This window comes from Rattus norvegicus, chromosome 14 (assembly GCF_021556685.1).
Source record: "Rattus norvegicus strain SHRSP/BbbUtx chromosome 14, alternate assembly SHRSP_T2T, whole genome shotgun sequence".
Taxonomy (NCBI): domain Eukaryota; kingdom Metazoa; phylum Chordata; class Mammalia; order Rodentia; family Muridae; genus Rattus; species Rattus norvegicus.
Window position 1 is genome coordinate 79,557,951 of NC_141547.1, and position 115,652 is coordinate 79,673,602.

At 50.2% G+C, this 115,652-nt stretch overlaps 2 protein-coding genes across 20 annotated transcripts; one reads left to right on the forward strand and one right to left on the reverse strand.

Moving 5' to 3' along the window:
• Positions 1 to 22,225: 22,225 nt before the first annotated feature.
• Acox3 (acyl-CoA oxidase 3, pristanoyl) lies at positions 22,226 to 76,423 on the reverse strand. Of its 3 annotated transcripts, XM_087584420.1 has the most exons (19): positions 76,286 to 76,423; positions 75,425 to 75,633; positions 63,592 to 63,746; positions 63,023 to 63,256; positions 62,665 to 62,739; positions 62,015 to 62,104; positions 58,812 to 58,955; positions 57,046 to 57,134; positions 53,012 to 53,108; positions 51,132 to 51,314; positions 49,585 to 49,707; positions 48,460 to 48,580; positions 31,179 to 31,301; positions 30,594 to 30,707; positions 28,791 to 28,906; positions 27,578 to 27,752; positions 26,942 to 27,009; positions 26,206 to 26,292; positions 22,226 to 24,030 (listed from the first exon to the last, which is right to left on the reverse strand). In XM_087584420.1, exons 3-19 carry the CDS (start codon positions 63,733 to 63,735, stop codon positions 23,911 to 23,913), a joined length of 2,103 nt encoding a protein of 700 aa, XP_087440546.1. In that variant the 5' UTR covers positions 63,736 to 63,746; positions 75,425 to 75,633; positions 76,286 to 76,423; the 3' UTR covers positions 22,226 to 23,910.
• On the forward strand, positions 75,412 to 100,275 carry Trmt44 (tRNA methyltransferase 44). Of its 17 annotated transcripts, none has more exons than XM_087583175.1 (11): positions 75,412 to 75,577; positions 83,269 to 83,383; positions 84,564 to 84,783; positions 86,445 to 86,513; positions 87,404 to 87,511; positions 88,175 to 88,246; positions 90,578 to 90,684; positions 91,612 to 91,795; positions 92,635 to 93,073; positions 94,744 to 94,860; positions 99,044 to 99,871. In XM_087583175.1, exons 2-11 carry the CDS (start codon positions 83,337 to 83,339, stop codon positions 99,271 to 99,273), a joined length of 1,593 nt encoding a protein of 530 aa, XP_087439301.1. In that variant the 5' UTR covers positions 75,412 to 75,577; positions 83,269 to 83,336; the 3' UTR covers positions 99,274 to 99,871.
• The last annotated feature ends 15,377 nt before the right edge of the window (positions 100,276 to 115,652 follow it).

The following is a 115,652-nucleotide window of genomic DNA, read 5'->3' on the forward strand; positions in this document are numbered from 1 at the left end:
GTTATGTCAAGTTGACGATAAAAACAGGAGGTGCTGAGGTCATGAGGGTGGATCCATATGAGGGGAAAACATCTGTATTAGTCGGCTTTCCCTTGTTATAGTGAAATACGCAAGACCAAAGACCTATTTACGAAAGAGATTTATTTTGGTTTTCTGGTTCTCAGTTCTGGCCCAAGGTCAAAGGCAACATCTGGTGATGGCCTTCTTATTGGGAAAGTCTTGAAGTAGCTCAAGATATTATGGCTCTGTGTGTGTGTGTGTGTGTGTGTGTGTGTGTGTGTGTGTGTGTGTGTGTGTGTGTGTTCTTTCAAAACCACCAAGATAAAATCATGATGCTCCACTCTTGTGTCCTAACCAATTCCTATCACATTTACTTCTACTGCTACTACTGCTGCTACTGCTGCTACTGCTGCTGCTACTGCTGCTACTGCTGCTACTACTGCTGCTACTGCTGCTACTACTGCTGCTACTGCTATTACTGCTGCTACTACTGCTGCTGCTACTGCTGCTACTGCTGCTACTACTGCTGCTACTGCTGCTACTACTGCTGCTACTGCTATTACTGCTGCTACTACTGCTGCTGCTACTGCTGCTACTGCTGCTACTACTGCTGCTACTGCTGCTACTACTGCTGCTACTGCTATTACTGCTGCTACTACTGCTGCTGCTACTGCTACTACTGCTGCTACTACTGCTGCTACTGCTGCTACTACTGCTGCTACTGCTGCTGCTACTGCTATTACTGCTGCTACTACTGCTATTACTGCTGCTACTACTGCTGCTTCTACTGCTGCTACTGCTACTACTGCTGCTACTACTGCTACTGCTGCTGCTACTGCTACTACTGCTACTGCTGCTACTACTGCTGCTACTGCTGCTACTACTGCTACTACTGCTACTACTGCTGCTACTGCTACTACTGCTGCTACTACTGCTGCTACTGCTGCTGCTACTGCTACTACTGCTGCTACTACTGCTACTACTGCTGCTACTGCTGCTGCTACTACTACTACTACTATTAATTGATTGTATATAGGTATATACATGACATACAACATGTATAGAAGCCAAAGTCAACTTTTGGGAGTCAATTCTCTCCTTCTATCTTGTAGACCCAAGGTCTTTCTTGTATCTGTTACACTGTGTTCTCCGGCCTAGCTGGGCTGAGAGGTTCAGGTGATTCTCCTGTCTCCATTTGTCATTTCATGGTAGGAGTCCTGGGATTACAGATGTATGCCGACACATCTAGCTCTTTATGTGGGTTCAGGGAACCGAATTCTGGTCATCAAACTTACATTTACCTACTGTGACTTACTTTTACCCACTGAGCCATCTTATTAGGCCAGCTGTGGACTATGGAAGACGACTTCAGCGTATTCTTGCCTGGATTCCAGCTATGAGGCCAAGACTAGGATGCAGTCAGTTACCTGCAAGCCAGGGAGAAAGGCCCCGGCAGCTGCATGCATTGTTCTCCAGACCTGTATAAAGACTGCGGAGTCACCTGGTCTCTGACTCTCACCACAGCTCACACAGACCCAGCATGCACCCAGAAGCACCTCAAAAATGCAGGACCAGGCTGCCCATTGGTCACATAGTGTAGGAGTCCTGGAAGTGGTAACACAAAGCTGGACCACACCCAGGAGGGGAAAGTCAGGATGAGAGACCAAGGGGACAGGTGAAGGGAGCTGTCCCAGGCAGCCTTTGGGAACATGGGAGGGGAACACTGGGGCAGGGGAGGGGAGGGGGCATTATCTAAGAACTCACTAGGTACCCAGTGACCTGTCAGCAATCTCCATCCACTAACCCCATTTTAGCCACCCAGAAATCATCAGAATTCCTTTGCTTCTCCCACCCCATCTTGTAAATTAGCTCCATCCACCACTGGCTCTGGGGCAAGGGCTGCCTCCTCTCCCAGGAACCAGGGCTCTTCAGTTGCCTCCCAGCATGCACGGGGGTCCACAGGAGAGAGAATTCCAGATCCCCCATCCCACCTGTGTATGTGTGGCCCAGGCTACCTAGCTCTACTGCAGAGAGCATCCACGTTCATGGCTGGGGCCTGAGAGCCAGAGTGGACAGACTGGGCTTCTCGCCACCTCCTTTCTGGAAGGCATGGGCTCCTTCGCTTGACTCTGGCAAGCACACTGGACTGTCTGTGAAGTCCCCAGGGGACAGGGAGAAGTGAGACACTTCCCGACAGGGCCATGGCAGGGGAGGTGATTGTCCTAATGAGAACCAGAGGTAGCTGGCAGGCTCTCTCCTGCGTCCCATAGTTGTATGATTGCCAGACTGGAATCACAGAACCTGCAGTCTGCAGAGATGGCTCTGGCTTCTTAGAAACAAGTCTGGAGTCTGCCCCAAGCAGAGGCTCAAGGGGCTTGTGTGTTGTGTCTGGGTCACCATGGACCTTGGTTCTTTTTGCAGACAACTTGACAGCTAGCAATATGGTCGATAACAGATATGAAGACTTCCCTGGGCCACTAAGTGTTCATCAAGTCACATATCATCTTAGTTGTCACACTCTCTTCTTCCCCTACAGAGGAGGAGACCAAGGCCCTAGGTGACAAAGCCCCCAACAGAAGCATCCAGTGTGCTGGTCTTAACATAATCACCTGAGCCCTCAACGTGAACGACCCCACTTCAAACCCAAAGTAGATGGAAGGGAAGGAGTCTGGGTCTCCTCAGAAGGTGGCCTGCAGTATCCAGGCCTCTGAGGCTCAAGGTCTGCTGGTAGCTTCCTCCTGCACCCCTGGTCTCTCAGAGCAAGGCACAGAAGATTCTCAGGGTACATTTATTGGCAAGATTTCACTAGGCCAAGGCCACTCCTCTGTTGCTTTGGACCTCTCTCATCCACATTCTGATACAGGAGCGGATTCTGCTTCACAGTTGTTTCAGGAGCTCTGGGAAATGTCTAGCAAGCACTCCGGATGGGGACAGCAAGGGCCTGAGAAGGGATGCTCCCAGCCGGTTCTTACTGTGTGGATCAGGAGCTGGTTCAGCACCCATTAGCCAAAGGCTTGGGTACTGAGGGTTCTGGTGCAGGGAGGGCTGAGGGCAGGTGTACTTAGAAGACTACCTGCTCAGTGGGCAGGGTAAGGAGCTGTACTACAGAAGTCAGTCCTGAAGCAGAACCAGCTGGGGTCCTACTGTGTGCCAGGCATTTGGCAGGGCTCATCCAAGTCTCACAGTGAACACAGTAAATGACAGTAAAACAAACAAACAACAAAAACAAAACAAAACTGCACATCCAACTCCCTTCCCTTTAGAGCTCTTCTCTAAATTTTTTTTAAGGTAAGCAAAGCCACCACTACTTAGTCCTTGAATCCTTCCGAGGACTACTAAAGTCCTGTTCGTAACCACTATAAAGTCATTACTTCCCCTTCCCCATTCAGAGAATGCAGAAGCAAGGACTAAAAATGACTTTTTAAGACACTGTTTGATTTTTTTTAATTTAATGGGGCTGGAGAGATGGTACAGTAGGTAAGAGCGTATGCTGCTATATTAGAGAAGTCAGTACCCAGCTCCCATACTGGGTGGCTTACAACCATCTATGCAACTCCAGCCCCAGTGGAATCGAATGTCTTCCTCCGATCTCTACAGAAACCTGCACTCATGTACACAAACACACACACACACACACACACACACACACACACACACACACAGAGAGAGAGAGAGAGAGAGAGAGAGAGAGAGAATCTCACTGTTCTATATGGATACATTACCTGTCAATTAAAAAAATAAAACCTATGGCCCATAAGAAAGGGTAGAATAGAAGGTGGGACATCTTGCAGGCAGAAAGGATTCTGGGAGAGAACCAGGTGCTAAAGATTGGTTTGGGAGCATGGAGGAGTACATCGGCATGGGAGCAAAAGTAATCAGCCACATAGCAGAACTTAGATTAAAATAAATGGGATAATAAATAATGAGCTAGTCAGGAAACAGCCAAAGCTTACGGCCAAGGTGTTTGTAAATATAATTGAGTCTCAGAGTCCTTATTCTAGGAGCTTGGGACCAGCAGGAGAAACCTGACATCAACACATACAATTTTAAAATATTGTTACAAACTTATTCATTACTAATTGTGTATGTGTGTGCGTGTGTGAATGTGCATATATGTGAGTGTGTGTATGTGTGTACATGTGTGTGTGAGTGTGAGTGTGCATGTGTGCAAATGTGAGTGTGTGAGTGTGTGTATGTGTGTGAGTGTGTGTGTACATGTGTGTGAGTGTGAGTGTGCATGTGTGCAAATGTGAGTGTGTGTACATGTGTGCAAGTATGCATGTGTGTGTGTGAGTGTGTGTGTGTGTTTGTAGATACGTGGGTGCCACAGGACACTGTAGAAACCAAACGATAACTTTCAGGCGTCCATTGTGGTTCTAGGGATCAAATAGGTTTTCAGGCTTACATACAAGAGCTTTTACTCACTGAACCAACTTTGGGGGCCCAAGAATAGTAACAGGAGGAGGGGTCAAGTATAACGATTTGGGAATTAGAGGAGCTTTTCAGTTGCTACACGAGATATGGTCATGAGAAGGTAGTGGATAAACCCCTGCACCACTGGACTCTCCTACCTGCACACAGTGATTTCTAGAGTTTTGAACCCAGCCCAACTGTTCACTGAGCATGAGGTTAGGGTGGGGACACGGTCAGATTACATCTGTCTCACCTCCCCCAACCTTTACTGGAGTCAGATGAGCTCCATCAAAACAGCAGAGTCACCAAGTCCAAGGAAAACTCAGAGCATACTCTGAGTCCACAGGCATCCAGGCAACGGACAGTTTAGAGTGAAGTCGGCATTAACCACACACATATAACTGATATCTGCACGGAGGGGTTGGAGTGCTCACTGGTAGAGCACTTGCCTAGCATGCACAGGGCCCTAGGCTCATTCCCCAGTCCCAGTAACTATAAAAAAAATTTTAGAAGCGCAAGGCCCGGGGTTCGGTCCCCAGCTCCGAAAAAAAAAAGAACCAAAAAAAAATTTTTTTAACTATCAAGTTCATTCATAATTAAGTAAAAGTGAAAATCTTCTTGGGGTTAAAAAGTTGAGAAAGGAGACTAAGCCACAATGCATTGTTCTTTGCTGCAGATGACAGAGTCAGTTTGTCCTGGTGTGTGTGGTAAGGTGGTAGGGAGCATGAGTGGAAGGACAGGATGCCATGGCCTTCATCACAGAAGTCAATGACATGCTAAGCTGTAAACCTGAGGGACAGCTATGTGAGGATGCTATCAGGAATATGAAAAACAAATTCCCAAATAACTGTTTTAAAGAGAAGAGTTGTCCCCTGATGCATAATTAGAGTGGGTGGATGGGGGACAGTCTGGCCAGTGGATTGTGTAACTCCTTAGATTGAAGAGAGGACATGCCAAAAAAAAAATCAGGGCTCATGGGCAGGAGGTATGGCTCAACAGTGTGGAGCACCTGCTACTCTCGCAGAGGACCCAGTTTTGATCCCCATCACCCATATGGTGGCTCACAATGTGATATATGGTATATACGACATATGTGGTATACACATATGTCGTTGAAACACTCATATATATAAAATCAATTTAAAAATCTGAAAGACAAAAGAATTAGACTCAGAATGGGTGCCCAGCAACTAGAAGTTTGAAACAAACTAAAAGAAAACATGTGTGTGTTGGGAGGCATGGGGTAATGTCAGAGCCAAGGGAGAGGCCTGAGTGTTTAGGGACGGTAGGCCTGGGTAAAGAATGGGGACCTTTCTCTGCACAGAGTGCATGACCTGGTTCCAGCTTCTTGGCCTGACCTGCACCAATGGATCCTAAGGGAGCCCCCAGGATGGGGCCATGTGTTTCTTTTGCACATAGTCCCTCACAGCTGCACTGACTGGATATCCTGGCCATCCAGCCTTCTGCAGGGGACTTGGTCCTGCCTTCAACCAGATGTGAAGCCAGCACTGATGTTTCTCTGCTTGAAGCCTGCAGGAATGAGGGCCAAGACCCAATGGTAGTCTGAGAACAAGATAACATTCTGGTTTCCCCTGTCCCCTGGTGGGAACAAACATCCCTGGGCGTGGGGGAGGGGCAGAGCCCTGTCCCAGCCCATCTTCCTTTGGCTTCATATTTCTGGCAGCTTCCCCAGTTCCAACAGCAGCTGACAGCTTTCCTTTCTTTCTCCTTGAGTTCCAGGCAGATGCCACTTCTGCTAAGCCCCACTTCTTCCCTGAACCCTTCCCTTGTAAGCACAGCCCTGCCTGCTCCCTAACAACCTAGTAGGATTGGAAGATGACCGCTCCTTCCCTCCCATACGGAGCTTTCTGACAGGCAGCAGGCTCAAGCCCTGAATGGTAACCATTGCTGCAGCAGCTCAAAAGACACAAAAATCCAACTCTGCAGGAAGCAGGAACTGAAAGAAGGGGGAGGTGGCAGGTAGGAAACACTAACGCGTATCTGTAAGGACAGACCCCAGACCTGACTGTGAATTTGGGGGAATCTCAGGGCTTCCTTAGTTGGTCCTATTTTTCACCCCGTTTGTGTACCTACACTCAGCCAATCAGGGTCCAGCTAGTACTCTCTAAATCTGGGCTTTGGAGCATGGGGGCCACACTAGAATTCAACAGAGGAGGGAAGGAGAGTTGCCAGAGATGAACCCTAGCCCCCTCCAGCACCAGAGGCTTCTGTGAGCCTCCAGGACTGGATTTTACTTCAAGCCGAGGGGACACATGGTTGCCTCCATCTCTGTGACTATACATAGTCGTGCTGTGGAGAGGAATTTGTTTCAGCCTCCAGACCTGGAGATCACCCACTGCAGGCTTGCTCTGCAACTGACCTCCCTTGTTTGGCACCCAAGGCCCTCCAAGTTTTGAGCTGTAACACTTCTCAGAGGGAGCGTCCCACTGCCACCAAGAGTTCAAACGTTCTTCACTTAATCCCTCAAGGCGGTCTGTTTTGATTGGTTTGTCTTGCTTAAGGTTCTTAATCCTGAACTGACATTAAAGCATCTCTCATTTGCACTGTTCTCTGTCTGCCCAATACTTTCTTGGAAGAGGATAGGGGAAAAAAAACCCAATTGGAAGCAGACTTGGTCTCCGTTACACTTCCTTGGTGGCTGAAGGGTCAGGGATACAGCTCATAAATCCTTGGGCCTGTGCTGGGTGTTTCTTGGACCACCCTTGCTTTCCAGGGTAGAGTCCAAGGTCTGGCAGCTTGGTGTCACCTGAGAGCTTGTTGGAAAGGAGTCTCTCAGGCTGAAACCTCAGATATACCCAATTGGACCCTGCACTGGAACCAATGCATGGGGATGTTAGAGTCTGGGCTCACTGCCTTCAGGGGGCTTGGTGATAGCCTCACATGAGCCAGGAGATAAGTGACAGCTGCAACCAGGGCTGGATTTGGTGTGCACCAGCGTCCCCAGTGGCAGGCAAGAACCATGCACATTGCCTAGGCCTCAGTTTCCTCCCCTGTAAGGCTCTTCAGGGAGGAAGTGCATTTCACACATCATTCTCCTTTGGGCCAGGCAGACAGAGCCCCTCGGGGACAGGCATGGCAGGCACAGGCTGCCATCTTGAGGTTATGAGATTCAAGAGCCAGGTTATCTGTCTGAGCTGACTCCAGACAGCTGAAGTATGACCCAGAGCAGACGGATCTCTGTCCTCTCTGAAGGTCTGGTGGCAGTGAGGAAGTCCCTGAGTAAGGATAAGTCCCTCTCAGTGGAGCTCACAGGGGAGCCTGGGCAGGACTGTGTGCTCAAGACACTTGTTAAATTGAATATTAGAGAGGAAGATATGCAGGCCAGAGTCAGCTTGAAAGAAAGATTGAGGTGTACGGGCTGTGGGGGATGCTCAATGGAGCCTCACTAAAGGAGGAAGCCCTTAGGCTAGAATAACCTGGAGAAGGGGTAGGGAGATAGGAGTCTGGATGAGGAGAGAGGAAACAAAGTTCCCCATCTTGGATGCTGTGCTGGAAAGTTTTATGTCAACTTGACACAAGTTAAAGTCATCTGAGAGGAGGGAATCTCAATTAAGAAACTGTCTCCATAAGATCGGGCTGTAGGTAAACCTGTAAGGCAGTTTCCTAATTAGTGATTGATAGGGAAGGGCTCAGCCCATTATGGGTGGTGCCATTCCTGGGCTGGTGGTCCTGGGCTCTGTAAGAAAGGCCAAGCAAGCCACGGGGGGCAAGCCGGTAAGCGGCATCCCTCCATGGCCTCTGCATCAGCTCCTGCCTCCAGGTTCCTGTCCTGTTTGAGTTCCTGTCCTGGCTTCCTTTGATGAAGAACAATTCTATGGTGGTAGAGAGATGGTGAGGGCAGAGACTGCCGCCCAGTTCTGGCTGGTGGGCAAGGTGGTGTGGGCTGGGTAGTCCACCAGGCCTTCACAGACTGACCTACTGGGGTGTTTTAGTGAGTCACCAACTGTAACACTGTCAGCCTTTAGACACAGCAGGAGGTAGGGGGTGTTGACAAGAAGAAAAAAACCAGACTTGAGCTTGGACAGGGTGGGGTTGGAGGGTGCAGCCCGAGGTCTACAGGCAGATATCTGGAGGTGTTCCAGAGGTCTCGGGGCAGGAAGGGCTTGGAGATGGATTTCATCCCATCATCTGGGATCCTGGTGTGAGAAGTCACCTATTCCCGAGCTGAAGGACCTGAAAAGTGCTCTCCCAGGTGCCTGATGGGTTCCCTACAGGGGAGGAAGCAGTCTGGGCATGGTCTCATCTAAACACTGCCACTCTGTTCCTTCAATTGCTCCAGAACTGGGTGTCTTTTTTCTTCTGTGGTCCCAAGCCTTGAGGGATGGACCTTCAGAAGACCGCTCTAAGCCAACATGCAGGTCGGTGGACTGCCCCACTGGCTGTGTCAGCCGCCTTGTCCCGAATCCATACCTTTAACCACTCACTGGTTTTTATCTTGAATCTCACTAGCCTGAAGCCTCCATGAGAGCAGTCTGATTTGTGGCGTTTGTATTAGACCAGACCTGGCACGGATGGGTCTCCATGGAACTCACAGAACAGAAGCATATCACAGGGGGATTTATTGGATTGGTGTAGATGGTGTGGGCTGGGTAGTCCAACGATGGCTGCACAGTGGAGGGGCTAAGAACCCAGAAATTCCTCAGTCCACCAGCTGCATGCCTCGGTTGTCCAAAGCCGGTGCCAAAGGCCTAGAAGATTCCTAGAGAATTGCTTGTTAGTGCACAGTGGAAAGCCAAACAGCCGAAGAAATTGGGCTTCGGCGTCAGCAAAGGATACAGCAGCAGTAGCAACAGGGTGGATAAACAGTCCAGTGTGGTAAAAAAAAAAAAAAACACTACAAAGAGCAAAAGCAAAAGCTTTGCCATCTGATCTCCTTATTCTGGGCTACCTGGAGAAGGTGCCACCCACATCTGAGGGTGTGTCTTCCTATCTCAAATAACTTAATCAAGAAAATCCTTCCAAGATGCACCCTAAGGGTTGTCTCATATAAGAGTCTAGACCTTGTCAGGTCCACAATCAATATTAACCATCATGATGTGGGGGTGGGGCTAACTGGTGATGGACAGCCAAGCTGACAGATCGGAGAGGGTCTTGAGCTGGTGGCCACAGAGAGAATGCCAGAGGAAGGGCAGATAACCCAGGCACCCTCTGACTAGCCTACAGGGAGACTCCCTTACTCAGTGCCTGTGGAGGGCTCCCTGGAGGAAAAGGACAGGATCTGCTAACCCACTATTAAGCCTCAAGAACCACAACAGACTCTGGTTAAAGACACATGGACGAGATGTGGTCCAGGCACGTCCAGAGCAACAGCTGTCCGAGGTGGGAAAAGGGGCCTCCCAAGAGGCAGAGGTGGGGGGGAGAGGCTGAGAGTGGAGGTTGGCTAGGGAACAGCAGAGGATGGGGAGGAAGTGGGCAAACAGAGGAAGCAGCCTGCTGGAAGCAAGGAACGCCCTGTGCAAAGTTTCTGAACAGGCCCAGCTGCCGCTCTGTTTGGGAAGGACCTGATGAGATTCAGGGCAGACATGGCCTGACCCTTTGCACAGTGAAGTCAAGCCAAGGGGAGGCAGGGCTCTCTGAGGTGTCCCAGAGCAGCTGTTGGCAAGTGTGTGAGGGGCAGGGCAACTGGAGGCGTCTATGTCCCGGCCTCTTGTTTTGGTTTGGGGTGTGTGTGTGTGTGTGTGTGTGTGTGTGTGTGTGTGTGTGCCCATGCATATGTGTATTAAGGAAAAACAGCTGGGAGGCGGAGAGAAGGAGTGTTTCGAGAAACTTCCAATATCACTGCCCAACTTACAAACTTGGGATGGAGGCTCCCAATACCTCCACAAGCAGAGCCAACCACAGGGCTCTACATAGGCTGGTTCAAGCAGCCTCACATCTGGGTCAGACACAGAACCCCAGGCTGCACACTGCCGGTAGCCTTTACAGACTCAGGCAATCCGAGAAGCCTTGATCCCTGCAGGTGCCAAGCCCCCAAGCTGGCTATGCAGGGCCAGTAAGGCCTGGCTGTACTGTGCCCACGGGCATAACAGGGATTGGCAGGCAGGCTTCGTGGTACTGGGAAGACAGAGGTGACGAGTGTACAGGACCTATAAACTAAGTCACACTAAGCAAGAATACGTGGCTGTGCAGGGGCCCCAGGTGTACTGGATCTACAAACCTGTTCTAGGCAGGAAGCTCTAGCTGGAAGCTGGACTGGAAGGTACACTAAGCCACACTGGCCCTGCAGACAGAGCCGTACTAGTCAATCCTACCGGGCCTAGAGGCTCAATCTTACTAAGCAAACAGACTGGGCTATACTGGCCCAGCAGATCCAGCCATACTGGCCCTGCAGAGCTGACCCTCCCTGTGCTAAGCGGAAAGTACTGGAACACTGGAGAGGCAGACTCAGCCATATTTAGCAGGAAACAGCCTTACTGGACCCACACACCTAGCCCTATCAGATAGGCAAGTCCAAAGGTACTAAGAGGTGACCAGGTCATGCTATGCATCCAGACAGCTATCTAAGATCCTTCAGATCTTACCATGCTGGGCTTCAGACATGGTTGTGCTGGGCAGGGAGTCACAGTTGTGCCAGACTGGCTGACCTCACTGTGCACGGCCTGTAGACTCAACCATATGAGGAAAGATATGTCCATACTGGGAGACACATGTAGCTCACTGGGCCCATAGACCCAGCCATATTAGACAGGAAGACTGAATGGCTGTACTGCGGAGGAAGACCCAGCAATAGCTGGCCTGCAGGCCCAGCTTTACTTGGCCCACGGGCCTGGTCATACTATAGAGACACATCAGGCCTTAATGAATCTTCACCCGGAGTCATATGAGGCAGGCAGACCTGCCTCTCCTGGGCCCACAGGCCCAATTGTCCCCACTAGGATTTCTGCCACCCTGAGCTTGTGCCAAGAGTGAGGTCTGCCTGTCCAGCCCTTGGGTTCCCTCCCTGTACCTGTCTGTCTCTACTTAGTTCCCACATGACAACTGCAGCAGCTACGGTCTCTGAGCTTAGAGTATGGGCTTCACATTGTCTCATGGTCCTGTTACCAAGTCATACAGCCCTATTACTGTCAAGTTCTAACTGAAACAAACTCTGAGACAGAGGTGGAGGGAGGAGAAGGCTTATTCAAATCTGGTCTTAGGAAACAAGGGTTGAGACGGCTTCATATTCTCTGCTTTCCGAGTGGAGGTAGCTGGGGTTTTATGCAGTAGTGTGTAGAAGACTGTGGGGGTGGTTTGAATAAACATGGCTTTCATAGGCTCACTATTAGGAGGCGTGGCCTTGGGGTTGGGGATTTAGCTCAGTGGTAGAGCGCTTGCCTGGCAAGCGTAAGGCCCTGGGTTCGGTCCCCAGCTCCGAAAAAAAGAAAAGAAAAAAAAAAGGAGGCGTGGCCTTGCTGGAGGAAGTATGTCACTGAGGGGTGGGCTTTAAGGTCTCAAATGTGCAAGCCAGGCCTACTGACTCTTCCTGCTGCCTGTAGATCAAGATGTAGAACTCTCAGCTCTATGTCTACCTGCAAGCTACCATGCTTCAGGCCATGATGATAATGGACTAACAAGCCGGCACCGTTGAAATGTTTTCCTTTATAAGAGTAGCTGTGGTCCTGTCTCTTCATAGCAATAGAAACCCTAAGTAAGCCACCTATCCTTGGAGACACTCTTTGCACTGAAGAGAAAAGGGATGGCACAAGTCCCTGCCACACCAAGAGATTTTTTTTTCTACAAGAATAGGAAAAGTCACCTGGGAAAAATCCTGGAGTAAAGTGTCCACCAGGACAAGCTTTTCTGTCTGGAGTGAACGGCTGTCCTGGATTGTTTGCCTCAACTCTGGCATTTACTGGGAAGCATCTCTTTTAAGATTGGTAAAACGAAGCCTTTCGCTGAAACAGCTGCAGGTAGGTGGCAGCTAGGTGGCTGGCCCTAGCACTGTGACTGCAAATGCCTTGGTTAGTAGATGGGGAAAACTGGGTCACAGTGGGGGTAGGGGAGAATGTCACCTCACAGCCCCTCACCTAGGGAGTGACTTAAGAACGAGTGGCCTTTCCTGGGAAGGATGTGAGGATCACACTATGATGGACCTGTTGTTCCAGCCACAGTGGTTGGCTTCCTCATCCCTGCCCTGGGATGAACAAGGCAGAAATGAGCTGAGTCCCTCTTTGGAAAGGCTTGGGTTGTGAGCAAGAAATCAGCCAGAGAATCAGACAGCAAAAGGTGAGTACAAAGATGCCACCCAATGGCTAGTGAACAAGAGAAGATGCTCCCATAGCCCACCTTGGGGAAATGCCACCTGAAGCTGAAGGCCTGAGCTGTCACGGAGAGGAAGAAGAGGGGATGGGTGCTCAGGCTTTGGTGTGATCCTGGATGGCACTTGGGATACAGAGGTGCCAGAGGGAGCTGACTGGTATGGAAAGATTTCCTTGATGTATGGGGCACTGAGACCCAGCCAACACCTGCAAGGAGACCAAGAGCTGGCTGACCTGATAGGCTCATATAGCATTGTATGGGAAATAGGCTCCAAAGGGAACTAGGCCTGACACCCACCAGCAGAAGGAAAGACCCAAGGCCTTATGGGTATAGTGTGGGATGGCATAGTCAGAAAACAAGAGTTCTACCACCTGGTATTATCACATGACAGCCAGGAGGAAGAAACAAGACCATACACTACATCAACACAAGACAGGACAGCAATGACAATCTGTGGAGACCATTTCCCAGGGCTAAGCACTGACTAGAGGGCCCAAGAAGACAAGAGTCTTTCACTATAGGGTATGCTCAACTCTTGAGACTGTGAGCTGAGGGGCTCCGTGCATCCTTTGTGTAAGTAACATGGATTCATCAGAGTGAGAGAAGAGGCTTTGGGGTAGAGGCTGGCTGAGGGATAGGAGCTGGGTATCAGGGGCTGAGGAAGGGGACACTCAAGTTTTAGCTCCCACAGCCCTTCCATAGGGTCACTCAGGGAGAGTGGCAAGCCAGCCAGGGGTGGGGTCTGGTTAGGAGCAGTGGAGAACACCAGCATTTGGTGCAAGACAGGGAAGGAAACCTCTCCTCACAGTAGGGGGTCTGCAGGGATCTCTCAGCAAGGCTTGACAGGAAGAAGGGAATTCAGACCAGACACATCAGAAGCCAGCAGCTGCCAGGAGGCTGCTGGGTTCCTGCTGTGGACAAAGGACCCTTGTTCCCAGGGCTGAGCCTGGTGTCACAGCTTTGTGAGCAGGGCTGTCTTAGCTGTGGGCCGACCAGACAAGCCGGGAGGCTGCCTATGTGTGTGTGTGGTGGGGCTGTAGGGGGACAATGACATTACCTATAAAAGTGTAGCTATTACTGTCATCATAGTGACTACGGATAGATGCTGAGGACCAGTAAGATAGCCACGGCTCCTGGGTGTTGGTCTGCCAGGATGGTTGTGTTACCCATGGGTGTGGGATTGGGTATTGAAGAGAAGACTCACAGATTTGCAGAAGAAGCCAGGTGACTATCCAGGCAAAGCACTAACAGAGAGAGGGACACACCAAAGAGCAACAAGCAGGCCATCTAAGGCCACTCAAGAGTGCGTCATTCTGGGGGTTTCCATCTATGATCTTAATGGGGAGAATTTGGTTACTAAGGGGTATGGCTTGGGTGGTCCTCTGCTTTGATACAAAGATTGGGTCATATATTCATTTTTCCCACTGCTCACACCCCTTCCCATAATACATCTGATCTTAATGGTGGGTGTGCCAATTACGCACAGGCACAGGCTGGTTCTGTTGTCCCTGTGCTAATACGTAGGATATTCTCCCTAAAAGTTCACTTGAGGATGCAGTTTGCCTTACTGAACATGTACCTCAAACCAGTTCAGACTGGATGGACCTTTCCCTTCTATACGCAGATACATTGAGAATATTGGATAAAATCTGTGAATATTGGATAAAATCTGTCTGCTCTTGGTTGCTGTTAGGGGCAGAGATATTTAGCGCTCTGTCCAGTGGGGGGTTTATATGGGCTGATGCAGTTGGGGGCTGAGGTTCTAGGAACATTGCACGAAGAAGGCTGTGTGTGCAGTGTGTGCAGGCGATGGAGCTAACCTGGTTATTAGAAGAGGTGGGTGCACAGCCCATACCAAGCGGAGTTCCGGGCTGCTAAGGTATTCCTAGACTTGCCTGTCTCTGTTGTGATAAAGAGCCTCAGGCTGGGAACATAAACTTCAAGAATCATCAGCTCACAGCCTGGAGACCAGAAGTCCAGGAGTCATGGGTCAGTGAGCTGGTTTCTGCTGAGGCCTCTCTCATTGACTTGCAGAGACATCGTCACAGGGTTCCCACAGGGCCTTCTCTCTGTGTGTTTGTCCTGAACCTCCTCTTTTTATGAGGACTCCAGTGGGACTAGATAGGGGCCTAATTTAGTGACCTCATTCAGACTCCGCAAACAAACCCTGTGGCCACACATGGCCTATGGTGGGAGCCCTAGTTTAGGACTTCTTAGTGTAACTCTGAGACACAACTTGGCCTCTCCAACACCCTCCATGGTCCTTGATCTGGTTAGGACATGGGCCAAGGCCCTATAGTACTTTGTACACAGAGGACCAAGGACTCTTGGGGCTTTTGCCCTCCATCTTTCAGGAAAGTCTGTCCATGCTGAGCCACTTTCTGATAGAACAGGGATCGATCTTCCCTCAGATGTCAGTCTCCTGCCTCCAATGAACCTTGTATGTTAGTCACTTATCACTGTGACAGACACTTGAGAGACGTGAGGGGGAGGGTTTCTCTTTGCTCAGGCTCTCAGAGGGTCCAGGCCAGGCTTGTTTGGTTGTTATTCCCATGGTAACACAGCGTATCATGGAGGAAGGGCATGGTATCACACAACTGCTCATCCTGTGGTAGCCAGGAAGCAGACTGATGAGGAGAGAAAGGAGCCAGAGCCAGAATCCATCCTTCAAATCATGCCTCAGTGATCTGTTTCTTCCAACTGGGCCCCACCTCCTAAGTCTTCCCTCAGCGCCCATAATGCTGTCAAATTATGACGTCAATGGATCCTTCAGAGGGGAGAGTGATTGAGATTCAATTGCTTGGCCATGTCCCTCTGAACTCGGCTCTGTCAAGGAACCAATCCTTCAACACAGTAGCTTTTAGGATACAACTCATTCCAACAGTAATACCATGCCTCTCTACATGTCCCCAAAGGCCAATTGGCATCTCTGTCCTTGGTGACAGAGGTCAGGACACTGAGCAGAGGCTCCTGCAGCACCGCAGGACCTCCATCCTCAGTCCCCTCCAGTGCTGTCGCACTCCACAGATTCTATGGAACGGAGATGCCTTCAAAGCCCTCTGGAAATGACATTGTTCATTTAATAGGTCTAGAAAGGAGCAGCAGCTTTTGGCTTCTCATTTCTTGTGATGGTTTTTAAAGAATTTGAACTCCAACAATAACAGGATGAAAAATGCATCTTTCCCTGGCCAAACACTCCATCGGGCCATATCCAATTCCAGCGTTATTCTGTAGCCCTCCACACCTTCTGCCCTATTCTGTAGCCCTCCACACCTTCTGCCCTATTCTGTAGCCCTCCACACCTTCTGCCCTATTCTGTAGCCCTCCACACCTTCTGCCCTATTCTGTAGCCCTCCACACCTTCTGTCCTATTCTGTAGCCCTCCACACCTTCTGCCCACTGCAGAGCTGGCTCCATCCTCTTTCCCCCATTACCCACCCCATCCCTGGTTATAAGGTGCAGTACAGGCAGCCCTACCCATGGGTAGAGACTACATAGAGCCTTGTTCCTACTGCAAAAGAGCCAATTAGGAAAGGAGAAGGAAGGTATGATCAAGCACACACTTCTCTCTCTCTCTCTCTCTCTCTCTCTCTCTCTCTCTCTCTCTCTCTCACACACACACACACACACTCTCTCTCTCTCTCTCTCTCTCTCTCTCTCTCTCTCTCTCTCTCTCTCTCTCTCTCTCTCTCTCCCCCACGGAATGTATGTTTCCCTTGCACATTCTATGATGAGGCAGTGTACCTAGGACACAGTGCCAAAGTGGTCTACCTTTCTCTCCAGCATCTCGACCTACCCCACATCATCCTCTACTAATTACTATAGGATGATGTCATCACACAGGTGAAGGCAGGTACAAGATAGAACGAGGCCCATCATTGGACAAGAAGGAAGGATGGGCGGGAGAAGAGTTTTAGAGAGGAGGGAGGAGACTGGAGCGAGGGGGAGAAGCAGAGAAGGAAGCAGCAGAGACAACATGGAGGCGGATGTTAAGATTCTTCTCTGCACATTTACAGGTTGTTATGAATATTCTTAAGGGATGGATGTGTACAGGGCTTTGTGTGTCTAGATGAGCAAATTATATATTATCAATTGGATCAGAAGTCATTGTGATGTGCGTTCTTTCATGTGGCGATTTAAGTTCAATAGAGTATGTGGTGACTGGAGACATGTGTATGGTGGCAGCCTGCCTTGGGAACTAGATGGGAAGAGAGATTGTTGCTGGGCTCAGAGAGAAGCCATCAGCAGTGCGATATGGGATAGAACAAAGCAGGTGAGAGGCTTTGCTGACTGAGATGAAGATATTTATCAGATCTCTTGGGACACTATGGTGCCAGACCTGATGCGGGGTAAAAGACAACATTATTTATAATTTTACTGCAACAAATTACTTGTTCATTTCTTTGGGCATTTAATCACTTAATCAGTCATTCACTCAACCATTCACTGCTCATCACCTAGCTACCCTCTCACAAATCCTTCATCAATCCATCTACCCATCTACCTATATGTCTACTGGTCTACCTATCCATGTACCATTGTCTGTTCCATCCATCCACACATCCACCTACCCACCTAGCTTTCCTCAGTCCATCCATTCACCCACCCACCCACCTTTTCCTTAATTATATGCACTGCCCATGTGTGAATCCCTTTGCTGGAGACAGATAACTGAGACCCTGACCTCAATGAACTTCCACCCAGTGAGATAAATCCCAAAGCAACCAGAAGATGGGCTCCTGTGTCCCCTGTTGGTGGGGAAGGTGTGTCAACAATTGCCTCAGGTAAATTGGTCACAGGTAGGCAGAGGAAGTGATGGACTGCCATGGCTCTGATGCCAGGTGGATGGCCACTGTTCCTAGTAAGAACCCTGCAACCACACCCACCCAAGGCTGCTGAGCAGGGAGTAGACAGGTGGAGATGTGTGTGAACAGCAGGGAGGGGAAGTACCAGGCCCCTACCCTAGACTCTAATGGATGTTCACTAAATGTCAGGGACTTCAGTAGGAAATAGAGGGGACGGTCAACCAGAGACAAAGCTGAGAAACAGGGCTACTGCTCAGGGCAGGCTCAGAACACAGCCTTCTTAGTTGGAACCATAAGGCACATATCCAGTGGTTATTCTGGTCCTGGAAGAGGTTCAGCCCTGTGGGGGACACAGGAGAATCTGAGGACAGAGCTGTGTATACTAGGCAAGAAGAGAAATAGCACAGGGTAGGCCATCTACCTCCCTCTACTTTAGTCTCCATTAGATCCAGGGACAGGCCTTCCCTGCCCTAGGACCATTGACTGCTGATCTCCTCCACATATTCAGGCCTGGAAGTCAGAACTGCTTTAGGATGTGGAAAGAATGCATTCCCCTGGCCCAAGTTCAGTTCACTGGGCCATAGGTCATTCCCATGGTGTTGGTTGTGTTGGGAATGTTGACACATACTGTCTCAATCTATCCATACAAGCCAGTGGAGTTACTGCAGAATGGTTTGTGTGCCCATAGCTCTGAATTAAAGTGCTGCAAAGTAAAGAGGCCAGGGAGGAGGTGGCTTACTCTAGGGCTTTGTTTTCATACCCTAAAGCACCCAGCCCAGTAAGCCCATCCATGGTCCCCTCCTGCAAAACAAACAGCACTCTGGTCCCTGCTTGAGTGGATTAAAACACCCTCGTGCACCTCCACAAAGGGGCAAGCAGGCCCTACTCCAAGCGCAGCACCAGTGGCTCAGGACCAAGCCACCCAGGAAGGGGTGAAGCCTTCAGTGTCGTGAGCAGAAGCACAGAGGCAGTCTCATGCTTCGAGTCCCCTTCATGCACACATGCCTTTCCTGCTGACCTCTTGCCCACTGTCCTGGAAACTTCTCTGAGCATCCCACGGCAAATTGAGTCACTTTCCCGGCAGCTGCTAGGGTGAGGGTGAGGGGTGGTGGAGGAGGAAATGGTATAGAAACTTGCTGAAGTCAGTCTTTCAATTTGCCTGGGAACAGGGGCAGCTGGGCATTCCTGGGAAGCCATGGGGTCTCTGGATGGGTTCCCCCACACAGCCTCCCTGACCTTTTGGATTTAAGCTCTAAGTCCTGAGCCTGAGGGAAATGCCTGATGTTAGTTTCAGTGACAACAAGTGGCTGCAGAGTTAGGAACTAGACAAAGCAGATGCCCCGGGGTTGCTGGGCAGTTGGGATGGCTAAGAGTAGGGATTCCCACACATCTGTGGGCACTCTGTGCTGAGCTCACCTGCTGTGAGGATGCTGGTATCCAGAAGGCTGCCGCAGAGGAACTGGGAATACTGAGACCTAACACTCACAAGCAGAAGTTTGGTTACTCGGGGAAGGCAGCAAGCATTAAGAGAAGGCATAGCCCAAGAGGACTGGCACCCAAGGCTCAGTAAGGCAGCCAGGGTACATAGTGTCCCTCTCAGGCATGGCCACCTTGCATTACAGAGGCTCCGAGGATGCCCAGCTCTGGGTTTTATGTCCTGGGCACCATGTAACCCACTAAGCTTATGGGTTGCAGAATAATATCTGATTTTAGGTTCAGAGCTACACAGCCTGGGGGCTCCCGATACCTCATCAAAGCATGCTGTATGCGCTCTAACTTCTGAATGAGACTTGAAGGCAGAGGGGGACAGCTAGAAGAGCCAGGTCTTCCAGGGCCAATTACTGCTCAGAGCCTCGAGCCTGCATGTGTCCTACTCCTTTGTTCTGCAACACTCCCAGACTGGAGTCGGTCTCTGCTCTGTGACATCCCACAGCCTGGCTCAAATCCTGGATTCGCAGAGCTGATGCAGCTGAGGCAGCGAAGGACCCTTCAGAAGAAAACTCCATGTCCAGTGGAAGAAGCCACTTCTGTGCCAGCTTCGGAATCTGCCTTTAGGGCTTACCCAGAAGTCCTGGACTTGTTCCTCTCTCTGAGACAGTGACCAGAGTCCCCTGAAATTGTTATCTTGTTTCTTACAATGTCATCTAAACTTACCACACAGAAGCAAGAAGAGGCTTTTTACCACCAGATGAAGTTGGCCTGTGTACCTGACCCTAACGAAGCTCAAAGAGCATTCAGTGTCACATGATGACATCACATGAGCATAACACAGAAAAATGCTCGAACTCATGACACAGTTGGAATGCTTGAAAAATCTACCGTAGTGCTAGAGACATGGCTCCAGTTAGGAGCACAGGATGCTCTTGTAAAGGGCCTGGCTTTGATTCCCAGTTCCAACATGGCAACTCACAACCGTCTGCGATTCCAGTTCCAGGGCCTCTTTTGATTTCTGTGGGTTCCAGGCAGACATGCAGGCAGGTAAAACTCCCACATACATAAAATAAAACGGCCTGACCAGACAGCCTCGGCTGTCCTCATATAAAGACAACCTTCCTGTAGGGACAGAGATTCTCCTGGAGTGCACCTGTCAACTAAGCAGGGCCTCCAAGGAACCATTTGGATCTGTGGGCTGGCTGGAGACAAAGTCAAATTCAGTTGCCTCAGAGATTTCTGAGAGAGATGAGACACGAGCCTTTCCTAGCTGCACCAACGACAGAAAGCAGAGAAGCAGGGTGGGTTCTGGAAACAAGAGATGGGACAATCTGGCGTAGAGGTGCAGAAGCAGGAGCCTGAGTCTCGTTTCCTACAAAGGGGGAATTCAAGTCTGTCGCATGATCCAGCAGGCTAACTGGCTACTCTCCAATCCCTACCTCACACCACGCCTAGAAAATATGCAGCCTTTTAATAACAACTGAAATGGACCCAAGGACGAGCTCATGAAAACAAAATTGATCCTGGCCTGAGAAGAATTTCCAAGTAAGACTGACAAGATGGGAGCCCACATGCTTCTTGGGTTATAAAGTTAGAAATCGCTCCCATTTTAACACTTAAGCCATTTTAATCCAAAACAAGAAGGCTAGTACATTACAAGGCAAGTGACGAATGAGGGAAAATAATTTACAAAGGGTGACTACGGTTTTCTACTCTCCATAGGTAAAAATGTTTTACAGACAGCCATGCTTGGTGATACACAACTTTAGTCTCAGCACTTTGGAAGGCAGAGGCAGGCAGACCTCTGTGAGTTTGAAACATAAAAAGTTCTAGGATAGCCAGGGTTATGCAGGCACACCCTGTCTCAAAGCCAAACCAAACTAAGAAACAAAAATGTTTTACAGCTAAAACACTTGAGTTTAACTGCTTCATTAGGTGGCAAACAAAAACGGGGCTGAGGGGAGGGCTCAGTGAGAAAAGGGCTTGCCACACAAGCGTGAAGATCTGAGTTCAGATCCCCAGAGCCCACATCAAGCCATGTGTGGCAGTGTGTGTCTGTAGTCACAAATGCTCCTACAGCAAAGTAGAAGGGAGAGACAGACACCCGCCTGCTGTGTACAGGGGCTCAAACAGGACGGAGAGCCAGGATGGACTCTAACCTCCACATGTGCACTGGGGCACACACACGCCTGCACACACACACACACAAACATGCACATAAACATTTTAAGTAAGAAGCTAATGGCAGGTGCCATCACAGGACAGCAAGAACAAATGAGGCTGGGTTACGAGGTGAAAGAGGACATACAGGAGATACACCTGGGCAAGCCTGCTACTATGAAATGCTTCCACCCTGAGGACAAGGAGTCTCCTGCCTTCCTGGGGAAGCAGCTATGTAAGAGACTTACCAAGTGCATCACTTGTCAGCCTCGGGCTTGTGTGCTCTCAGATCTGCTGCTGTTTGTGCTTACACAATGCAGCGAGGGGTCTTTCCTTAAGTGAGAATGTTGTACAGCTGGTACTGATGCAGCTGGCCACTGCTCATCCTGTCTCCAACCCTCTATGGCAACTTGGTATCCAAAGTCCTATAGCAGAGGGTGCAGAGCGAGCACCCTCTGAGAGCACCCTGCAAGCCCCTTCTGAGAGCTAGCCACATGCAAGGACATATAGGTGCCTATGTGCCAGCCACAGTGAGACTGGAGTGCAAGCTTTGAGGCCCGTGTCTCTTGGGAGGAAGCTGATAACCTTGGAGGTCCACATGGCTTGGTAGGGGAAACAACCATACCATGCTAATACACATGCACACGCACACACATGCACAAATATACCATATACACACCACACACATATGCATGCATGCATGCACACACATACACCACTCATACATACATGCATGTACACACCATACACACACCCCACATACAACACACACACACACACACACACACACACACACACACACACCATACACATAAGAGGAAAAGCATTCCAAAAGGATACATGCTAACATGATAGCAGCTAGTGTGGTGCAGAACCAGGTGATGGAGACCCTTGGGAGTGGAGGGAGGACCACACAGAACAGGTCACTCCCACTGCTCCAACTACTGGGTGGAGGGAACCTGACAGTTCCAAAAACAAAGGAGAGTGAGCAGGCTCTGTGTCTTGTGACTCAAGTAAATGAGAAAAAAGTAGCAGTTACTCCCAGACGTGTGAGGTTGCCAGAAACATGTTTTTCTTTGAATTCTGCCATTGCCCAACAGTACCCCAGGAATGGGCGCTGGCTTTACAGGCAGAGACAGAAGAGGAGAAAGCAGGGCTTCAATTTTAACACTTTATTGCAATTATTCAAGTCTTTCCCACTGTTTACAAATGTTTCATTTTTATGGGACCTTTACAAGTTTGTCTTCACAATGTGGCCTCTGCCCATAGGCCTCACACACCACTTGCCTCTGCCTCGGGACAGAGGAGGGGAATGTGCATGCACAGGAGCAGGGACCAGGATACACGATTCGTTCTTGGGAGTCATGTGATGTCTGCAGGCTAACAGGACATCTACTTGTCCAGAGAGCCAGTCCCTACCCAGGGACAAAGGCATACCCAACCGGTAGATATGAAAACATAGATGTGCACACATAACAAAACAACAACAAAAGCCATCAAGTCCACTCTGTGCCGCACATATGCTCTTGGGTGTGTGGGCATGCAATGGAGCCCGATCAACCTGCCAGTGGCTACTCCTGAGAGAAAACTGACTCTCCTTCCCCTCAGAAGCTATAGCTAGCTAATGAGCCATTTTCAATAATTTGTTATCTGTTGGCACCTCGGCCACCAGGGGGCGCTCTGCAGTCAGACTGCCTGACCCTGGGAATCATGTGACTTATCTTAATGCAGCACTCTTCTAACCATGGGCACTTCTGTGACATGCTAGTCAGCCTCCAATCAGACAGGACGATAACCAAGCTCCCACACAAAAGTATGGTGAGGCGAACAGGTGGCTGAGGTGATTGTTGCCTGGCAGGATTGGAGGGCAAGGAGCCCAAGAGCTGGGAGGACCTAGTGGTCACTGTTGGGAAAAGCCATAGATTCCGGTGGAGGGCATCATCTGTGAACACATGACCCTCAGGTTCCACAGAGACTCAAGATGGCAGGCCCCCATTCAGCTGGGGTGGGACTCTGGGAAGGGGCCGACCCAGGGGAGGGTGTAGTGGCTGACCGAGAGCAGATGTCGAAGAGAGAGGCTCTCAGGCTCTGCAAGCACCTGGGGCTCGGAACAGTTTGTCAGAAATGCTAACAGTATGGGCTCCTCCCTACGGCAGGAAGGGATGGCATCACGTGCCTTTCAGGATCACAAGATCTGGCTACGGCCAGTGTGGCAGGGTCGTGCTGTGTGTGAATTTGCTGAGATACACTTGACGGGAACAGATGGCACTGGGCATTCCTCCTGTTTTAGGAACAAAAGGACTAAAGCCACAGCTAAGCAGTTACTGACACAATGGGGGTGTCTGTGGTGAGCAAACTGGTGCATGTCTTTTGTGGGAGCACTTTCCTCAGTGGAAACTTCTGGTGCCACCGAAGGACTTAATAAAACATTTTTTTTCATATAAAAAATCTTCAAATTACATTCTGACAGTCCATGGTACAGAGTGGCAAGTGGCAGGTAAACAGACGTATGGTTACCCCACAGCAGGGTTAAAGAAGCAGATAGCAGCAGAGAGAAGAGAGCATCTTGAAAATCTTCCACGGATCCCAAAGTTTACCTGAGCAGAACTTTACATTCCTATCTGGGCCCCCGAGATAGCATTACAAAATCCTTTGTTAAATTCCAAGGCCCTCGGGGAGACACACTGTGCAAACTCCTTGCAAATACCCCATTGGGGATGGGTACGGCAGGCTGACGAGAGTCAAGGAGAGGATTTAGTGTGTCTTCCAGCGTGGGTGTCTGATTGTCTGGGTCCAGGCCTCTGGATCGGCTGCTCCTGCTCAGACACCCCTCCAACTGTGTCTACAGCTGGGACTTCAGCCTGTTGGCCACAGATTTGTTGGCAGTGAACTCAGGCCACCAGGCCGCACGCTCCAGCACACCGCTCTGCTGCAGGACAGCTGCCCACAGGTTTTTATAGAGCTGCAGGAGACACACCAGGTAGAGGTGAAGGGCAAGGACCAGCAGAGTCCTCGGAGGACAAGCGGCCAGTGTGGCGTCCTCTTGTCTTGAGGACAGGAAATTCTCCACTGTCACTTTTTAGGAAATGTCGTGATGATGTGCGTTTAATTTATGTAAGTCTTTTATTTCTCCAGTAGGAAGTAATTAAGCAAATTTGATTATGAAGTACCATAAAAGCACTTCTGGTGGGAACCATCTCTTCTGGGCTATTCCCTCCCTGGGAACTCACTGCCTGTGGCAGCCTCTCCTACATTTGCACCCTTCCCCCACTTCTGCCCTCACCTTCCACATTTGCCAGACCCTGTTCTGTCTTCTCTGAGCCCTGTCCCAGCTATCCTACAGCTCAGGATGCACAAGCCAGGTGTGGCTGAAGAGCAGGAGGCTGGGTGGGGGTGGGGGCTTGGGTCCCCGATGGCCCCACTGGAGTCTTAGCTATTCTTGGTCTCAATTCCTCAGTGGAAGACAGGCAGAATAGATGCTATCCAAGAGGCAGGCCCAGATCTTACCTGGCCAGATCCTACACCTGCTACAGATGTGGAAACCTTGGGCAGAGTCAGCTAGGGCAGAGCCACAGCAGAGCAAACGGCTCAGATGGCCCCATGCCCTCCTGCACAGCAGACCCAGACTGCTCTCGCCCACGTGGCGTGAACCTGGCCACGTTCCACAGAGCTGATAGCACTGCCATCAGCGCTATCTCAGACCCCCGGCTGAGTTTGCATTCCTGAAGCCATGTCTGCCTGGGAAGAGCACCTCTTCCTTAGGCTGAGGGGTGTGTGCAGTCCCCCTGACAGGCAGTACCTCACTGCCATGGACTGAGCTGCAGCACCCAGAAACAGAAGTCCCTGTGCGTCCAGGCATGGATGTAGTAGTCCCACAATGAAGGTCCTGCTTGCAAATGCCTGAGAGGCTGATCTGCTTGGGGGCACCCAAATGAGGCAAGCTCTATTCCTCAGTGTTCTCTTCATACTCAAAGTTCTCCATCAGTTCTAACACAGGACCCAGGTCTCTGTCCACAGCTGGCTCTGCTGTGCATGGACCACATGGCAGGCTTCGCTGCACCTTAGGCTCTAATCATAAAAACGGTGTGGTATCGGCCCTGCTTGTACATGCTCCTGATGCATCTGGGAACTCTCGGACTCATGTCTGCTCCCTGGGTGCCCATCCCAATGCACATGCAGTCTGAGTGTGCCAATCTTGGGGTTCAGACCCCCTAGACAGGACCCTCACAGGCTTGTGAAGCACTGAGCCCCAAGTGCTGTCTGAGGCCACCATGACCCTGGAGTGGGTAAGATTAAACCTAGCCCTCAACCATCAGACCTCAAGCACATGGCTGGAACACCTTACAATGTCATATTGACAGAATAATGTGGTATAGCCTCACAGGTAGCAGGGCACTGTGGAACACCAGGTTGTGAATGTCTCCCTACATGGACGTCACCTTGTGGTGGGCTGTCACACAGGGCAGGGAGGTGCAGCAGCGGTAGAAGATGCTAGTTGCATCTTGGGTGCCTGGCTGTTGGTGACAGAGAGGCCCAAGTCCACTAACTACTTCTGAACAAACCATTCTAGAATTCAGTAGCAAGTGGACACCAGGAAGCTAAACAAGAGCTGTAGGGCTGTACAGGAAGACACAGAGGGGCAATGGCCCCACAGTTGGGATAGTCAAAGGGTAGTCAACTGGGATTGGAGGGCAGGGCAGAGGAGAACTTGAAGGTGCAAAGGTTTTAAAAATAGACCAAGCAGATGGGGTCATGTCTGACCAGAAAGACCAGGGCCAGGGTGGGTAAATGGTAGCTGTTATGTCAAGGTTACGGCTTTGACATCATGTCTGTGAATGAGCTGCAGGACCCATGTGGAGAGCAGGCATGGAGGGATGAGGAAGCTGGGCCTCAGTCCCTGCAGAGGAACGGTATGTCACTCAGGACAACGATGCAACTTCCCTGTTTCATGGGGTAAAGGCTGGTCAGGAATGGTACCTGAGACACAGAGCTGGAGTGGCAAAGAGCTTCGATACTGTCCCCAGAAAGCTCCCCAAGGGTGACCATTTCCAGGAAGGCGCCCGAGACTGCTCACTACCTCAGGGCCCACAGAGACTCCAGCCGCGCCTCAGTGGCCGCAGGAGGCATTCCCCCTTACCTCGCCATCAGCTCTGCCAATTGGGGAGCCCAGGACAAAGTCAGAAGGGGCAATCGCGTCCACCAAGGCCACCGCATCGTCTTTCAGCTGTTGGGAAACAAAGTCCGTCCACTTGGCAACGCCCTACAGTCTCCAGGGCAACCGTGGAGTAACAGAGACCTGTGGTTGGCTGTTCCAGTGCAGTGGAAACCTGAGCAGGCACGGAGTGCTCTGAGGCCTCCCCGGTCTGGGTTATGGATTCCCTGGGTGTGTGTTTGCATTCTTCTGCCATGTCGCCATTGACTCGGGACAGCCAGCATGTGCTGTTGCTGCAAAGCTGGGAGGCTGACAGAGGTGATGAGTGCGGGCTGTTAGCCTGTCCCCCGAGGCCCAGCCCCAGCCTATGGCCGACTGCTTTTCTGAGGCCGGAAAGGAAGTCCTGAAGCCACAGGGGCAGAAAGTGCTCCTGAGCTCCTGCAAAAGCTATCACACTTGCAGCTGAGGCGGTGGTTCCGTGACCCCTGCTTCCTCACACGGACTATTATTAAGCCCCACAGATCAATCTGCTGTGGGGATGCCCAAGGACTTTCTTGAAATGCATACAGTGTTCTTCCCCTTCGGATAACTCCTGCCAGGCGCACTGAAGTTTATTAACAATTGGGTGATGGTGGGGCTTGGGTGGATAGCCTTGGGGTGACAGTAGAGGCTGCACAGTATGGACAGAGAGAGGGTTCCCAGCAAAGGTGACACGGCTCACCTGCACACACAGCATCAGGATGGCATCCTCCATCGCTTTTCCTGTTTGCTCCCCAGAGATGTAGCCACCTGCAAGCACAGCCTCGTCACACACTCCTCAGCCCTGTGGCCTCGATATGTCAGAAATGGCTTTTCCACTGAGCCCCATTAAGCCTTTTGGACAGAGATGTCAGGGTATCACAGCACGGACCAGCCTACTGTGATGTCTGGGAAGAAACATGCTGGCTCTAGACATTTTCCTTTCCCCCTGGGCATTTATAAGGCCTGGCTAAGGAGCCATGAGGGAGGCAAGGCCTAAAGGCTTGGGGTTGAGTGGGATCCAACCACAGGGGGAACAATGGACAGGTAGGCAGCATCAGACCACACTGGTGCCCAGATGTACTCCAGGTGGAAGTGAGGGGAGCTGGGGGCCGAGAAGGGTCATGGGGCTATGGTGTGTGGGGTATGTGGGCCTCTGAAGCTACCAGGGGGGAAAATAAAGGACCAAGCTCACAGCGGCCTTCCTGTAGAATCTCAACAGAGGTCTTGAGGCTGGGAATGTGCTGATGGCAGGAACTACTTTTAGGATGACTTCTCACCAAAGAGAGAGGCATCAGGCCACTACCTTCTCAGACAGCGGTCCGGGTAGCAGCCTCACCTCGGTAGAGCAGGGCCGTGTGTTGGCTCAGGCACCACAGGCCGTAGAGCATGCTGAGCCGTCCAAGCACAGTCCGCAGAGATGGAGGCACGCTAGAGCTGTGTGTATGCTCGTGGAAGCGCTGCATCACAGTGAGCTCCATGAAGGCCAGGGCCAGGGGCCGGCAGCCATACACCTGCAACGGGACAGAGGCCTGGTGTGCTGGAGGCAGCCAGTCAAACAACTCTATGACTAGGTCTCCGACGAGGAGGGACTTCGGGGAAGCAGAGACTGAGGTCCACGTTGGGATGCTAATTCTAGGTCAGTATCGTGAGGCTAAGCGTCATGGGGACACAGGATGGCGCCTATCGAAAGGATCTCCAAGTGAAGCTAAGCCCTGTGAAGGGAGGCTATAGCATTTACACACTCCACTCACTTTCCATTGGCCCCATGCCCAGCCCATCACTACAGTACGGTGAGTGGTTCCAGTGCACAGGGCCTGTCCTCTTCTGTAGCTGGGAATGACGGAGTACAGGTTCTATTGGACAGGGCTAATGCTTCACTGTTCTTAAGGGTTTCTGAAATGCAAATCCCCCGTTCTTATACCGTGTGTGAGGCTGTCGAGTAGCCACAGGCCCTGCAAGATCCCTCTAGCCACAGACAGCTCACCTCCCTAGGGAGGCTAGCCACCAAAGACCTTTCGGTGGCCTTCTCTGATACCCAAACTGGCTGTGGTGACTGCCAGCACATCTTTCCCTGTCCCCAATGCACTGCCTCAACAGAACTTTTAAACCCATGGAGGATTTCAGATCCACGTATGTGCTGTTTGACTGCGAGCCCAAGCACATGCTGCTTCTGAGAGCAGAAGACACCAAGCCAGGAGGGCAGAGAGTAGGAAACACTACAGCCCATTCCTACCAGGGTACACTAAAGATGGTGGCTGAGAAGGACTGAATAGAAGGGTGAGAAGGGGGGAGGGGTGGGCCGTGGGAGGTGCTGCCCCATTGAAAGCCCTTACTGTGGGTCCATAGTCTTGCAGCCAACACCCCATACCAGCTGCTGCTGGTCTAATTTCCAGCAGCCACCACTTGGCACAGTCAGGTGTATTTACAACACCCTTCATCTCTCCCACAAGCACCAAGGCTGGTACTGACATTCTAGGGTGCAAGGGTAGGGCCTGCCGAGGAGCTGACTTTTCCAAACAGGACAGAAGTAAACTGTGAAACAGACCTACCTGGCTGTTGTTCCTTGCTTCAAAGTCACTGCCTCTGGACTTTTTCTCTTGACAGTATCTCTGATGACTCTCTCGGAGCAGGTAGCAAACAAGCCAACGGTAGGCTGCCAGGGGGGCTTTGGAGGGGACACAGGAAACAGCTGAGAGCACCTTTTGCCACGTATGTAACCCTGGGCAGACAGCACTTCTGGCCATGTATACCTTATGGGTCTCCACAAGGACGGCAGAGGAGGGGGTGGTTTTACAGACAGGGAAACCCAGCCACAGAGGGTAGCTGCCTAAGGCCCTTTACCAGGTGGAGTTGGTGGGGCGTGTGATTGACAACATTTCCACACCGTCATCACAGCTTTGAGAAGGCAGACCACAGAGAGCCACTCAGAACCAGCTAAGACACAGTGGCTACTCTTTCGGGGGCTGAAAGGACAGGCACCTGTATTCCCATCCTCAGCCTCACTGGTCAGCCTGGGGGCTGTAGGTTGACACCCTGCCAAGGCCTCAGTCTGGCATGCTGCTCTCACTGGCAGCAGACAGCCAGTTACAGAGAGGGGAGGATCAGGGTGGGTTGCTGGCACCTTGCCATATCTGAGCAGACTTCCCACACTGCTCAGGACGTGGGACACTGATGAGCATGGACACACAGCCTTGGATGGGAGTTAGGTTCTAACCAGATACATGGAGTCCATGCTCTCCACATTCCACATCCAGGGGAAAAGGGTCTAGGTCCAAAGGACTTGCAGGTTTTAGGGACAAGGAGCAAGGGGACCTCTGCTAGGCTCAGAGCTCCTGGGGAGAAAATAGGGGTCTGGTCACAACTGTTTTGGGCCTCTGGTATCACATAGCCTATTACCAGAAAAAATGATGCTACAGACCATCAGGCTGTGATATCCTCATGGCTCAACTAAGAAGCCCATTATTAGACAGGCAAATCCACCTCACAGGCTCAGAGAGGTCTAGTGGCTTATGCATGGTCACACAGGATGTGACCACGCAACCATGCATGAAGGAGAGCTGCAGTGGGAAGGCAGGTTACTGTGACTTCAGCCGTAAGTGTTCCAAGGAACAGGTGAGGCAGGGATGGGGATGGGGTGGTATATGCTTCTCAGGGTCCTTCCAGGTGTGATACAGATAGACATGTGTGGTCCCCAGATATCTCCCAGGTTCAGAGCCCTGGAATTTATGGCTGGTCTTTTTAAGAGGGCCTATGCAGGTGGGAAGAAGTTGTAGCTAACAAAGTGAGATCACCCTGGGATGGGGCAGGCCTTAACTCCTATGACAAGGGTCCTTATTCAACGACAAAGAGGATATCCTGAGACAACAGAGGCAGGGGGTGGAGTGTTACAGTCATAAACGGAAGGTGCCTGGAGCCCCCGGGATCAGGGAGAAGCAGAAACAACTTGATGTTGGATGTCTTTTCTACACTGTGAAACGATGGTGTCTCGTACTCTCAGAACCCGGACAGCCCAGGACAGGATCCAGGGCTGTCTGATACTCATCCATGAACCTTAAATGTCATCCTTGTCATGTCAAAACCCTCATCAACTGCTGGAGGCCACAGCTGAGGCTGGGGTGATGCCTCATTCTTAGGTCATGTGGCTCACGGGGCTCCTCCCAGAGAATCAAATCATGGGCAACGGGAGGGGTGGGTGTCCCACAGACCTTCCCAAGAATTATGAATGGCAACGAAGCCAAGGAAGTACTGCAAGTCAGAAAAGCACCAGTCCCTGTGAACTGTCACCCCAGCCCATGTGCTTCAGTCCCCCACCCTGTGGAAAGGCACGGGGCAGTAGAGGGGAGAGTCTGTACCTTCTGAGTCCAACCAGTCAGCCTTGCTGGAGGCCATGAACTTCTGGCCCAAGATTCCAGGGTAGGCTTCCAGGAAGTTCACTGTCTTGAGAGGGCTTGTGAAGTGAGCTCCGTCTAGGATACACACGTCTGTGACTCTGGAGAAAGGCAGAAAGCCCCCACCCACGAGCCTGGCCTGCTGGCTCACCCACCTCTGGCAAGGTATCCCTACTTAGCTAGCCTGTATCTAGGAAGCTGCCCTGCCACCAGATGATGGCCTTTATTTATCCTGCAGATGACCCACACTTTTTATTTTTTGAGACACTTTTTTTTTTTTTTTTTGCAGTGGGACCTTCAAGACAGGTTTTCCTGTCTCTGCCAAGTGCCAAGTGCCACCACTGCCCGGCAAGACAGTGTCTTCCTTAGTAGCCTTCTAACTTGAGATGCTCTCACCTTGGTTCCCGGGCTACTTAGATTAGGGGACTACACGGCCATGACTGGCTTGAGGACACATCTGACCGCAAGCTTGGAACCCCCCCCCCCCGAGCCTGAGAGCATCCTGCACCCTGTTGCGCTCAGCCCCCTCCACCCCACAGAGGTGCCCACCTTGGAGAGGATGCTCCAGGAGGCTGAGCAGGTAGTTGCTGGTCTGCTGCAGCAGGACATTGTTGTCGCCTTCATAGGTACAGTTTGGATCGTTGTCATTTCTGAGTTCGCCAAACCGGTTCACTGTAAAAACCATCACAGTGTCACTCAAGATGCTCTGAGAGGTGTCCCTCCCATAGCCCCACCCAGCAGGGGCAGGAAGTGCTCTCTTGCCTCCCTGCTCCCTTGGCCCACATTTGCTCGCTGTGCCTCTGCACCATCCTTAGGGAAGAAAAGGTGCCTCCAGGAAGGCTGTGGGATGACACATGGACATTCAGCACAGAGTTGGTGGCAGTGAGGATTGTCACCTTCCTGCCTGTTGGTATTAACAGCAGTCTGTCTGTCTGTCTCTCTGTCTCGCTCTCTCTCTGTTTCTCTCTGTGTGTCTCTGTCTCTGTCTCTGTCTCTCTCTCACATGCGCGCGCGCGCACACACACACACACACACACACACACACACACACACACACACACACACAGAGCCTGCCAAGTGTGGAGACCACTCCAGAGACAGGACATGAGGCTACTCTCCTACAGCTAAATGAAGCCTTTAAAAGGCAATTTCTAACTCTGAGCTGGCTCTCATGTTGACACCACTCTTCTGCTACGTGAACAGCACTTCACCAGATGTGCTTTGCCCACAGCCTGCCTGAGGTGAGCTGTCCAGAAAACATTCTCTTTGAGGAGAAAGGAGGAGCCAGCAGGGAGAGGCGCCAGTCCAGCCCCTTCGCGCCCTAGCTAACCCACTAGATAAAGAGCGGGGATCGATCTGAGGTGGAGCTGGAGAGCCAACGTTTAACCTGGATGTGGTTCCTTATATTGCTGTGACTGTCTCTGCATCCTTACTGGCTAAACTGTAAGCTGTGGGTCAGGCATGTTTGTGTCTACAGTACTTCAAGATGTAACTTCCTTATTCTATTTAAAGCCAGGACAAAGCTACACTGTTTGTGTGTTTCTATGAGTTTTAACAACAAATAAAAGCTCTACCAAGAACACTGCAGAAAGGACAAATCACACGAACAAATAACTCAGATACGGCCAACGCGCGCTAGTGCCAGTAGGAGACAGCATGTAGGGGAGGGGCTGGGCCAGGTTACTGGGAGCATCAAATCTAGGCTATCATAGGAGCACCCACTGCTCCACAGGAACCTGAATCATCTCTTTGGCCACTAAGGGGTCCGTAGTTCTGTGCTGTCTGCAGCAGCAGTGGCCCTCTTGAGCAGTAGATTATTATTAGTTTATGAGTATACTATATGGCACTATATGCTATAGTGACTCCTTGGAAGAACCTATATGCTATGCATATAATTCTACCCTACTCTAATAAGAAAGCCGAGCATATAGTGAGGGTAACCTGCCCAGTTACAATGGAGACAACACGAGGTGCTGACCTGACCATGTACTCAAAGTCACCTACTAGGTACCTGTGGGATGCAATGCTCTTATCAGAGTTTTAGCACTACATTAAAACTACCGCTAGTTTCCTACAAAGTCATCTGCCAAATGTCACATTGAAATAACTTGCTAATTCCACTCAGCTGCATGCTAGGACCACACGCATTTTATACTTCCTCATTATTCCAAATTTTGACCAGGAAGCATGAGGCATCGGAAACTGCTGCGATCTGGCTGCTAGGACGGGTTGGTGAACTTGCCCTGTGACTGGTCAGACTGTAAGCATTTCAGTTCTCTGACATGAAGACTTAGGACTGCCTGAGTGGGTATTCTGAGTGGGTATGGCTGGAGGAAGTGAGAGTCTGAGTGGGTACAGCTGGAGGAAGTGAGAGTCTGAGTGGGTATGGCTGAGAGGAAGTGAGAGTCTGAGTGGGTACGGCTGGAGGAAGTGAGAGCCTGAGTGGGTATGGCTGGAGAAAGTGAGAGTCTGAGTGGGTACAGCTGGAGGAAGTGAGTCTGAGTGGGTACGGCTGGAGGAAGTGTGAGTCTGAGAGGGTACAGCTGGAGGAAGTGAGAGTCTGAGTGGGTATGGCTGGAGGAAGTGAGAGTCTGAGTGGGTACAGCTGGAGGAAGTGAGAGCCTGAGTGGGTACAGCTGGAGGAAGTGTGAGTCTGAGAGGGTACGACTGGAGGAAGTGAGTCTGAGTGGGTACGGCTGGAGGAAGTGAGAGCCTGAGTGGGTACGGCTGGAGGAACTGAGTCTGAGTGGGTACGGCTGGAGGAAGTGTGAGTCTGAGAGGGTACAGCTGGAGGAAGTGAAAGTCTGAGTGGGTACAACTGGAGGAAGTGAGTCTGAGTGGGTACGGCTGGAGGAAGTGTGAGTCTGAGAGGGTACAGCTGGAGGAAGTGAGAGTCTGAGTGGGTATGGCTGGAGGAAGTGAGAGTCTGAGTGGGTACAGCTGGAGGAAGTGAGAGCCTGAGTGGGTACAGCTGGAGGAAGTGAGAGTCTGAGAGGGTACAGCTGGAGGAAGTGAGAGTCTGAGTGGGTATGGCTGGAGGAAGTGTGAGTCTGAGAGGGTACAGCTGGAGGAAGTGAGAGTCTGAGTGGGTACAGCTGGAGGAAGTGAGAGTCTGAGTGGGTATGGCTGAGAGGAAATGAGAATCTGAGTGGGTACAGCTGGAGGAAGTGAGAGCCTGAGTGGGTATGGCTGGAGAAAGTGAGAGTCTGAGTGGGTACAGCTGAAGGAAGTGAGAGTCTGAGAGGGTACAGCTGGAGGAAGTGAGAGTCTGAGTGGGTATGTCTGAGAGGAAGTGAGAGTCTGAGTGGGTACAGCTGGAGGAAGTGAGAGTCTGAGTGGGTACAGCTGGAGGAAGTGAGAGTCTGAGTGGGTATGGCTGAGAGGAAGTGAGAGTCTGAGTGGGTACAGCTGGAGGAAGTGAGAGCCTGAGTGGGTACGGCTGGAGAAAGTGAGAGTCTGAGTGGGTACAGCTGGAGGAAGTGAGTCTGAGTGGGTACGGCTGGAGGAAGTGTGAGTCTGAGAGGGTACAGCTGGAGGAAGTGAGAGTCTAAGTGGGTATGGCTGGAGGAAGTGAGAGTCTGAGTGGGTACAGCTGGAGGAAGTGAGTCTGAGTGGGTACGGCTGGAGGAAGTGAGAGTCTGAGTGGGTATGGCTGGAGGAAGTTAGAGTCTGAGTGGGTACAGCTGGAGGAAGTGAGAGCCTGAGTGGGTACAGCTGGAGGAAGTGTGAGTCTGAGAGGGTACGGCTGGAGGAAGTGAGTCTGAGTGGGTACGGCTGGAGGAAGTGTGAGTCTGAGAGGGTACAGCTGGAGGAAGTGAGAGTCTGAGAGGGTACGGCTGGAGGAAGTGATTCTGAGTGGGTACGGCTGGAGGAAGTAAGAGTCTGAGTGCGTACGGCTGGAGGAAGTGAGAGTCTGAGTGGGTACAGCTGGAGGAAGTGAGAGTCTGAGTGGGTACAGCTGGAGGAAGTGAGAGCCTGAGTGGGTACAGCTGGAGGAAGTGTGAGTCTGAGTGGGTACAGCTGGAGGAAGTGAGAGTCTGAGTGGGTACAGCTGGAGGAAGTGAGAGCCTGAGTGGGTACAGCTGGAGGAAGTGTGAGTCTGAGTGGGTACAGCTGGAGGAAGTGAGAGCCTGAGTGGGTACAGCTGGAGGAAGTGTGAGTCTGAGTGGGTACAGCTGGAGGAAGTGAGAGTCTGAGTGGGTACAGCTGGAGGAAGTGAGAGCCTGAGTGGGTACAGCTGGAGGAAGTGTGAGTCTGAGTGGGTACAGCTGGAGGAAGTGTGAGTCTGAGAGGGTACAGCTGGAGGAAGTGAGAGTCTGAGTGGGTACGGCTGGAGGAAGTGTGAGTCTGAGAGGGTACAGCTGGAGGAAGTGAGAGTCTGAGTGGGTACAGCTGGAGGAAGTGAGAGCCTGAGTGGGTACAGCTGGAGGAAGTGAGAGTCTGAGTGGGTACGGCTGGAGGAAGTGAGAGTCTGAGTGGGTACGGCTGGAGGAAGTGAGTCTGAGTGGGTACGGCTGGAGGAAGTGAGTCTGAGTGAGTACGGCTGGAGGAAGTGAGTCTGAGTGAGTACAGCTGGAGGAAGTGAGAGCCTGAGTGGGTACAGCTGGAGGAAGTGAGAGTCTGAGTGGGTATGGCTGGAGGAAGTGAGAGTCTGAGTGGGTATGGCTGGAGGAAGTGAGAGTCTGAGTGGGTACAGCTGGAGGAAGTGAGTCTGAGTGGGTACGGCTGGAGGAAGTGAGAGTCTGAGTGGGTATGGCTGGAGGAAGTGAGAGTCTGTTTGGGTACAGCTGGAGGAAGTGAGAGCCTGAGTGGGTACAGCTGGAGGAAGTGAGAGTCTGAGTGGGTACGGCTGGAGGAAGTGAGAGTCTGAGTGGGTACAGCTGGAGGAAGTGAGTCTGAGTGGGTACGGCTGGAGGAAGTGAGTCTGAGTGAGTACAGCTGGAGGAAGTGAGAGTCTGAGTGCGTACGGCTGGAGGAAGTGTGAATCTGAGAGGGTATGGCTGGAGGAAGTGAGAGTCTGAGAGGGTATGGCTGGAGGAAGTAAAGAGTCTGAGTGGGTACGGCTGGAGGAAGTGAGAGTCTGAGTGGGTACGGCTGGAGGAAGTGAGAGTCTGAGTGGGTATGGCTGGAGGAAGTAAGAGTCTGAGTGGGTACGGCTGGAGGAAGTGAGAGTCTGAGTGGGTACGGATGGAGGAAGTGAGAGTCTGAGTGGGTATGGCTGGAGGAAGTGAGAGTCTGAGTGGGTACAGCTGGAGGAAGTGAGTCTGAGTGGGTACGGCTGGAGGAAGTGTGAGTCTGAGAGGGTACAGCTGGAGGAAGTGAGAGTCTGAGTGGGTATGGCTGGAGGAAGTGAGAGTCTGAGTGGGTACAGCTGGAGGAAGTGAGAGCCTGAGTGGGTACAGCTGGAGGAAGTGTGAGTCTGAGAGGGTACGGCTGGAGGAAGTGAGTCTGAGTGGGTACGGCTGGAGGAAGTGAGAGCCTGAGTGGGTACGGCTGGAGGAACTGAGTCTGAGTGGGTACGGCTGGAGGAAGTGTGAGTCTGAGAGGGTACAGCTGGAGGAAGTGAAAGTCTGAGTGGGTACAACTGGAGGAAGTGAGTCTGAGTGGGTACGGCTGGAGGAAGTGTGAGTCTGAGAGGGTACAGCTGGAGGAAGTGAGAGTCTGAGTGGGTATGGCTGGAGGAAGTGAGAGTCTGAGTGGGTACAGCTGGAGGAAGTGAGAGCCTGAGTGGGTACAGCTGGAGGAAGTGAGAGTCTGAGAGGGTACAGCTGGAGGAAGTGAGAGTCTGAGTGGGTATGGCTGGAGGAAGTGTGAGTCTGAGAGGGTACAGCTGGAGGAAGTGAGAGTCTGAGTGGGTACAGCAGGAGGAAGTGAGAGTCTGAGTGGGTATGGCTGAGAGGAAGTGAGAATCTGAGTGGGTACAGCTGGAGGAAGTGAGAGCCTGAGTGGGTATGGCTGGAGAAAGTGAGAGTCTGAGTGGGTACAGCTGAAGGAAGTGAGAGTCTGAGAGGGTACAGCTGGAGGAAGTGAGAGTCTGAGTGGGTATGGCTGAGAGGAAGTGAGAGTCTGAGTGGGTACAGCTGGAGGAAGTGAGAGTCTGAGTGGGTACAGCTGGAGGAAGTGAGAGTCTGAGTGGGTATGGCTGAGAGGAAGTGAGAGTCTGAGTGGGTACAGCTGGAGGAAGTGAGAGCCTGAGTGGGTACGGCTGGAGAAAGTGAGAGTCTGAGTGGGTACAGCTGGAGGAAGTGAGAGCCTGAGTGGGTATGGCTGGAGGAAGTGAGAGTCTGAGTGGGTATGGCTGAGAGGAAGTGAGAGTCTGAGTGGGTACAGCTGGAGGAAGTGAGAGTCTGAGTGGGTACAGCTGGAGGAAGTGAGAGTCTGAGTGGGTATGGCTGGAGAAAGTGAGAGTCTGAGTGGGTACAGCTGAAGGAAGTGAGAGTCTGAGAGGGTACAGCTGGAGGAAGTGAGAGTCTGAGTGGGTATGGCTGAGAGGAAGTGAGAGTCTGAGTGGGTACAGCTGGAGGAAGTGAGAGTCTGAGTGGGTACAGCTGGAGGAAGTGAGAGCCTGAGTGGGTATGGCTGGAGAAAGTGAGAGTCTGAGTGGGTACAGCTGAAGGAAGTGAGAGTCTGAGAGGGTACAGCTGGAGGAAGTGAGAGTCTGAGTGGGTATGGCTGAGAGGAAGTGAGAGTCTGAGTGGGTACAGCTGGAGGAAGTGAGAGTCTGAGTGGGTACAGCTGGAGGAAGTGAGAGTCTGAGTGGGTATGGCTGAGAGGAAGTGAGAGTCTGAGTGGGTACAGCTGGAGGAAGTGAGAGCCTGAGTGGGTACGGCTGGAGAAAGTGAGAGTCTGAGTGGGTACGGCTGGAGGAAGTGAGAGCCTGAGTGGGTATGGCTGGAGAAAGTGAGAGTCTGAGTGGGTACAGCTGGAGGAAGTGAGTCTGAGTGGGTACGGCTGGAGGAAGTGTGAGTCTGAGAGGGTACAGCTGGAGGAAGTGAGAGTCTGAGTGGGTATGGCTGGAGGAAGTGAGAGTCTGAGTGGGTACAGCTGGAGGAAGTGAGAGCCTGAGTGGGTACAGCTGGAGGAAGTGTGAGTCTGAGAGGGTACGGCTGGAGGAAGTGAGTCTGAGTGGGTACGGCTGGAGGAAGTGAGAGCCTGAGTGGGTACGGCTGGAGGAACTGAGTCTGAGTGGGTACGGCTGGAGGAAGTGTGAGTCTGAGAGGGTACAGCTGGAGGAAGTGAAAGTCTGAGTGGGTACAACTGGAGGAAGTGAGTCTGAGTGGGTACGGCTGGAGGAAGTGTGAGTCTGAGAGGGTACAGCTGGAGGAAGTGAGAGTCTGAGTGGGTATGGCTGGAGGAAGTGAGAGTCTGAGTGGGTACAGCTGGAGGAAGTGAGAGCCTGAGTGGGTACAGCTGGAGGAAGTGAGAGTCTGAGAGGGTACAGCTGGAGGAAGTGAGAGTCTGAGTGGGTATGGCTGGAGGAAGTGTGAGTCTGAGAGGGTACAGCTGGAGGAAGTGAGAGTCTGAGTGGGTACAGCTGGAGGAAGTGAGAGTCTGAGTGGGTATGGCTGAGAGGAAGTGAGAATCTGAGTGGGTACAGCTGGAGGAAGTGAGAGCCTGAGTGGGTATGGCTGGAGAAAGTGAGAGTCTGAGTGGGTACAGCTGAAGGAAGTGAGAGTCTGAGAGGGTACAGCTGGAGGAAGTGAGAGTCTGAGTGGGTATGGCTGAGAGGAAGTGAGAGTCTGAGTGGGTACAGCTGGAGGAAGTGAGAGTCTGAGTGGGTACAGCTGGAGGAAGTGAGAGTCTGAGTGGGTATGGCTGAGAGGAAGTGAGAGTCTGAGTGGGTACAGCTGGAGGAAGTGAGAGCCTGAGTGGGTACGGCTGGAGAAAGTGAGAGTCTGAGTGGGTACAGCTGGAGGAAGTGAGTCTGAGTGGGTACGGCTGGAGGAAGTGTGAGTCTGAGAGGGTACAGCTGGAGGAAGTGAGAGTCTGAGTGGGTATGGCTGGAGGAAGTGAGAGTCTGAGTGGGTACAGCTGGAGGAAGTGAGTCTGAGTGGGTACGGCTGGAGGAAGTGAGAGTCTGAGTGGGTATGGCTGGAGGAAGTGAGAGTCTGAGTGGGTACAGCTGGAGGAAGTGAGAGCCTGAGTGGGTACAGCTGGAGGAAGTGTGAGTCTGAGAGGGTACGGCTGGAGGAAGTGAGTCTGAGTGGGTACGGCTGGAGGAAGTGTGAGTCTGAGAGGGTACAGCTGGAGGAAGTAAGAGTCTGAGAGGGTACGGCTGGAGGAAGTGATTCTGAGTGGGTACGGCTGGAGGAAGTAAGAGTCTGAGTGCGTACGGCTGGAGGAAGTGAGAGTCTGAGTGGGTACAGCTGGAGGAAGTGAGAGTCTGAGTGGGTACAGCTGGAGGAAGTGAGAGCCTGAGTGGGTACAGCTGGAGGAAGTGTGAGTCTGAGAGGGTACAGCTGGAGGAAGTGAGAGTCTGAGTGGGTACAGCTGGAGGAAATGAGTCTGAGTGGGTACGGCTGGAGGAAGTGTGAGTCTGAGAGGGTACAGCTGGAGGAAGTGAGAGTCTGAGAGGGTACAGCTGGAGGAAGTGAGTCTGAGTGGGTACGGCTGGAGGAAGTGAGTCTGAGTGAGTACAGCTGGAGGAAGTGAGAGTCTGAGAGGGTACAGCTGGAGGAAGTGAGAGTCTGAGTGGGTACAATTGGAGGAAGTGAGTCTGAGTGGGTACGGCTGGAGGAAGTGTGAGTCTGAGAGGGTACAGCTGGAGGAAGTGAGAGTCTGAGTGGGTACAGCTGGAGGAAGTGAGAGCCTGAGTGGGTACAGCTGGAGGAAGTGAGAGTCTGAGTGGGTACGGCTGGAGGAAGTGAGAGTCTGAGTGGGTACGGCTGGAGGAAGTGAGTCTGAGTGGGTACGGCTGGAGGAAGTGAGTCTGAGTGGGTACAGCTGGAGGAAGTGAGAGTCTGAGTGGGTACAGCTGGAGGAAGTGAGAGCCTGAGTGGGTACAGCTGGAGGAAGTGTGAGTCTGAGTGGGTACAGCTGGAGGAAGTGTGAGTCTGAGAGGGTACAGCTGGAGGAAGTGAGAGTCTGAGTGGGTACGGCTGGAGGAAGTGTGAGTCTGAGTGGGTACAGCTGGAGGAAGTGAGAGTCTGAGTGGGTACAGCTGGAGGAAGTGAGAGCCTGAGTGGGTACAGCTGGAGGAAGTGTGAGTCTGAGTGGGTACAGCTGGAGGAAGTGAGAGTCTGAGTGGGTACAGCTGGAGGAAGTGAGAGCCTGAGTGGGTAGAGCTGGAGGAAGTGTGAGTCTGAGTGGGTACAGCTGGAGGAAGTGAGAGCCTGAGTGGGTACAGCTGGAGGAAGTGTGAGTCTGAGTGGGTACAGCTGGAGGAAGTGAGAGTCTGAGTGGGTACAGCTGGAGGAAGTGAGAGCCTGAGTGGGTACAGCTGGAGGAAGTGTGAGTCTGAGTGGGTACAGCTGGAGGAAGTGTGAGTCTGAGAGGGTACAGCTGGAGGAAGTGAGAGTCTGAGTGGGTACGGCTGGAGGAAGTGTGAGTCTGAGAGGGTACAGCTGGAGGAAGTGAGAGTCTGAGTGGGTACAGCTGGAGGAAGTGAGAGCCTGAGTGGGTACAGCTGGAGGAAGTGAGAGTCTGAGTGGGTACGGCTGGAGGAAGTGAGAGTCTGAGTGGGTACGGCTGGAGGAAGTGAGTCTGAGTGGGTACGGCTGGAGGAAGTGAGTCTGAGTGAGTACGGCTGGAGGAAGTGAGTCTGAGTGAGTACAGCTGGAGGAAGTGAGAGCCTGAGTGGGTACAGCTGGAGGAAGTGAGAGTCTGAGTGGGTATGGCTGGAGGAAGTGAGAGTCTGAGTGGGTATGGCTGGAGGAAGTGAGAGTCTGAGTGGGTACAGCTGGAGGAAGTGAGTCTGAGTGGGTACGGCTGGAGGAAGTGAGAGTCTGAGTGGGTATGGCTGGAGGAAGTGAGAGTCTGTTTGGGTACAGCTGGAGGAAGTGAGAGCCTGAGTGGGTACAGCTGGAGGAAGTGAGAGTCTGAGTGGGTACGGCTGGAGGAAGTGAGAGTCTGAGTGGGTACAGCTGGAGGAAGTGAGTCTGAGTGGGTACGGCTGGAGGAAGTGAGTCTGAGTGAGTACAGCTGGAGGAAGTGAGAGTCTGAGTGCGTACGGCTGGAGGAAGTGTGAATCTGAGAGGGTATGGCTGGAGGAAGTGAGAGTCTGAGAGGGTATGGCTGGAGGAAGTAAAGAGTCTGAGTGGGTACGGCTGGAGGAAGTGAGAGTCTGAGTGGGTACGGCTGGAGGAAGTGAGAGTCTGAGTGGGTATGGCTGGAGGAAGTAAGAGTCTGAGTGGGTACGGCTGGAGGAAGTGAGAGTCTGAGTGGGTACGGATGGAGGAAGTGAGAGTCTGAGTGGGTATGGCTCGAGGAAGTGAGAGTCTGAGTGGGTACAGCTGGAGGAAGTGAGTCTGAGTGGGTACGGCTGGAGGAAGTGTGAGTCTGAGAGGGTACAGCTGGAGGAAGTGAGAGTCTGAGTGGGTATGGCTGGAGGAAGTGAGAGTCTGAGTGGGTACAGCTGGAGGAAGTGAGAGCCTGAGTGGGTACAGCTGGAGGAAGTGTGAGTCTGAGAGGGTACGGCTGGAGGAAGTGAGTCTGAGTGGGTACGGCTGGAGGAAGTGAGAGCCTGAGTGGGTACGGCTGGAGGAACTGAGTCTGAGTGGGTACGGCTGGAGGAAGTGTGAGTCTGAGAGGGTAGAGCTGGAGGAAGTGAAAGTCTGAGTGGGTACAACTGGAGGAAGTGAGTCTGAGTGGGTACGGCTGGAGGAAGTGTGAGTCTGAGAGGGTACAGCTGGAGGAAGTGAGAGTCTGAGTGGGTATGGCTGGAGGAAGTGAGAGTCTGAGTGGGTACAGCTGGAGGAAGTGAGAGCCTGAGTGGGTACAGCTGGAGGAAGTGAGAGTCTGAGAGGGTACAGCTGGAGGAAGTGAGAGTCTGAGTGGGTATGGCTGGAGGAAGTGTGAGTCTGAGAGGGTACAGCTGGAGGAAGTGAGAGTCTGAGTGGGTACAGCAGGAGGAAGTGAGAGTCTGAGTGGGTATGGCTGAGAGGAAGTGAGAATCTGAGTGGGTACAGCTGGAGGAAGTGAGAGCCTGAGTGGGTATGGCTGGAGAAAGTGAGAGTCTGAGTGGGTACAGCTGAAGGAAGTGAGAGTCTGAGAGGGTACAGCTGGAGGAAGTGAGAGTCTGAGTGGGTATGGCTGAGAGGAAGTGAGAGTCTGAGTGGGTACAGCTGGAGGAAGTGAGAGTCTGAGTGGGTACAGCTGGAGGAAGTGAGAGTCTGAGTGGGTATGGCTGAGAGGAAGTGAGAGTCTGAGTGGGTACAGCTGGAGGAAGTGAGAGCCTGAGTGGGTACGGCTGGAGAAAGTGAGAGTCTGAGTGGGTACAGCTGGAGGAAGTGAGAGCCTGAGTGGGTATGGCTGGAGGAAGTGAGAGTCTGAGTGGGTATGGCTGAGAGGAAGTGAGAGTCTGAGTGGGTACAGCTGGAGGAAGTGAGAGTCTGAGTGGGTACAGCTGGAGGAAGTGAGAGTCTGAGTGGGTATGGCTGGAGAAAGTGAGAGTCTGAGTGGGTACAGCTGAAGGAAGTGAGAGTCTGAGAGGGTACAGCTGGAGGAAGTGAGAGTCTGAGTGGGTATGGCTGAGAGGAAGTGAGAGTCTGAGTGGGTACAGCTGGAGGAAGTGAGAGTCTGAGGGGGTACAGCTGGAGGAAGTGAGAGCCTGAGTGGGTATGGCTGGAGAAAGTGAGAGTCTGAGTGGGTACAGCTGAAGGAAGTGAGAGTCTGAGAGGGTACAGCTGGAGGAAGTGAGAGTCTGAGTGGGTATGGCTGAGAGGAAGTGAGAGTCTGAGTGGGTACAGCTGGAGGAAGTGAGAGTCTGAGTGGGTACAGCTGGAGGAAGTGAGAGTCTGAGTGGGTATGGCTGAGAGGAAGTGAGAGTCTGAGTGGGTACAGCTGGAGGAAGTGAGAGCCTGAGTGGGTACGGCTGGAGAAAGTGAGAGTCTGAGTGGGTACGGCTGGAGGAAGTGAGAGCCTGAGTGGGTATGGCTGGAGAAAGTGAGAGTCTGAGTGGGTACAGCTGGAGGAAGTGAGTCTGAGTGGGTACGGCTGGAGGAAGTGTGAGTCTGAGAGGGTACAGCTGGAGGAAGTGAGAGTCTGAGTGGGTATGGCTGGAGGAAGTGAGAGTCTGAGTGGGTACAGCTGGAGGAAGTGAGAGCCTGAGTGGGTACAGCTGGAGGAAGTGTGAGTCTGAGAGGGTACGGCTGGAGGAAGTGAGTCTGAGTGGGTACGGCTGGAGGAAGTGAGAGCCTGAGTGGGTACGGCTGGAGGAACTGAGTCTGAGTGGGTACGGCTGGAGGAAGTGTGAGTCTGAGAGGGTACAGCTGGAGGAAGTGAAAGTCTGAGTGGGTACAACTGGAGGAAGTGAGTCTGAGTGGGTACGGCTGGAGGAAGTGTGAGTCTGAGAGGGTACAGCTGGAGGAAGTGAGAGTCTGAGTGGGTATGGCTGGAGGAAGTGAGAGTCTGAGTGGGTACAGCTGGAGGAAGTGAGAGCCTGAGTGGGTACAGCTGGAGGAAGTGAGAGTCTGAGAGGGTACAGCTGGAGGAAGTGAGAGTCTGAGTGGGTATGGCTGGAGGAAGTGTGAGTCTGAGAGGGTACAGCTGGAGGAAGTGAGAGTCTGAGTGGGTACAGCTGGAGGAAGTGAGAGTCTGAGTGGGTATGGCTGAGAGGAAGTGAGAATCTGAGTGGGTACAGCTGGAGGAAGTGAGAGCCTGAGTGGGTATGGCTGGAGAAAGTGAGAGTCTGAGTGGGTACAGCTGAAGGAAGTGAGAGTCTGAGAGGGTACAGCTGGAGGAAGTGAGAGTCTGAGTGGGTATGGCTGAGAGGAAGTGAGAGTCTGAGTGGGTACAGCTGGAGGAAGTGAGAGTCTGAGTGGGTACAGCTGGAGGAAGTGAGAGTCTGAGTGGGTATGGCTGAGAGGAAGTGAGAGTCTGAGTGGGTACAGCTGGAGGAAGTGAGAGCCTGAGTGGGTACGGCTGGAGAAAGTGAGAGTCTGAGTGGGTACAGCTGGAGGAAGTGAGTCTGAGTGGGTACGGCTGGAGGAAGTGTGAGTCTGAGAGGGTACAGCTGGAGGAAGTGAGAGTCTGAGTGGGTATGGCTGGAGGAAGTGAGAGTCTGAGTGGGTACAGCTGGAGGAAGTGAGTCTGAGTGGGTACGGCTGGAGGAAGTGAGAGTCTGAGTGGGTATGGCTGGAGGAAGTGAGAGTCTGAGTGGGTACAGCTGGAGGAAGTGAGAGCCTGAGTGGGTACAGCTGGAGGAAGTGTGAGTCTGAGAGGGTACGGCTGGAGGAAGTGAGTCTGAGTGGGTACGGCTGGATGAAGTGTGAGTCTGAGTGGGTACGGCTGGAGGAAGTGAGAGTCTGAGTGGGTATGGCTGGAGGAAGTGAGAGTCTGAGTGGGTACGGCTGGAGGAAGTGAGAGTCTGAGTGGGTACGGCTGGAGGAAGTGAGTCTGAGTGGGTACGGCTGGAGGAAGTGAGTCTGAGTGAGTACGGCTGGAGGAAGTGAGTCTGAGTGAGTACAGCTGGAGGAAGTGAGAGCCTGAGTGGGTACAGCTGGAGGAAGTGAGAGTCTGAGTGGGTATGGCTGGAGGAAGTGAGAGTCTGAGTGGGTATGGCTGGAGGAAGTGAGAGTCTGAGTGGGTACAGCTGGAGGAAGTGAGTCTGAGTGGGTACGGCTGGAGGAAGTGAGAGTCTGAGTGGGTATGGCTGGAGGAAGTGAGAGTCTGTTTGGGTACAGCTGGAGGAAGTGAGAGCCTGAGTGGGTACAGCTGGAGGAAGTGAGAGTCTGAGTGGGTACGGCTGGAGGAAGTGAGAGTCTGAGTGGGTACAGCTGGAGGAAGTGAGTCTGAGTGAGTACGGCTGGAGGAAGTGAGTCTGAGTGAGTACAGCTGGAGGAAGTGAGAGTCTGAGTGCGTACGGCTGGAGGAAGTGTGAATCTGAGAGGGTATGGCTGGAGGAAGTGAGAGTCTGAGAGGGTATGGCTGGAGGAAGTAAAGAGTCTGAGTGGGTACGGCTGGAGGAAGTGAGAGTCTGAGTGGGTACGGCTGGAGGAAGTGAGAGTCTGAGTGGGTATGGCTGGAGGAAGTAAGAGTCTGAGTGGGTACGGCTGGAGGAAGTGAGAGTCTGAGTGGGTACGGCTGGAGGAAGTGAGAGTCTGAGTGGGTATGGCTGGAGGAAGTGAGAGTCTGAGTGGGTACAGCTGGAGGAAGTGAGTCTGAGTGGGTACGGCTGGAGGAAGTGTGAGTCTGAGAGGGTACAGCTGGAGGAAGTGAGAGTCTGAGTGGGTATGGCTGGAGGAAGTGAGAGTCTGAGTGGGTACAGCTGGAGGAAGTGAGAGCCTGAGTGGGTACAGCTGGAGGAAGTGTGAGTCTGAGAGGGTACGGCTGGAGGAAGTGAGTCTGAGTGGGTACGGCTGGAGGAAGTGAGAGCCTGAGTGGGTACGGCTGGAGGAACTGAGTCTGAGTGGGTACGGCTGGAGGAAGTGTGAGTCTGAGAGGGTACAGCTGGAGGAAGTGAAAGTCTGAGTGGGTACAACTGGAGGAAGTGAGTCTGAGTGGGTACGGCTGGAGGAAGTGTGAGTCTGAGAGGGTACAGCTGGAGGAAGTGAGAGTCTGAGTGGGTATGGCTGGAGGAAGTGAGAGTCTGAGTGGGTACAGCTGGAGGAAGTGAGAGCCTGAGTGGGTACAGCTGGAGGAAGTGAGAGTCTGAGAGGGTATAGCTGGAGGAAGTGAGAGTCTGAGTGGGTATGGCTGGAGGAAGTGTGAGTCTGAGAGGGTACAGCTGGAGGAAGTGAGAGTCTGAGTGGGTACAGCTGGAGGAAGTGAGAGTCTGAGTGGGTATGGCTGAGAGGAAGTGAGAATCTGAGTGGGTACAGCTGGAGGAAGTGAGAGCCTGAGTGGGTATGGCTGGAGAAAGTGAGAGTCTGAGTGGGTACAGCTGAAGGAAGTGAGAGTCTGAGAGGGTACAGCTGGAGGAAGTGAGAGTCTGAGTGGGTATGGCTGAGAGGAAGTGAGAGTCTGAGTGGGTACAGCTGGAGGAAGTGAGAGTCTGAGTGGGTACAGCTGGAGGAAGTGAGAGTCTGAGTGGGTATGGCTGAGAGGAAGTGAGAGTCTGAGTGGGTACAGCTGGAGGAAGTGAGAGCCTGAGTGGGTACGGCTGGAGAAAGTGAGAGTCTGAGTGGGTACAGCTGGAGGAAGTGAGTCTGAGTGGGTACGGCTGGAGGAAGTGTGAGTCTGAGAGGGTACAGCTGGAGGAAGTGAGAGTCTGAGTGGGTATGGCTGGAGGAAGTGAGAGTCTGAGTGGGTACAGCTGGAGGAAGTGAGTCTGAGTGGGTACGGCTGGAGGAAGTGAGAGTCTGAGTGGGTATGGCTGGAGGAAGTGAGAGTCTGAGTGGGTACAGCTGGAGGAAGTGAGAGCCTGAGTGGGTACAGCTGGAGGAAGTGTGAGTCTGAGAGGGTACGGCTGGAGGAAGTGAGTCTGAGTGGGTACGGCTGGAGGAAGTGTGAGTCTGAGAGGGTACAGCTGGAGGAAGTGAGAGTCTGAGAGGGTACGGCTGGAGGAAGTGATTCTGAGTGGGTACGGCTGGAGGAAGTAAGAGTCTGAGTGCGTACGGCTGGAGGAAGTGAGAGTCTGAGTGGGTACAGCTGGAGGAAGTGAGAGTCTGAGTGGGTACAGCTGGAGGAAGTGAGAGCCTGAGTGGGTACAGCTGGAGGAAGTGTGAGTCTGAGTGGGTACAGCTGGAGGAAGTGAGAGTCTGAGTGGGTACAGCTGGAGGAAGTGAGAGCCTGAGTGGGTACAGCTGGAGGAAGTGTGAGTCTGAGTGGGTACAGCTGGAGGAAGTGTGAGTCTGAGAGGGTACAGCTGGAGGAAGTGAGAGTCTGAGTGGGTACAGCTGGAGGAAATGAGTCTGAGTGGGTACGGCTGGAGGAAGTGTGAGTCTGAGAGGGTACAGCTGGAGGAAGTGAGAGTCTGAGAGGGTACAGCTGGAGGAAGTGAGTCTGAGTGGGTACGGCTGGAGGAAGTGAGTCTGAGTGAGTACAGCTGGAGGAAGTGAGAGTCTGAGAGGGTACAGCTGGAGGAAGTGAGAGTCTGAGTGGGTACAATTGGAGGAAGTGAGTCTGAGTGGGTACGGCTGGAGGAAGTGTGAGTCTGAGAGGGTACAGCTGGAGGAAGTGAGAGTCTGAGTGGGTACAGCTGGAGGAAGTGAGAGCCTGAGTGGGTACAGCTGGAGGAAGTGAGAGTCTGAGTGGGTACGGCTGGAGGAAGTGAGTCTGAGTGGGTACGGCTGGAGGAAGTGAGTCTGAGTGAGTACGGCTGGAGGAAGTGAGTCTGAGTGAGTACAGCTGGAGGAAGTGAGAGCCTGAGTGGGTACAGCTGGAGGAAGTGAGAGTCTGAGTGGGTATGGCTGGAGGAAGTGAGAGTCTGAGTGGGTATGGCTGGAGGAAGTGAGAGTCTGAGTGGGTACAGCTGGAGGAAGTGAGTCTGAGTGGGTACGGCTGGAGGAAGTGAGAGTCTGAGTGGGTATGGCTGGAGGAAGTGAGAGTCTGTTTGGGTACAGCTGGAGGAAGTGAGAGCCTGAGTGGGTACAGCTGGAGGAAGTGAGAGTCTGAGTGGGTACGGCTGGAGGAAGTGAGAGTCTGAGTGGGTACAGCTGGAGGAAGTGAGTCTGAGTGGGTACGGCTGGAGGAAGTGAGTCTGAGTGAGTACAGCTGGAGGAAGTGAGAGTCTGAGTGCGTACGGCTGGAGGAAGTGTGAATCTGAGAGGGTATGGCTGGAGGAAGTGAGAGTCTGAGAGGGTATGGCTGGAGGAAGTAAAGAGTCTGAGTGGGTACGGCTGGAGGAAGTGAGAGTCTGAGTGGGTACGGCTGGAGGAAGTGAGAGTCTGAGTGGGTATGGCTGGAGGAAGTGAGAGTCTGAGTGGGTACAGCTGGAGGAAGTGAGTCTGAGTGAGTACAGCTGGAGGAAGTGAGAGTCTGAGTGCGTACGGCTGGAGGAAGTGTGAGTCTGAGAGGGTATGGCTGGAGGAAGTGAGAGTCTGAGTGGGTACGGCTGGAGGAAGTGAGTCTGAGTGAGTACAGCTGGAGGAAGTGAGAGTCTCCGTGGGTATGGCTGGAGGAAGTGAGAGTCTGAGTGGGTACAGCTGGAGGAAGTGAGAGCCTGAGTGGGTACAGCTGGAGGAAGTGAGAGTCTGAGTGGTTACAGCTGGAGGAAGTGAGAGTCTGAGTGGGTATGGCTGGAGGAAGTGAGAGTCTGAGTGGGTACAGCTGGAGGAAGTGAAAGTCTGAGTGGGTACAGCTGGAGGAAGTGAGAGTCTGAGTGGGTATGGCTGGAGGAAGTGAGAGTCTGAGTGGGTACAGCTGGAGGAAGCGAGAGTCTGAGTGGGTACAGCTGGAGGAAGTGAGAGTCTGAGTGGGTACAGCTGGAGGAAGTGAGAGCCTGAGTGGGTACAGCTGGAGGAAGTGTGAGTCTGAGTGGGTACAGCTGGAGGAAGTGAGTCTGAGTGGGTACGGCTGGAGGAAGTGTGAGTCTGAGAGGGTATGGCTGGAGGAAGTAAGAGTCTGAGTGGGTACTGCTAGAGTGTGTGAGAGGAAGTGTGTACCTGAATGGATACAGCTGTGTCCCAATAAAACCTTACCAGAGAAATAGGCTGCACTTTGTGGGACCGTGGCCCACTAGCCCATGGGAGAACTGAGTATGAGAAACTCCCCCAAACTAACCCGAACTTACTGGCTAGATAGCCGTGTCCCCCACACGCCTCACGGCACTCCTGAATTCCCCGCTGGGCTGTCCATGAGGCTAGGGGCTTGCCCGCTGATGCTAGTGCGTGGATCTCCCGTCCGAGCTCTGCCTGTTGGGGAGAACCTGGTGAGAAGAGGGGAAGCCTGACTGGCACAGCGCTGGAGCCAGTGCAGCCCTCTGAGGACCATGGTCGTGCCATGGCATTCGTGGGCCGCCTTTCCTGAAGCTCACATGTGTTTCAGATGCACCCTCTTCTCTATTTCATGGGTACAATGCCTGCTACACAAATATCCACTTAGCCAGCAGCATCCGTCTCAACTAAGGAGAGGTTCAGATGCCATCGTGCCTGGCTGGGTTTCATCACAGGGTTTCAGGAAGAAGAGAAACAGGAGAACTACGCTGTCAAAGGCGGGTCATAGACTCGCTAGGGGAAGCATGTTTGGCCCCTTCATCTCAGCAGCGCCCCTCAACAGCCTGTTCCTCTCAAGGGAACTGCGCCAACATGTGCTATGCTCTGGCTCTCATTCCAGATCTGCCCTGGGCATCCCAGTGCAGCTCATCTGACGGCTGATTTAAGACAGTACAGAGCCCCAGTCTGCAGCACTAACCTGCCTCCAGACCCACGTCTTTTGATTGACATCTGATTTCCACTCAGGGGTAGTACAAGGAGGGGCCAAACACCAACCCGTGGGGCTATCTACAGAGAAACCAGCAATGGACATCCTCGTGCAGAACAGCTGACCCCGTGGAGCTGCGTGCTCACTTCTGGCACAGATCCTGGGCTGTCAACTCAGAGAGCGGAGTCAGACCTCTGCGGGGTTGTTTATGAAAAGACAAGAAGAGCTGAGACATCCTCCGAGGGTGGCAATGTGGAGTGTGGACGCCGTCACGCTCTCAAAAGAAGCTGTGAGCTCAGCCATGCCAGCACATCCCCCAGATAAGGGGTGATGGACACGGCCCAAACGGCAAGGCATTGGGAGAGCCAAACCGCACGCTGGTGGGGCAGCTGAAGGAACTCACACAGGCTCTGTTCCCACAGCGAGCTGCCTTTGTTTGGCCTCGGTGCCGAAACAGGGCTGCTCAACCTTGGCAACAGTCAAACAGATGCCTCACCTGCCTGTCACTGTGGTCCCCACTTTGCCGGCCACGCTGTAGCTCTATCAGGTCCAAGAAGATTGTCTTGGAGAAGTGGTCCAAGGCATAGGCAGCTGCCAGGTATGGAAGTAGGCGCCATTGCTGAGGGAAACAAGACACACAACAGCCATCCAGAGTGGTTGGCCCAGATAGCCAGCCTATTCCTGACCACGGGAGAACCCAGAGTCAGCTTCTGTAGGAAAGAAGGACGCCCACTGCTGGTGACAATGCAGCCCAAGACAGGCGTCATTTTATAATACTTATCTACTCAATGCATATGAATGCTTTGCTGCATGTATTACATATATACATTTCATGTGTGCCGGGGTCTCAAGGCGGTCACAGGAAGGTGTCAGATTCTACAGGAGCTGAGGTTACAGATGGTTGTGAGGCACCATGTGGGTGCTGAGAATCAAACCCAGGTCCTCTGGAAGGACGAGTGCTTTAAACCACCATGCCATATTTCTTGAACCCAAGAAAGGTGATCAATCATCCTGGGGTTGGGGGACTCACACACCGGCACCTGACAGTGCACACTCACTGCTGGGTGGACAATGGACGAAGAAAGATGGCTGGAATGGAGGACATGGGTGGAGCCGCCACCATGGCTGCTCCATGCCTGCAGAGTGCCAGGCACAGGCATTATTTCCATGTGCCAACTCTGTCAGCACATGGCAGCCTCTCTTAGGAAGTGGCAGCACCAGCAAGGACCTGGGTTGGAGCTCCTTAACCACTGGGCTTCCTTGGGCACCCAGAGTAGTCGATATGTTGTCACAATGAGGAACAAGGACGATAGCAGGGCATGCAGGCTACCCAGGCATGGTGAGACCTACGTTTCTTCAATATTTACTTCCTAAACTGGAAAAGCTCACTGCCAACAATAAGGCAGAAGTGAAAAGGCCATTTGCCTCATTTCCTTTGACTGTCACTCAAACACCTACTTATGCAGCACTTGGCACAAGGCCTAAGCCAGATATAGCAACCAGGTCACCAACCTGATCCTTGTGCCCATAAAGAGGGGCCATGACTGCACCTCTGGCTGCAGAGGGTGCTTGAGCAGGACATGCAGTGTAACTCTGGCTGGGGAGCTCAGGAGGTGGCTGTGACCTTTCCACTCATGGCCTCTGTGCTTTGCCCCTTACTGCCTCTGAGGATACGAGGCTAGGTGTTCCTTCTACTGCTTTCAATGCCATGTTGTTTAAAGGGCTGCCCTCACCTGCTGCTTCCAGAAATGGCTTCCTTGGGGCCATTTCTTAGGAATGGGACAGATGAGTCAAAGAATGTAGCCTGATCCAGAATAGCATCCCCTGCCAAAGCAGGGTGACCTCATCTTGTACCTGCCACCTGAGTCCTGGCTCTCCCCTTCCCATGTGCCTCCTTCTGAGCAGACATAAGCCCTTTTTAAAGACCCAAGACCCTTGTGCGTGGCAGGTGCACTTCTGTTCTCAGGGCAGTGCCTGAGAACTCTCACCAACATCCAGGGGCCAGGAAGAGCAGAAAGCAGAAAACAATGCCGACAGCAGTACCTGCAGTGGATACTCGAGGACAGGGATCTCTTCCTTATCTGTGGGTCCAAACTGACGCCGCGTGGCTGAGAATCGGATAGCTATGATCACAGCCAGCTTCAGGTTGACCACAGAAATGCTAATGATGGAGATGCGTCCCGAGGACAGGCTGCCCAATGATGCCCCCAAACGCTGCCGGACATCCTGGGGAAGAAGCACAGGTGTCACACATCAGTCAGATGCTGTGCGGCCTCAGAGAACGCCCCAAAGAAGGTGGCGTACAACCAGATGTACTGAGAAGAGAGGGCTCCCAAGGAGGGAGCTTTGAGTAGATAAGTGCTGGAGTTCGACTGTGTGGACTCTTCTTCTTTGGCCACCCGAGGGTGCTGTGCCCTGCCTTTTCCTAGATGGGCACCAGATGCAAGGGCAGTCCAGCATGGGGCCCTGCATTCACTCGGCACTCTGCTCCTGCTGAGCTCCTGTGGACTGTTTCAGTCTTTGGTGTCAGTTTCACATCTATCCTGCCCTTCACTATGTTTGACAGAAGCTGTGCTCGGGCCCCTCTGTGATGCTTTGGGATAGCCTGGTGTCCTCGCTCCCTGCCCCCTGCTGCTGCTCTCTGGATACTGTTTGGGTCCTTCCTCCAAAATAGGGCATTGCATGCACGGCCGTCTTCCAGACAAGGGACATGTGTCACACTCTCAGGTAGAGAGGACAGCTTTGTTGGTGTTAATAATGTTCCAATTCATGGGCACAGCTGAGGCATCAAGGTAATAATGGTGGTTATTCCCCTGTATCAGAAGGATTTCTGAGTCCTCTAACGATCTTGTTTCCCCCACATGTCAGTTGATTGCTTTTCTTCTTTGGAACAGCAGAGATTCCTTACATCAGTCTTTCTTTCTCTAGCTGGGGACATTTGGATGTCATATCTCTGAATCCCTGCTGCTATAGCTGGACGCTCACCTCTCCAGGGCCTTCTGGTGAACTCTCCCTTTCACGCCTTTCACATTATGGTAAATTTTCATTGGCTGCCTTCACATTACTGTGTGTCCCGTGTGGCTTCTTCACTCACAGGGCTAATTTCTCTTAAGTAACTTTGCTGGATTCGTCCTTGTTTTCCCACCAGGCAAAGGGTCAGGGTTGTCTGGGGAGTGTCCTTCCTGGAGCCCTGTTCTCAGGGTCAGCCAACTGTCCGTGCTCACCACTCCCTAGAGCCGTGGGCTGCTCCATGGCTCATCTCCACCTACAGCCTTAACACTCTCAGTTATTATCGTACCTGCTTACCGGGTCTGGATACAGCTTTCCACGTGACCCTCCTGTGGTGCTATGAATGAAAACAGCCCCCATAGGCTCATGTGTTTGAACACTGTCAGTGGAACTGTTTGGGAAGGATGGCCTTGCTAGATGAAGTGTCAAGGGGGTGGGGGCGCTTTGGGTTTTCAGAAAACTCTAGCCGCCGTTCCCAATGTGCCTCTCTGTCTTGTGTATCAAGAAGTGAGCCCCCGGCTGTTCCTGCTGCCACGCCTTTTCTCTACTCCACAGACTCTAACCTTTTGAAATCACATGTTCCAACTTAAACACTCCCTTTTGTAAGTCGCCTTGATCATGGCGTCTTATCATAGCAATAATAGCTAAGACCATTTTCCTCTGTATGCTATGGGAGAGCAGTCCCCTACCCAAGTAGTCATAGATAGCCAGGCATAGCCAGAAAATGCTGCCAGATCTAGGCCACCCTTGCCCACAAACACTGTGGCTAAGTCCCTTCTCTGCTGAGGGCACCAAACCCAACCAAGAGAGCTGTGTGGTAATTCCAGGGCCAGCTGTTCCTGGGGTGGTCTTAAACACCACGGGAACAGACATGAGGGAAGTTCTGTCCGCAAATACCCACAGCCCACTGGTACCTTAAAGGGGGTGTGGTAAGTGCCCTCAGAGGTGACATTCCCGGTCCGGTCCAGCAGGTTCTGGCGAGGAATTCGAACTTTGTGGAACATGGCGAATCTGTAAGAGAGAAGGTAGGCTTCTGTCATTCAAGTTCTCTGGGAGCCTGTCACATGGTTCCTGAGCTTCCTCCTCTCCCCAAGAGCAGGTGAAGGTAACATTGCCCCAGAAACAAGGGGCATGAGTATGATGGGGCCATTTGGGGACCATCACAGCCTGGGGCAGATGTGCTCTCATGTCACTGGCAAAGAGAAGCTCCACATTCACCACTGCCTGTGCACAGCAAGGGTCGCACACAGGACAGGACAGGACAGAACAGGACAGGACAGGAGGGCAGGAAGACAGGAGCTGGTTCTAAAGCTTGACACCTCTGATCCCCAGGACAGAGAGCTACAACCAGCTGATGGTGGCTTCAAATGCTAAGTCAGGCTGGCAGTGGTGGCACACACCTTTCATCCCAGCACTTGGGAGGCAGAGGCAGCTGATCTCTGTAAGTTTGAGGCCAGCCTGGTCTACAGTATGAGTTCTAGAACAACCAGGGCTGCACGGTAAAATCCTGTCTTGAGAAAAACAGAACAACCAAAATGCTAGGTAAAATCAAAGAGCCTGTAGTCCAGTCTCTTCCCCCGAGCAGCTAGGAAAAGGGTCTAACAGGTGTTGCTATGGACACGGGGCACTGACAATCCAGGACATTTTATAATGGATTAAGAAAGAAGCTTGTACAAGGCTACAAATCTATGTCAACTGCAAAGTAAACCATTGAGTCTCAATGGTTTCTACAGCAGTGTGACTGCTGGCTAAGATGCTCTGCAGACTCAGAAAGCCTTGTCAGTTGACAGCAACCACCTGTGCGGATGGCAGGACAGCCTACTGCTCCTCACCTGCGTCTGACCTCTTGCAGTCTCTGGCTGGTAGCAGCCCACCCCATCCCCCACCTGAGTTGCTCATTAAACAGCAGGGGGAGCAAGGTATTTCAAAAGGGACACACTCCACTCAAGACCACCAGGTAGATGTGATTTTCTACCCATCCTACAAGGATCCGGAGGCAGACCCCTCTCCAGGGTAGCCCTATTCAGAGTAAGCACTCAATTGTCCCCGTTCCTCAATGAGTCATTTTCCTGCCAGCAGATTCTTGGAGCTGTCAGATTTTTCTTACAAGTCCACAGGACCTGGTCCCTACCAAGTACTTAGTGACAAGGAACAGAGGTGATGGGGTAGGATGGTCCTCCGAGGTGATGGAGCCATCCCCCAAAGACCGTTTCCTGGGAAGACACGGCAGCCCTTCTCAGTACACACACGACAGGGCTGACAAGAGCCTTGGGGTAGCAAAATCTAACGCAGCACACCCTGTCTGGTGGCCACCTGGCCCACGCCCAGCCCTGCAGGCTGCACACAATGCCCTGTTTTCAAGGAAGCCCAGCCTTGGTGCCAACCTCGAGGTGCTCCAAATGTTTACTTGAAAGCCGAGGAATGCTTTTCAAGTACAATGTTGTGGACGGAAAGCACACTTTTTAAGGAGTGGAAAATCTTCACCCATTTTTGCCACCGAGGTAGAGTGAGTCTGAACATACTTGTGTTTGTGGAGTTTCTGCTCTAGTCTAAGTCCCACAGACTCTCTTTGGGTCACTTTTATATCCACTGAAAAGTCAGATGGGTCCAGCTGGTAAGCTATTTGGCACACTATGATTATGGTCTCCAGAGGTCAGCAAAGTGTGACACAGGGAGTGTAAAGCACAAGGCATGTGCACACATATGTGGTATGGGATATGTGTTTGACATGGGGCAGGCAGAGGTTCAAGTAGTATGGAGGGATATGAGTGAGGGTGCTGAGGAGGCTTCTCTGTGTGTGTGTGTGTGTGTGTGTGTGTGTGTGTGTGTGTGTGTGTGAATTACAGGACTGTGATATGAAATATCTATATGGCAGGAGGCATGTGGTGTGGAAAAGGATAGAGTAGGGGCTAGGGAGAGCGCTGTAAGTATGTGTGGATGACACAAGGCATGTATACAACTTTAGGCATGTGGTATGAATGTGACAGGCATGTTGGAAAGGTGTAGAGGGGGTGTGTGTTGCAACAATTTCCACCCCAGTCTCCTGCTGCAGCTTCCTTCCCTGGAGGCCCCCTCCAGCAATCACCAGCCAACCCCCAGCTGGTGCAGACACTCATTCTAGGGCACCCTCTCAGCCTTGTCAAGGAGGATTCCCCAGGCCCAAAGGCCCGGCCTCGTCATGGAAAGTACTATGGGCACACTGAGATTTGGGTTCAGGTGGAGCAGCCACTCAGCTCTGGGGTTCTGGTGTCCTCTGCTGGTGGCCTGTGGTCAGTGCAGTCAACAGGCTTAGTTTAGTCAGCTAAGGACTTAGGTCCAAGAACTCAAGATCAGCCTGGCCTCTGCTTTGCTAGAGGCCCCACCATGTGTTCACAGTGACTCTCAGCCAAGCTTTTGCCATACCTACAGGATGGGGCTCCTGTAAATGGCATTTGGTGCCTGTGAGATGTATCCCAGGAGACGACCCATTCTTTAATGGCAGGAGCTGCTGTGATGGGGTCAAATACAAGCTCTCTGTGATGTTGCAAAGTTATTCTGATAGCTTTAATGAACAACCAGGACAAGCCAAGGGGACCTTCCAGGCTGCACACAGAGCCTTTAACAGAGGGGATGACAGCTCTGTGATTTCTGAGCCCTGATCTTCCTTCTTAAGCTTGGACTGCTAGGTATCAGTGCTTCTAACCCCTCCATACTGTCTATTACTGACTGCAGACTAAAGTGGCTTGATTCCTCTCTTGGCCCTGCCCCAGCCTTCTGGTGATGGCTAGACAGAAGTGTCCATCAGAGTCTGAGCAACCCCTGGCCCAGGTCAGGATTCTCTCTGTCTGAAGGTAGCTGGTCTTAGTAGCCAGACACAGCAGCAGTTGCTCGAGGTGACACTAAGAGCCCAAATACACACAGAACTGAGGTGGGCAAACACACTAAACAGCATAGGACACAATTCTTGGGGACGCCCTATTTTGGCCATGTCTGTAGTCATGAGTTCTTGTGTAGGAAGAAAGGGGCCTAAATGCACTGGGCCAGGCATCTTGGAGCTGGCTGGAGCCTGTATACACTGACCCAGGGGAAGGCGGGAAGGCCGCCTAGGCTGCTCAGCAGGTCCTTTCAGGGCTAAGCATGAAGGCTGGACGAGGAAATACTAGAGATGAGAGCGAGCCCTACCCTGCTGGGTGCCGTGTCAAAGACAGATGCTCAGAAAAGCCAGGACCCCTCGGGAGCTGACTTCACTATAAACCCCAGGCCATCCAGGTGTCCTGCTGACCATGGACCCTTGGCCTGGTTAAGGAGTTAGCTAAGGTCCTTCTGGGCTGCACTCCCATCTGAGTACTCGGTGCACAGTGCTGCAGGTCAGCCCTGTTTCCGATCAGGACTAGGATGAGACAGAAGCACCTGGTTGACCATCGTGTGTCCAGCACTTTGCCAACTCCTGCCTTGAGGACTTTAAACAAATATCAGGGGGCTGGGGATTTAGCTCAGTGGTAGAGCGCTTACCTAGGAAGCACAAGGCCCTGGGTTCGATCCCCAGCTCCAAAAAAAAAAAAAAAAAAAGAACAAATATCAGGCTGGTTCCATGGATCAGCTACGGCTGTTCACTAAGAGACCTCAGAGAGGAAGGGTTGTCCTCCATAGCTGGGCAGCCCTCAGCCTGAGGTCTCTCTGAGATGCAAAGGGAACCCCTAGTCTGACCTGAGAGCTGGGAGAGCTACACTCTGAGAAGCTGACCCGTGGAGTGAAGGGCAAGGTGGACCTCTGGGGACTGTGGCCATGCAGGTCATGGCTGCTGCTCTAATAGTGCCATATTGATGCCTACCACATCCGAGTCAGGTCCTGAGGAACCTGCGCTCCAGAGAGAGTGTGGCACTGGCAGCCCGCTCCAGCCTATAGCTTAGGAACAATCCTGGAGCCCCAAAGAGGTGGCATTTGTCTGGTGAGGTCCAGTGACACTCACCCATTATCCAGGCCATTCTGTCCCAACTTCTTCCCCATGTCACCGACCATCACCCCTGGCATGGGAAGCAGGGTCTTCGGGTCCCGAATCTGCACAGGGTCACAAGGAATAATGGCTAGTTTAGTCTGTCAGCAGACAAGCAAGCATGTCCAAACAAGCTGACCACGGATGGGTGACTCTGAATAGCTCTGGGTCATACTGGGTCCCCTGAAGTGACATGTCCAGGTCTAGATATGGGGCCTGTTGGTTGATGTCAAGGTGATACATGGTTGAACAGTAGAGAGTGGGGCAGGGACAAAGTTTTTGTAGGGAGGGAGAGAAGGAGAAGGAGGGAGAATCAAGATGGAGACAGAGAAGGATGACCCAGGTCTGGGTGGTCTTGAATTGCCAAGGTAGCTGGGATGGATTTCTGCAGACAAATTTATCTTATCTAGGTGGGCAGTTTAGATCCTTATCAATTGGTTGTAAGTTCATTGTGTAGATGTATTGCACACACACACACACACACATACACACACACACACACACATACACACACACACACACACACACACAAGTAAAGCTAGGTAAAAATTTAGACACAAATTTCTCTTAAACCTTTTTAAATAAATGCCATAAAAACCAGACAGCTGGAGAGAGAGAGAGAGAGAGAGAGAGAGAGAGAGAGAGAGAGAGAGAGAGAGAGAGAGGGGATGATCAGGATCCTAGCCCTCAAGGTAAAAGGTTTGGGCTTCAGCCAATGGTGCTTTGGGGAGGTGGGACACGGATGGGAAGAAATCAGGCCATTGAGAGTGTGTCCTTTAAGGGGCTATGAGACCCTGGTCAATTCCTGTTACCTCTCACTTTGTTCCCAGACACAGCTTGCTCAGCCACATTCTCCTGCCAGGAAACCTGGGCTGCCACCAGCCCACAGCAGCAGTCAGGGCACCATGGCCTGAGACTTCACAAACTGAGCTAGAGCAGTTTCTGCCTAGCTGCCCTGCCTTTGAAGCTAATGTGTTAGGGACTCTGTCACAGCGTCAGGAAGCTAACACAGGAGGACAAGGACAACCAGCAGGGGAAAAGCAGATGTTGTTCTGGGTTTTTTTTTTTCTCAAAAGATCAAACAAAAGCCCACAAACATGGCTGGAGGGATGACTCAGTAGTTCTTGCAGAGAAAATAGGTTTGGCTCCCAGTATCGATAGATATCAGGCTGTGCTTCTAGTTCTAAGGCATCTCGCGCCCTCTTCTGGCCTCCACAGGGACTGCCCGTATGTGGCGTACAGATGTATATTTAAGCACTCTGTACACACACGGCATAAAATAAAAATAAACCACTCTTTGGAAAATAATATGACCAGTGGCAGCTTCCAGTTCATCTGGAAAGAATTCCAGAGTGAGAAGCAAAAACAGCTAAGGCCATGCTTCACTCAAAAATATTAATTGTGCAGATTCACCTGTCCATTTCCTAGGATGTGTACAAGACTGCCAGCCCGGCAGGGCAACACAGGCGTCTCTACAGTTGCTCAGCTGGAAGGGGGATGGTGCGGTATCACTGAGGTGCCCTGAGTAAAGATGTGTGCCACAATGTCAGGCCTGTTGGGTGCTCTGGCTATCGCTCACAGAGACTCTAGCAGTACTGCGTCCGTGGGGACCGCAGTGGAAGCCTGCAGGAAGCTAAGAGTCAGAACAAGTGTCTTTCACAGCGGTACAGATCTGCCTGAAGACACAGTGCATGCGGCTATGGGTTAACCGTTCATCCGGGCCAGTCCCGCCCAGGTCTTACCTGCACCAGGAAGGAATGCAGCCCTCGGCACTGGCCATCTGGCGTGTACAGCTGGGCAAACACCACCGCATGAGTTGCGGTCTTGCCCAGGTTGCCCACCCAAAATTTGGCAGCCTCGAAATCTGGAGAATGTAAGATGAATTCCTGTGAAGGAGAGATCGGGCAGCCTTGTAAATCAGCAGCTGAGAATGGCTTTCCCTCCACAGCAGGCTAACCACTAGGCTCCAAGGCTTGGAGCCAAAATGGACTGAACATCATATTTCCTGTATGGGCGAAGTTGACTTTATTTTTGTTTCAAGGTCACCTTACAGAGGAAATGGAAAGTGAGGTTCAGTCTCATATGGTGAGCTGCTGGCTGCACTCACCCATAGAGGCTGACACTGGGACTGGCCACACTCTGCCAGTAGGGTGTTTTACCTCTTGCCACATCCCCTTCTCACTACTAATGCCTACAAGGCCGAATTCTGCTGAGTCAGCAATTGTCCCCACAGCCTACGGTACGGTCATGGGGCAGTCTTCAGCCAGCAGCCAGCACAGGCTTCCCACAGGTCCCACAGAAGCCACAGGTACCAAAGTATAGTGGGAGAAGGGGGCTTCCATACCCCATTCAATACTGACCATCCCTGACATTTGAGACCTGTGGTAGTTTGAGTAGGAATAGCCCCCATAGACTCATGAGTTTGAATACCTGGCCCATAGGGAGTGGTACTATTACGAGATGTGGCCTTGGAGGAGTAGGTATGGCCTTGTTGGAGGAAGTGTTGGATGGACTTTGAGGTATCATATGCTCAAGCATAAGACCCAGTGTGGCACACAGTTACTTCTGCTGCCTGTGGATCAAGATGTAGAATTCTCAGCTCCTTCTCCAACACCATGTCTGCCAGCAAGTCACCAAGCTTCTAACCATGATGATAACGGACTAAACCTCTGAAACTGTAAGCCAACTCCAATTAAATGTTTTCCTTTATAAGAGTTGCTGTAGTCATGATATCTCTTCACAACAGTAAAAGACAAAAGTTGGTACCAGGAGTAGGGTATTGCTGTGATAGGCCTGATCATGCTTTTGTTGGGAAGAATATGAACATTTTGGGACTTTGGATTAGAAAAGCAACTGAACATTTTAAGAGGGTTTAATGGGCTATCTTAGTGCAAACATAAAAGACAGTAATGCATATGGTTACTTGAACTGTGGGGGCCCAGCTCAAGAGGTTTCAGAGAATTTTAGTATGTGGCCTAAAGACTGTTCTTGTGATATTTTGGCTAAAAGTGTGCTTCTTCACAGCAATAAAACCCAAAACTAAGACAAGACTCATGTCCCTCACACTCTGCATATCAGGAGTTTCTTGAGGACCAAGCATGGCCTGTCTCCACAGTGCCTCCTTACAGAAGGCAGTGTCCACACAGGGTAGTGCATAGTAATGCTCCACAAATGGTCAGCAACACAGGTGTCACAAGGATGCCAGAGATGTGGCAAGGAGCAGAGGATCTAGGCAGCAATGGGCAGAGCAACCTGCTGAACCACAAAGAAGCCTACAAGCATTGGCAGGCCTCAGGGCTGGGGATTAGGAAGAATTACCCTCTGTTTGGACACCTCGTGAAGATTAAGTATTGTGGGAAAACTCTGTTAATTAAGATTGACATCTACCATGACAGGATGACCTTTGACAATTCTGGATGTTCCACTATACCAAAACCTACATGGCCATGCAAGTGACATAGCTCCTACCCCTGGAACAGAATCAGTAGGGTGTGGGCCTCTATGACTGTTCACAGTTATTGTGAGTGTAAGGGTTGTTTGTATAATAATGTACATATTTTCATGTTCCTCCTTGTCACTCTGACAAGGTAAATGAATCCATGATAATCAAAGACAGTACAAGTCTAGGAGGCAAGGGTGTGTCTAGTGTCTTAGCAAAATGGTAAACACTGAGATCTTCAGGGCAGCCTTTAAGGCTGTGGGAAAGAACTCTGAAAACATAAGTTGAAAAATATACAATTTTTCAACTATGCAAAATATAAGGATGCACTATGAATTGTATAAGGAGCTTCATGTACCTAAAAGAACAAAGGCAGCTGCACTATGAGTCAGCTTGTCAGAAAGATATTAAGAAAGGAGATAAAGAGAGCTAGGGAATGATGATCAAAGAGCAAGACCCCACTCAGCTAAGTTTATTGTCTGTGCTTACAAAGGCAGGCAGATTCCTGAGTTCAAGGTCAACTTGGGACAGAGCAAGGTTAGGCCCAAGCATGGTTGGAATGGTGATCTCAGAGCAAGATTCCACCCAGCTAGCTTATTGTCTGTGCTTACAGAGGTAGGCAGTTCTCTGAATTCATTTGCAATGTGAAGGAAAAAAAGAAAAAATAATGTGGGGTTAGGGATTTAGCTCAGTGGTAGCAAGCACAAGGCCCTGGGTTCGGTCCCCAGCTCCAAAAAAAAAAAAAAAAAAAAAAAAAAAAAAAAAAAAAAAAAAGGAAAGGAAAGAAAAGAAAAGAATAGAAAAAAAAAGAAAAGAAAAAATAATGTACTTGCTGTCTTTTTTTAAGAATCAGGGGTCTAGGGTCAGGAGAAGCTGATTCATAACCTGGGGTGAATGATTGATTGATTGATATGTAAATAAAAGACTGGGCTTTTGGTCTACAAGAGATGATTGATCCAGAGAGGTTTTAGAATTTTTTTTTTCTAGTAATCGAGAGCTGCCTCAAGCAGAGGACTATCTGGGAAGCTGTTTCAAGCAGATCACAGGCCTTCAGCTTATACCCCACGATTGACTTCACATTGTTATCACTGCTCTCAAACATCCCTTCTGTCAGGAACCCCACTTCAAGCTGAGGCTTGTCATTGGACCCACAGTCCCCCTAAGCTTTGTAAGCCCTGAATCACTCTAATAAAAGTTGATCCGCCTCCTAGTAGATGGTCCCTGAACCCCTGCTCACACATCTCTGTTCCTTCAGCCCTCATGGATTGAATCAGGCAGAGATCCACAAGAGCAGGGAGACCCACAGAGTACCTAATCTTCCGTGAGTTCCCATACCTGTTTGCTTGGTGCGGAAGGTAAAAACTTCATGCCTCAGTACAAGGCATGCTTTCAGTGGCCTCTGCAGTGGCCTCTCCAATGATAGTGTATAAGGGGACAACATTCTTGACTATTGTTCGTTTTTATTTCCTGTGTTCCACCCAGGGCCCAGGGGAATCCAGAACCTACCTGAGTAGCAGGATCATAGTGAGCTGTTGTTCTCATGGCCTTGGTATTACTCCCATGACTCAGTTCGGTGAGAGCAAAACAGCCAAAAATCTAAATGTCAAAGCACACAGTGGCGCCAGGTAAGATGTGTGTTCCTGTGCATAGTCCTACAGTGACCTTGTCTCCGAGAGCCCTAGAGGACTAAAGCCAGGAGCCCCCACACCTCTCCCTTCCTATATAACCAGACAATGACATGACTGAGACATTCCCACTGCACTGGATACCACTCCCACCTGTTGGCTTATATGCCATAGCCTATGCCCTGTTGAGCAAGGGCTGCAAAAATCTCTACGGTTGGGGCTGGGGATTTAGCTCAGTGGTAGAGCGCTTACCTAGGAAGCGCAAGGCCCTGGGTTCGGTCCCCAGCTCCGAAAAAAAGAACCAAAAAAAAAAAAAAAAAAAAATCTCTACGGTCACAGGAGGCTGCAGGGGTCAGAAAGGAGAGCTAAGTCCACAGACAGGCAGGGTGGGCAAGGAAAAACACCAGCCCAAGAGCACTGATATGAGCAGGGCCTGGCCCCCCGGGTCTCTCCTGTGGCCTTCCCTGTCCGTGGCTAAGTATGACACTGGTGGTGATGACACTGGGCTTACAGCTCACATGGCCAACTCACCTCCAGGTTATATATCTTCTCAAGGTACTTGAAATGGTGCTCAGAACCAGAACCGATAATTGTAGATCCAAAAACCTGAAATGGAACACAGGTCGAGGGTGGGGATGGGGGTGGGTGCTGCTGCTCCTGCCTCGGGGCAGGCATACCCCATACCTACCCCACGCACACATCTTCCTACTGGGCTGCAGATTCTGAATAAACCCGTTCTATCCAAGAATTCATGGGTGCAAATTTACACCGAGAACTGAAAATCTGATCGTGTCACTGACTCTTAAACGCTGTATATTTTGAGAGCCGTGTGGCTGATGTGTGTGGCCCTGTATGGACATGGGTTCCCTGCCCTCTGCCACACACTCACCAACATGTGGAGGACACATTTGTTGGCCAGGGACCAGTCGTACATGCCCAGGCAGTTCATCAATACTAGAATCTTCAGGGGGTTCTTTAGCATGTCCTCTGCGTTGAAGAAGCCATACTCAAAGACCCTCTTGCAGCGAAGGAAGTTCAGTTCTCGTTCCTTCTCCAGAGGCAGATCAGCCCCGAATGGGCGGGCGAAGAGAGGGTCATTCTCCAAAGTTGAGAAGATGGTTTTCTGTAAACACAGAGCACAGGGTGCTAACTTGAAAGCCAACGGTGGGATTTCACATGCTTCTATGCATTTGGTTTCTCTCGGGGTCATGACTGCCTAAGACCTAGTCTGACTCAGAAATCTCCAGATGAAAGCATCCATCCCAGCTGAGAGGAAGACATTGGGATTTCAGAATCTTGTCCATTCCTTCCCCTGGCATCCTGGGGAACATTCTGGGGTAAGGGGAGACAGACCTAGACTGTCCCAAGCCCACCCATGCTACAGAACCATCAGGGCCAGGGAGGTCACTGGGCCATGCCAAGGGGCAGACACACGACCAGGCTCCATGCAGACCTCACCTTGAAGTCGAGTACATCCTGGCCGTCCCAGAAGAGCATCAGCTCCTTGGAATTGAAGGAGGCTCTTGCTCGGTAGGCACTAAGGGGGCCCTTGGGGATGTCTGACCATAAAACACTGTCTCTTCTTTCCGATGAGGATCCCATGGTACTGTCACCTGCACAGAGAACCAAACCCGCTGTGAAGAGCCACACGGCATCGGAACAAGAACAAACCCTGGGGCACCAAAGCAACAGCGGCACCACAGCAAAGCATCAGCCTAGAGGCACCGGTGTCTAACAGGGAGGTGAGGCAGCCCCCTCTCCTGGACTGCACTCCTGAACAGGCAGTGAGGACACAGGGCAGAGCTGAACCATCTGCTGGTGGAGTTGGAAAGAGGACCAGGGAAACAGGTTGTAATAAACCTGGTAGCAATGGACAGGCCACCTTGGGGCTCACTCTCTTGTTACAAGGACACTGTGATCTTTCGTGAGCAGGAAGTTCAAGTCCCTCGTGGGTCACTAGGCCCAATGGTAGGGAACTGTCCCTCTGGGATCTAGCTCACAACACTCAAATGTCCCTGTTCACATGGACACAGGCCACTGGACACAGAAGCTGTGACTACAGGTTTCTGTGCTGGTCTGTACTCAACACTCGGGCATCCTGCTCACAGAGCGGGTAAGTCCTTTTCACTAAGGAACTGTTCTGGAATTCTCTGAACAAACTGGGTCCTCCTCCAGAGTTTGATTCATCTTGCCATAGAGGCAAAGAGCTTGTGATTTAACCAACAAGAGTCCGAAGGCCAAATCCAGGCAAGGAGGCTCTAAGACCTTTGGAACCCACTGAGGTAACTGTCCAAATAGTCTAGGGCTAGACTGCTGGAGTCACCGAGCTAGTGGTTTGCTTTTCTTTTTTAATGTGCATTGGTGTTTTGCCTGCATGTATGTCTATGAGGGTGCCAATCCTTTGGGACTGGAGTTACACAGAGTGGTGAGATGCCATGTGGGTGGGTGGGTGGAATTGAGCTTAGGACCTCTGGAAGAGCAGCCAGTGCTCTTAACCATAGAGCCATGTTTTCCTATGTAACAGGGACAACAGATACATAGAATGGCTGGGCACAGACACTGTGGGAGAGAGACCCGACCGCCTGGTCAGGTGGGCACTCCTGAGGCTGCAGAGCGGAAGAGACCACCAACACTGCCCACGCCTGCCCACATCCCTGGCCCAAGAGGAAACTGTATAAGGCCTCTGGGCTCCCGTGGGGGAGGGCCCAGGAGCGGCAAGACCCCTGCCTGAGACACCGCCGGAACCTGAAGGAAACAGACCAGATAAACAGTTCTCTGCACCCAAATCCCGTGGGAGGGAGAGCTAAACCTTCAGAGAGGCAGACAAGCCTGGGAATCCAGAAGAGACTGCTCTCTGTACATACATCTCGGACGCCAGAGGAAAACACCAAAAGCCATCTGGAACCCTGGTGCACTGAAGCTCCCGGAAGGGGCAGCACAGGTCTTCCTGGTTGCTGCCGCCGCAGAGAGCCCGTGGGCAGCACCCCGCGAGCGAACTTGAGCCTCGGGACCACAGGTAAGACCAACTTGTCTGTTGCAAGAAGGCTGCCTGGTGAAATCAGGACACACAGAGGCAGAATTCCTCTAGGACCGGGCTCGTCCTGTGTTTACCGGAAGTCCCACACCCGCGGATCCCGGCCCACAGCAGCTCTCTGCTCCCAGACCCCGTGAAAAAGAGACCTCACCGCCTGGTCAGGTGGGCACTCCTGAGGCTGCATAAGCTCCCGGAAGGGGCGGCACAGGTCTTCCTGGTTGCTGCCGCCGCAAAGAGCCCGTGGGCAGCACCCCGTGAGCGAACTTGAGCCTCGGGACCACAGGTAAGACCAACTTTTCTGCTGCAAGAAAGCTGCCTGGTGAACTCAAGACACAGGCCCACAGGAACAGCTGAAGACCTGTAGAAAGGAAAAACTACACGCCCGAAAGCAGAACACTCTGTCCCCATAACTGACTGAAAGAGAGGAAATCAGGTCTACAGCACTCCTGACACACAGGCTTATAGGACAGTCTAGCCACTGTCAGAAATAGCAGAACAAAGTAACACTAGAGATAATCTGATGGCGAGAGGCAAGCGCAGGAACCCAAGCAACAGAAACCAAGACTACATGGCATCATCGGAGCCCAATTCTCCCACCAAAACAAACATGGAATATCCAAACACACCAGAAAAGCAAGATCTAGTTTCAAAATCATATTTGATCATGATGCTGGAGGACTTCAAGAAAGACGTGAAGAACTCCCTTAGGGAAACACAGGAAAACATTAATAAACAAGTAGAAGCCTACAGAGAGGAATCGCAAAAATGCCTGAAAGAATCGCAGAAATCCCTGAAAGAATTCCAGGAAAACACAATCAAACAGTTGAAGGAATTAAAAATGGAAATAGAAGCAATCAAGAAAGAACACATGGAAACAACCCTGGATATAGAAAACCAAAAGAAGAGACAAGGAGCTGTAGATACAAGCTTCACCAACAGAATACAAGAGATGGAAGAGAGAATCTCAGGAGCAGAAGATTCCATAGAAATCATTGACTCAACTGTCAAAGATAATGTAAAGCAGAAAAAGCTACTGGTCCAAAACATACAGGAAATCCAGGACTCAATGAGAAGATCAAACCTAAAGATAATAGGTATAGAAGAGAGTGAAGACTCCCAGCTCAAAGGACCAGTAAATATCTTCAACAAAATCATAGAAGAAAACTTCCCTAACCTAAAAAAAGAGATACCCATAGACATACAAGAAGCCTACAGAACTCCAAATAGATTGGACCAGAAAAGAAACACCTCCCGTCACATAATTGTCAAAACACCAAACGCACAAAATAAAGAAAGAATATTAAAAGCAGTAAGGGAAAAAGGTCAAGTAACATATAAAGGCAGACCTATCAGAATCACACCAGACTTCTCGCCAGAAACTATGAAGGCCAGAAGATCCTGGACTGATGTCAAACAGACCCTAAGAGAACACAAATGCCAGCCCAGGTTACTGTATCCTGCAAAACTCTCAATTAACATAGATGGAGAAACCAAGATATTCCATGACAAAACCAAATTTACACAATATCTTTCTACAAATCCAGCACTACAAAGGATAATAAATGGTAAAGCCCAACATAAGGAGGCAAGCTATACCCTAGAAGAAGCAAGAAACTAATCGTCTTGGCAACAAAACAAAGAGAGTGAAAGCACACAAACATAACCTCACATCCAAATATGAATATAACGGGAAGCAATAATCACTATTCCTTAATATCTCTCAACATCAATGGCCTCAACTCCCCAATAAAAAGAAATAGATTAACAAACTGGATACACAACGAGGACCCTGCATTCTGCTGCCTACAGGAAACACACCTCAGAGACAAAGACAGACACTACCTCAGAGTGAAAGGCTGGAAAACAACTTTCCAAGCAAATGGTCAGAAGAAGCAAGCTGGAGTAGCCATTCTAATATCAAATAAAATCAATTTTCAACTAAAAGTCATCAAAAAAGATAAGGAAGGACACTTCATATTCATCAAAGGAAAAATCCACCAAGATGAACTCTCAATCCTAAATATCTATGCCCCAAATACAAGGGCACCTACATACGTAAGAGAAACCTTACTAAAGCTCAAAACACACATTGTACCTCACACAATAATAGTGGGAGATTTCAACACCCCACTCTCATCAATGGACAGATCATGGAAACAGAAATTAAACAGTGATGTCGACAGACTAAGAGAAGTCATGAGCCAAATGGACTTAACGGATATTTATAGAACATTCTATCCTAAAGCAAAAGGATATACCTTCTTCTCAGCTCCTCATGGTACTTTCTCCAAAATTGACCATATAATTGGTCAAAAAATGGGCCTCAACAGGTACAGAAAGATAGAAATAATCCCATGCATGCTATCGGACCACCACGGCCTAAAACTGGTCTTCAATAACAATAAGGGAAGAATGCCCACATATACGTGGAAATTGAACAATGTTCTACTCAATGATAATCTGATCAAGGAAGAAATAAAGAAAGAAATTAAAAACTTTTTAGAATTTAATGAAAATGAAGGTACAACATACCCAAACTTATGGGACACAATGAAAGCTGTGCTAAGAGGAAAACTCATAGCGCTGAGTGCCTGCAGAAAGAAACAGGAAAGAGCATATGTCAGCAGCTTGACAGCACACCTAAAAGCTCTAGAACAAAAAGAAGCAAATACACGCAGGAGGAGTAGAAGGCAGGAAATAATCAAACTCAGAGCTGAAATCAACCAAGTAGAAACAAAAAGGACCATAGAAAGAATCAACAGAACCAAAAGTTGGTTCTCTGAGAAAATCAACAAGATAGATAAACCCTTAGCCAGACTAACGAGAGGACACAGAGAGTGCGTCCAAATTAACAAAATCAGAAACGAAAAGAGAGACATAACTACAGATTCAGAGGAAATTCAAAAAATCATCAGATCTTACTATAAAAACCTATATTCAACAAAACTTGAAAATCTTCAGGAAATGGACAATTTCCTAGACAGATACCAGGTATCGAAGTTAAATCAGGAACAGATAAACCAGTTAAACAGCCCCATAACTCCTAAGGAAATAGAAGCAGTCATTAAAGGTCTCCCAACCAAAAAGAGCCCAGGTCCAGACGGGTTTAGTGCAGAATTCTATCAAACCTTCATAGAAGACCTCATACCAATATTATCCAAACTATTCCACAAAATTGAAACAGATGGATCACTACCGAATACCTTCTACGAAGCCACAATTACTCTTATACCTAAACCACACAAAGACACAACAAAGAAAGAGAACTTCAGACCAATTTCCCTTATGAATATCGACGCAAAAATACTCAACAAAATTCTGGCAAACCGAATCCAAGAGCACATCAAAACAATCATCCACCATGATCAAGTAGGCTTCATCCCAGGCATGCAGGGATGGTTTAATATACGGAAAACCATCAACGTGATCCATTATATAAACAAACTGAAAGAACAGAACCACATGATCATTTCATTAGATGCTGAGAAAGCATTTGACAAAATTCAACACCCCTTCATGATAAAAGTCCTGGAAAGAATAGGAATTCAAGGCCCATACCTAAACATAGTAAAAGCCATATACAGCAAACCAGTTGCTAACATTAAACTAAATGGAGAGAAACTTGAAGCAATCCCACTAAAATCAGGGACTAGACAAGGCTGCCCACTCTCTCCCTACTTATTCAATATAGTTCTTGAAGTTCTAGCCAGAGCAATCAGACAACAAAAGGAGATCAAGGGGATACAGATCGGAAAAGAAGAGGTCAAAATATCACTATTGGCGGGTGATATGATAGTATATTTAAGTGATCCCAAAAGTTCCACCAGAGAACTACTAAAGCTGATAAACAACTTCAGCAAAGTGGCTGGGTATAAAATTAACTCAAATAAATCAGTTGCCTTCCTCTATACAAAAGAGAAACAAGCCGAGAAAGAAATTAGGGAGACGACACCCTTCATAATAGACCCAAATAATATAAAGTACCTCGGTGTGACTTTAACCAAGCAAGTAAAAGATCTGTACAATAAGAACTTCAAGACACTGAGGAAAGAAATTGAAGAAGACCTCAGAAGATAGAAAGATCTCCCATGCTCATGGATTGGCAGGATTAATATAGTAAAAATGGCCATTTTACCAAAAGCAATCTACAGATTCAATGCAATCCCCATCAAAATACCAATCCAATTCTTCAAAGAGTTAGACAGAACAATTTGCAAATTCATCTGGAATAACAAAAAACCCAGGATAGCTAAAGCTATCCTCAACAATAAAAGGACTTCAGGGGGAATCACTATCCCTGAACTCAAGCAGTATTACAGAGCAATAGTGATAAAAACTGCATGGTATTGGTACAGAGACAGACAGATAGACCAATGGAATAGAATTGAAGACCCAGAAATGAACCCACACACCTATGGTCACTTGATTTTTGACAAAGGAGCCAAAACCATCCAATGGAAAAAAGATAGCATTTTCAGCAAATGGTGCTGGTTCAACTGGAGGTCAACATGTAGAAGAATGCAGATCGATCCATGCTTATCACCCTGTACAAAGCTTAAGTCCAAGTGGATCAAGGACCTCCACATCAAACCAGACACACTCAAACTAATAGAAGAAAAACTAGGGAAGCATCTGGACCACATGGGCACTGGAAAAAATTTCCTGAACAAAACACCAATGGCTTACGCTCTAAGATCAAGAATCGACAAATGGGATCTCATAAAACTGCAAAGCTTCTGTAAGGCAAAGGACACTGTGGTTAGGACAAAACGGCAACCAACAGATTGGGAAAAGATCTTTACCAATCCTACAACAGATAGAGGCCTTATATCCAAAATATACAAAGAACTCAAGAAGTTAGACCGCAGGGAAACAAATAACCCTATTAAAAAATGGGGTTCAGAGCTAAACAAAGAATTCACAGCTGAGGAATGCCAAATGGCTGAGAAACACCTAAAGAAATGTTCAACATCTTTAGTCATAAGGGAAATGCAAATCAAAACAACCCTGAGATTTCACCTCACACCAGTGAGAATGGCTAAGATCAAAAACTCAGGTGACAGCAGATGCTGGCGAGGATGTGGAGAAAGAGGAACACTCCTCCATTGTTGGTGGGATTGCAGACTGGTACAACCATTCTGGAAATCAGTCTGGAGGTTCCTCAGAAAATTGGACATTGAACTGCCTGAGGATCCATCTATACCTCTCTTGGGCATATACCCAAAAGATGCCTCAACATATAAAAGAGACACGTGCTCCACTGTGTTCATTGCAGCCTTATTTATAATAGCCAGAAACTGGAAAGAACCCAGATGCCCTTCAACAGAGGAATGGATACAGAAAATGTGGTACATCTACACAATGGAATATTACTTAGCTATCAAAAACAACGAGTTTATGAAATTCGTAGGCAAATGGTTGGAACTGGAAAATATCATCCTGAGTGAGCTAACCCAATCACAGAAAGACATATATGGTATGCACTCATTGATAAGTGGCTATTAGCCCAAATGCTTGAATTACCCTAGATCCCTAGAACAAACGAAACTCAAGACAGATGATCAAAATGTGAATGCTTCACTCCTTCTTTAAATGAGGAAAAAGAATACCCTTGGCAGGGAAGGGAGAGGCAAAGATTAAAACAGAGACTGAAGGAACACCCATTCAGAGCCTGCCCCACATGTGGCCCATACACATACAGCCACCCAATTAGACAAGATGGATGAAGCAAAGAAGTGCAGACCGACAGGAGCCGGATGTAGATCGCTCCTGAGAGACACAGCCAGAATACAGCAAATACAGAGGCGAATGCCAGCAGCAAACCACTGAACTGAGAATAGGTCCCCCGTTGAAGGAATCAGAGAAAGAAATGGAAGAGCTTGAAGGGGCTTGAGACCCCATATGTACAACAATGTCAAGCAACCAGAGCTTCCAGGGACTAAGCCACTACCTAAAGACTATACATGGACTGACCCTGGACTCTGACCCCATAGGTAGCAATGAATATCCTAGTAAGAGCACCAGTGGAAGGGGAAGCCCTGGGTCCTGCTAAGACTGAACCCCCAGTGAACTAGACTATGGGGGGGAGGGCGGCAATGGGGGGAGGGTTGGGAGGGGAATACCCATAAGGAAGGGGGAGGGGGAGGGGGATATTTGCCCGGAAACCGGGAAAGGGAATAACACTCGAAATGTATATAAGAAATACTCAAGTTAATTAAAAAAAAAAAAAAAAGAATGGCTGGGCACTCACTCTGACAACCAAGAAGTCCTACGAGACCTTCCCCAGCTCTACGCCACAGGTTGTCCCCACAGAAACATGAGCCACTAAATCCAAGGCTCCTGCACACACACAAAACTGGGAGCAAGGGCTCAAAGCAACAGAAGGACAACAGACAAAAACTCCAGGGGCAAAAACTATGTCCTTATAAAGAATGACGGGACTGGAAAACGTCCACCATCTGCTCCCAGGAAAGAGAAAGTCCAGATTCTGATCAGGATACAGAGGGGACATCGGCACCCATCGCAAACCAGAGGGACTAAAGGAATATACACATGAGAGTTAGCCCAGAGGCAGTAAGCAGAAAAGGACCATGAGGGAAACTACCAGTTACCCACATATGCTACAGTGGAAAAGGACTCCAAGTAAAAGGGAATGTAAGGGTTAGAAGAATGAAGCCAGAGCTGGAGCCACAGCCCAGTGTTTAAAAGTGCTCACTGCTCTAGCAGAGGATACAGATTGGGTTACCAGCACCCACATATTGGCTTATACGTGTCTCCAGTTCCAGGGGGTCTAAAACTCTGGACCTCCTTGGGTTCCTGCACACATGCGGCACATAGACATACATGCAACCACACATGCAAAATTAAACATTTAAACAAACAATGAAGCTACCACCATGGAGGGCAGAGACACAAATGCCTTATACTGGGTTTGAGACAGCCACATGACTTGTGAGAGGCCAGAAGGCTCTAAGAAGCAAGGCCAGTGACAGGGACCAGTAGGAAGAGACTTTTTTCCCTTGGGGAAACAGGACCAGGCACTGTTGCTTGCTACAAATTCTTGCTTCTAACACAATGCTTCTAATGCTGACAATTATAACTGACTGCACTGGGAGTAAGAATGGCTTCTAACAGTCTGACTTAGAGTTATACTGCTGCGAGCAGACACCATGACCAAGGCAAGTCTTATAAAGGACCACATTTAATTGGGGCTGGTTTACAGGTTCAGAGGTTCAGTCCATTATCATCAAGGTGGGAGCATGGCAGCGTCCAGACAGTCATGGTGCAGGCAGAGCTGAAAGTCCTACCTCTTCATCTGAAGGCTGCTACTGGAAGACTGACTGCCAGGCAGCTAGGATGAGGGTCTTAAGCCCACACCCACAGGGATACACCTACTCCAACAAGGCCACACCTCCTAGTGCCACACATACAAACCATCGCACAATCCTTCCCCAGTTTAAGATATTCAAGACCATACTATAGACCAATGGTTCTCAACCTGTGGGTCTCAAACCCTTTGGGAATCAAAACAACCCTTTCACAAGGGTCTCCTAAGATAACCGGAAAACAGAGATATTTACATTATGACTCATAGCAGTAGCAAAATTACAGTTATGAAAATAAGGTTATGGTTGGGGGTCACCACAACCTGAGAAACTGTATTAAAGGGTCATAGCATTTGGAAGGTTGAGAACCACTGCTCTAGACAGATAACCAAATGTTGGCACCTGTGAGAAGAGCGATTAATTTAATTAATAGCATTTGGAACACCTTCAAGGTCAAAATGAGCTACCTGACTTAATCAGCCTTCTGGCAAAACCAGCCAATAACCGATGGCTGGCAGATAAGACCAACAACTAACAAGCAATTCTCAAACATGAGCAATGGGGGCTGTGCCCATCTAAATGGGTAAGGCAGCACACGAACAGCCTCAGGCAAGCCAATCAACACAGAAGCCTTCACCTTCTGGGATGGTCAAACCTTACAACGTGACTATAAACTTATCTGTGTGTAGCTGAGGTTATTTCCAGAAAGCTTTAACTGACAGAAGACCCAAGTTAAACATGAGAACATCATCCCATGGGCTGCGGGGGAAGGGCTGGCAAGATGGCTAAGCCCTAACGGCTCTTGCTGTCAAGCTTGAAGACCTGGGTTCAATTCCAGGGGCCCCATATAGTGGAGGGCAAGAATCAACTCTCCCAGTTTGTTCTATGACACTCCCCACTACATGCATGTGATGACATGAATAAGTCTCTGCCCCAGAGGATAAATGGATAAAACAGAATTTTTAAAAAGTTTAAGGGGGGGGGTGGGTGCAACACAGTCCAGCAGGTAGAAATGCTAGCCATCAAGGCTTATGCACAGAAATTGATCTACATGCATGTTAAGTGAGGGCTGACCCTGACAAGATGCCCTCTGGCTGTATACACACACACACACACACACACGCGCGCGCGCGCACACATACATACATACTCACACATACATACACACATGTGCACGTGTGTGTGTGCCTATGCATACATGTACACGCATTGGGCTAAAACAAAGTTTCCTTAAGTCATTTCTGTCAAGTATTTTGTCACAGCAACAAGAATAGTAACTAGTGCCCCCATATTTCTTTTTTAAAAATATATTTATGGGGCTGGAGAGATGGCTCAGTGGTTAAGATCCCTGGCTGCTCTAGGAGAGGACCTAGGTTTGATTCTCAGCCCCCACATAACAGCTCACAGCTCCAGTTCCAGAGGATGCCACGTTTTCTGTAGGCATTGCACCCACAGGAATATATATATATAATATTATATATAATGCAGGTAAACACACATAAAATAAGCATATATATGATATATATCATATATATATAAATCATATGAATATGTATCATATACAAGGCACGGACTATACACCATAATCAAAACACTCCTGGGAACGAGGCAGGAGGATCGGGCATTACAGGCCAGCCTTGGTCACCTAGTGAGTCCAAGGTCAGGCTGAAGGACATGAGACCCTGAGAAGGAAAGGACCCCTTGTACATGTTGTCACTCGCTTCTTAATTAGCATGCCACAATGATTCGTTGAGAAGAAACCACTTTTCTGACAACTGTGGCAAGGACAAGGTTCTCACATATACAGAAATCACCTCCTGGTGGCACAGATCCATGGGTACAAACCAGACCAATCGAACTCTTAGAAGACAGAGGAGAAGCTAACCTCTGTGACTTTAGATTTGCAAAATCACTTCTGATAAGGCCTGTTAGTTACTGTGAATCTCCATTACCAGCCTCACTACATCTATAAACAACTAAAGTGCAAGCCTCTGGTCACTCCCATGAAAGATTTTCTTGTTCAGATCAGTGGAAGCAGGAAAAGCTCCTCTGATAGAGCCTGCCTCCCAGACAAAAGGAAACAGAAGGAAACTTTGCTTTTTGCCTGCTGGCTCTCACTCTCACCAGCAAGTTCATCTACTCTGTTGCTGCGGCACTCCTCCTGCCCAGTATCAGAACCGCTTCTTCAGAATTCCAGCGCAGACTAAAGACCAGGAGCTCCCTGGGAATCCTCAGGACCACAGCCCCAAACTGGGACTGCTGTGACATCCAACCTCATGGACTGAGCAACTACTGGATTCTTGGCCTCTCCAGAGTGAGACAGCCACTGTTCTATTGCCTAGGCCAGATCTGTAAGCCAACCTAATAAATTATATGTACAAATATCACATGTATAAGATGCACACACACACACACACACACACACATATTCATTCTACCAGTTCTTTCCCTAAATTATACATATAAAATCACATGTATAAGATACACACACACACACATATATATATATATATATATATATATATATATTCATTCTACCAGTTCTTTCCCTAAATTATACATATAAAATCACATATCATAGGCAACGAGAATGGATTTCTTCTTATATTTTTGGTTGTGAGCCTAGCCTTTAACGGCTGAGCCATCTCTCCAGCCCAGTGGATTTCTTCTTAATTAAAAATATCTGTGGGGGGCTGGGGATTTAGCTCAGTGGTAGAGCGCTTACCTAGGAAGCGCAAGGTCCTGGGTTCGGTCCCCAGCTCCGAAAAAAAGAACAACAACAAAAAAAAAAAATATCTGTGGCAAAGGAGCAAAGTGCTTTGGTCTAGATCCCAGATCCCCACCAGCTCCCAAAGATCCCATGCCACACGAGGTCACCAACATACCCACACTGCCACAAATGAAACAAACACATGCCACAGAGCCAAGTTACCTTTGCTCCGGTCTCTCAATAATACAGTTTACCAATCTGGTGGACTTTGCTTTGCCACCCCGTTTCTCAGAAGCAACTACAACTGGGATACCGGGCATTGTCTGCCACGAACGTTCCTGGGACTCAAATCAGGCACTTGGGATGCTTCCTGAGGTAAGTGGCAGCTTCATTATCATGGTTCTGACACAACTTCCCTCCAGCCTGTTAATCTATTGAAATTTTTAAAAAATTATGAGGCCGTAGTTCTGGTTTGAAGTCCTATATGGATATCCCCAACAGACCAGACCCAAGCAACATAGAGTCATTAACATCATGGTAAGGTTTTCCTCTCTGCTACAGTCTTACAAAAAAGTAGCAGAAAATCGGACCTTCACCAGTCTGTTTCTTGTTTCTGTTCCTCTTTTTGTTCCCATTTTTAAAAGTCAGTGTTATGCTGGACATAATGAACTGGCTTATGGTCCTGACTGATGCCAAGACTGAGACAGGATAGAGTTCAAGGCCAGCCTGGGCAACTGAGACCCAAACGGAGAACTAAGGTCTCCGGTGTAGAGCAGCAGAGCACTTCCTAAGAATTCGCTAGATCAGAGTTCAATGCACTTGAAAAGTATAAATAGTGCTCTGCTCGGGGACAGTGAGGAGCAGACCTCGGACACTATAAACAAATTCAACCTACAACTAACTGTTCTGTCTGTCTTGGGATACCTCTCCGCCGCAGGGCAGAGCCTAATAAACTGAGGTCACCTCGTTTTTCCACTAGCGAGTATGATGTCGGGTAGAGTGCAAACTCTAGCAGTCACCCCAGCCCTGGGCTCCCACAAACCCTGTTCTGTCTGGAATCTCCCGAGCCCGGTAAGTCCTCACCGCCCGGATCCAGCTTGCGGTCGGTCCGTGGTCCTAGTACTGGCGTCGGTCCGGCAAACACTGTTGATCAGGAATGTCCAGACCTCTGAGGGTGGAGCAGGTTGGTGGTGCCGCCCCGGCCCCATCCCGGAACGTGACGTCATCCCTCCCTTGACTCGGGTTGCTGCTGCCTGAAGCCTTGCGTCATCATGCTGCGCCGCGTCGTCGCCAGGGAAACGCAGACGCTTCCAAGAGCTCAGCTCAATGTGGTTTCGGGTTTGGAGATAAAGGATTTCATCCCGGTCGCCTTCTGCCTGGTTAGAGGCCTCGGGCTTATTCAGAAACCGCCTTCCGCAGAGATGTCATGTTTTGGTCCAGGCCTCTCATGGCTCTGGGAGCACTTCCGGGAGAGTTGGACCGCGGCTCCTTTAAAGTGCACTTTACTCAGAATTCCCAGGTGACCTTCCTGCCAGGAACTCCTAAATAGTGCTCTGATTGGCAGATTTCCGAAGAATCTTGTCTCAAGCTCTGCTGGGGGTGGAGTGGAGTAGGGATTGAAGCCAAGTGCAGACAAAGAACCAAATGGTACTTGGTTATTTGCTAGAGGAAGCCGGTTTTCCTTTGAAAGGGACTAAAATGATGGAAAAGGCGTTAGGGGAAAGAGAAAGATGCTGAACTCTATTTCAGAGACAGGTTTGAAGCATTGGGACCAGACACAAGTGGACTCTGCCTCTGTCAGCCGGGGCTGGGAGCTGTTTGCTGAATTGAATAACTACTTTGTCCGTACCAATTATTGCATTTATAGCTCTAACTCAGAACACGCTTTCAGTCACAGGTGTCAGTGGGGCTTTTCTATTGGAAAGTAGGGCATCCTGCACATGCCTCATGAACTCACAGTGGAGAGGACTGACTCCAGAAAGAGATCCTTCAACCTCCAGGAGCATTCCCTGGTACATTTGTGCCTGCACACATTACACAACAACAACAACAACAACAACAACAACAACAATAACAATAAATCGTAGCAGTGATAGCAAAGGGAAATGACTGAAGGGATGGGCAGCCTAAAGAATGAAATTGTTCCCACCATAAACACACACCAAATATACTCAGATAAACCATCCTTCCTACCTGGTGTGCAGTTGTCACAGTGCCTCCCATCACCAAGCAGGGGAACCTGACAGCATGGGCAGAAGACAACAGTTACCAATCCTGGATGTTCTGCTCTAGTCTAGTCTAGAAGTTTCCAGAATCAGAGAAGCACTCCTACCCAGTCACCTTCACAGTGCCTGAACAGCTCGTGAAAATGTCTTCTGCCTTGCTAAGCAGTCTGAATGGACATTCAGTCTCCACCAGCATTTACAGCTTGAACTCTGTCATCGCAAAGAGTCCTTGAGTTCGTAGAGCCGTCCAGAATGGTCTGCAAGAATACATGCTATTGTTTTTCCAGAGTTAGAGAGTAACAAGGTACCCATTCATGACAGAATTCATGTATAGCTCACAAATGTTGTCCAAACACAGCTAATAAGAAGTTGTGTTCATGTATTAACATGAGGAAAACATTGCTTTCTTGGGAATTATCAGTTTAGATGAACAGTAGGGAGACCGACTCCCTAAAATTAAAGTTTTCCTTGGGAACAATTAAATTGCTATCTGGGATATGTGAGCCAAGATGGATCATAGGCACATGAACAGATCAGGAGTATAAGGATTGTTATAGGGGTTCTTTGGGTAAACGGGTTCTTACCCCTGAGGATAGATAAAAAGGGTGGTGTCCCCCTGAGGCTGGTGGCAGTTGCTGTACCGGCATCCTTAGGGAAGGAATCTTGTGCAGTGTGGTGATTTTGTTAAGAGGAGAAGGTTACCTAGAATCATCCCCGGGTCTCTGGACTCTGTTTTGTTAAGAGTTTATTGACAAATTAACTTCATTTGATTCTCATTCAGGATTCCCCCCAGGAGTAAGAGTGAGAAGGGACATTTTCAAGCAGTTTTAGGAGCAGGAGGAAGGGTGAGAGTTACAATGGCTGTGGCAGTGGAGTTGGATGGGTGGGAAGAGAACTCTTGACTGTCAGTTCCATGGAGGATAGGGTGTCGTTGCAGTGGGTAAGCATGTAGAGGAAACTTAGAAAGCATGTTCCAGATCCTTCTCACCCTCCCAGTGTGCATTCATCCCCCCCACTCTCTCTCAGCTCTCCCTACCCTGCTTCCACTCTTCAAGTCTCCAATTCTCAGGGCAGGATCAGCAAGTTTGGATCCCATTGCTCCACTCCTTATTTCGTTCTATGGCAACTGGTTAAAGACTTGCCCCAACCCAAGACTTCTCTTGCAATACCAGCACTGTGGGAGCTGAGGTAGGAGGCTCACAAGTTTTAAGGCAGGCTGGCTGACTTAACAAGATCTTGTCAAATCAATCTATCTCAGCTCTGGCCTGGCTTACTTCAAGATCTCTTGGTGGCATCTACCTTTGATCTCCAGCTTCTTTGCAACTCTAAGGCCCTGTTCCTGGGTCTTAAGACACCCCCAAACCTGCGTGTGACAGATAATTCGTTGGTCATCTCAGCGTTGGACCCAGGGGACAATGAGACTGCAGGATGTTGAGGAGAGGAACTAAACTTTGGTAAATTAAACTGTCCTTGTGGGCAGGCTGCTAAAATTTGGAAGGGTTTCACATTACAGAGAAAGAAAGGGGTTTGCCCTTGCCTCATTTCTTAGCTACTTCCCGATATGACTGCCAGAAAGAAGATCCAAGTGCAGTGGCACACAGCTCCAAGGGAGCTGGGGTGAGAGCAGGACTCATCGGACAATGACCTGTCGGTGTATTCAGGAGCCCTGTCAGCAGAACCCACTCCTGCTCTGTGGTTGCAACCTTTGCCTCCACCTCCTCCCAATGCCCCGCCATCCCCTGCTGACATTTTAGTCGTTTGTTCTGTTGGCTGTCACTGGCATGCAAGTATTTTCACATTTCTGTTTGGTGGTGGCAGTGTTTGAGATGGTCACATGTAGCCTGGACTGGCATTAAACTTGCCTTGTAGCTCAGGATAGCTTTGAACTCCTGATCCTTCTGCCTGGTATACAGGTATGTGACAACACACTTGACATTGTCACAGTTTATTCCCACACTCTAGTCACTTGCCTCTCAACGTACTTTCCCTGTCACCACCACACCTCCAGAATTAGTTCAAGATGCCAGGGGAAGGGATGAGGAACAGTCGCCACACCACCCAGTGAGAACCGGGGGTGAGGTTTAGCACCAACCATGGCTGGGGACACCTCTGCCAGGACCACCCACAGTAACCTCCCAGTTGTAAACTCCTGTACAGCAGTGGGCAGCCAAAAAAAAAGAGTGCTGGGTTGTAAGATACACATATAAAGGTTGAAGCCTTTCTGTCATGCTTTGCTCCTGGTGTGAACCAGGGGAGGGGAAAACCCCAATGTAAACCCAGCCATTTGATCCGAGGGGTCATGAAGCTGAAAAGAAAAGCTCTCGGGAGTCAAAAGAGCTTCTGTGGGAACAGGAGAGCACTGCAACCTCATCGTGCGTGGCCTGACTGATCACAGCTTACCTGACGAGCTTCAGACCGCAGGTAACGTCACATAAAGCATCTGTCACAAGAGCTTGCAACAGGGCTTGGCATCAGCTACTTGGTGAAGACGCACAGACATGTTTGTGCTGGCTCCTTACCTGGATTGCTGCAATCACAAGCAATCCTCTCTCCATAATCTCTGTTCCAGGAAAACACATGGTGGGAAGAGGGAAGTGGGAAGCCATGTCTTTAAACATAGAAGCCGTAGAAACCATGAGAAAGCCCAGAGTGTCGGGGAAAGTATAGTTAGGCCTTAGTATGTGCTCAAGGATCCTAGTGCCATAATGCTGCAAGTTAATGGTGTTCCTTTGTGAAGGTGGGGACCGGAAGTAAACAAAACTGGGTATAAGAAGACACACGCAACAGTGGGAGAAGTGCCTGGGGGAGTTTCTAGTTGGTGCAGGAAGCCCTGCCTGGGGAGGGACAGTTTACTAACTCCAAATGCGAGAGAAGAGCTGGAAATGTGTAACCCAGGAGGACGGCCCTAAGGCTGAGTGGCTCTTTGGTTTGGAGAACTAAAGACCATGTGACAGGATTCAGTGAGTAGAGGAAGAAGGTGGACAAGGAGGTCGGGTTGACAAGGGAGAGGGACTGTGTGTGGTGCTGGGGGGTGCTAGCAGAATAAACAGACACCTAGTTCGGTGAGATAGTTTCCCATAAGAAACCCACATCATCTGCCAGGACATAATCAATAGATGGCACTTCCTCTTCCCTAGGCAGTGGCTTCTGGATTCCCCAACTTTGCTCCAAACCTAACCCTACAGGTCTCTCAGTTCTCTTCCGTGTCCTTGTGATAGGCTTCTGTGAAATAGGAACTGAAAGATGGTATGGTTACACATGTGTAATCCCAGCACTTAGGAAGAAGACGCTGGAGGATCACTACCTCCTACATATATGAAGAAATGCAATCAGCCTGGCAGAAGTGAAGGCATTCTATTTTCATTCAGATATGTGTGTGTGTGTGTGTGTGTGTGTGTGTGTGTGTGTGTGTGTATGAGCAGGCACATGTACTTAAGTGCAAGCACACATTGAAGACAGAAGGGGGTATCCAATTCCTTGGAGCCAATTACTGGTGTTTTGAAGCTGCTGGCTATTGATGTTGGACTCTGAGCCCCAGTTTTCATGATTGAGCACCAAATGTTCTTCTGTGTGTTTGTGTGTGTGTGTGTGTGTGTGTGTGTGTGTGTGTGTGTGTGTGTTGGGGGGGGTTGTTTGCTTTCTTTTGCGAGACAGATTTTTCTCTGTGTAGCCCTAGCTGTCCTGGAACTCACTCTATAAACCAGGCTGGCCTCAAACTTGGAGATCTACCTGCCTCTGCTTCCCCTGGTTAAAGGTGTGCACCATCCCCCGGGAGAGCAGCACATGTTCTTAACAGCTAAGACATTTCACCATCCCCCTAGGAGTGAGGATATTCCAAAGAGACATGTGCCCTCTAATTTATCGATCAGACAATAGAAAAGATGGCACTCAGCTGGGCCTTTAAGCCCAATGTTCAGGAGACAGGGGCAGGCTGATCTCTTAGTTCGAGACCAGCCTGTTCTATAGAGTGAGTTTCAAGCCAGTTGGAGCTACCTAGGTAGATTCTGTCTCATTTTTTTTTTTTTTAAAGCGTGAACTGGGAATTCGAGGCGTTTCACCACACCATCTGTTAATTCATATTTTACTGATGCAAGTTACAAGGGTATGAAAGAGACCCCAGAAACCTGTAGGATTAGTTTTGGGGCAAAGATTGGAAAGCCAGAAGCTGTTGCCTGGGAAAGAAAAAGAGACATCCAATAAGTCAGTATCCATGGAGCCTGAAAGCAAAGTTTGTGCGTGTGTAGGAGGTGGGGTGCAGAGACAGAGGAATTAGTGACTCAGTGTGGCACTTCCAATCTCTGATGTGGGCTGGTGTCCTGGCGGAAGGTTAGGCAGGTTCCTTAGGGGAAACTATCCCACTGAGCTAAATACTTTGTTGAGGATCTCAGGTAACAAAGTAAGAACGTCTCTGCTATGGTGCTTATGTTTTCTGATGGCAGCCTTATCTTTTTGGTTGGCAGGAGGTAATGTTCTGCCAAGTTAATATATTCCAGTCAAAGATATATTCCAGTCAAAAACTTTGGCGTCAGACACAGAGGTGGGCAATGCATGGCTATGAAGGAGCTAAGCTGGCTTTGGGTCTGCATTCCAACTCTTCACAATATGAAGTTGTAGTCATCCGGCTTTGTAGAATCCTCCACATAAGTGTGGCTTTCTGTGTGAGAGCATCAGTTCCATCTTGTTTGCTCAAGTAATAATGCTCTCTCTATCCTCTCCGTATTATTAGCTTTGCCGTGGGACAGGTAGAACCTATGGGACAAAACTTAATTTTGGGGGTGTGAGATGGATGTACCGTTTGGGAACTCTTATTTCCACGGAAGAAAGCAAGCGGAGAAGAGGCTGTGCGTTCAGCCTTTGAGGATCCCAAGAGACTGTATTCTCAGCGGAAAAAACTCTGATCAGCCCTAGTCTCAGCCTCCGCCACCGCCCCGCCGGAGGTTACCGGAGGGCGGGTCTTCCGGCTCTAATTCCCATGAGCCAATGCTCTTCCGGGTCGCGTCATCCCAATGCGCCGAGAGCGCAGATATGGAGGAGCTCCGTAGAGTGCCGCTAGACGACCCTGATTCACTGCTACCCGGAGGTTTCTGGGCCGCCGTTACCGTGTGGCTGGAGAGGCCACAGGTGGCCAACAAGAGGCTGTGTGGCGCCCGCATAGAAGCCCGTGGGAGAACTTTGCGGCCCAGTGCCCAGGCGGAGTGTGGACCGCGGCAGGGACAGGGGCACGGGCTGGAGAGGGAACCGGGACAGGGATCTAGGGCGGACCGCGAAGGCACCGCTCCCGCGGCTGACCTGGACTTGCTATGGAACCGAGTCTCCCAAAGCCTCGTCCACTCCAATCCGGAAATACTGACCTTCTATGGCCCCTCGTTGGGTTCTCCTCCTGAAGCCGCGCAGGAGCTCGACCTGGTTCTCAGAACCGTCATCCCGAAAGCGAGCCCTCACTTCCCCTTTACAGAGCCGAAGAAAGAACTGGTGGTGCAAGGTAGGAGAGTAGTGGGAAGAGCGCAAACAGACTGAAAAGCTCTCGATTTTTGAGACAGGGTCTTATATGGCCTGGAATTCGCTATGTGTAGCAGGCTGGCCTCAAACCCACAGAGATACACCTTCATTGTCCTCCCAAGTGCTAAGATTAAAGGAGCGCGTCTGGCCAGCTCTGGCCTTGTATTTTCTAAGTGCTGGCTATAATGATGTGTCCAAAGTGTAGAGCCCTTCTCCCCAGCGACAGACAGCCACTAAGGATTGTAAAGCATCACTCTTGTGTTCATTGCTGCTCAGTTCTATTTCTAAGGGATCTGTTTAGAGCAGCTATGACCTGATGATGGCTTTGTCTTTTTCCCTCAGATGTTTCCAGTGGGAGTGTCACCTTTTTGCCCTTGGAAGAAGATAATGAGGAGAATTTGGAGGTTAAAATGAGCAATGTGTATCAGCTCCGTCTCCATCACAGCGAAGGAGAATGGTAAGAGCTGGATACTGCTCTGTTGCACCACTATGTGTTGCCCATCCCAGACATCCTATCTTCAGACAGCTGGAAAGCCAAGGTCTTATGTTGACGGGCTGGTCACAGATGTACACTGTAATCACCACTCTGCTGGTTCCTGGTGCTGGTCCAGGGTTGGGGATCACAATGTAGCCAGAGTCCTCAATCTCTACATTCCATATACCATTTAGGGTCTACAGCAACTAGCTGGGATACTTTGCTAGTCAGCTTTCTGTTGCATAATACCCAAGGAAGATAACTTAAGGATGTTTGAGAGCCAGTGAAATGACTCTGCATAAAGGTGCTTGCTTCAAATCTTACAAGCTGAGTTTGATCCCTAATTCTGTGAGCTGTCCTCTGTCTTTTACTTACACACACACACACACACACACACACACACACACAGAGAGAGAGAGAGAGAGAGAGAGAGAGAGAGAGAGAGAGAAATGTGTGTATATAATTTTAAAAGGGTATCAGGTTTTAGTTTGTGATCACTCCCCTGTTTGGTTTTGGGGGCTGTAGTGAGGAACTAGGAGCATGAGTTAAAACTTCTCACTCAAGGCAGCCAGAAATAAAGAGGGGGCCCATGGACAAATTCTGCCCTTAAGAGCTCACCCCCAACCCAACTCCCTGCTTTCTCCAACAAAACTTCACTCACCCTCTAAGCCCCCATCATCCCTAATATCCCTTAAGCTGAGTGTCTCTATGAGTTAGCCTGTTGATGAGGTTGGTCTGTCATGGTACATTCACTTCCCAAAGGCCCCATCTTAGAGCTCAGCTGAATTGGGGACCTAGTTTTCAACACAGGAATCTTTGGGGAATATTTTAAATCTAGACCAAATTCACATGAACTCTAATCCCATCATCATGCTGCTATTAGTATATCTTGGTCCAGAGTAGCGGGTGGCATATCCTGTCACAGTTTAGAGTCCCTCTTATAAAGTGCAGGTTTGTCATTCGGAAGTAGAACACCTGCCCATCTTGGGCCTAGCTAGGTCCTGAGTTTGATACCAGCAACAACACCATGCACATGTGCGCACATACACACACTGAGAGAAAGAATGTTGTACTTACGGCTCCGTTTTGGAAAATAAACATGTGACTTAGGAATAAGAATTGAAGCCAGCACTTCTCATTGGTATTTCTCTTATTTTTGAAGGTTCATATCTGTTTTAATTTTCTGTCCAGAGAGGTGGCATTCGGATGGTGTTGTCTACCCCAAGCCTACCTGGCTTGCAGAAGAACTGCTGTCCAAGCTGGCCAGGTGGGCAGTGGAGAACAGGAAGAGCGAGTTTAAAAGCACACTTTCCCTGGTCTCCGTCCTGCGCTATGGCAGGATGTACCAGGAGCTCAAAGAGAAGTACAGAGACATGGTAAAGGTAATGCTCAAGGCGTGTTCATAGTCCCCTCATTTAACAAGTGACATGGCAGGTGCCTGCCAGGGAGACTCCGTTGCCTGTGGGCTTCCTATCTACTTCAGGTATCACACTGAAATCCAACTATGGGTACACATAGTGCAAACCAAGAAGATGTTTGGGTACATTTTTAAAACCAGAAGTAAACTTTTTCACGTTTTTCAAGAACTCAGAAGGGAAATTTTAATCTAAAAATCAATAAACATTGTTAGTTACCATATTATAACATTTACTTTTTTTTTTATTTCATTTTTGTTTTTTGAGACAAGGTTTCTATGTAGCCCTGGTTAGCCTGAAATTCATGGTCCTTCTGCCTCCTCCTCCAAGTGCTAGGGACCCATGTATGTGCCACCGTGTGGGTCTGGCTGGTTTAAGAGAAATTATTTTAATTTTTAATTTATAGATGTGTCTCTGTATAGGGATATGTTCATACACATGCAGTTTCCCATAGAGACGTAATAGGGTGTCAGATTCACCTGGGGCTGGACTTAGAGGCAGTGGCAGTAAACTGCCTGACTTGCGTGTTGAGAACCAAACTCAGATTCTTTGCAAGATCAGTAAGCTCTCAACCTTTGAGCTGTCTCTCCAGCCCTGGCCTCATTAACTTAAAGGTATTTCTAAGACAGTCACTCTAAAAAAAAACAGTCATGTACTTCATGACAATATGAACTTGAGTTAGTCCTTGCATTATAAGGCAAAGTAGCCCAAGCCACAGGCTTGGATCCTCAGTGATTCATTTAGAGATATGGTTCAGATCTATACAACAGCTGGGCTCCCTTCCCCTGAAGGCCCTGGCCCTGGGAGGGTCTTCCATCCCTCTGGTACTCTAAATACCTTTAAGGAGGTGCTCCTGCTTTTCAGCCTTTAAACTATTCCCAGGACGTGGTGATGCATTGCATCATTTACTGTACCTGACCATTGTGTAGATGGCTGACTCTGGAGATGTCTTGACTGTCCTGCCTCTGTATCATAGAGCCTGGCCCTGAGCAGTTAGCCCAGTCTCGTAAGTCTGGTCTGTGGCCGTCTGCACCATTCTCATATTTCTTCCTCTGAGTGCTTGCATGAGTGTGAAGGGTACATGTACCTGTGCATGCACATGCAGAGTTGGGCCCTCCATCGTGAGGGTCTTACACTGAACCTGGAGCTAGGCTGGCAGTTAGCAAGCTCCAGTGAGCCTCCTGTTCCCACTGACCCAGGGCTGGGACTACATGGGCCTCATGACTATCCGTGACTTTTTATGTGGGTACTGAGGATTTGAACTCTGATCCCCAGGCTTGCAAAGCAAACACTTTACCCACTGAGGCACCTCCCTAGCCCTGCTCCTCTCCCTCATCTCATTAGTCATTGTCTCTATACAGATGAGCTGACTTTTTTCTGTGACTGACACTAGTCTATAGTGCTGATGCTTTGGATCACTTTGTACAGGACACAATCTGTCCGTTACAAGCAGCGTAGTAACTGTTTTTTGTATAAAGCACTTATTGCAAGAAATCAACTGTGAACTTGCCTTTAAAATGAAAGTACCTTTATTTATTATATGATTAGTTTGGTTTGATCTAGGCTGTTTAGAGATATTTAAATTGTTGATTTCACAGCTATTTACATATTCTCTGAAAACATTTTAGGTTTGGCCTGAAGTAACCGATCCTGAAAAGTTTGTATATGAAGATGTGGCCATCGCTACATACCTGTTGGTAAGAATATTCGCAGTGTTCACACTCACATGGAATGTGTGACGTTTGCCTCTCGAAGGTGCTACTATTTGGGGGTAGAGCATTCACCAAGTCAGGACTTGTGTTTTTCCTTGCTGTGAAATGATTTCACATCCTGCATGACTCATGCAGGAACACAGAGCATGTGTGAATCAGGAAGCTGGAGGTAGGAGGGCAGACGGTCAGGCGTTGGTTAGTGAGACACAGTTGTCACTGTGGAGGCACCAACAATCCAGTGCTGTTCAGCTGTGGGCTGGGCCTCTCTCCCCTCGTCCATCCTTAACTTGCTGGCTGGCCAGCTCAAGTGGATGCTTCTCTTCTCAGCACTTTTGATTTTCTTATCTGTACAGTGGTTAAACTAGAGCTTCCCTGTTTCCCTTTAACTTGTAGTTCTCTTAGTTTGGAAAACAGGGTTATTTTGGTTGTCAAGGCATGTAGAAGTAAAGGAGAAACACTGAGTCATCTTGGTGTGCTGGTGACCACTGGATGTAGATGCCCTTTTTCTGCTAGAAGGAAACCAGGGCCTTTTATGTGCTGAGCTCAATTGGTACCACTAAGCTGTACCTCAGTCCTGAATAAATCAGGGGAGAGCAGTGGGGGCTGTGGGGTGTGGGTGTGTCCTAGTGTCCCCTGGGCCAAAGACCCCGTGTGTGCTGCTCATTTGTGTCACCTTCATGGGAGCCCTGGGGTCTTGAAAGAAGTTACTCCACCCCCAGTTCTCATACCCTAGTGGCATTAGCGTTTGGGTCCTTCCTTTTCTTTCTCTTTGTAATCTTTGGGCCAGAACCCAGGGCCTTACAAATCCTGTTAGGATTGATCTGGAATAGAATGAGTCAACATGGGAATTGTGTTTACTTTGTCTTTTTCTTCAGATCCTATGGGAAGAGGAGAGGGCTGAGAAGGGCATCACCACCAAGCAGTCTTTCGTGGACCTGGGGTGTGGAAATGGCCTTCTGGTCCACATCCTGAGCAACGAGGGGGTGAGCACAGCTATGTTGCCTTTTCTCAAGCTTTCTCTGGGTTGGGCAAAGGGGCCTCCATGTTTTTTTTATTTTTTAATTATTTTAAGGCAGTGTCTTAGAGTGTAACTTGACTAGCCTAGAACTTGCTATATAGTACAGGTTAGCCTCAAACTCACAGAGACCTCTCTGTGACTCCACCATATTCAGCTACACCCAGCTCCAACATTTCTTGATGCTGCAGCCTGGCTCATTTGCAGTGGCATCCCTGAAAGGGCCTGGAGGCTGAGTCTAGGGGTGATGGGAAGGTTCCATGGCTCTGCCCAAGTTGGAGAAGAATAAGGTTGGAGTCAAGGTGCGCGGACTGTGAGGGGGCTGGTCACAAGCTTTCCTTCCCCACCATGTCCGCTGAGAACTGGCTCTGGATGTGTCCTTAGGACACAGGCTACTAAGGTCCCTTTTAAAGGTCTGTGATGATCGCTGGTGGGGTGCAAGTTCTCACCAACCACGCAGGTGTGCAATGTTGCCAAGAGTTGGGAGCTGTCCCTCTCCCAGATGCCAGGCACATCTGCCCTTTTTATGTGGCAGTGGCAGATTTATGTGTGCCTGCAGATTTGTTATTTTTGCTAACTTATACTGTAATGGTCCAAACTTAACTCATAATTTCAAAACTTCTCATCTCAGCATCCAGGCAGAGGGATTGATGTCCGAAGAAGAAAAATCTGGGACATGTATGGACCCCAAACTCAGCTGGAGGTACTGCCCCACCCCTCAATCTAGTAAGAATTGTCCCCTAGGGTCAGCTGTTGGCAGGAGTGCTTCTGGATTTAGCCCCTACTGTCTCACATGCTGCCCACAGCTGCCACTGGACCTGTCCTGCCTCCCCACTGCCCCCCATGCCCATAGCTGCCACTGGACCTGGCTGCCCCCCCTCCCCCCCTGCCCACAGCTGCCACTAGACCTGCCCTGATCCCCCGCTGCCCCCCATGCCCACAGCTGCCACTGGACCTGGCTGCCCCACACACTGTCCCACACACTGCCCACAGCTGTCACTAGACCTGCCCGCCCCCCCGCTGCCCACAGCTGCCACTGGACCTGCCCTGCCCCCTGCTGCCCCACACACGCCCATAGCCATTGCTCTATCTGTAGCAGGAAGTATAGCTTTAGAGACTGTTGCATTTTCTGTCTCATCTCTTTTTCAAGTTGGGGTAATGGGACAAAGGCTTTGAGGGGCAGGGAGCTCACTGCAAGCCCCTCAGCTCTTACTTTTCCTTCTTTACTCATGGTTGTTTTCCCAGGGGTTCATAATTGCTTGTAGATTCACATTACAGGAAATTTAGCCAAGCAACCTGGTGAACTCCTGTAATTCTGACACTTGTAGAGACAGAAAGATCAATTTAGTTCAAGGCCAACCTGGGTTTCGTGAGACCTTTACCTTAAAAAAAGGAAGAAAATTGAGAAAATTTTTAGGGCTGAGTGTGGTGGCATCTGTCTTTAATCTCAACTCTTGGGAGGCAGAGGCAGGTACATCTCTGAGTTCTAGGCCAATGTAGTCTACATGAACAGGTTCCAGTCCATCTGATGCTAATAGTTAGACATTGTCTCTAAAAAGAAGGAAACTTTAGTCTCCATTTTGAGGACTGTTGGCATGTGGCGGGTGCAGAGCGAGCCCTGCAGGTGGATGTGCAGTCCATGCTGGCTGCAAGACTGACAACCAACAGGAGTTATTTGGCAGATGTCAGTGTTACTGCCCTCTGCTTGGTAGGGACTTTAAACTGTCCCAGTGTGTCTTAGGGTTTTATTGCTGGGAAAAGACACCCCAACCAAGTTCTACATCTTGATGTAAAGGCAGGCAGGAGACTTCCTTCCACAGGCAGCCAGGAGGAGGCTTATTGCCACAGTGGGTGGAGCTTGAGCATAGGACCTCAAAGCCAACTCCACAGTGATGCACTTCCTCCAACAAGGCCACACCTCCTAATAGTGCCACTTCCCATGGGCATACTCAAACTACCACATAGTAGTGAGTCCTGACTATAGGAAGTGCTGATTGGTATGAAGGGCTTTCAGGAATTGTGTAGAGGTTTGAGCTGTTCGTTAGGGATCTTTAGCACCTGCCTCAGCCCCTTCCATGAGTCACCCTGATGTGGGAACCCCATCTAGTTTCAGTGCAGGTATTGAGTATGTGAGGTGGAAGCCATCTGTGTTGTATTGCACTCTGCCTGAGCCTGTGGCCCTGAGCATTTCATGGGTTGCGTGCTGCTGCCGTTCATAGTGTATTTCCAGCTGCAGTCGTGGGTTTCTCTGAAAGCTCTGACTGAAATCCCATCTATTGTGGCTTAAGCATCTTTCCAATCCCTGTTCAGTGGGAGTGTATTTGGAATCTCAGATTGTCTGGAGTTTGTGCATAGAATGGGATGGTTGCAATTTGCTGTATTCAGAAGGCCTTTTGTAAAGCAGGTCTAATTGTTTCCAGGACCCCATGGCCTAGTAATGGCCGTCCAAAGTATAAGTAACTTCTTGACTCATGAAGGACAAATGGGCACATATAAGTGCAGAGGTTAAAGGTTTGTTTCCCTATGTGGTTATGTATATGGCAGTCGGACTGTGTACATTCAGTGTCTTAGCATCAGTGTAAACTTGTCATGAACCAGCACCTCCGTAGCTGTGATGCTCCTGCTGGGAGGGATTATTAATTTGAGACTGGCAGTTGACCACCAGGAAGGGTGCTGTACAGAAACTATGAAGGGTGGTGTGGGTGAGATGTCACAGCTGAGAGTTCCCTGACCATAGACAGAATAGCCTAGAACTTGTGGGCTCATTTGGTTACCAGCTGTTTCACTGTTGGATACTTTCTGTGTTTATGCAGGGAAACAAATTAAGTCATCAGAAAAGTGCTGTTTTGAGGGACTCAAAAAGTTGCCAATGATTTGTGTCCTTGGGGACCAACTATGGGCAGAATAGTCACCTTCTTTTAGTGAGCTGGGCACAGAGGAGGCCTGGGAGGGTCATGTGGTAGGTGGACTGTGGCCATAGCCCAGAGCTTCTGGTGCATGGACTGACTGGTTCAACTTGTGTGACATTCTTAAGGAAGGTTCCATCACTCCAAGTGACAAGACACTGTTCCCTGGTGTTGACTGGCTGATTGGTAACCATTCTGATGAGCTCACCCCGTGGATCCCTGTCATTGCAGCCAGGTAAGCAGGAGAGATGGGTGGCTGTGTCTTCTGAGCATGTGTCCTCCATAGCACCCTGGCCACTGAGGCACTGACATGGTAACTCAGGAGTGTTGAAATGACGGCAGCATATACACTGAGTACATTTAAATCTACCTGCTTTCTTTCGAAACCGTGCCTATTAATAAACCTAAGCCACACACATGCCTCCAACATGTTCTGTTGGCTCCATTGATTCCACTGTTATCATCTCTATGACATTTCTAACCCATGTGCTTTTTCTTTTTTTAATGTTCTTCTGATTTTGGGGGGTTTGTTTTGAGGGGAAATCTTTCCTTAGACAGACCCTTTGCAGCAGTCTGCACCTTACAGACCACTGAGGAGTCTGAGACACAGGGCCTTCAGCCCTGCTTCCCTTAGTCTTATATTGGGCCTCTCCCACCACCAGAACTCTTTGAGTTTGGCATGCTTCTAGCTCCACTCCAGGTCATGTCTGAACTTATCTTTGCTGCATCTGTCTTGGTTTCTAATACCTACCTGAAGTTCCAGCTCTGGAGAGCTAAAATCAGAGGGCCAGAGTAACTGCACAGGAAAATTATCTTTTATTAATTCAATATTTTATTGCAAAATAAGATGTGCTGCATAGTTTTTAGAGACCCATGGGAAAGAATCTCAATATGGTGGCTATGCTTTTTACCCCAGCACATTGAAGGTTGAGGCAAGGAAGTCAGGAATAAATAGTTCTTGAAACCTTGTCTCAAAAAAAAAAAAAAAAAAAAATCCGCTCATTTATAGATGTAAGAATTGCCAGGAACAGCCTAGGACTCAGTCCTGTGTTGCTTGTGCATGCTATGGTGAGCCTGTCTACCTGGGTCGGGCTGGGCTCCTTGGGTCTTCCTGGCTCTCTGCTGGGCTCCTAAACATTTCCTGGGTTTCTTCCTTTTCCAGGTCTTCCTACACCTGTCGGTTCTTCGTCCTGCCCTGCTGTTTTTTTGACTTTGTAGGGCGATACCGGCGGCGGCAAAGCAAGAAGACACAGTACCGAGAGTACCTGGACTTCGTGCTGGAGGTGGGGCTCTCCTGTGGCTTCCACGTACAGGAGGACTGCCTCAGGATTCCGTCTACCAAGCGGGTATGTGCCAGGGCAGGTCCAGGGCCTGGCAGCTCTGTGTGCTTTGCCTGGAGCTTCTTCAGAGCTCCTTCGGGCCTGTCCTCAGGCCGACAGCTTTTCCCCCAAATGCTATGTCGGCAAATCTGGCTCCTCTGAGTGGGCTAAGGCTCAGTCTGGGGTGGCAGACTTGTGTTTCACGGCTGCAGTTCCACTGATTGTCACTGATTCCTAAGGAAGCTCATGCAGTCTCTGAGCCAGTGTTGCAGTTGGATGATCTGCATGGTGCCCAGTAAGTGCTGGTGGGGACCAAACACATCAGATGCTGCTCAGCTCCAAACGCAGAGCCCATGGTAGGGCTGAGCAGCCTTAATGGACTTCGTTGGCCCTCTTTGCTGGTGTGCACTTTAACTTTGGAGTTGATGATCAGAAAAAAAATGCAGAGGAAGTTCCCTAGATGCACTGGGCACCTACATCATGCTAGCAGGTTAACACACAGCCCACTCTCTCACAGACCTCAGAAACCTTCATTGGTAAACTGTGTTATCCCTGGATCAAGGGCAGCTCCAGTAAGGACCACTGGAGCTAACTTGCACCTTCCTGCATCCACATTCCTCAGTAGTTTTTATTGTTGTTGTTATTATTAAATCATTTCTGTTGGTATCTGTTCAAAAGAATAAGGTTTTTGGAGCTAAGGGTATTCTTTAGAGGGGATAGCTTCCCAGCATGTACTAGGCCTTGGATTCCATCTCTAATACAACCAAAAGGCTCAAGTAAGGATTTCTTTCTTTTCATGGTATAATTTGTACTTTAGCAAAAGTGTGCTCCAGGAGTGTTGAAATTCAATGTCTCTTCAAACACAGGTCTGCCTCATTGGGAAATCCAGAACATACCTGCCTTCTGCAGAGGTCTGGATGGATGAGCAGAGAACACGATACCTGCACAGCAGACAGGGCCTTCCACAGAGCCTGCCTGGTGGGGGACATGCACCTTCTGTACCCCAGATTGCTGCTCACGATGACGATGCTGGTCACCAGGACAGTCACAGGACCTTTGATGCTGGGGCTGAGTGCATGCCAGAGGGCCTGGCTGCTGAGCGAGGAACAGGAGCCCCAGCCACAGGACTCTGGGTGCCTGGGTTCTGCCCTAGAGAAAAGGCTGAGCGTGTGAGGAATTGTGCTGCTCTCCCTCGAGACTTCATTGACCAAGTGGTTTTACAGGTGGCAAACTTGTTGTTAGATGGAAAGAGGTTCAACACGGGAAACTCTGAAGCCGGGAGTCTGAAGACCTGGAATGGAGGAGGTAGGCCCCCACTGAGGCAGGCTCACTGGCCATTGTGGACTCTGGGTCTTCTGTAGCTCAGCACACTCAGCTGGGAGTGAACAGCTGACCACAGTAGCATCTGATTGTTCATTGGCTGGAGCCTGCACATTGAGAGAAAACAGGCAAAGTAGGGTTGCTGTTACAGCAAAGGCTGTCAGAGCTTCCAGCTGCACCTCTTTCCTGTGACCACCAGGAGGCGGTATGGGGCCATCTGCTGACCAGAACCAGCGTTACACCTGAAGCTGAGAACGTTGCCTCGTTCTCTCCCCACACAGGTGCAGGTGGCCCCCAGCATAACTTAAAGCACAGTGGCAACACTTGTCCTTGCCACATCCTCATCTGTGATTGCTGGGTCCAGGTTTCTTCCCTTTATCCTCTCATCTCCCACATGTGGCATGGCAGGACCTTGTATGTTCCCCTTCAGAGCTAACCAATCCTGGGAGCCTCCACTGGCCAGAGTGGTCTTGGCTCAGGTGACCATATAACTTAAAGATTCAGCACTCTGCAGATGCTAATATAGGGTCTTTGCAGAGGGAGGCAGGCAAGGTTTCCCACCAAGGCTGAAAGAGCAAAGGGAGCTCTGGGATGGCAGCAGGGTCAGGTTCCTGAGTGTACTGTACAAGCCAGATCCCTGTTTACCAGAGGAAGTGATGGGAACTGGGGGCTGTTGGGCTATGCCTGGGATGGAAAGCCACGAGCAGGATGGGCCTTCCTGCAAACCTAGGTCCAGAGATGGCTCTAGGGGCTGGGTCTCACCCTGCCTGCTACCAGGAGGAGTGTTGGGTGGGGACCATACTGTGCCTGATGGGTATCTGGAGGCCTGTGTTTATGAGACTCTCGGGTACCCCTGGGTGTGTGAGGAAGGTGTGCCTGGGCCTCTGAGGCTACCCATGGCCTTTCCCCTTTCTTCCTGATAGAGGCCTGGATATCTCCCTCAGTAAACCATTGCTGGACACTAAGAAGGAGGCCCTCCAGTCTGGGTCAGTGCTGCTACTGCTTAAGTAATAAGGCTGGAGGCTGGGCTGTCTTTAGTCTCCAGCTCTAGGAGGCACAGGTGCACTGAAAGGTGAGACCTTTGGCAAGTGCACCCAGGGAGACCCATTGTCATCTAAATTGAAATAGACTTCATTGTCACTGGGTGTCTGGTCAGGGTGTTTTCATGTCTCTGCAGGGTCTTGAGCAGCATTGTGAATGAGAGAGACCTCACTGTGATATCTGCAACTCTGTGTCACTCCTGCCATACCAACCCCACCTGTGTGCCTGGCTTAGGTGGGCAGTGCCCTGCAACGCTCTGACAGCTTGCAAAAGGCACAGCTAGAAGCTTGTCTGTTGGTCTTTGCCCCTCAGCTCTGAGCCATATCTCCTGGGGGTTGGGCCACCCACCATATGTTGGTAGACTTACTTGATGCTCAGCCTGCATAGTGGAAGCATGTGGTCCTGAATGCTGGCACACTGTCACTGTGGCTGGGGTGACTGTCACTCTCATGTCCTGTGGTTGTATGGTATGGATTCATTAAATTGCACTCACAGGGTCCTGCAGCTGAAGCACACTTGAGGCTTCAGGATTGGCTTTGGCTTTAGGACCCAACAGTCTCTGTTGATTATAGGCTTGTAATCTAGGCTATCTGTGGAAACCTGCTTTCCCACAGGGAGCCTTTCCTTGGCAGAAGTGGCTGCAGAACTAAACTCAGAAACGCTGCAGCAGCTGAAGCGGGAGTGTGGAGGCCTACAGACCCTGCTCAGGAATAGCCATCAGGTGTTTGAAGGTAAAATCTCTGAGGTCGTCATACACTGTCCTTCCTGCTTGTCCCCTCTGGGTTCCTCTGCAGGTTCCTCCTGTGCATCCCGTAGCACTTGCTTTCTGTCCCCCATGGAGGGGGTTGTGATACTCAGGGGCAGCCTAGATGTTCAGAAGAACCAAGTGGACAGTACCCAGGTCACCACCAGCTTATAGCGTAGAGTGAAGCCATAGCTAACTTTCTCTCTAGACACACTCCAGCCTCTACTCAGACTGCCAGTGCCTTGGTCCAGAAGCTCCTGTCTAGGATATACCCCTGAACTCCCATTACTTTGTGATACCTGTTCCTCACACAGAGAAGGTGGTTAGTTGAAAAGCCTGCTGGCTGCATCTTGTGTCACCACAGAATATGGTTTACTTCTGCCACCTGCAACAAGAAGCATGTGGAGCTGTAGAGCCCACCAGTCAAGCTGGGGACATGAGCCTTCTAGTCTCTGCTTGATATCTTCAACACTGGATTCCATACCTCCAGAGATAAAAGGGAGCATTCCTCATGGGCTGTGGCTCAGTTCCTGTCCTGCAGGAGTGTTTAGTCTAAGGATGGAGAGTGGAGTATGACAGTGTCTGCCCAGAGGCCTGAAGTGTAGAGACAGCACTGTAAATTCATGAGTGTGTAGGAATAGCACCAGGCGAGAAGAGCTGCAGGAGCCAAGTCCTCTCACCAGCTCTCTCCGCAGGCCACTCCTACTTCATGGGGTGTGTGCATCTCCTCTAAAAGTGTGTATGCCCCATGTCTCAGTTATGGTTACTATTGCTGTGATAAACACCATAACCAAAAACAACTTGGGGAGTATCTTAGTTAGAGTTTTACTGCTGTGACCAGATACCATGACCAAGGCAAGTCTTATAAAGGACAACATTTAATTGGGGCTGACTTACAGTTTCAGAGGTTCAGTCCAGTATCATCAAGGTGGGAACATGGCAGCATCCAGGCAGGCATGGTACAGGCAGAACTGAGAGTTCTACATCTTCAAGAAAGCCAGGAACAGACTCAGGCAGAGCTAGGAGGAAATGTCTTCAAGCCCATGCTCACAGTGACACACCTACTCCAACAAGGCTACACCTCCTAATAGTAGCATTCCCTGGGCCAATCAGACCACCACAGGGATGAAGGAGCGTATTTGGTTGACATCAAGTCCATTGAGGAAAGCCAATATAGGACCTCAAACCAGTGAGAAACTGGAGGCAGTAGTTGATGCAAAGTCTGTGGAAGGGATGCTGCTTACCAGCTTGCTCTCTATGGCTTCCTATAGAACCCAGGACCACCAGCCCAGGGGTGGTTCTACCCATATCAATCACTAGTTATGTAAATGCCCTGCAGGCGAGCCTGCAGCCCATCTTCTAGAGGCATTTTCCCAGTTGAGTTGCTACCTTCCGGATTACTATAGCTTATGTCGGGTTGACATTAAAACCAGCACACCCCACCTGGAGTGCATTCACCCCGGGCACTTCCGCACTGTCTCGCATTACCGTTGTGCCTTCGCTACAAGTATCCTCTCAGGCTCAGTTTCTCAGGCCTTTCTTAGGAGGTGGTGCTCCAGTCAGGACTTGGAAACAGGTTGGGCCTTAATCCAGGAAGGGCCACTGACTGATGATGATAGGGAATGGGGCCTTGATGGGGGGGACACGGGTGTTGGAAAGTTGTCCCAGTCTCATCCACATACATGAAAGACAAGGTGTGTGCTGCCTCATACATCTGTCCAGTGTACATGAGAACATGGGTGCCCGGTGCTCCTGAGCATATATGTACTTGCTGCCCGTGTGTACACATGGGAACACGGGTGTCAGGCACTCTCTCATGTGAGGCTACGACTGTATGAGTCTACACAGCTGCCCTTGGGTGGTCCAATTGTCCTTGAGAAGTTAATATGGTTCTGTCCAGCCAACTGGCCCTCACTTGGGTGAATACTGCTTGTGGGTAGGTGCAGGAATGGCCTGACACCCCCCTGGAGGCATTACTGAAACCAAGAGCCCCACACCCAGATGTCCAGATGAACCGTCCAGTGCCCAGGATCTGTGCTTACTTAGAAAGCTTTAGTCAGTTAAAGTACTGCAGCCTGAGGGGCCTCACGTTTTCTTTGATTTTGTGAAGGATGGTCGCTCCTGTCTAGTCTAAATATGCATGTATGGGGTTAACCACCTTTCTGTGCAGTTCGCTGTGGGGGGCAGTTATTTTTGAAGTCATTTCTGAGTAGAAGACTAGGGATCCAGCCACGTGAACGTTCTCTCTGCGGTCATGCAGAAAATATGTGCTGAAACTGGGGCTTATCTCTGGATGATGTTTTGTTTTGCTTTAAGCTAATGTGGCTCTGGCTGGTCTGCTCCTGAGGAAGCTAGCTTTCAGATTTCAGATGCTTTAAGGTTGGCTCATGTACACAGTGTCCTGTACCGTATCAGAATTGACCCTATCTTGACTCTGCCCCTTCCTGGGGCCTTCATGGTTGTTTCTTCTGTCTTTCTGTCTTCTGGTGAGGCTGGATATAGCTCAGAGGTCACCAGTGAGTTTGACAATCCAGGCCAGGCGAGACCCTAATGCTGGTACTTGTAAAGACAAAGCACTTTTTTCTTTCTTTTCTTTTTTTTAAAGATTTATTTATTTATTTTATGTATATGATTGCACTGTAGCTGTCTTCAGACACACCAGAAGAGAGCATCAGATCCCATCACAGATGGTTGTGAGCCACCATGTGGTTGCTGGGATTTGAACTCAGGACCTCTGGAAGAGCAGTCAGTGCTCTTAACCGCTGAGCCATCTCTGTAGCCCCTTGGTGCTCTTTCTGTTCCCTGGTTCTCAGCTTGTGCTAGTGAGAGGCTACTGATGTGGAGCAGCTGTTGAGCAGAGCCTCTTTTGCTGCTTTGCAGTCCAGCAGGAGGCATGAGTTGGGGATTGGGAAGGCAACAAATTTGTTCCTGTGATTCCGTGTTAAATTACTAGCACATTTCCCAGAGGAGAACTGTTGGTGGTCTGACTTGGATGGATGGTATGTGCCCTGGAGGGCCACCCATCTTGGTGCCTCACACCATCTTTCCAGAGTGAGGGCTGTGGGGCCACCAGGGAGCTGACTGCCTGGCATCCTGGTATAAACTGGGAACATAGGCACACTGCATCCTAGATGCCTAGCTACCCCTCTCTAGGCCTCTGCTGTTGTTCCTTTTTGGTCTTTACTGACTGGGTCTGACCACATGACCCTTGCAAAGAGTGCCCCATTGTGTGGCTAGGCAAGCTACTAGTTCATAAGCATCCAAGGAGGTTCTCCTGCTGGCCCCATGTCCAGAGTGACGACCCAAGCCAGCATTCAGGGCAGGCTTCAAGTCCCCTGTTGACCTTGGATTGCTTAAACATGTCAGAACTTCCAGCAGGGACAGGGACTTCTGGCTACTTACAGACAAGTGTCCTGGCGCTTCTGGGAGATGCCCTCAAGGCTCCTCTGAGCACAGTTCAGAGAGTTCTGGGCCCACAGTGACAGTCCTCGTCTGTGGTGGGAGGCTCTGCTCTGAGAAACTTCTCTCAGAGTCCTGAAGTGACCCTAACCTGGGCTTTGGTTCAGGAAAGACAAACCTCAGCCCAAGGGAGGTGGTTGCATGTGGTGTCACTTGACTGGGGGCTTCAAGCCATCCCTGAAGACGGAACCCCCCCTGTGTCCTATGTGCCATAGGGTCCTCTCAGGACTCACTGCTCAGGTTTCCAAGGGAAATATTTACTTCTGACAGCAGCCAAGCTCACTGGGGCCATAGCACAGGGGAATCCAGAGCGGACAGGAAGCTGCATTCACTCATACACATTTGGTTCAGTTCTGAAAGTCAGTGAGCCAGAGTTCCTCAATGAGGCACTTTTGTTCCTCCTGCCACTCTGGCCACAGGTAGTTTTTCAGGACTGGGGAGGGGGCTGGAAGGTTTGGTTGCTTTGGCTGAGTTTCATACAGAGCTGTTGGCTCCTCAGAATGAAGTGGCAAAGGGCAGCAGGCCACTCTGGCTGTTTCCTGACTGCTATCCACTGTGCATCCAGGTCCCCTGAGGTAGGACTTGGAGCTGAAGGCCCTTGACCCTGTACCCCCTGGCAGGACTCTCCACAAGGTGGCGTTTGTCAGTCCCTGCATACTAATAACACTTAAGGAAAGTCTTAGGCTTTGTCTTTTTGTCCTAAACCTCAGTTCTGAATGGGCGAGTTCACATCCGTGACTGGCGGCGGGAGCTGCAGAGGGAAAAGCCTCCAGAAGGCAAGAGGAGCCTGTCTGCAGAGGTGTTCAAGACTCGAATCTGCTGGTTCTTCACTCACCACCCTGATGGTTGTGTACTGCCTGCTGCCTGTTGCCCCTTTGCGCATGGGCTGGAAGAGCTGCGCCCGTCTCAGACCTTGAAGAAGCAGAGGCAGGCTCCCTGAGTCACCTCTTCAGTGTTCTCTAGCTGTTGGGTTCTGTGGCTCTCCTGCCTGTCTCCCTTATCCTGATGACATCATGTTGGGACTGGGTTGGCTTCAGTCTGACCTGTTGGTATGCAGAACCACTGTCAGTCACTGGTACATGCGGGCTGTGGACTGCTCTGATGCCAGAGCCACCGTGTCAGCCTCTGCAAACATGACCTTCTCATTCCCGGGACTGTGTGCCCCAGGTCTCCTCTGCCGAGGAGCTCCCTGCTCAAGGGATCCCTGTAAGCAGAGGCACAGGGCTTTCTGAGGTCCTTATTGGAGTCCTACAGCTTCCAGAGTCACCCCTGGCCACCTGTGTTCGAGGCATGACTCAGTGAGCATTGCCTCCACCTTATCCTTCTCTTTAGAACATTCTCCCCAGAGGTGTGGGATGGTTTTTCCTTTCAGGAAACATTTCCGTTTGTTTTCAGTTTTAAACAAAAAGGACCGCTCACTGCATCTCAGCTGAATGTCCTGGGGACCAGTCTCTGAAACCCCCCATGTGGTAGAAGTATTTGTGGTGACCAACCTGGTGTCATCTGAGTGGTGAGAATAAAGTCGTTTATTCTGAAGAGCCAAGGGCTCTAGAGCATCCCGGAGCAGGGCAGCTACCATGGGCTCTCAGGCCCAGCTGGTAAGAACCCGCAGAGCTTGCTCCTGCCTCTTCCCTTGACACTTTCGTAGCCCCAGCTCCCAGAGCAGTGATGGCCGTCTACCACTCTCTCGGATGGACTAGGTTGTGTGTCCTCAGGAACTCAGAGAGGAGCAGTCTCTGTCCTCTCATTAGCCCTACCTGTAATTGCCTTTTCTCCCAGGTCCACAGGGGCCTAGAAGCTATAGAGCTCCTTTCCAGCTTGGCCTCTTGTCTGAAAGGCAGCGTTTGGTCTCAGGCCCTGTAGGTGCTTGGAAATCTAATGATTCCCAAGAATTTAATGAGGCAAGGTTCCCAGGGGTATTGGGTCTGGCTTTCAGGTTTTTCTAGAGCCCCATGTTAAGATAGCTAGACTGAGAGGTGGGACAACAGTCTTAGGTTCCCACCTTTTCTAGTTCACAAAGCCTCTTGCCAAAGCCTGGCTTGGTCTGGGAGAAGATACCACAGAAGTGTCTTCAGGATGAGCAGTGGGCTTGCCCCCCCTTCATTGACTCACGCCCTTTCCAGGGCCTGCATTCAGTGAGGACAACTTCCAGAAGCCCCTGCATGAGGATGAGCAGGCTTAGGGAAGTGCTCATGGAGGAGGTAGGCCATACCTAGTCAGTGTGCTGCACTGCTGTTCTATTTGTTAAAGCAGCATTCTACCATGTCAGGGACAGGGACAGAGGAGCAAGTGAGCTCAGCTGAAGGAGTGTGCTAACCCAACTGCCATGCTGGCTGGTGAACACCCATCCCAGGCCTCTGCCCTGCACACACTCTTGTTCATAATCGTGGGGTTTGTCTGGAGCATGGCCTCTTGGTCCCTTTGGTTTCTGAGTCTTCAGATGATTGTGGCCCACAAGATTAGAGCTCAGTGTTGGTGGTGAGAGCTGCTGTGAGTTCAAGAGCACTTACAAGGTAAGGGCATCACCTCTGCTTTGGGTGATGGTTCGTTTTCTTTTGATATGCATCAAGTGGCAGTGGACCTGGAGGCTTAGAGCACTTCGGTAGGACAAGCATAATTTTGCTGGGTCTTTATGCCAGGTCTCTCCTGGCTGCTCCAAGGTATAGCCTACAGCTGAGGTCTCAGCAGACTAGACTGGGGGAGGAGCTGTGCCCATGGTCTCGAGCTGGCAACAGCAGCAGGCCACCTCCTACCTGTGTCACATCACACAAGTGGTGCTCTGTCACTTCTCATTTCTCCTGATAGGAAGCAGGCCATGGGCCCTGCCCACACTCAGAACAGGCTGGTATAACACACAAGCACCAATAAGTAAAGATGGCGGCCCCTTGTTGCCAGCCACACTTCATGTCCAGACTTGCCTCCCAAGCAGCATGACCAAATGTCAGACACAAGCTCTGGGGACAATGCACATTCACAGTCTCTACCTTTTGACTCCACCTTACTCCCAAGTGAGTGAATCATGACCCTCCCCCTAAGCTCACACTCTAGAACTTCAGTCAGCCTGGCTTGGAAACAGCCTTCACTATTGTGGGGCTGGCTGTGTGGGATAGGTACACATCCCAGTGAAGTGATCTGTCTCTGGGGATGAATGCAGACACAGGAAGAAGCCACCAGACCAGAGGCAGAGTGAGTGATGGCCACAAGCCAGGTATCCTGAGAGCCCCTTAAGAACTGGAAGAGCAGAGAGGTTACCCTAGAGCCAAAGCCAGAGTCCCAGAAGTCACTTGGTTTCAGACACTGGCTGGCTTTAAGCTGGCCCAGATAGGTCTCATGGAGCAGAACACCACCTGATGAGACCAAGTAGGAGGCCAGAGGTCATTCTAGCATCAAGGACTATGGCCTCAGATACGTAATGAAAAGGTCCTGGATAGCCAGCAGTGCACTTGGGTCTTAGGCTCAGACTCTTTGGACCTTAGAGGAAAGTTCCAGACTTAATCCTGAGCCACCTGGATGGCCCAAAAAATGGTATCCCCAGTTACCCTTCTACCAGATGACAAGTTGGGAGACACAGATGGCAAGTCCTGTGTCAAGGCTACACAGTAATCTATATCACCAGAGCAGATGGGCTGACATGCTCTGATGCTCAAGTGAACCAGAACCTGCCTGAGACTACAGGTGCAGGGGGTTGTAAAGCTCTTAGAGCATCCCCAACACCACTGCAGGCCCTGGGTACAGAGATGGCTTCAGCAGTGGGGGTGAAACAGATTTCTCAGAACCTTCTGGCTGTTCCCATTAGCTAGTACCCTGGCTAAGTCGGCTAAAACCAAAGTACAAGCCAGAACCATCGCCACACCAGGCAGAAGGGCACACTGAGCCAACTGGAATTCTGGGCTCTGCCAGATTCCAGGGTCCTGGCCAGTTCCTTCTCCCTCAGCCAGGGCAGTTCTGCCAAAGTGCTGAGTGCGCACTTGTGCCACGTGAGCAGAGAAACCAGGGCGGGGGAGGGCTGCAGGCCTGGCTCCTGGCCTCCAACAGAGAGGCTCCAACGGACCCACGTCTGCAGACCTCAAGCCAGTTTTTGAGCGAGTGAAGCCGTTGGAGCTCCAAATGGAGAAACTGCTAGCCTGGTTGGGTAGGGCCTGTTTACTGGCCCAGCACACTGAGGCTCCCCTGTAGAGGGCAGCCAAGAAGAACTGCAACATTTGCTGGCCTGGGATGGAGCTTCCACAGCATGGCCCATATGGCAACCAGTCAAGAAATCAGCCTGTGACCCAGGAACCATAGACCTGCAACACACTAGCTTCTTTCCTGGCTTGCAGGACCAGCAGTCATTCTGGTGATAGTACAGAGCCAGAGACAAGCTGCACTTTTCATGAGTGAGGCTGTCTTCTACAGTACATTATGCCTTTCTTCCTACCTGAGCCCTTAAGACTCCCTAACCATCAACTAGGCTGCATCTTCATTGAGCAGAGAACAAAAAAGGACGTCTGCTTGGCTTTGCAGAAATCCAGGGTCATGTGGCAGTGATTTGTTCTGCTATGGGCCACTCCAGAGCAAACAAAGAAAAGCCCAAGAGGGAGGGGTGTGAGGGGTGGAGTCTCCAGAGAGCCACCCAGAGCCTCCTACGGAGTTATGAGGCCATTTCCTCCCCCTCCTTTCTATTCCCTCCCTCCCTCCTCCAGCTACATGCAGAGTTGAAAGGGTTCTAGAATCAATCCAATCACCGTCCAAAGGCTAGGAACTGGGCTGGGATCAAGTCTGTGCCAACTGGTAACTGAGTTATGGCTTCATAACTCAGCATAGCTAGGAGGAAGTGTGGCTCCTCCTAGTTGGGTGAACTGCAGGCTGGACAGGACATGGAGCAGACCTGACTGGCAGGGACCTCTAAGAATCTGAGCTGGGGTTGCCAACTTAGGGTTTCCATTCCCAGGGGTGGGGAAGTTGAGGCTGTGCCCCGGACTGAAGCCGATCTTCAGTAGCAGAGAAGGGAGACAGCCTGGATGCCTTTCTGGATTGTCTGAGACCTCACAGTATTTCTTCTTGCTGCTTCCTATGAGGTCTTCAGTCTAACTGCTGGATAGTTTTCTGTCAACACAAGCTAGGGTTATTTGTAACGAGGGAACCTGAGAAAATGCCTCCATAAGAACTGGCAGTAAGGTGTTTTCCTGGTTGGGGGAAAGCCTGAGCATAAGAAAGCAGGCTGAGCAAGCCAGTAAGCAGCACCCTCCATGGCCTTTGCGTCAGCTCCTGCTTCCAGATTTCTGCCCTGCTTGAGTTCCTGGTCTGACTTGTGTGTGATAGACTATCACCTGAAAATGTAAACTGAAATAAACCCTTTCCTCCCCAGTTTGCCTTGGTTATGGTATTTCATCCCAGCAATAGAAACCGTAAGACAAGTTGGTACCAGGAAATAGTATAGTGTTGTTGTGACCATCCTGACTGGACGGTCTCTTGGGCTAGAAGAGACTAGGAGGGCTGGGGAGGTGGCTCAGAGGTTAAGAAGAGACTAGGATCATTGAGGCGAAATAATCTGGAAAAGTGTTCCTTTAGAATCAATACGCAGAATCTGTGATCCAGAGGCAGCCACAGTCACACCTCACACTAGCAGCTGAACTTGGTAGTGTGAGAGTTACCCAGATGATATTTTTTTTTTTTTTTGGTTCTTTTTTTTTTTTTTTCGGAGCTGGGGACCGAACCCAGGGCCTTGCGCTTCCTAGGTAAGCGCTCTACCACTGAGCTAAATCCCCAGCCCCCCAGATGATATTTTAAAGGCGTCCGGGAGTCGTGCAGAGCAGCGGAGGCTTGGCAGTGTGTGGCAGAACTGGAGTCCCTGAAGGGAGCCCAGGAGAGCCAGTTGGCAGCAGCATACCCCAGCAGTTTGGAGATGCCAGTGCCATGGGATGACTACCAAGAACAGCAGCGGCAGCAAAGTGGAACCCACCAGATCCCAAAAGACAAGTTGTTTGTTGCACAGGGAGGAGCCACAGAAGTGACCTTTCAAGTCCTTGAGGGGCCCGGATTCTGAGTGACTACCAGACGCTGGCACTGAGTTATTTATACTGCTGGAGTTTATTGCTGGAGTTCGGTTTTGCTTTGATTTGGTTGTGATGTGTCCTGGTTCTTCCCTCTTGAAATAAGAAAGAATTTGGTTTTTAAAGGAACTCACAGATGAGAGACTTTAAATTTTAAAGGACTTTGGATTTTAAAGAGACTGAATTTTTTATTTTTATTTATTTACTTTATGTCCCCATCGATGCCCCTCCCAGTCACCTTCTCCCACAATCCTACCCCCTCCCTTTCCCCTTCTCCTCTGATAGGATGAAGGTTTCCCCTGGGTATCCCCCCACCCTGGCACATCAAGTCCCTGAAGAGCTAGGTTCATCCTCTCCCACTGAGGCCAGACAAGGAAGCCCAGCTAGAAGAACATATCCCACAGACAGACAACAGCTTTTGGGATAGCCCCCGCTCCAGTTGTTTGGGACCCACATGAAGACCAAACAGCACATCTACTACCTATGTGCAGGGTGTCTAGGTCCAGCCAGTGTATGCACTTTGGTTGGTGGTTCAGTCTCTGAGAGCCCTAAGGGTCCAGATTAGTGACTCTGTTGGTCTTCTTGTGGAGTTCCTGTTCCCTTCGGAGCCCACAGTCCTTCCCTCAACTCTTCCATAAGAGTCCCCAAGCTCCATCCATTGTTTGGTTGTAGGTCTCTACATCTGTCTGAGTCAGCTGCTGGCCGGAGCCTTTCAGAGAATAGCCATGCTATACCTCTATCTGCAGAGACTGAATTTTTAAGTATTTGAATTTGTAAAGACTGTAGGACTTTTAAAATTTGGAATGTTTATATTGTAGTGTTGGTAGTAATATGTGATTTGGGGGAAGAACAAGAAAGGAAAGGTTATGGCTTAATGATGTATTTGTGTGACAAGTTAACAAGGGGTCAATTGTGCTGGTTAGCTTTATGTCAACTTGACACAAACTAGAGTTATCTGAAAAGAGGAACCTCAATTGAGAAAATGCCTCCATGAGATCTGGCATTAAGCCATTTACCTAATTAGTGATTGATGGGGAAGGGCCCAGTCAACGGTTGGTAGTACCATCCCTGACTGGTGGCCCTGTGTTCTGTAAGAAAGCAAGTTGAGCAAGCCATGGAAAGCAAGACAATAATATCACCCCTTTGTGGCTTCCTCTTCATTACCTGCTTCCAGGTTCCTGCCCTGTTTGATTTCCTGTCCTAAGTTCTTTTCATGAAGAACAGTGGTATGGAAGTGTAAGCCAAATCAACACTTCCTCCCCAACTTTCTTCTGGTTTTGGTGTTTTATCACAAGAATAGTAACCCTGAGACACTATTTCAGTTGTCAAGGCAACCATCTGCCACAAAGCACTGCTAACCTTGAGTTTCAGCCCAAGGAAAACAAGGGTCATGCCAAGACTAGATCCTTGGACCTCCACCTATGCACATATGCACCCTACACACACACACCAGTAATAATAATTTTTAATTAAAAAATTAATGCAATTTGTTACGATAATACATTATAGGGGAGAATCCACAAAACTGCCTTAATAATTATGCAAAAATCTTTGACAAAACAAGAAAAATCAAGAAGGAGGAGCAGGAGGAAGAGGAGGAGAATTCAGATTATTATTGATAGGTGTTTTCTCTCTCCTGGTGACCCAGATATAGATTAGATCAGATTAAAATTAGATAAAGGCAGGTTTATTAGGAGGCAGCTCTCAGGAGGGTTGGCTGATCTCACAGGTAGAGATCAGTGAAGTCATACATCCAGGCTAAAGTGACGGGGTATTATAGAGTTAGGTGAGAGGTGATGACATGCCAGCTAGGAGCTGGGACGGTGCCCATACATGATCAAAAACTGAACCCCTGGGCAGGTACTCTTGGATGGGTTGTCGGAACCGGGGAGACAAGGAGCGATGCCGTGTTAGCCCAGAGTTTTCTCCATGTGGGCAGGGGAGCATTCTCTGTGCGGTGCGGGTTGGAGGAGGGAGGGGAGATGGGGTTTCTGAGCTTGTACAGGGGTTTCACCTAACAATTATGAAGGAGGGAAACTGTCTTTATGGATGTGCAATGTGCTCATCCATGTTGAAGATTTAGTAGAATCTTTAAAAAAAAAAAAAAGGGTGGGGGGTTGGGGCTGGAGAGATGGCTCAGTGGTTAAGAGCACTGACTGCTCTTCCAGAGGTCCTGAGTTCAATTCCCAGCAACCACATGGTGGCTCACAACCATCTGTAATGAGATGTAGTGCCCTCTTCTGGTGTGTCTGAAGACAGCTACAATATACTTACATACATAAAATAAATAAATACAAAAAAAATTTTTTTAAAAGGGGGGGTTGGCCAATTGTAGGATATGTAGGATAGAGACTTCTACATGCTATCATGGGGAATTTGAAATTTGAAGTGGCCATTTAGATTCACATTGGAACTACAGCACCTAGGAGTGAACTTGACTGTAGAGCAGTGTGCACTGCTTTACTGAGAACCATAAGGCCAACCGCTCTTAACCCCTAAGTCATGTCTGTTTGTCTCAGCTTGACTTCTCCCTCCTCCATTACAGCCGCTGCACCCCAGTCTGGTGTGTCCACTTAGTCCCAGGGCCAAGTTCACAGTCATTCCCTGTGGGCAGCCAGATCTGCCTGGGCTGTAACTTACCAGCCAGCATTAGGAATCCTTTAGTGCTGCATCCGAGTTGCTTCTAAAACCTGACTTAAAAATAAGAAATCAGTAGTCCCTGCGTATCCGTGTGTGTGTGTGTGCGTGTGGAGGGGGCAGTCACATGGCAAGGCCCTACTGGGTACCCGAAGCCACAAATAGTCTCAATCCTGTACATGAGCACGGGCACAGGATATGGAAACAGTGAGAAATGACTGACTGGCAGAAGGGTAGTCTGCGTAGCATGGATACTCTGGACAAAGACAAGGTTCGGGAGGAGCAGAGGAGAAAGGGCTGGCTATTGTTTTGGAGCAGACTGACTGTGAGTTGCCAAAGCTGGTAAGAGTGGATGGGTTTTCCTCTCATTCTTGTCCTTCCATCTTCTGGGTCTCAATATTATCGAGCCAAAAAGTGTGGTTAATTCCGACTCTCACAGCACAGTCCACACGACCTTGCTGTGGAGTGGGTACTGCTAACCTTACAGATGACACAAGGCACAGATGACCAGGTCTCAGTGACACTGGAGTCTTCACTGAGGCTCTATCTGTGGCCGAGGAGCTGTGTGGCAGAGGGACAGACCAGTGGGCTGTTCCTGAGTGCGCTGAGCCCAGGGGGACTCAGACGCCTCAGAATGAGAGCTGCCAGCCTGTCACCTGGCTTCCCCACAACTCCCTTCAGCCCGGAGGCTGTGGCTCAGGACTTGGTCCAGTACCCACAGTGGAAGGCAGGATGGGTCCCTAAGAGGTTCCTGTGCCAGGACTGGGCCTAGAAAGGAACCAACAGAGCCTCAGAAAGCTAATGGCGATAATATCGAACTTTCCTAACGTCGTAGCCTGGGATACCAAGCTGAGCCTGTCCAGTGGTGATCAACGGGTGGGGCAAGGGACACCAGGGCAGCCTTGCAGGGAGCTCTCTGCAGCCTGTGATGAGTCCCCTGCTTTAGCCCAGGGTTGCTGTGTTAGTTAAGAGTCTGGGAGGGAGGAGCATTCCCTTCTAGCTCATCATAGACTTGTACTTCCAGTTGGGGAAGAAGCCTGGGCTTATTCCCACCGTGAACAGGAAGTTCTGGAAGGGACAGCGTTAGCAGGAGTCTGGTGTCCCTGCTAACCCTAGGCTGCTCCTGCAGAAACCTTCCTCACCTCATCTTGTTCCTACTCTGGTTAACAAACACTTGACTGTCCATGGCAGGTCCAAGCCAGATCCAGCACTCACACCCAGAGAGTGCCCAGGATCATGAGAGAAGTCAGCAGGGTCACTGCATAATCTGTGGTTGCTTATGAGACCTTCCCACAGGCCGAGAGAGACCCATGTACAGAGGGCTACATAGTGTGCAATGAACTTGGATCTATGTGGGGTTGTCCTGTGGTGCCTTTATGGATAAGGAAGGGGAACAGAGAAGTTGCTGGTTAAGGAGGTTCTCAAAGGAGAGTCTCACTTACACTGAACATTCTATGACATTGAATGACTCCTTAGAACTGTGGCTGTCCAGAGTTGGAATGATGCCAATCCAGGCCTATATCTTGGATTATCACAAGTCCCCTTAATAACCATCCATGGCCTGCACCCATGTGATCCATCATCGTTGTCACTATCAGGCAAATTTGGAGCCACAAGCAGACCCCTAGCTTCCATCAACTCAAAGACCAAGACACCCAAGGCCTGCACCAATATTCCCAATCTGCTATAACCCGGTGCTCCCAGCAACAGATGTGAAGTGGCTTCCTTGTTCTATAAGTTTTTGTTGTTTCTATAAAAAAAAATTTCAGGAAACTGTTACCTCACTGGGATACGATATTTTAGGGCAACCCCAATCTATGTCCCTGGGCCATAGTCGTTCACATTTGAATAGATTATCTCTTATCACCTTTGAGGCAGGAGCTGGGCTTCTTGCCCACCGTCTCACACAGTTATGAGAGAAGTAGCATTCAAGTTCTGCTGACTGACCCTGCTTTGTCTGTGGTTTTGTGTTTGCTGTGGACAGAGGGGGATGGAGAGGAAGTGGGAGGCCAGAGGAGGTCAGACATGGCCTCCCCAGGAGCTGAGAGCAGACAGCAAGGTTTTGAGGGTTGAATAGGAGTTAGTTAGGGAGAGGAGGAGAGAAGAACATTCCAGGTTTCTAGTGAAGAGACTGAGGTAACGCTTATACGGACTCCATTTTGTGTTTACCCCGCCCATGACCGTCACTTCTGCCTTGGCAACACACTGGAGATTTCCGTGGCCATGGCCTTGGCCATGGTCCAGGTGTATTAGCCAAAAATAATCAGCAAGTTATGCCATAAATAATTACTACGCTCCGCCAGAAATGAGCGTTTCAAGGTTATTCTAACCCTCATCTGATGCTGATATATCTGTGGTTTTTGCCTTTGAAAACCTGTACCTCTGAACTTAGGCACTGAGAGACTTTACGGTGTTTCAAGCCACTCTTGGACTGACCATGAAGAGAAAAGACGTTAAACTCTTAATTGTCTTAATCAGTGTGGTTGTCGATAACTACCCCGTGCGTATCCTTACGCTAGTTTGATAGTTGCCCTGGCTTCCTCTCCCATCCAGTCTGCATTCTGGTACATGGGCTGGAGTTATTGCTGTCCTGTGGACACTGCACATGGGACAGTCACTTTTTACATCAGGCCAAGAAGAACAAACTCTGGGTGGATCAAAGCTCTAACTGTAAGAGCTAAAATCAAGTGTTCAGAAAGGTGCGCTGGGAGCTGAAGAGAGCTCCGCTGTTAAGAGCATGCTCTGCTCTTGTAGAGGACCCAGGTTCTGTTCCCAGCGTGAATGTGGTGCTCACAACCAATTGTACCTCCAGTTTCAGGGTATCTGATACCTCTTCTGGCCTTCTTGGGCACTGTGTACACATGGTGACCATATATACATGCAGACAGACACTCAATGCACATGAAATAAAAATAAATCTAGAAAGGTCCATTGGAGAAAGTTCTTACAATACTGACTCAGAACACAGTTTCCCTTCCAGTATCTCAATGACATTTTTCAGCACTTCCCTACTGTAGTGAATCCTCCAAGACAAGCACACAGGCATATCTGGATTGCACAATGCCTGTCACACACACGGCTTGGGACAGGTCCAAGCACAGAGCCACAGTACACTTGTAGAGAGCCAGAGAACGTGCAGCTCCCCTCCCCCGCCATGCTCCTCAGCAATCTCCTTGTGCCTTGGGGAGGAGAGGATGGAGGGAGGCCTGACTCTGGCACCCCACAGTGCAGGGTCCCACCGGTGTGGCTCCAGTTCACACAGAGTTTACAGATGGGTCTGTTCGTGTGTTGTCCATTTTGGGGCCACAACAAAGGCAGAATCAGTGTGAACACTAGAGGTCTCACTTTGTTGCACGGTTAGTTACTGGAAATCCTGTTGCAACTCCTGCAGCTTCTGTGTGTGTGTGTGTGTGTGTGTGTGTGTGTGTGTGTGTGTGTGTGTGTGTGTGTGTGTGTGTGTAAAACCCCAAAGGAGCAAGCTTGTGATTTAAGGAAACTTTTAGTTGCAAAGCCACATCTGGCCTTAGCTTGCCAGCCTCTGTTTACTTCAGTGGAGCTCTGTGCTAAAAAAAAAAAAAAAAAAAAAGTTGCAAACTCACTTGCTTTGCTAAGAGAAAACTTGCTAGCCCTACAGAGAGTGCCAGGGGTGAGTGTGGAGATGCGATACTGGCATCAGAGGTGAGGAAGGCATTGGCCCAGGTCAGCTTGGTGGGATGGAGATTCCAAGGAGGGATATACCTAGGTGGCACAGTTTAGGGCTCTTCCTCATGGAGACTTTCCCCCACTTCCAGGGTCCCTGAAGTTGTGGGAGAGACCAACCCAGGGTCCCAGCTCAGAGGCCCTCCTGTGCAGGGAGAACTCAGGACAGTGGGAAAGATGCATTTCGAAGGAGGTTCAAGAATGTGCTGGGTAGGAAGTTATTTTCTGTGAAGTTCAAGGGTGCCTTGTGGAATCCAGAACATTCCAGTGTGAGGAATGTGGATTTGGCCGTCCGGGCCAGCAGCTGGAAGCCTCTGAGAAGGCCAGCCTGAACTGAATTCCTACACAGTTCAGGATCAAAGGCAGTGGGGCAGTCTGCAGTGTCCAGACTGCTGCAAATCAGGCAGACAGGTCAGGGATGCAGAGCACCACATGGAGGCCATCAGTGAGGGCAGCTGAAGCCCTTGGCACCTCCTGGCCCTGTACCTCCTCTGTCTCCCAAGAACTGTGTGCTGGGCTTAGATGTTCCACCCCAGTCTCTTAGGTGGTTGGGGACAGGCACTTGGGGACAAGTTCATTCACCTTTGCCCTTAGGGCCAGCACAATCGGAGAAAACTCTCTGCTTCATGAATGTCCCTGAACTCCGGACTCTGTCCCCTCAGATGTTTCCTTGTTTCTGCACCACAGAAGCAGAGAAACTGCTGTCATGTTACTGTGGCCATGTGTGTGTTTGTCCCCTACGCCATGGGCCACATCGTAGTCTTGCCAAAGGCATTTGATTTTACGTAAACATTTACTTATTTTCGAGAGTCCCAGTACGGACGTGTACACAAATTCCGCAGTCCGTGGGTGCAAGTCAGAGGACAACTTGCAGGATTTAGTTCTCTCCTTCTATTTAGAGTCCCAGGAATCGAACTCATGTTGTCAAGCTTGGCAGCAAGCATGTTTACTCACTGAGCCATCTTACTAGTCCACCAAAGGTGTTCTAAACAGCCACGGGACATTCTTTCTTGGCTGCTAATGAGAAATAGGGTAAATGGTGCAGACAGAAAGACATGGGAAATTGAGGGGGGGGGAGAAGAAAGGGAGCCCCTCATCCCTGAGTCGGACTGAAGTCTGTCAATGGCTGAGCATCAAGACAGGCAGCGTCAGCATCACCTGCTGTGAGGGCGGCCAAGCGGTCTGTTTTTTAAGAATGTAAAACCACGGTAGATGGGGCCTGCCTGAGCTCCATGGCTTCTCTGTGTCCCAGCAGCCCTTGCTAGGAATCACACCAGTGAGCCCATTTACAGAAAAGATGAGTCTGAAGTCCCTTGTGGGCTCTGGTGACCCATGGTGTCACCGTATCAGATTGTAGTTCCCCCAGAGCCACTTGGCAAGAAGAAGGAGAAAGGAAAAGAAAGACATTTCCTAGCAACTCATTGCTAATGCCGAGGCACTTAACCAGGAATGGCCAGAGAGGCCGGTGCTCACGTTCACGTTCCTCCTATTAACACCGGTATCAAAAACCTAGGTTCAGAATGTCGTTTTTTAGTGATTTACTTATTTTTATTTTATGTATATTGGTGCTCTGCCTGCGTGTGTGTCTGCGTAAGGGCATCAGAACCCCTGGAACTGGAGTTGCAGACAGTTGTGAGTTGCCATGTAGGTGCTGGGAATTGAACTCAGGTCCTTTGGAAGAGCAGCTGGTGCTCTTAACTGCTGAGTCATCTCTCCAGCCCCTATCTCTTTTTAAACATATATATTTATTCATCCATTCATTCATTGTGTGTGTGTGTGTGTGTGTGTGTACAATCATAAGTGTATTGTATGTGTGTACAATCATGAGTGTGTGTGTATACAGTCGTGTGTGTATACAATCGTGTGTGTGTGTGTGTGTGTGTGTGTGTGTGTGTGTGTGTGTGTAGGTCAGAGAATACCTTGAGGAAGTTGGTTCTTTCCTTCTACCTTATGGAGAGGACCATATCCTATCCATTGGAATGTCCTATCCATATGGGGTACTGTATCATGTGCCTGTTACCCCAACACTGGGGAAGCAGAGACAGGCAGACCTCTGAGGCTTATCGCTTAGTTAGCCCAGTTCATTTAGAAAATTCAAGCCCTGTCTCAAAAGCAAAAGGTCCATGGCTCCCGAGGAATGAGATTATCTCTATTGCCTCCACTAGCAACACACACGCGTGCGGATCTATACACACAAGCATAAAGCACTCATTCACGTCACATGCACCAAGCAAGCCGGCGAGCATGGGGGAGGGGCAGGACCTCCTGAGGATCCCATGAGAAAATGCGCATGAAATCAGAAACCTAAGACCCAGTAATAAGCTTTTCCATGGCAGGGCTGTAGTGCTGGGCACTGTCTAACTCCAGGGTTAGGTGCAGGGCAGGGGTGTGGAGTTTGGTAGTGGATTGAACCACTCACTGGAGTTCTGGCCAGGGTGCCTATGTGGCATGCCCGTGTGTCCAGCCTTGACCGAGTCTCCAGAACAGCTGCTTCCTGTGGTGACTGCTACCTTCCCTCCCCTGGGATAGCGTCCAGCTCCTGGGGTGGGAGGGAGTTCCAGGCAGCTATTATGGCCTCAAACTGCAGACCGGCAGAAAGTAGTGAGTTGTTTGGCCTCCCCATGGCTCCCTGGTTGCCTGGGACCCCACTCTGGGGTACTGGAAGGATTGGGCAGACTTTACTGCAACGGCTGGTGTCTTGGCAGGATGGAACCTTGTGGGCAGCTGTGCTGCAGCTGGTACAGAGACCAGGGAGCAGCCAAGGGAGGCTCTAGGGTCCTGGCCACAGCCCTGCAAGTCATGGCCATGTGACAGCAAAGCCAGACAGGTCCCAGAGCCAGAGCGCTAAGTGCTGATTCAGAGTGGTGTTAGCGAGATCGTAATAGGGAGAATTCATAGATAGTCTCAATTTTCTGTTCCCTGGTGTGTAACTGGGATTACCAACTCCCTTAGACTGTGGATGGGACCCATGGATCTGGTGGAATTCCAGCCAGGACATGTCTGTTACTACACCGACTTTAAGAAAAATGAGGGTCCATCCTGAGTGGGCCTGGCCTAATCAGTCAATTCAGCAAAGAATCCAGGCTCCTACCCTGAAAGAGAAGTACCTGAGAGGTGTTCTCCGTACTCACCTCTGAGGATGGAGGGGCCCATGGCCAGGATCTGGAAAGGGCTTTCGTTGCTGAGGACAAGTTCTGGGCAACAAACTTGAGAAACCAAACCCTGTGTCTAGCCCTGTGAGCCTGGAAGAGAACCAGACCACAAGTGGCCCTCCCTGACCCAGAGTCCTGAGTGTGGAGCTGGCAGAGTCCCACTCAGACTTTGACCCGAGGGATAGAGCTGACCCAGTGGGCACCGGCTAGGGTTGGTCATGAGCTTCTCCACTTAGAGAACACTGCAGTACCATCTAGGCTCTGACCGCTCCCAAGCTGAAGGGCAGGGATGAGAATTCTCTGGGCAAGGGCAGCATCTGACAGGTTCCTGGCATGCTGGACAAAACCTAGGTGGGGCGATCTGTGGGCCATTTTCTTTCAGGAAGAAGGGTACCGAGAGTCACCCTGGCCTTGCCTGAAGTGCCATCTGTGCCTTCTTCTGGTCCAGGTCCCGAACCTCTGTGAAGGTTCACAGGGCACCAGGGAAGCTCACTGTAGCGCTCAAGCAATGGGCAGAGCAGGGCTGGCCTGTAGGTCAGACTGCCTTGGTGAAGGTCAGGAGGAGGGATGCTGATGGCCACCTCAGACTGATGGGCCAGCGTCAGTCAAGTTAAAGCCCCCAGTCTATGCTAGCTACAGGTGCAGGGATTCGGAGAGGGGCCATCAGCCCATGGGTCCTGAGGCAGCTCTGTGTGCCTGGCACTTCATTATGTCCAGGAAAATGGGAAGGACATGTGGCCAACCGCCAGGTGGGTTTCATGCTTGTCCTGTAAAATGTCAGTAACACTGTGTCTGATGGCTGCACACAGTGGTCGCTGGGATAGTGGCTAGCTGTATCACCTTGGGCTGGGGCTGGCCACCTAGCAGTGTGCTTGTATGTTCTGTCACACATGTCCACCCACGGCTATGATTAAGGTCCACAAAGAACTAGCTTCAAGTTAAGGAGGTCACTCTGGACCATCTGGGGAGAGGCCTTTGGAGAGGCCTCAAGAGTGGGTGAAATAGTTTCTTCAGCCACCCAGCTCACAACCTTCCTTTAAATTGGCTCCAGGGTGCTTCCCACAGTCGACCGCTGCTCCAGACACCAGTTGCCACCTGGCAGGAGAACCCTCGATTAACCTCAGTTCCGTGTCTCTGACTGAACCATGACCATGGTGAGAACTCCTCACCTTAGGTGAAGGAAGGACAGGTGCAAAGCCACAGCTGTCAGAAATCTGTGAGAATGCCTTAAGGATACTTTCTGGTCAAGTGTTTATCCTGTGCAGACTCTAAAAGAGCCCAGAACTCAACAGAGAGCAGAGTTCATGGCCTTCATTGGTACCTCAGGGGACAGGCTGCGATTAGGGAAGCCAGAGGTCATTGGGTAAAGGATAGGCAGCAGTCATTGTGTTGTCTCTGGGCTAAGATTAACCCTGAGTTCATCTGCAGAGCCACTTAGGACCCCTGCAGGCATCAGATGGTAACTTTTTTTTTTTAAGATTTATTCATTTATTATATATAAGTACACTGTAGCTGTCTTCAGACATACCAGAAGAGGCCATCGGATCTCTTTACAGATGGTTGTGAGCCACCATGTGGTTGCTGGGAATTGAACTCAGGACCTCTGGAAGAGTAATCAGGTGCTCTTAACCACTGAGCCATCTCTCCAGCCCCAGATGGTAACGTTTACTAGAGCAGGTGGAGTCTACGTCTGCCTGGCTTCTGGGACAATAGACAATGTGACATGTGGCAAGACAGCAGCAGAGTGGGGTGCTGGCTGGGCTAATCACTATTAGAACAAGTGTCAACAAACCAGAAGC

Coding starts and splice junctions, on each gene's coding strand:
- Acox3 (XM_087584420.1), bottom strand. CDS start 63,735: ATGGGATCCTCATCGGAAAGAAGAGACAGTGTTTTATGGTCAGACATC. Junction 30,708..31,178: donor CCTGGAGCATCCTCTCCAAG/GTGGGCACCTCT, acceptor TGTGTATCCTAG/ACGGAGCTCACTTCACAAGC. Junction 27,753..28,790: donor AAGCAAGGAACAACAGCCAG/GTAGGTCTGTTT, acceptor GTCCCGTTGCAG/GTGTATGGCTGCCGGCCCCT.
- Trmt44 (XM_087583174.1), top strand. CDS start 82,453: ATGGAGGAGCTCCGTAGAGTGCCGCTAGACGACCCTGATTCACTGCTA. Junction 84,784..86,444: donor AGTACAGAGACATGGTAAAG/GTAATGCTCAAG, acceptor AAAACATTTTAG/GTTTGGCCTGAAGTAACCGA. Junction 88,247..90,577: donor GACCCCAAACTCAGCTGGAG/GTACTGCCCCAC, acceptor GACATTCTTAAG/GAAGGTTCCATCACTCCAAG.